The sequence below is a fragment of the Alosa sapidissima genome, chromosome 24, assembly GCF_018492685.1.
Source record: "Alosa sapidissima isolate fAloSap1 chromosome 24, fAloSap1.pri, whole genome shotgun sequence".
Classification (NCBI taxonomy): domain Eukaryota; kingdom Metazoa; phylum Chordata; class Actinopteri; order Clupeiformes; family Clupeidae; genus Alosa; species Alosa sapidissima.
The window spans coordinates 28,864,583-28,974,582 of NC_055980.1; the positions used below are offsets into that span (position 1 = coordinate 28,864,583).

General features: G+C 43.5%; 2 protein-coding genes and 2 long non-coding RNA genes across 4 annotated transcripts in view; 1 reads left to right on the forward strand and 3 right to left on the reverse strand.

Annotated features, from left to right (window-relative positions):
- Positions 1 to 6,434, reverse strand: part of LOC121700769 (keratin-associated protein 12-2-like) — a 13,658-nt gene extending 7,224 nt beyond the window's left edge. The window contains exon 1 of the mRNA XM_042083977.1: positions 6,260 to 6,434. Coding sequence (XP_041939911.1) covers positions 6,260 to 6,434 — 175 coding nt within the window. The remainder of the gene's footprint in view (positions 1 to 6,259) is intronic.
- Positions 6,435 to 24,905: 18,471 nt separating this feature from the next.
- Positions 24,906 to 102,670, forward strand: LOC121699546 (transmembrane protease serine 9-like). The gene is made up of 20 exons (XM_042081773.1): positions 24,906 to 24,991; positions 29,120 to 29,140; positions 29,652 to 29,823; positions 30,376 to 30,644; positions 35,156 to 35,307; positions 37,214 to 37,478; positions 38,175 to 38,349; positions 40,039 to 40,289; positions 40,821 to 40,921; positions 48,557 to 48,937; positions 66,875 to 66,914; positions 68,791 to 68,965; positions 70,752 to 71,002; positions 71,491 to 71,591; positions 79,219 to 79,599; positions 95,079 to 95,118; positions 97,122 to 97,296; positions 99,117 to 99,367; positions 99,802 to 99,902; positions 100,170 to 102,670. The coding sequence occupies exons 1-20, from the start codon at positions 24,934 to 24,936 to the stop codon at positions 100,491 to 100,493; spliced, it is 3,684 nt and encodes a 1,227-aa protein (XP_041937707.1). The 5' UTR covers positions 24,906 to 24,933; the 3' UTR covers positions 100,494 to 102,670.
- Positions 37,781 to 48,996, reverse strand: LOC121699572. Its single transcript, XR_006026984.1, has 3 exons — positions 48,913 to 48,996; positions 37,838 to 37,844; positions 37,781 to 37,806 (listed from the first exon to the last, which is right to left on the reverse strand). It is a non-coding gene; the product is annotated as an uncharacterized LOC121699572 (long non-coding RNA).
- On the reverse strand, positions 80,511 to 80,856 carry LOC121699570. Its single transcript, XR_006026982.1, has 2 exons — positions 80,754 to 80,856; positions 80,511 to 80,645 (listed from the first exon to the last, which is right to left on the reverse strand). It is a non-coding gene; the product is annotated as an uncharacterized LOC121699570 (long non-coding RNA).
- Positions 102,671 to 110,000: the final 7,330 nt, after the last annotated feature.

The window sequence follows — 110,000 nt, forward strand, 5'->3', positions numbered from 1 at the left end:
GAGCTAGTGAGCATACACACACACACACACACACACACACAGTGAATCAGAGCTAGTGAGCATACACACACACACACACACACACACACAGTGAATCAGAGCTAGTGAGCGGAGATGAGTGGTGTGAATATCCCGCTCCTCGGTCAGGTGGCTGTCCACTCGGCCGCTCCTCCGCTCAAATTCACGTCAGGCCGCTCCCCTCAATTTCGCTCCCCGCTCCACTTCAAAATCCTCCCACTCCAGTGAAATCGCTCCACGCTCACTCCAATTTAAAAGAGGGAGAAATAATCTACAAGCCGAATTGTCAGAATTCCTTAGAAAACCTAAATCCCAAAGAACTAAAAGCAACGGCAATGTCACTCATAGAACATGTAGCCTATTGTAAAAGATAGCCTAATGCAACACAGACAGTGCAACAACGAACAAGCTTGGCAACGTCAATACACATAAGCCTAAAACTAAAGGCATCAGTGGGATTAATTGCCTAAGTAATACAGGCTCAGCATCCAAGTTTTACTTCAGCCTTCTACTTGATATGAAGCAGATTCAAATTGCTCACGTTTTTCTTTGCCCTCCGTAGCACACCAGTGTTGTAGTACTCGAGTCCGAGTCATTAGCTAAATTTAGAGACTCGTGACTTGACTTGGACTTGAGCACTGAATGACTCGAACTTGGACTCGGACTCGTGCATTCGCACACCATGACTCGTCGAGGACTCGACTTTTTTTGTAATATATCATAAGGGTATAATCGTAGTGTCATTAGGCTATAATTTTCTATATGATTTTAATATCTAAATTATTCGTAATACTAATTTTAGTTCAAGGGAATGTTAGGCTACTGCTTCGTGTCATACATCGGAAGTCACATCATGTTCGCAAAGCAAACTAACGTTAACTTTAACACCAAAATGCCTGGAGACATGGCCGCCGCTATTTCAATGTAGTATTGGCAGGCAATATTAGCTCTCATACATGACATGATGACATTACCTAAGATTACACTCAGCCTAGGCTAAACATCACACACTGCTGTTGGATAGCTGATCATCGTGACTTCTAGTCATTCATTTTCATTTGGGGCGTGCCCTGCCGTGCTTCTGTCTATTCATTTGCAGCAGGCTATTATCGGATGAAAGAAAAATAAACTAAACGTTTTCCCGATCAAGATATAGCATACTTCTTAATTTTGGTGTCATAAAATATAGAAGCATAACATTAAATTGCCTAGTAGAGTGTCCATGTAGTGTCAATGTAGGCCTACGTGTCTTGCGCAAGTGAAACTGACAAACAGAACCTGTCGTGGATAGGCCAGAAACAACTATATTTAAAACCACGAATGAAGTGTATTACTGTTACTGTTCAAACGAGCGATTTGATAGCCTAATCCACTGTACGAAAAAAAAGGAAATACTGTAGCAACTTGTTCTATCTCTAACAGGTGAATATCGTAGCAAATAGTAGCCTATGGCGATGGCAGCTTAAAAAAAAAAAACATTTATTTCACTCATCTCGCTGAAATGAACGTAGAATGCGGCCTGTTGCGCAAAGAAATTAATTAGCATCTCCATTAACCGAAAGCTAGTTTTCATCTCTATTGTTGACGTGAAATATGTCTCCATAGTGTCAGTCAAGTGATAACATTATGCAGTTGCAGGTAGCCAGTGTTCACGTCACGGGAGTCAGAAAGAAGCTAACAAGACGGGCCCTGCTCTGTTTCTGTCCCTCCCAAACTGCGCTAAAATTGTGTAGGCTATTTAACAGCCAGAATTTTTTTTTAAAAATGCCCGGGGGAGGCCCTTTTATGATCCACACTACCTCTTACAAAATAGGCCTACTCCAACATCCATCTAGCTCTTGTGAAGTATGAACTTCTACAACACTGCCTATACAATTGTCAGCAGTCAGTAACAGCATAATGTGACTTAATGGCCTGTGTGATTGGGATGTGGATTGCTCATTTATTATGAGTAGGCCTATAGGCTATGGTATGGCTATGGTATGGTATTCTCTCCAATATAATAAATACAACCCATTGGGTTTGGCAAGAAATTTGGCAATACTACTTTCACACAAGTGATGGCACCCCTGCATGGAGACAGAAGATTGTCCGTTTTGCTTTTAAGGATTTCATCTGCAATGGGAAAAAATGGAACGACATGTAGGCTATGCTTACTTTAGTGCTGGACTTGGACTCGACTTGATCAATAGGGACTCGACTCGGACTCGACGTGGATCAATAGTGACTCGACTCGGACTTGACTCGGATGAGTAATGGACTCGACTCGGACTTGACTTGGATTTTTTTTTTTAATGACTTGGACTTGACTCGGACTTGAACACTGGGGACTCGAGGCATAGTGACTTGACTACAACACTGTAGCACACTCATGTTTCTGTGAAATGCGTCTTCTTAAATTCCAAAATGAATCTTTACTCACTGGAAGAGTGTCACCACATAGTTGTTCTTGCCCTACATTGTTAGTATCTAGTTGTTTTGTAGGAATAGTACACTTGTAGGCCCTATGACTTTCAGTTTCCTTTCTAAAATATTTAGCGATTTTATCCCCAACTTATCATGGCTGATATTTTTGATTTTTTTTTTTTTAAAGGGGATTTTTTGCCTTTATTTGGACAGGACGGTGGAGAGTGACAGGAAGCAAGTGGGAGAGAGAGATGGGGTGGGATTGGGAAATGACCACAGGTTGGATTCGAACCTGGGTCCCTGTGGGCACTCGGACCCGTATATGGTACAGACGCTTTAGCCTGCTGCGCCACAGCGCCCAATATTTTTTAAACTTAACGGTCTTGGTTTCATTATGAAGACATGAACTCTGGATGGATTTGGGCGTGCCTCAGACTCATGGTGTGAGTGCTATCGGAGCGAAATTGGAGCGAAATTGGAGCGGAACAGAGCGGTTGCTCCGACCTCTTAATTAATAATTAATTGAAAGGTGCTCCGCGCTCCAACACAATTCCATCCGCTCCGCTCCTGGCACTCGGCTCCTGGCGCTCGGCTCGGCTCAATAGCTCTGCTGTGCAGTCACGGCAGTGTGTGTGCGTATGCTAAACGCCTCTTTGTCTCGTTAAAAGGACAAGAACTACACACCTTTCTTTTTCAGCATGGATTATTTCCACGCATTCATAGTGTTGACATTCTTTTTCTAAGATGCAACAATTATGACATTTGGAAACAGCTCTGACAGACACATACCATGTTCCGAACCATTACCTCAACACTTAGGCATTTACAGAGTCACAATGGAGTGTGTGTGTCCACATGTGTGTGTTTGGCTCGTACGCCAGTGTATTAGAGAGAATCCTCACCGACATCCGACTGTCCACATTGATTCTGCTGTATGTGTCCTCTGTCCACATTGATTCTGTTATATTGATTCTGTTGTATGTGTCACATTTCTCATTCACAATGGCAGAGTAACACGAGTGACAGAAAGAAAACAGGTTCACTAGGCAAAATGATGATACACACACACACACAGACACACACACACTAACCCAAGAGCCAAATGATGTCCAGCATGCCAAACCAAACACACACACTAGGATTAAACATGCATACACCTGCAAAAAAAATACAAAATCATCTTTACAATCATGCACATTTCTATATCTCACTCTGACAAAAAACATTTTCATTTACTGCACAAATGGGCAGGTATCATATCATATTGTCACAATGTTGTTCATTTGCTTTCAGAGGTGCATGTTTAATCCTGGATGATTTCAGAGGTGCATGTTTAATCCTGGATGCTTTAGGCCTTGGTTTGGCCCTGCTGGACATCATTTTGCTCTTGGGTTAGTGTGTGTGTGCGTGTGCGTGTAGAGTATATGTGAGTTATCTTTGAGCACATTGTCCGTCACTGTATGACATCACTGGAAAGAAGTCATTTGTTTCGAAGGATAAATGCAGAAAAACCTGAAACCTCCAAAAGAGAGGAAGGATTTTGATCACCATGTTCAGCAGAGAGGAAGGATTTAGCAGAGAGGAAGGATTTTGATCACCATGTTTAGCAGAGAGGAAGGATTTAGCAGAGAGGAAGGATTTTGATCACCATGTTTAGCAGAGAGGAAGCCATGTTCAGAAGAGAGGAAGGATTTTGATCACCATGTTCAGCAGAGAGGAAGGATTTTGATCACCATGTTTAGCAGAGGAGGGATTGTGATGTTTATAGCTAATGAACGGCAGGCTCAGGCATGGGGCAAGCCAGACCATAAACGGCTCCTCATGACATCACGGCTCCTCTGCCTCATGACAGTTGCAAAAAGAGTGTTTCCAAAAGAGTGTGATTCCAAAAGAGTGTGCTTCCGGGTGTCTCGACAGCCAGACATAGTGGCATCACCTTCTGGCGTGGATCTGTCCGCTGTCCGTATAGAGGCCGCAAGCCTCTATAGCTGCACACAAGCCTCTATAGCTGCAGGCCTCACAGTTTATGGGCAGACAGACACTTCACAGACTCACTTCAAAAAATGACACAAGCCGATTACCAAAATAATGGGAAATTCATTTCATAGTCGTGTTGCAGCCCCACCTCTGGTTAGTGTGCTAGATACAGTAAGGAGCTGGGTTCACATGCAGCTGCCAGAGTTGTGTGCTCCATTAGTTGCTTTTGTTGTGATATTGACATATCTAAGTTGCTTTGTAACAATTGGCATATGTAAGTTGCATTGTAACAAATGACATATCTAAGTTGCTTTGTAACAATTTGCATATGTAAGTTGCATTGTAACAAATGACATATCTAAGTTGCTTTGTAACAATTTGCATATCTAAGTTGCTTTGTAACAATTGGCATATGTAAGTTGCTTTGGATGCAGGCGTCAGCTGAATGAGTGAGTGAGTGAGTGAGAAGAGGGGTTACTACAAGGATACAAGGAAGTTTAGTGGTCTGCGGATAGTGATGGGATAGTGTGCTGTGTATGTGGGGAGAGGGCAGTGTGCAATATGTGTGTTGGAGAAGCTTCCTCATGAGACAATGTGCTGTGTATGGGGGGGGGGGGGGGGGGGGGGGCAACAGTGTGCTGTAAGTATGTTGGGGATGTGTGTTGGAGAAGCTTCCTGATGAAATAATGTGCTGTGTATGTAGGGGAGAGGGGGGGGGCAGTGTACTGCAAGTATGGTGAAGGGACTTACTATTGCAAGCAGAGTACTGTATGTATGATGTATGTGAGTGATGAAGATGTGTGTGTGGGCGGGAGGGGAGTGGAGCAGTGACTGTGTGTGTGTGTGTAGTGTGTGTGTGTGGGTAGGTGGGGGCAGTGTGCTGTAAGTATGTAGAGGATGTGTGTTGGAGAAGATCCTGAAGACAATGTGCTGTGTATGTAGGGAGGGGGGGGGGGGGCAGTGTGCAGCAAGTATGTAGAGGAGGCTTACTGTAGCAAGCAGTGTGCTGTATGTATGTGAGGTGATGACAGTGATGATGTAAGTGTGTGTGTTTTGTGTGTGTGTGTTGGGGGTGGGGGTGGGGTGGGGTGGGGGTGGGGGTGGGGTGGGGGCTAGGCTCCGCTCGGACTTTCACACACGTCACCATATTTCCAGGCCTCAATGAGTAATGAGTATGTGAACTTTTCCCCTTACGTGAGGTGTGTCACTGTTTGCTACCTAGTATGACACACACAGACGCACACACGCACGCACACACACACACACATACACACACACACACACATACATGCACACATACATCATTTGTCTGTTTATGAATCCATTTGTTTAGCTGTTGGTGTGTGAGTTTGTCCATGTTGTCCAAATCTTAATGTAAACTTTCAGGACAGCATTTTGCAATAACTGATATTGTACATATCGCTACTCTAGCAACACGGTCCAGAACACGTAGGAGTGTTTCCAGTGTTCCATAGAGGCTACTTTTAACCTACTGAGGGTATATTGTTCTAGAATCGTCAGTGCCGGTTTCATAACCATGACACAGCAACTCCCCCACCAGAGCCATATAAAGGTACCTGTAGCCTATACGGCTCTGTCCCCCACCACTCCAATGCCCAGCATGTGTATCAGGAAGGAAATTGATTAATCCATGTCATGGTCAATGGAACCCAGCTATAGGTGATCAACTAAATGACATTAGACTAAACTAAACACATCTAAACTAAAATGCACTGAACTACACCAACACACATGTTTCCTACGGTTACTGATTGACATTCAGATGAGTTGACAGTCATATTCAAATTTGCAGTAATATTTTCCAAAAAAATTACATTTTTTCAAGGGGCTGGCGGACCACTGGGGGCATAGCTGGCGGGCCACTGTCGGCCCATAGGGGGCATAGCTGGCGGAGCACTGTCGGCCCATAGGGGGCATAGCTGGCGGAGCACTGTCGGTCCATTGGGGGCATAGTTGGCGGAGCACTGTCGGTCCATTGGGGGGGCATAGCTGGCGGAGCACTGTCGGCCCATTGGGGGCATAGCTGGCGGTCTGCTGGCATTTTGCTCATCGGTTCTTTGGCGGTCCGCTGGCGTGTTGCAGACAAATTGCCCAATATTTTGCCACTATTGGTCTAAAATCTTTTTCATTTGTTCAGTAATACTCCATATATCATTTTATTAACTTTTCTTAATATTCGTGACAAGTTAAATTTAAAGCATACCACCAGCAGTCCGCTATCTGACAATCTGATTTTACTATCTGGGATTGACCACTGAGCCTGCTTCCCTCAGGCCAACTAAACTACACCAGGGTTCACAAGTCTCACGCAATGGGCGTGAGACACACGCAATTCAACAAGTTCACACACTCACATGCCACACCTTGCATTTCTCACGCAGAAATATTACTAGGGATGTCAAGGTATTTACTAGAGAACGCGCAGGGATACGAGAGGATATCTTGCAGGGTTCAAAACTAGCGCACCACTCACCAGCAAAATCAAAAACATAAATAGCTCATCCAATCCAATCAAAAAATAGTGTTTGTTGTATCGGACATCCCCTCCCTGAAACCACGTTATGTTTGTGCGCTTATGTGGGGTTACACGTTTAAGATGTCAAAACTGCACCAAATTATTTTTATTCATACATTCAACTGTTTGTCATTTTGGTAAACCAGCCTACTTATGGCACTTTAACAGTGTGTGTAAATCAGGCCTTTTTACGAACACTTGTAACACTGTAGGCTTAGGCACATAGGCACTAGCTTAGGCTACTTTATGGCAAAATTATTTTCCTATTTATAAACTAAACTAAACTGTCGGACATTAAGAAAACATAATGAAGTGTCGTTGTAGCTTTGTGTAACCCAGACATCAGCAACGTTCATTTTATACGCCCTATCACTGTCGTGGAGCCTGCATTTTCCCTGTCGTCACGGCTGCAACTTTCGCACTTTTGAATTTCACATCTGTGCACATCAGATGCCCATTTCACATCTGATAATCCGCCCATGTGTGCACACCTTTTGCTACATAGTGTGCAAGTTTTATGCACTTATTTTAATAAATGGTGCACTCATCTTAGTAAATAATAAATTGAATAATTACTTTATTCAATTCTACACACAAGCGAAACATTTTAGTGAGTGAGTGCCGCCCCCCCCCCCCCCAAATCTCACTCCAAGCTGAGCTCAAAACTTGAGAACCCTGCTACACTAAGCTAAGCTATACCAACCTAGCTAAACTAAACTACTCTGAGCTAAGCTATACCAACCTAGCTAAACTACACTACACTAAGCTAAGCGATACTAACCTAGCTAAACTACACTACACTAAACCAAGCTATACTAACCTAGCTAAACTAAATTACTTTAAGCTAAACTATACCAACCTAGCTAAACTACACTAAGCTAAACTATACCAACCAAGCTAAACTAAACTAATTTAAGCTAATCTAAGCTTTACCAATCATAATGAAAGAGGTGGTGTATTCCGTTTTTATTCCGATCAAACATATGGCCAATCAGATTGAACAGCCATGTATACGGCCAATCAGATGGCCCACTGTATCTTCTCCAGCAAAAAACAAAGCAGCGACGGCTATTCCTATCAAATGTTCTAGAGCAGGGGTCCCCAACCTTTTATGTACCATGGACCGGTTTGATTCCTATTTTTTTTTCACGGACCGGCGGGGGGGGGGTCGGGGGTTCCATGTTCCATATGTGTTGTGCATGCATTACTTGAAAAGAACTAGCTCCAGTTATGTATGAACAGTGAAGGTAACGATCTCTTGTGAAAAACGTGAACTTGAAGAAGTGAAAATTGAACAATATGAACTATGAATATTGAACAACTTGAAGCTTAAGTGTGAACATGCTTAACAAAATATGGGAACAAAACATGGGAACTAAATGTGCATTACGAATATAATCAGTGTGAGCCCTGCTTGTTTCCCTGCAACAAGAAGCTTCCATCTGGGGGTGATGGAAGACAGTGACACCCTCAGTGTGTTTGAAATGTCCAGTCGATTGCGCAATTTGGTCTTAGTTGCAGTCATTGCCGAAAACCCGGCCTCGCATAGATACGTGGTGGGAAACGTTTTCAGCGCTTTTACGGCTATCTCGGGATATTCTGCTTTGGTTTTGATCCAAAAACCCGCCAGAGAAGTTTCCTTATACACACTCTTAAGACCACCGTCATTTGCAATTTCGATCAACTGCTCTTCCTCCTGCGCTGACAAGTTAGGACTATTCGGGATATTGACAAATGGGTTGCGGACCCACTCATTGGTTTGCCGTGGATCTTTGGAGGATGGGAAGTAACGCTCAAACTCATTTGAAAGCGCAACAAGGTGATCGCGCACCAGCTGCGAGAGAAAGGGCCCTGCCTCAGTCTCTCCCAAAACCCCCACTACTGTTTGGAACATGTCAAATACACCCCGATCCACTCGCCGTCCCCATAAATCAAGCTTGCTTTAAATGCAGCAACTTTATCTGCCAGTTTAAAGACAGTCGTCATTCTCCCCTGGAGTGACAGGTTGAGGTCATTAAGCAACCCGAATATGTCACACAGGTAAGCGAGTTTTGACACCCAGTCCTCATCACTAAAATGTGCAGCTAACGGTGACTTTTTTTCTGTAAGAAATCTCTGCAGCGGCTCTCGCAACTCAAACACTCTGGCCAGTGACCTGCTAAAGATGCTTGTTTTTTGTTGCTCATTCTAGCAGTTTAGCTAACTTCGTGTGACACTACTGTTCGCCAAGAACTGATCAAGTGAAGTGAGCTGACCTGAGGCTGCGCAGCGCTGAAGGCAATATGTAAAGTGTTGAAGGCGGGACAGACAGACGTAAGAAAATAGACCTTGCAAAATGCAAACATGCGTGCAATCAAACAACTGCTTATAGACCTATGCCATGTAAAAACGTGACATTATTGCGAATTAAATTTAGTTTAGTTCGCATGCATTTTTTTTTAACTCATGTCGTAGGCTACGGCCCGGTTAGGAATGTCCTGCGGCCCAGTGGTTGGGGGAAAAACTGTCCATGTAAACACACCACTGAGCCTGCCTCCCTCAGACCAGTTTTAACAGAGTCCATGAGCCACAGGCCCAAACAGGGGCGTGCCACTACTGAAAGCTACATATCTCTGGAGTATAAAATGGTATGATAGCAAGTTGGATTTTGTAGCTTTGTGGCTGTACAGGCCTTCAAAGTTGACCTCTGATTTGAAAAAAGGAAATTCCGCCTATTGGCTTTTTTTTGTTAAACCACTCATAAGAGCCCAGAAAATAATCCAAACCTCATTATTACTGATGCATATGTGGTGTTTGATGTTGGCATACATATTTTGAATCATTATGTGATTTTGCCCTTCATTTTGGTTGATAAAATTCAAGATTTATGTGTAATAATGAGCAAATCTACGTTTTCAGAGACACAACGTGTTGCAGCACTAATTGAAATGCCCACTACCTCATTAGGGCCCGAGCACCGAAGGGCGCAAGGCCCTATTGTTTTTGTAAGGATTATTATTATTATTATTATTATTATTCAGTATTATTGTTATTCTACTTTTTTGCTTTCCTGTTTTTGAGGTGGTTAACATGGTCGAAAACTCTTGAAATTTGGCACACACGTCAGGTGTCACGCATCGCAGTTAGGTACAAGAGCTTGACCCCGGGCGTGGCCCAGGGACTCGCTAGCGCCCCCTTTGGTGACTGATCCCGTGGTTGGCAAATATTTAGAGATGGTTAACATAATCGAAAAGTCTTGAAATTTGGCACACACATCAGGTGTCACACAAAGCAGCTAGGTAAAAAAGCTTGGCCCCGGGTATGGCCCATAGACTCGCTAGCGCCCCCTTACGCCCCCTTAGATGACTGATCCCGTGGTGGCCATATACTTTCAGCTACAAACACCAAATTTGGTAGGTGTGTGTATCTCCCCAAGATGAACAACTTTCGTATGTACAATGCATTAGCCACGCCCAACAGGAAGTGAGGTATTTGGGATTTTGTGCGGACTAAAATGTGATGAATTGTGATGCCAAAAGAGGTGTTTCCCATCGGTGAAAACGCATGAAATTTGGCACACACATCAAGTGATACAGTGAATAGACAGGGATAAAAGCTTGGCACCGGGCGTTGCCCAGGGACTCCATAGCGCCCCCTTATGTCACTGTGACTTGTGGTTGGCATATAGTTTTAGATACACACACCAAATTTGGTGGATGTATGTAACTCCCAAAAACAAACAACTTTTGTATTAACATGCCATTAGCCACGCCCACCGGAAGTGAGGTAATTGAGATTTTGTGCGTTGTGGACATGATCAATTTTAACGTACTCCTCCTAGACGGTTGATCCGATTCATGTCAAAGTTGGTATACATGACGCCGAGATGTTTCTGATTATAAATTGTGAAGCTTTTTTTTGATATGTTGTAATTTGACGAAATGGCAAAATTATTAATTTTAATACCCTTCCACATAAACAATAAATGTGTCATAATTCACCATGCATGGCTTGAAATGTTTTAAATTTCATAGGTCATTGAAGACCATGTCAATGATAATATTCACAGGCCCATAATGCATGTTTGGCATAGCGCCACCAACTGGCAACAGAAAGAATGACAATTATACTGATGTCATATGATCAATTTGAACATACTCCTCCTAGAGGGTTTGTCAGATTCATTTGAAATTTGGCAAATATTATGCCAAAATGTCGCTGATGTTAAATTGTGAAGGGATTTTTGATAAGTTATATATTTGATATGATTTTAATATCTCACCACAAAAACAGGAAATGTGTCATAAATCACAGTGCATTGAATGAATGGTCTGAAACTTCTCAGGTTAATAGATATTATGATTATGATGATATCCAGACACCCAATGAGCCTGCCTGGCATAGCGCCACCACCTGGCAAAGCAGGAACATGTGGCAGAAATTGGCAATGCCTTTATTGATTGATCTGAATCTTTACAAAATATTGGATATCATTATTGTGATGATATTCACATGTGTAATTCACATGCCTAGCATAGTGCCACCATCTGGCCAAGCAGGAAATGTGCCAAAAATGTTCAATGCTTTGACTGATTTATCTGAAATTTTACACAAAATTAGATATCATGATGATGAAATTCAAATGTCTTATTAACATGCCTTACATAGCGCCACCAATTGGCAAGATAAGGAATGTGTTTTTTCCACGTCTGTTGGATATCACCATCAGATGCATCAGATTAATCAGATTAGCACACACATCAAATATGTACATTTCAGAAGTGCACCACGTCGGTGCTTTGTTGGGTTCCGAAATGTCACGGGTTGCGGCCCGCAGGTGCTCTTGCGGCTATATTTAATCAATGTATTTATACCTTCCCAGCAGAGACTTGAAATACAAATGATTACATAGGTCTGCATTGCTATGCTATTTACTATTTGTAAATGTACTATTCGGAAACACCCCAAAATTCAGTGAATTAGTATTTTATTGAAACTACTGTGGTGATTTTATTAAGGCATCAGGCTTGTATGTATTGGTTTATCAGAAATGATTCCATTTATCATAAGAATGTTATTTGTGCAACTGTTATGCGACATTTACTGGAAGTCATGGGACTGGACTGTCAGAGACTAAGAGTGAAAGTAAACAAGACAGGGTCTGGGAGAGAAAGGGACTTACCAGAAGGGCATAAATAGAAGGAGCTAGCAGAAGAGGAGATGCAGGGACTTTCCAGAAAGAGGAAGCGAAACCAAAGTTGGAGTGACACATAGAACCAAACGAAACATACCCTGCCTGGCAACAGCTTACACATAGAATCTGGCTACATGTATTCTGCCTAGCAACACACATTTTTTAATGTTTAGATGAGAGGGGTTTTCCACCAATATCTCAAGTCCAAAAACGGTCTGATTGGCTAAAAGGGGCCTGGTGACGTTCCTGGTGATAGGAACGCCTCCCAGGCCCCTGAGAGCATAAAAGAAAGAGCTCAGGCACATTCAGATCAGATCTCATCGGGGTAGCAGTTGCAACTCATCACTCTATTCAGGGTTCTTGCAGGTTTCAATAAGTCAAATTTAAGACCTTTTTAAGACATTTTTAAGACCATAAAGATTGAAATTTAAGACCTACACGACACATTACCCAAAAACATTCAAATCAAAGAAATTCTGAAAAAATCATTGAAAAGTCGTTGAAAAAGCATTAATTTAATTTACAGATAAAGCAATCAAACTAGTAACCTTCCACACCCAACGTCTACAACCCAACTGATTTTTACATTACTCAAGGAAAAATATCTGTGTCACGTACCAAATGCCCTAAACCTTAAGCCCAAAATGAAAATAATCTAAAACAAACTAGCCCTCAAATAGAATAGATTTCAGCAAGGAAGTCAAAAATGAGACGAGTTGAAACTGGGTGTGAAAGTGTGTTTTGGGTGGACACTCTGCACTTGTGTACCACTTGTAACCAACAGCAGACATCGCTGTGATCTAGCCAGTGTTGCCACAATTACCTTGAAAAAGTAATCTGATTACTCCTTTAAAAAGTAACTTAGTTACTTTTAAAATCAAGTAATCAGTAATGTAACTGAGTTAGATTACAAGTTACTTTATTAGTTACTTTCAGCAGCTGCCAACAACACCCCCCGCCGCCTCAACATAAAAATGACAACCGGTTTTGCCAATACTCACTTTATTGGAAATGCATTTTAACAGTAATGTCAACAATGTATAGCAGACATCCCAACCTGAAAAAAAGTAATTTTAGGGAGGTAGCCTTTTAGCCTACTTAGATACTGAAATTCAGATGTTTGTTCAATAATGTCTAGTCAGTACACCAAATAAGGAAGGCCTATAGATATAAACTGTGATGATAGAATATGTAGATTTTGGTAGTTTGGGCTTTTCATTTTCAAAAAGAGAACAAACGGGAGAGCGCTGTGTTTGCAAAGAAAAGGCTTTTCATGTAGCCTTGGCAACTAGCCATCTAGTATAGGCCTGAATAATAGCAAATTAAATGACACTTGTTAAACTCACCTCAACAAGTCTTTTGCAGCCAATGCTACAAACAGTATAGTGTGCAAGACTATCATTATGTTTTACTCTTATGAGTCAAGGGTACACTTTTGTGTAGTCTGATGTGAAATGGGTCTTAAATGTTCCTTTTTGGGGGCCACTGACTCTGCCATGATGCTCCTGTTCCTTGATACACTGAACTGATTAATTTAGTTCGGGAGAAAAGGTGTTTAAGTCGTGATTCACTCGGATCTTTCACCCGTGTCTTTAAATTAACCCATGAGTCGCGAGTCTCTAGTATCATTAACTCGGATCAGTTGAGTCCTACTACAATTCAATCTAAAACGATAAACAGCGCCACACACAAACCTCTTGCAACATTAGCTAGCCTCCTAGCCCTAGCCATCGTAGCTGCCAAAAATGTAACAATTTCGTAGGCAACCACAACTCCACAAATCAACTCAAGCGACTGAGTGAGCAGGCAGTCCGAGATAACTGGTTAACTTACCGCAGAACCGGAAACATTGCAGACTCACAGACCACGTTGAGCTACGTTGAGTACGAGTCAGTCGAATCAGCCGGCTACGTTGTCATGAGTGGATGAGAGCGAGTAGCTCCTCCTCGAGGTGAAAAGCAATTCCACAACAAAAGCCATTTTTCCACTTCTGAAATAGCATTCAATGTTCTGCATGTAGCCTAGACATAATTAGATTTGGTGTATAGATGTAGCATATTAAAATGCAATTAGGTAGTGCAGACAGTCCGAACTGCACGCTCATGGTGCTGCTTGAGTATCTACCTGGGTCAGTCGAATCAGCCGGGCGGACCGGTTACATTGTTATGAGTGCGAGTCAGCCGAATCAGCCGGCTACGTTGTCATGAGTGGATCTTTAAAGCAGAGAGTAACTCCTCGTCAAGGTGAAAAACAAATCCACAACAAAAGCCATACTTTCACTTCTGAAATAACATATGTTCTGCACGCATAGCCTACTATAAAATGCAATTAGGTCGCAAAGACAGTCCGAAACATTGCAAGCTCTGTATGGAGTTGCTTGAGTAGGCTACCTGAGTCAGTCGGATCACCCGGGCGGGCCGGTTACGTCATCTTGTTATGAGTGCAAGTCAGCCGAATTAGCCGGCTACGTTGTCATGAGTGGATCTTTAGAGGAGCGAGTAACTCCTCGTCAAGGTGAAAAGCAAATCCACAACAAAAGCCATGCTTTCACTTCTGAAATAACATATGTTCTGCACGCATAGCCTACTTTAAAATGCAATTAGGTCGCGAAGACAGTCCGAAACATTGCAAGCTTTGTATGGAGAGTAGGCTAGCCTACCTGGGTCATTTGGATCAGCCGGGCGGACCGGTTACGTTATGTTGTTATGAGTGCGAGTCAGTCGAATCAGCCGGCTACATGAGTGGATCTGTAGACGAGCGAGTAGCCTAGTTTCTACTCGTGTCATAATAATAGGCCTAATGAGAGTAGTAGTAGTAGTAGTAATAATAATAATAATAACAATAATAATAATTTATTCACTGCAGGGCATTTCTACGTTCCTGTTTCTATGTCTACATTGAAAGTCAATTGCTTAGGCTAGGTTAAGACAATAAATAACAGTCTGGCTCAAACTGCTTTCTTTCCCGTGAGTGGATGGAGGGTTTGATGCTATTATATTAGGCTATTTTATATTATATTATATTATATTATATTATATTATATTATATTATATTAGGGTACCTAACAGTATAGCTATGATTAATAGTAATATTAGTTGCCTAGTATTAGCAGCCTATAATACTTATTAGAATAGATTCCTAGTAGCCTACTATTAGTAGTAGTGGTAATAAACATTGTAGCAGAGTAGCATTAGACCTAGGCAAACTTTTCTATTGTTAACAAAACAACAACAAATAATTAATTATTATAATATAGGCTACCCTCTCTGTCAATAAGATCAAAGTTTCTGAACATGAGCACCAAAAAGATGAACAATGTGTGGATGCACTTTGACCAGGAGAGCAAAACTCTAAAGGCTAAATGCAAGTGCTGCAAAAACCTGGTTTCAAATCATGGAGGATCCACATCCAACATGAGAAGGCACTTAACGAAATGAAGCACCCCACGGCACTGCTTGAACGTAGGACTGAATTTCTTTGCGATTTAGCAATACTGACTCAAGTGACTCGTTCAACCCAGATCAGTTTAGTGAGTGACTCAGAATAACCCGGATCCTTAAAAGGAATCGAGTTTGACAGGCCTATTTGGGAGAAAAAAGATAAAAGCCCACCTACACTGAAAATTGATTGGTTGATTTAGCCAAACAGGCCAGGATGCTCTGTCTTGGATGCGCTTCAGGCACACACGCACCACCCCTCTCTCTCTCCCTCTCCGTCGTGTGCGCGCTAAACTCAGATGCACAAGCGATTTGAATTCCCGGTCTGCCTTGCGCGCTCTTGTTCGTTCTAGATTCCGGGAGATTTTATCTAATTTGCGGGTGTCAGGGAGCCGCTATCAGGAGACTCCCAGAACTTCGGGAGACTTGGGATGTCTAGCTATACAGCACTTTGTCACCAGCACAGAGTGTACAACGTACCTTAATGTTATCATGTTTAGCGGACACAAACTCAAAATAATGATGACTGTATAGCTAAAATGCGCATCTCTCCTCCCTCCATTGTTGTTTATGTTTGTGTCTGACTAAATTAATTCTAAGACCTCAGAATGAAAATCTGTCCGTTTTTAAGACGTTTTAAGGCCTTATATTTTAAGTTCTGAGTTTTAGGCTTTTTAAGACCCCGCGGGAACCCTGTCTATTGCCTGACGGTCCAGTCCTGACGCTGTTTGGATTGTATTCTCACTGCAATACGGTGAATAAAGGATCAACATTCTTCAACATCTCTCGTCTTGGTGTTCTCCTGCGGGTCTTTGACATCAGAGTGCTAATTGGCTTGGAGGTTCAGGAAGTGGTCAATTTTCCACGACACTACCCATAAGAGATATTCCAAGAGATCAAAACATCATGATTACCAATCACATATTACCTTTACATTCAAGGAATACCATATGAAAATTTTTCACATCACCACATGTACCAAGCTTAACATAAATATTATAATTTTATAATGTCCAGGGCACATGAAATACAAGTCAAGTCAAGTCAAGTCAAGTCAAGTCGGCTTTTATTGTCAATTTCTTTACATGCACTGGTCATACAAAGAATTGAAATTTCGTTTCTTACTTTCCCATGCAGACATAGACATGCTTTAAATACAGACATAGACATACTATGGACATAGCCATAGACAATAAACATTAAATTAAAGTGCAAGACTGAAATATAGAACATGTATGTATCAAAATAGAAATATAGGACATATATATAAAAAAAAATAGAGGTAGTTGTGTTGTATATTTCTATAGTCTTAACAGTTACATGAAGTTTAAACTTGTGCTTGTGTGACCTGTATATTTACATTGATATGCAGTATGCAGTAATTCAAGTATATCAGGCTTGATGTGAAGCAGCAACACGTTTGGCTGCGCAGTCACAGTGCAGTTCCACATGGCGGTGTTGGGGGGGGGTTGGTAGACAGGATCCTAGTTTCCTAGGTTCCTGGTTGGCTGGTGGGTGGGGGGGGCTGTCAGTGATGGGAGAGTGGGTAGAGTGTTCAGCATCCTGATTGCTTGGTGGATGAAGCTACTTGCCAGTCTGGTGGTGCGGGAGCGGAGGCTCCTGTACCGCTTTCCAGAGGGCAGGAGGCTGAACAGTTCGTGTGCAGGGTGGGTTGTATCCTTGACAATCATTAGTGCTTTGCGGGTGAGGCGGGTGGTGTAAATGTCCTGCAGGGAGGGGAGTGGTGCTCCAATGATCCTCTTAGCTGTGTTAACAGTGCGCTGGAGGGTCTTCCTGTTCTGATCTGTGCAGCTTCCGCCCCACACTGTGATGCTGCTGGAGACGATGCTCTCGATGGTCCCTCTGTAGAATGTAGTCATGACAGGAGGCGTGGCACTTGCCTTCTTCAATTTGCGCAAGAAGTAGAGGCGCTGCTGGGCTTTCTTCGCCAGTGATGCTGTGTTGGTGGTCCAGGAGAGGTCGTCGCTGATGTGCACCCCCAGAAATTTTGTGCTGCTCACTCTCTCCACAGCATCTCCGTCGATGGACAGTGGTGGCAGTTGTTTGTGGCCTCTCTGAAAGTTGACAACAATCTCCTTGGTCTTGCTGACATTTAGCAGGAGGTTGTTGTCTTTGCACCATTTAGCCAGCAGGTCTACTTCTTCTCTGTAGTGAGCCTCATCGCCCTTAGTGATGAGGCCCACCAGTGTTGTGTCGTCCGCAAACTTCACCAGATGGTTGGAGCTGTGAGTGGTTGTACAGTCATGTGTTAGCAGTGTGAAGAGCAGGGGGCTGAGCACACACCCTTGAGGGGCCCCCGTGCTCAGGGTCAGAGTGCTTGAGGTGTTGTCCCCGACACGTACTGCTTGTGGTCTCTGCAACAGGAAATCCAGCAGCCAGTTGCAGAGGGAGGTACTGAATCCTAGCTTGTCCAGTTTGCTGATGAGTTGTTGTGGTATTATGGTATTGAATGCTGAACTGAAGTCTATGAACAGTTCAGCATTCAATACCATAATACCACAACAACTCATCAGCAAACTGGACAAGCTAGGATTCAGTACCTCCCTCTGCAACTGGCTTGAACTCCATTGAAAAGAAATACATACAGTAATTTCCTGTGTATTAGCCGTATTGTGTATAAGCCACAGGACAGTGTTTTATGCAAGTTAAGAGAAACAAAACCATATACCATATTAACTGCCCCCGTGTATTAACCTCATAGCTGAAGAAATTTTGCAAAATCAATGTATAAGCTGCAGCTAATAGTTGGGAAATTATGGTAATTGCATCACAGGTGCTAAAATTATCTACATTATACATTTCAGTTGTCCTTTTGACTAGTAAGAATGTGGGAATGAGATTTAGATGAACTGGTTGGTGAAAATATTCATACTTTACACATTGTTATCATTATGTACAATTATTATTATTATTATTATTATCATACTTAAAATTGTCTTTCATCTGATGTTAAAATCATTTCCATTGAAAAGAAATAATAACTATTTTCCCAGACTTGATCTACAAGTACATACAAGTACACATTTACAACAGTTTTAAAATTCTACACAGTCAGATCTGATGAGACAGAAACTGAAGGAACTGAGGAAAATGAGTTTGCATATTTTGCATATCTACAGCAGACAAAGCAACACAAGAGGTTAGGGATGATCTGATTCAGGCTTATACAGGCAAAGATCATGACATAGAGGCTGGAGTCAGATACACCTAAGCACAAATTCCATGATGCATTGACAAAGCAAAAATTAAAGACATTTACGAGCATGAGTCAAAAAAGAAAACACAGGCACATGGCAAGACCATCATGTTAAAGACTGGACATGAGAGAAGTCTTTTGTCACCCTCTTGGACTTTAACCATGGTCATTGGCGACACCTGAGGGGACCCCAAGGAAAACCGCTAAAGCAGCACTTGCAAAGCATTTGCAGAAACTTGCATCACTATCAGATAATCTTCCAGATGAATATAATACAGCAACAACCATTGATGGAATGTCTCTGGTCCAGAAGGTCAATAACAATGTCTCAACTTATGCAGACATTGCTGCTGCTATTCATACCATGATCCGTAAAGAGGCAAACCAGAATTCATTAACAGAATATATTACAGAAAAACTGTATAAATATGGATATTTAGTATGAACCATATAGACAGATATGTACAGTATGTACAACTATGTGCAGTGTGGTAACAGTACCATTGTAGTGCAGAAACAGTAACATTACAATAGTATTAATAATAAGTGTATGTGCAGGATGAAAAGCAGTAGAATATGGCTATGTACAGTATAAGTGTAATTACAGTATGTACATTTGTAAATAAATAGATGGATGGGATAGATGGGTGGGATAGGGTAGTGCAGTTGTGGGGGGGGGGGGGGGGGGCTAGGGGATGTCCGCCTCCTTGTTGCCCCTGTCAAGGTTGCCATGGTCGTGGACACCTCAACAGGCACAGGCAAGGAGGCATCAGGCGGGGGCGGGGCAGGGGGTGATGGGGGCTTAGTTTGTTGGATGTCACCGGGATGTAGAGCTAGAGTTCAGTAGGGTGCAGAGCTAGAGTTCAGTAGGGTGCAGAGCTAGAGTTCAGTAGGGGGCAGAGCAGAGCTAGAGTTCAGTAGGGTGCAGAGCTAGAGTTCAGTAGGGTGCAGAGCTAGAGTTCAGTAGGGTGCAGAGCTAGAGTTCAGTAGGGTGCAGAGCTAGAGTTCAGAGCTAGAGTTCAGTAGGGTGCAGAGCTAGAGTTCAGTAGGGTGCAGAGCTAGAGTTCAGTAGGGTGCAGAGCTAGAGTTCAGAGCTAGAGTTCAGTAGGATGCAGAGCTAGAGTTCAGTAGGATGCTAGAGTTCAGTAGGGTGCAGAGCTAGAGTTCAGTAGGATGCAGAGCTAGAGTTCAGTAGGGTGCAGAGTTCAGTAGGGTGCAGAGCTGGAGTTCAGTAGGATGCAGAGCTGGAGTTCAGTAGGCTGCAGAGCTAGAGTTCAGTAGGGTGCAGAGCTGGAGTTCAGTAGGGTGCAGAGCTAGAGTTCAGTAGGGTGCAGAGTTCAGTAGGGTGCAGAGCTAGAGTTCAGTAGGGTGCAGAGCTAGAGTTCAGTAGGGTGCAGAGCTAGAGCTAGAGTTCAGTAGGGTGCAGAGCTGGAGTTCAGTAGGGTGCAGAGCTAGAGTTCAGTAGGATGCAGAGCTAGAGTTCAGTAGGGTGCAGAGCTAGAGTTCAGTAGGGTGCAGAGCTAGAGCTAGAGTTCAGTAGGGTGCAGAGCTAGAGTTCAGTAGGGTGCAGAGCTAGAGCTAGAGTTCAGTAGGGTGCAGAGCTAGGGTTCAGTAGGGTGCAGAGCTAGAGTTCAGAGCTAGAGTTCAGTAGGATGCAGAGCTAGAGTTCAGTAGGGTGCAGAGCTAGAGTTCAGTAGGGTGCAGAGCTAGAGTTCAGTAGGGTGCAGAGCTAGAGTTCAGAGCTAGAGTTCAGTAGGATGCAGAGCTAGAGTTCAGTAGGATGCAGAGCTAGAGTTCAGTAGGATGCTAGAGTTCAGTAGGGTGCAGAGCTAGAGTTCAGTAGGATGCAGAGCTAGAGTTCAGTAGGGTGCAGAGCTAGAGTTCAGTAGGATGCAGAGCTAGAGTTCAGTAGGGTGCAGAGTTCAGTAGGGTGCAGAGCTGGAGTTCAGTAGGATGCAGAGCTGGAGTTCAGTAGGCTGCAGAGCTAGAGTTCAGTAGGGTGCAGAGCTGGAGTTCAGTAGGGTGCAGAGCTAGAGTTCAGTAGGGTGCAGAGCTAGAGTTCAGTAGGGTGCAGAGTTCAGTAGGGTGCAGAGCTAGAGTTCAGTAGGATGTAGAGCTAGAGTTCAGTAGGGGGCAGAGCAGAGCTAGAGTTCAGTAGGGTGCAGAGCTAGAGTTCAGTAGGGTGCAGAGCTAGAGTTCAGTAGGGGGCAGAGCAGAGCTAGAGTTCAGTAGGGTGCAGAGCTAGAGTTCAGTAGGGTGCAGAGCTAGAGTTCAGTAGGGTGCAGAGCTAGAGTTCAGAGCTAGAGTTCAGTAGGATGCAGAGCTAGAGTTCAGTAGGGTGCAGAGCTAGAGTTCAGTAGGATGCAGAGCTAGAGTTCAGTAGGATGCTAGAGTTCAGTAGGGTGCAGAGCTAGAGTTCAGTAGGGTGCAGAGCTAGAGTTCAGTAGGATGCAGAGCTAGAGTTCAGTAGGGTGCAGAGTTCAGTAGGGTGCAGAGCTGGAGTTCAGTAGGATGCAGAGCTGGAGTTCAGTAGGCTGCAGAGCTAGAGTTCAGTAGGGTGCAGAGCTAGAGTTCAGTAGGATGCAGAGCTAGAGTTCAGTAGGATGCTAGAGTTCAGTAGGGTGCAGAGCTAGAGTTCAGTAGGGTGCAGAGCTAGAGTTCAGTAGGATGCAGAGCTGGAGTTCAGTAGGCTGCAGAGCTAGAGTTCAGTAGGGTGCAGAGCTAGAGCTAGAGTTCAGTAGGGTGCAGAGCTAGAGTTCAGTAGGGTGCAGAGCTAGAGTTCAGTAGGGTGCAGAGCAGAGCTAGAGTTCAGTAGGGTGCAGAGCTAGAGTTCAGTAGGGTGCAGAGCTAGAGTTCAGTAGGGTGCAGAGCTAGAGTTCAGTAGGGTGCAGAGCTAGAGTTCAGTAGGGTGCAGAGCTCAGTAGGGTGCAGAGCTAGAGTTCAGTAGGGTGCAGAGCTAGAGTTCAGTAGGGTGCAGAGCTAGAGCTAGAGTTCAGTAGGGTGCAGAGCTAGAGTTCAGTAGGGTGCAGAGCTAGAGTTCAGAGCTAGAGTTCAGTAGGATGCAGAGCTAGAGTTCAGTAGGGTGCAGAGCTAGAGTTCAGTAGGATGCAGAGCTAGAGTTCAGTAGGATGCTAGAGTTCAGTAGGGTGCAGAGCTAGAGTTCAGTAGGGTGCAGAGTTCAGTAGGGTGCAGAGCTGGAGTTCAGTAGGATGCAGAGCTGGAGTTCAGTAGGGTGCAGAGCTAGAGTTCAGTAGGGTGCAGAGCTAGAGTTCAGTAGGGTGCAGAGTTCAGTAGGGTGCAGAGCTAGAGTTCAGTAGGATGTAGAGCTAGAGTTCAGTAGGGGGCAGAGCAGAGCTAGAGTTCAGTAGGGTGCAGAGCTAGAGTTCAGTAGGGTGCAGAGCTAGAGTTCAGTAGGGGGCAGAGCAGAGCTAGAGTTCAGTAGGGTGCAGAGCTGGAGTTCAGTAGGGTGCAGAGCTAGAGTTCAGTAGGGTGCAGAGCTAGAGTTCAGAGCTAGAGTTCAGTAGGATGCAGAGCTAGAGTTCAGTAGGGTGCAGAGCTAGAGTTCAGTAGGATGCAGAGCTAGAGTTCAGTAGGATGCTAGAGTTCAGTAGGATGCTAGAGTTCAGTAGGGTGCAGAGCTAGAGTTCAGTAGGGTGCAGAGCTAGAGTTCAGTAGGATGCAGAGCTAGAGTTCAGTAGGGTGCAGAGTTCAGTAGGGTGCAGAGCTGGAGTTCAGTAGGATGCAGAGCTGGAGTTCAGTAGGCTGCAGAGCTAGAGTTCAGTAGGGTGCAGAGCTGGAGTTCAGTAGGGTGCAGAGCTAGAGTTCAGTAGGGTGCAGAGCAGAGCTAGAGTTCAGTAGGGTGCAGAGCTAGAGTTCAGTAGGGTGACAGCTGCAGGAAAGAAGCTTCCTCTGAACCTGCTGGTTTGGGTGCAGAGAGACCTGTAGCGCCTCCCGGAGGGGAGTGGGGTGAACAGTCTGTGGTTGGGGTGAGAACAGTCTTTGATGATGCTGCACACCTTACGCAAGCATCGCTTGCCCTGGATGGCCTCGATGGAGGGGAGTGAGGAACCGGTGATGTGTTGGGCAGTTTTCACCACCTGCTGCAGTGCTTTCCGGTCGTGGGTAGAGCAGTTGCCATACCAAACTGTGACACAGTTGGTGAGGATGCTCTCGATGTTGCAGCGGTAGACATTCACCAGGATTTGAGGAGACAGATGGACCTCAGAAAGAAGAGACGCTGGTGAGCCTTTTTGATCAGGGTAGAGGTGTTGAGGGTCCAAGAGAGGTCCTCAGAGATGTGGACACCCAGAAACTTGAAGCTGGTGACACGCTCCACCTCAGTCCTGTTGATGAGAATGGGTTTGTGTGTGCTTGCTTTAGACTTCCTGAAGTCCACAATGAGATTTTTGGTCTTCTTGGTGTTGAGAGCCAGGATGTTGTCAGTGCACCACGATGTTAGGTGCTGGACCTCCTCCCTGTAGGCCGTCTCATCGTTATTGCTGATGAGCCCAATCACCGTAGTGTCATCAGCAAACTTGACAATGGTGTTAGAGCCATGTATAGGTGTGCAGTCGTAGGTGAAGAGGGAGTAGAGGAGAGGGCTCAGCACACATCCCTGTGGTACACTGGTGTGCGATGGCTGAGGAGGTGCGATTATCTAACCGAACAGACTGAGGTCTGTTGGTTAGGAAGTCCAGAATCCATAAGTTTGGTTTTTCTTTTATCACAAACACATATATTGGTAGATGTTTTTTTCTTTACCTTGATATGTTGACATATACTTCCATCTTCATCAGAAGGTCACACGGTGGAGTAGTGTGACACGTTTTTATCAGCTGATATTGTTACGGAGGTGTGATCCACTTGTCAGTTTTTTGACAGGTGGACCACACCTCCTGCATGCCAGAGTCATTAATAGTCCATAAGCAAGCCAGATGGTCACCACTGAGTCTGCCTTTGCCTGGCCTTTTTAACAAGCCAGATGGTCACTACTGAGCCAGATGGTCACCACTGAGCCAGATGGTCACTACTGAGCCTCCTGGTCACCACTGAACCAGATGGTCACCACTGAGCGCCAGATGGTCACCACTGAGCGCCAGATGGTCACCACTGAGCCAGATGGTCACCACTGAGCCAGATGGTCACTGAGCCAGATGGTCACTGAGCCAGATGGTCACCACTGAGCGCCAGATGGTCACCACTGAGCGCCAGATGGTCACTGAGCCAGATGGTCACCACTGAGCCAGATGGTCACTGAGCCTTTGTTTGGTCTTGTTACCGGAGCAACCTGAATTCTCTATAGCTCCTGGATTTTTGATTCGGCGTGACGAGTCTGCACTTCTAGCCACGCCTCCTGCTGACCTTTGACTTGACCCGTGTGTTGTCCCCTAATTGAGACTAATCACCATTCTGGTCTTGACCCTTGACCTGCCTGAGAGAGAGACATTCTGGTCTTGACCTGCCTGAGAGAGAGACATTCTGGTCTTGACCTGCCTGATTTGACCTGCCTGAGAGAGAGACATTCTGGTCTTGACCCTTGACCTGCCTGAGAGAGAGGAAGAAATTAATCAAATGTCAAAGTTAATGACTCTTAAAAGTAAGACACGTACAAGTGTGTGTGTGTGTGTGTGTGTGTGTGTGTATTGTCTCATGTGCATCATGTTGTTGTACTGACAACTTCTTATTTAACCGTGAAAGACAAAGACAGAAAACTCACCCAACCTGTTTGTTGTCTCATCAACTTCGAATTGTCAGAATCAGTCCATCGGTGGACCTAATGTGTGTGAGTGTGTGTGTGTGCTTGTGAGTGTGTGTGTGTATGTGGGTTTGTGTGTGTGTGTGTGTGTGTGAGGGTTTGTGTGTGTGTGTGTGTTTGTGTGTGTGTGTGTGTGTGTGTGTGGGTTTGTGTGTGTGTGTGTCTGTGTGTGTGTGTGTCTGTGTGTGTGTGTGTACATGTAATACATTGTACTTACTCTCTGCCTTACAGTTATACAATGGAAAGGATGGTGAGGTGTGTGTGTTACACAATGGAAAGGACAGCCTCCACGGATGGTGAGGTGTGTGCGTGCATGTATGTTATTGTGTTGTGTGCTCAGGTACAGGTGAAGTGGGTGTGTCAGCACAGGTGTATTAAAATGCTGGAGCAGCAGCTCTGTATAGTACACGCACCATGGCATCAACACGAGGAGCTATCAGAGTCCTTACAGCAGTCTTTCTACTGGCCAGAGGTAAGACACACACACACACACACACACACTGGCAAAGGTTTCCTGAGTCTTTAGTCTCTCTGTCTGGGCCCAGACATGTTAATATAATAATAATAATAATAATAATAATAATAATGTGTGTGTGTGTGTGTGTGTGTGTGTGTCTGGGCAGGGCAATGGACGATATTCTGACGTCTGCACTGTATTGACACTCCAAATGGATAAATGTAGATTACAGTTTTTCTCAGTCGCTTTGGTGCTTTTTTCAGATCAGAATGAAAATTCTCATAACTATTAGTTCAACTTCCACAACATTTAGTCATTTGTGCACATCATAGTAGCAATTTCTCCTTCCTCTGAACAAATTGCAAATACTTTTGGACATGTATCAGTTGCTTTCATACAATTCTCTGCTGTTTTTTAACATTATCATTTGCTTATGTCATGTCAGTCAAAATGAACTATACTTATGAATGCTGAATAGTCGTTCCCAATAAAACTAATAGTCTTCATTTCATTGCTTGAGTCATTACATACAAAATTGTTGAACTAGTTATCAAATTCTGTCACAGTGCTGTAGAATTGCAAAGAGCATACAGTAAAAATTTACGTATTCAGTGTCTTGTACTCACTTACTCACCTAACTACAGCAATGTGTAACTTTACTGTAGTTTTCAAATGGCTGTACAAGTAGTGTATAGTGCTGTCTTGAGCATGTTCAGGTAGTGTCACCGAGTTCTGACCTTTTTTTGCATTGGAAAACACTGAGAGAACTGTCATAATGAAAACATGACAAAGCCATTTGACTATCTTGTTCATAAACGATGGTGTCAAGACTTCTCATTTTGATGACACTGACAGTTTCATTGACATGAATACCTGCTTTTGAGGAATGGACTATCCATTTTGAGCAAGTGACGTGCTTTTGCAGGTCATCCACTAGGTTTTGCAGTTTGCACTAATTGTTTTGAGACTTGAAACTTCTGTGCAAATGTTAATAGTGATGTGAGAAAAGCACCAAAGCGACTGAGAAAAACTGTAACAGCCATCACCAAAACTTACACTGAGAGACTTGAATCTATATAATTATGTTTGTGTGTGTGTGTGTGTGTGTGTGTTTGTGTCTGTCTGTCTGTCTGTTTGTGTGTGTGTGTCTGTCTGTGTGTGTCTGTCTGTCTGTGTGTGTCTGTCTGTCTGTGTGTGTCTGTGTGTCTGTGTGTGTGTGTCTGTCTGTCTGTCTGTCTGCCTGTGTGTGTGTGTCTGTCTGTCTGTCTGTCTGCCTGCCTGCGTGTCTGCCTGTGTGTCTGTCTTTGTGTGTGTGTGTGTGTATTCTGATTTCTTGAGATGCAACTGTGGTGTGGCTGCCTCTGTGCCAACCAGGGCACATATGTGTGCATTGGCTGTGTGTGTGTGGCTGAGAGAGAGAGAGAGAGAGAGAGAGAGAGAGAGAGAGAGAGAGAGAGAGAGAGAGAGAGAGAGAGAGAGAGAGAGTATTTGTGTTTTGTGTAGCAGATTGAAAGAGATTGATAGATTTTATTCGACAGAAATCTATGTGTGTGTGTGTGTGTGTGTGTACATTGTCAACAGTCATATGGGCGGGTGCACAACGCACCATCCTTCTATCCTCCATGAACGCGCACCAGCGCACATCCATGCAAAACATTAAAAATTACATGATTAGGCTACAATGGGAAACATAATTAGAATAAAGATATTACGCAATATTTCTCACAATGCATTTGCAAATTGGTAATGACAGTTAAAAGTGATTAGGCGAGAGCACAGCTGAAGATAAGTATAAGTACATATACTCTTTTGATCCCGTGAGGGAAATTTGGTCTCTGCATTTATCCCAATCCGTCAATTAGTGAAACACACTCAGCACACAGTGAACACACAGTGAGGTGAAGCACACACTAATCCCGGCGCAGTGAGCTGCCTGCAACAACAGCGGCGCTCGGGGAACAGTGAGGGGTTAGGTGCCTTGCTCAAGGGCACTTCAGCCGTGCCTACTGATCAGGGTTCGAACCGGCAACCCTCCGGTTACAAGTCCGAAGCGCTAACCAGTAGGCCACGGCTGCCCCAATGCACTATCACGAGATATAAGCAACTCCTCTGCAGGATAAACATTGTTTTATTCAGTCATTCGAAAAGTAGGTGGTCAAACCAGTCAGTCAGTCAGTCAAACCAGCCAGTCAGTCAAACCAGTCGCCATGGCACCCCACAGCACACTGGCTAATCAGTGTTCAGGCCCAAGAGGGCAAAGGGCCCAGGGGCGTAACCAGCAGTGAAATTAAACTACGACTCCCAGGGGCGTAACCAGCAGTGAAACTAAACTACAACTCCCAGGGGCGTAACCAGCAGCGAAACTAAACTACAACTCCCATATGATGGGAGTGAATTTAAAAGATCATTTTTCACGTCAAGAAAGTACTGTTGTTCGATAGACTTAAAAAGTGATGTTGGTTTTGTGAGAATCCGCTCAGTGGACTATATCTCTCGTCTTGAACGATGTACGTCACCAACGTAATGAAACGATAAGATTAGCTGTTATGCTAGTTAATGGTTGCATCTTGCTGCCTGCTATGTCACATAACAGATCCAAGGGTGCTAACAAGAGTTGCAGAGAGAAGGATGGACGAATACAACTTACCTGATGTGTTTAATCCTCTGACTCATGGTATTTTCATCGGCAAGGAAAGCCCAATTAAGACCTGTTGCTGGTATGCTTGTACAATCCTGTGTGGCTGTGAATGAGCTAACGTCACTAGCGCGCAGGGGTGAAAGTAGTTTTTATTTCTTGGTGGTACTATGATATAGAGTTATAATGAGTGCGCGCCGAAAATTTCCCTTAGCCTAATTATTTATTATTTATTTACTGTATTATAGTCTACTTATCAAGCATTCACTAGGACTTCTTATCACTCTAGTATCACTCTTTAACCCACCTGCATCTGTTTTTGATTATGAATAAATTGCAAACACTTAATTTCAACATTTATTTATTTATTTATTTAACCTAGTTACTCTGCTCGCTCACACTTCCAATCAATTTTTTTTTTTTATATATGCTACTGTATATCATGAAACACGTTTCTTTGAGTCATGCCTTTTTATTTGGGAGACTGCAACATACTTCTGTCCGCTAAAACACTTTCATTATTGCTGCGCAAGATCTGGTTAAGCCGTACACGCACTGTCTGTCTCCTGTCTCTCCAGCGAAACACTGCAACCATAAAACCAGAATAGGCTATTGAAACATCAACATATTTTTCTTTAGCCTGTATGTTTTTTTTATTTGGGAGACTTTCCAAGAAACGTCCGTCTGCTAAAACACTTTGGATACCAGTGCACGTTGGCGCAATTACTGTAGGCTACTGTACGCGCGCTATAGCTTGCTCGTTGTCTGTCCAGCTGCACGGGAGGTTTAGACACAATTCAGATACAGTTCAGAACGATGTATATGAAATATATTTTGGGGGAAACGAGTTGCTTCTGGTAATTTGACGTTAGCAGTTGTGTTGTCATGCTGAAAGTGCTATATTTTTCAGAGACAGTATAGTTTTCTTTCCGGTACGGCCTACCCTCTCCAAATATTTTAGTGGTACTCCGTACCGGCCAGTACCGGCTTACTTTCACCCCTGCTAGCGCGACTGATGGGTTTGTAGTCGTTGGAATTACGATCTTTCACAATGTTGTAATTCAGTAGTTACGAAACAAACTGCAAATGTCTTTCCATGAAAAATTGTCTTTAAAATTGACAAACATCATATGGGTAATTCAAGGCACAAGTCAACCGGGACCAGAAAATAATGTCTTTTTCGGCATAGACTGCCGTTCAAAATGTTTTGAAAGATAGGTCCCATGGTGGATAACGGAAGGGGCGTGACTTCGGCTCTCTATATTGTCCCATTGGATGAATCTGAGTGTAGAATGAGCTGATTGGCTGGTTCTGAGTAGTATGAGCTGATTGGCTGGATCTGATGTAGTATGAGCTAATTGGCTGTTTCTGATGTAGTATGAGCTGATTGGCTGGTTCTGAGTGTAGTAGGAGCTGATTGGCTGGTTCTGATGTAGTATGAGCTGATTGGCTGTTTCTGATGTAGTATGAGGATGTTCATGACTGACTCTGATCTGTTTGTCTTTCAGGATGCTTCTCACAGCTGGATGGTGAGTTCCACACACACACACATATGCACATACACTCACTCACACACTCATATACACACCACAAACACACACCCCCACACACACTCCGCACACACAGACACACATACACACACTCATACACACACACACACACACACACACACACATTCCAACACACTCATACACACACACACACACACACACACACACATTCCAACACACTCATACACACACACACACACACACACATTCAATTTTTCAATTAAATTCAATTGATTGATATTTATAGCGTTTAACAATTTAAACAATTATAAATTATAAAAACAAAACAAACATACACACACACGCACACACACTCACTTACATGCACGCACGCACACACACACCACAGACACACTCTCACACACCCCACACACATACACACACCACAGACACACTCTCACACACCCCACACACATACACACTAATACACACACCACAGACACACCATAAACACACACACACTGTGTCTGATTGGTCTCCTTGTGTCCAGTGTGTGGCCAGGCCCCTCTCAACACACGCAACACGCGCATCGTGGGCGGACAGAACGCACCAGCGGGGGCGTGGCCATGGCAGGCCAGTCTGACACGTAATGGAAGGCACTTCTGCGGAGGGTCCCTCATCAACAATGACTGGGTTCTGACCGCCGCCCACTGCTTTTCCAGGTGAGAATGAATACAGAATGCAGCAACAGCATGTCACATGCAAGGAGGATATATTTGGGTCCTCTAGTGTCAGAATGCACCAACAGCATGTCACATGCAAGGATGATATATTTGGGTCCTCTCAATCTCCACTTTGCAGCAGTCTAATTTGAATGTTATGCTACTCCATTTAACTGAGAGAGAGTGCTTGTGTAAGTGCTTCTACACATACACACGCACACATACACACACACGGACACACACAGATGAATACATCAAAAGCTGTCGCCCCCTGACACCTGTTCATGTATTGTTTAGTGATGTCATTGGAAGTCGCTCTAAGTTTGGACTGAAGCGTCTGCTAAGAAGCGTAAACACAAACACAATATGGTCATATTTTAGATGTAGATGTTGGTCAAAACAGACACTTCAAAATGGCCATGCATTTTTGAGAAATGGTTAAAAATAGTGAATAGTGTTTATGTGTATGGCATGAGTTGTTTATGTTTATGATCAGAGTTGTTTATACTTATGATCCGAGTTGTTTACTGGTGGACGCCTATTCCTCTGCAGCACCAGCACCTCTGGCCTGGTCATCTTCCTCGGACGGCAGACTCAGGAGGGCAGCAACGCCAACGAGGTCTCCAGTACCGTCACTCAGGTCATCAATCATCCCAAATACAACGACTCAACCAGCGATAACGACATCGCCCTCCTCCAACTATCCTCCTCCGTCAGCTTCACCAACTACATCCGCCCCGTCTGCCTGGCAGCGGCCAGCAGCACTTTCAACAGGGGCACGGACAGCTGGGTAACCGGCTGGGGCACGATTGCATCAGGAGGTGAGCACGCACACACACACACACACACACACACACACACACACACACACACACACACACACACACACACACACACACACAACACAGACCAGAGGAGGCTCCTTCATTGAGGAAAGGGAGGAACACCCTCCCTAAAACTTTAGAGAAAAAATGGAAATTGAATGTTGAATGGAAAGCTTGTTTTATTGCTTGTGAAATAAAGAGTACAAGGGAATCATTGTCCATCATTGTTGTCAAGTTGTCTAGGTGTTGCAATCAGTACAGCTCTGCCCAAACTTGAAAATGGCTTGTTCAACACATGAAGGATGCAAAGGGATTCCTTTTTGGTGTTTTATTTTTCTTCCAGATGGTTCTGATGGCATTGGTAATATGTTGAAACAGTTGAATTGTTGTATGAATTGAATGTCATAGGATTAGGGACTATGGACTATGGAATAAGGAATAGGTTGATAACCTTAAAGATAAACAGAAAATAAACATGCATTACTTCACATAATAAACAATGCATGGTAAAGCAACAAAGCAATGAACAAAGCACAAAGCAGCCCAAACAAAGCAACTCCTTACACATCTCAATCTCAATGTAATCCACTATATCACTTCATGCAATTACCTCCACTACCACATTATCTGCACTAAAGAAATACATATATAATTAAACATATAATTTGTGTTAAGCACTAAATGCAACATACAGTTGTAAATCATTCCAAACATTACATACCAGGTTCAGGAATCCAAGCAAAGGGGTGACCAAACTAACTCCAAACATTTCATGCCCATGCTTATTTGGCAGGTGCGCAGGTAAAAGCAGTCCCTCCAGCAGTGCTGACTAAATCGTATGCATTTGGGTTCTCTGCCCTCTTCAGGCCTGGAGTTGGAAAAGCTGTGGTTGTGCTCAGTTGTGGCATGTGCTCATGTATTGTGATTAGGTCATTCTCTTCTTTGACGAAACACCTCCCACTTGACCTCCTGGTTTTTTGAACCCAAGGAGGTCACACAAACCTCTGTGTTAGGCAGATTCGACTTCAGTTTAGTTGAAAGGTTTTCTCCTTCTTCAACAGGAAGTAAAACAATAATGCGTCTGACATCCCTATGAAGAATTGTAGCAGGTATTTTGGTTGAGAGTTTCTTTGATTTCTCTTGAGCAGGCTTCACAGTTGGGACTGGGTAGCTGGGGAAAGATCTGACATGCACATCTCTGACGATGCCCTTCTTGTCAATGTTGACACTGATGACTCTGCCAAGTCTATACGGACCTCTCCAGGCATTTTGCTCTGCCAGCCAGACAACATCTCCAACAGCCACATTCCGATGCGTTGTGTGCCACTTACTCCTCACAAATAGATTGGGCCCAGCTAACTGACTCCACTTCCTCCAGAACCGGTCAACTTCTGTTTGGATAGCTCTCAATCTTTTGTACGGGTAACTTTCAAAATCAAAGCATCCAAGATCACCTCTGGGTCCGGTCCATCCAAGCAGAAGGGAATTTGGGCTGATGTATTCTACACAGTCTTCCCGGCTTTGAGTCCTGGCATCTATGGGCCTCTCATTGGCAAGGTTAGCAGCCATGTAGAGGAACGTTTGAAACTCATTCCATGTGAAGAGTCCTTCTCCTCCCAGGTTGTGCTTCACATCGCTTCACAGTGCGTCTGCTGGGTGGATTTTCCAGCCCCATTCTCCATCTTTTGTACATTCAACTACAGTGAGAATGTTGGGATGAAAGCAGCAGGAAGACCAGTTCCAAAAATTCATATCTTAAAAAAAGATGGTAAGGCTAGTGTAGGCTACTGAATGCTACATGGCTAACTGGTAGCACAGAAAATAATCGGCTATAGCCTAGGCCTAGTGCTGGCCTGTCACAAACGTGGACAGTTCAGGGATTTGCTGATACAAAAAAAATGGATAGTTATGGGTTACGGGATGGACCTGCTGCGTCTTCATCCATTGTTTCGTCCATGGTTTCGTCTCTTATCTAAATCTGACCATGGAGTTGACTTTTGGCGGAAAGCTGAAGGTGATTGCTGATAGGCTGTCCCAATCAGTGGCGCCTGCACAACCTCGCCAGACTATTTCAATTTTCTGAACAAGTTAATGATAGTTTTCGCTTCAAGTGTTTCAATTACAAAATAGTATTTTGTATTTGAAATACGTATTTTATATACATGTATTAGAAATACTGCCCATCCCTGGCAACATGGTAAAAAGATGAAAATGACTTGATTTCACTTTCAATTTCTTTTACATTCTCCAAGGTATTAACATTAACATTTTTCATAACTCCATGTAGGATGTTTCTGTACATAAATGTAAGCACTGTGGCAGTAGTAATACAATATTTAGAAAATGTAGGCTACTCTTGTACTCTTGATACTCAAGTACTTTTAAAAACATGTACTTCAGTACTTTTACTTAAGTAGACATCTGACTGTTGTACTTTTACTTATACTTGAGTAAAATTTAGCAAAGGGTATCTGTACTTTTACTCAAGTAATGAAGCTGTGTACTCTGTCCGCCTCTGGTTAATATGTTCTTGTTTTCACCGTTCTAACTGTATCTTTGGATGGTAACATTGTTAATGAATGTTTCAGACCACAATGCATTCCTTTAATGACTCACATCTCTATTGTAACAAGTCATCCATGATGCAGGTGGTAGATGCAGGTTTCTTTTATTTCTTTTGTTTCTTTTATTTTATCACACCAGTCAACCAGCCAACTTGCAGCAGTATTAAAGCCTAGGGTAACAAAAATGACAACAAAACTACAGTCCAATGACTACAACCAATATGGAGTCCCAGAGTTCAGATGCTGTTCATTAGGGTGACAAGGAAAAAAAACAAGGAAATCGTTCAATCAATAAGTGGGTGAGGAGGACCTAATTGGGACCTACAGCTGTTTGAGTAGGCCCAGGAGTCGTCATATCTATCAATTAGTTCAGTAGGTGAGCACACACACACACACATCTCTATCAATTAGTTCAGTAGGTGAGCACACACACACACTCACTTTCCTATACTTACAACCGGACCCGCGTCACACAGAGCAGGTTGTTTGCGCCATGCCCCTTTTGAGGGGAAAACATTCCCTCAGAACAAGCCAGAGTGAACCGGTAGACATGTACCAACCACACAGCTAAGAACCCCTCCCTGAGTTTCTTTTGCCTACCATGTCCTCAAAAAAAATCCTGACATAAGAAAATTATGGCTACAAGCCATAAGAAGAGAAGACCGTATGACACTTCTGGTCACTGAGTGGGGTTGTTGCACCACTTCGTAGGCTACTTGGGATACTGAAGAGACGTGTTTTTATATTAATTGAATTAAGCTTTTGTAGGTATCTTTCACGGTCAACGACCGGCAAAGTGGTTATGTATTGAGTGGTCATATTGATTTGTGGTATTTTTTGTTATTATTTACTCCTGCGATTTCTGTACGAATTACGTTTATTGACCCTAATTTGCGTTGGAGTTAATGAGAGGGGTTGTTTGTTTTCCCCCCGAAAGGGGCGGGAACGTTTGTCACGAGTCAAGTTCCCGGATGTGCCGGTCTAACGTATCCTGTGCAACCCTGTATGCTAATACTGGCCTTATGCTAGGCTCACAGCACATGTCCGATAGCTTGTCCAACACTAACAAGGGTGTACCGCGACTGACAGCAACAGCCATGGCATGCCACTATAATCGCTACCAACAAGCTGTGAGTAGCTAGCTTGCCAACATACGCTAGCAGGTATTCACATCATAAAACTCACTCCTAATGTTTGACAATGCATGACGTTAGCCCATTCAAAGTGAATAAGGTCTTCTGATGCAGAGTGTGGGATTTTCGAGCCGTTGGCGACTACATTTCCGAATGTCGAATGAAATCATGGGAGTTTTACTGCAGTTGTGGTGCACTCCACTCATCTCAATCGCTTAGTGTAAGTTGGTATTCCGATCTGTTTCAAGTCAGTCCGAGTCAGTCTTTTTCTAGTCTCGACGTAACAACAATATCAAACACTCAACCAGCTAACAGCCTAACCTGTAATGTATTTAGCTGTATCTGACATCTGCGTTGCTAATAGCCTTACCTGTAATGTATTTAGTTGTATCTGATGTCTGCGTTGCTGGGTTTTAAAAAATGTGCTTGTAGTCTTCCACACACACCTCGTTCATGCCTTGTTTAAGTTTTTCTGGGCCGCACTGAAGTATCTACCCCGAGGCAGCGACTTGATTCAGCCCCGTAGAAATTCCCAAAACGTTGTGTTATGTAGATAGATAGATAGATACTTTATTGATCCTCAAGGGGAAATTCAAGTTATGAATTGTGGCGGTTCATCTAATGGAAAAGTAAGTGGCCCAGGTCCCGAAAACTATCAGCTCCAGTTCCTGCATTAAAAACAGCCCTTGTGACACACTGTTCATTACCACAATGGACACTTGCTTTAGCATCTCTATTCTTGTCAAATGCAACATATTTATAGTGTCTCTTTGGTGTAAGACACACTTTGATTGGTCGCTGTCTCCCCTAGTGCCCCTCCCCTCACCCCAGACGCTACAGGAAGTGGAGGTGCCCATCGTGGGAAACAGGAAGTGCTTCTGCAAGTACAGCGTGCGGAACATGGGCATCACAGACAACATGATCTGTGCCGGGAGGGACGAGGGAGGCAAGGACTCCTGTCAGGTGATCATGTGACTATTTACCTGTGTCAGGTGATCATGTGACTGTTTACCTGTGTCAGGTGATCATATGACTGTTTACCTGTGTCAGGTGATCATGTGGCTGTTTACCTGTGTCAGGTGATCATGTGACTATTTACACTATTTACCTGTGTCAGGTGATCATGTGAGAGTTTACCTGTATTAGGTGATCATGATCATGTGACTATTTACCTGTATTAGGGGATCATGTGACTATTTACCTGTGTCAGGTGATCATATGACTGTTTACCTGTGTCAGGTGATCATGTAATTATTTACCTGTGTCAGGTGATCATGTGACTGTGTATCTGTATTAGGAGATGTGAGAGCTTAGGGGCCTTTCCAAAACCAGTCTCTACCAGTGTTGCGCGGGTTTGGTCACAAGTGGCCCGCGGTCGCCCGATATTTTAATCAACCCGACCGCAACTCGGACCGCGAATATTAATTAGGACAAAATTATACCCGACCCGCGATCCGACCCGCTTATTTACAAAATGTGTGCTTTTGGTTATAGTCTGCATGCAGTGTGACAGTAGGCCATTTCTTGTAAAACAAACTAATTTATTTAGGCATGCAGAACATAATGTTTGCGTATGGAGAGAGAATGAGAATAAGAGCGCAAGCACGCACGCAACCACCAAGGATTAGAACACTAGGATAAGATTTGAAGGCCATGGGCATACATCTTTCTTTCGAAAACAGAAATGGTGAGGCAAGGTAGGCTAGAGAGATACATTGCTGGTCAAAACGTTAGCGTAAGAACTGGTTTATAATGCTGAATGAAGCACAAAGCTTTACAAAAGCACATCCACTGTTTAAAGTCACAAACACAACGAACTGTAACTTTTATGCATGCGCGAACCTATACATAGGATGTGTAGTCTGTGCCATAACATTTATTCCTGCAGGCTGCCCGTTTTGGCTGTCATACTTTTAAATGGCTTCGCAAGAAGCAGGCCTACATAGACCATAACTTACTGTCATCTTCTTTAAGAACTTTTCCCAAAATTTCCCATAGCCTATATCGCTTTTCCTGAAGGGGTGTCTATTATTTTTAACTCGCGTCTTCAGCTTCTTTACTGTTGACTTTACTGTAGGCCTATTGATGCTTTACTGTATTGATGCCAGCCTTCTTGTGATATTTTAAGTAGGCCTAGGCCTATTTGTAGAAAATATATATTTAATTAATTTTAACTGACCCGCCCGCAAATGACCCGAATATCATTAAAATATTTTCTTTATGACTCATAACCGCGGGTGACCGTGGTCATCCGCGGGCAACCGCTTAATTTCGGGCAGACCGCGCAACACTGGTCTCTACCCACTCCTCCTCAGTTATGGAGTGCGCTGGGGCTAAATGGAGTTCCCTTGATTAGAACGTAGGGTATTAGAACGTAGGGTATAATACTGTACTTAGCTTTGGGACAAACTTCATTCTCCCTAGCAGAACAGGTTGTGACAGAACCATGGTTTGACATATTCATGTAGAACAGAACCATGGATTTGACATATTCATGTAGAACTAATATTTCTATGAAGCATTCTCCATGACGTGTCGCATTAAGGGCCCACCTGTGTCAGGTGATCATGTGAGAGTTTACTGTACCTGTGTCAGGTGATCATTAGTTTACCTGTGTCAGGTGAGCCCATAACTATTTAGCTGTGTCAGATGATACTGTGAGAGTCTGTCTGTGTCAAGTGAGCCCGTAACTACTACTGAATACTGAATTTACAAAACACTCCAAACATCTGCTTTTTTGTGTGTCAGTTGATGAGAAAAATCAATTTTCAGGTGAGCCTGTGAGAGTTTACCTGTGTCAGGTGAGCCTGTAACTGGGTTTTTGGCATTATGGGATGGTAACACTAGTCCGTTCTGACCCGTTTCCCAGGGAGACTCTGGTGGTCCGATGGTGAGTAAGCAGAATAACAGGTGGGTCCAGTCTGGCGTCGTGAGCTTCGGTATCGGCTGTGCTCTGGCAGAATTCCCAGGGGTGTACGCACGCGTCTCCCAGTACGAGAGCTGGATCAAGACTCAGATCACCAGTAACCAGCCGGGCTTCGTCACGTTCACCTCCAGTGGGACTGACTCGGACCTTACTACCACCTGTGCTGGTCTGCCTGCCATCACCACCATTGCACCCACCACAGTGGCACGTAAGTAACACCACCACCCCAACACACCATCACCCCAACACACCACCACCCCAACACACCACCACCGCCCCAACACACCACCACCGCCCCAACACACCACCGCCCCAACACACCACCGCCCCAACACACCACCACCCCAACACACCACCACCCCAACACACCACCACCCCAACACATAACAACCCCAACACACCACAACCCCAACACATAACAACCCCAACACACCATCACCCCAACACATAACAACTCCAACACATAACAACCCCAACACACCATCACCCAAACACATAACAACCCCAACACACCAACACACCAACACACCAACACCCTAACACATAACAACCCCATCACCCCAACACACCACCACTCCAACACATAACAACCCCAACACCCCATCACCCTGTACGTGGGGTCTGAGATATCTGGTCAGATATTGTAGTGGGAGGATGGTCTGCTGCCTCAGTATAACTAATGTTAATGATGCTTCTCCTTTCCTCCCTTCTCTCTCCCTTTCTCTTCGTCTCTTTCTCTCTATCTCCCTTTCCTTTTCTCTCTCTCATCCTCATCTTTCCTCTTTTCATTTTCTGTGTGTGTACGTGTGTGTGTGTGTGTGTGTTTCTGCTGTGTGTGTGTGTGTGTGTGTGTGTGTGTGTGTGTGTGTCCCATCTGTGTGTTTGATTATACCTGCCCCCCTAGCGGTGGTATGTGGACGGGCGGCTCTGAACTCGCGTCTGATTGGTGGATCGGACGTGGTGGCGGGGGTGTGGCCCTGGATGGCCAGTCTGCACAGTACGGAACGCGGTGCCCACGTGTGCGGAGGAACTCTGGTCAGTGAGGACCTTGTCCTCACATCAGCCAACTGCTTCTCTAGGTAGGAGTACACACCTTACACACACTCACACACACACACTATAGACATATACGCACACACACACATATACACACACACAAACAAACCCACAAACACACTTAGTCCCAAACACCCACATATTCTTGAGGAAAAATTGGAGTTACATGGAAGCCATTAGGGTCAGAACTCCCATAAACAGGAGTCTGAACTCCCTTAAAGGAGCGATTTGTAGGATTGTTACCGAACGTTCTGTAGGCCAAAATCAAAACACTGGTGAACGTTCTCAAGACTACCAGACGCAAGCCTCTTCTGGGTTGCCAGATGTAATGAAGACTTAGCTAATAACGTTAGTTGACCTGCAGCTGCTTTAACGTTTCTCCAACTATGACCCAGCTACACATTACGGAAACAGTGAAAACAAAAAATACCTCTCTAACCACCGTAACATATTTAGCTGAAGTTAGCGATGCAGATGAAGTTTAGCCTAGGCTACCTGTCGTGGAGAAATATGGCCAGCTCTGCGTCAGACTTGATATTCTTCATTTGACGAAGACGTCGCAATTTTGGAAATTTGGCTGGCTCTCGTAGGCTAGGCCTACTCGTTCATGACTACACCTGACAGCTGTTGACAGTTGGGTTTCGCTGGCAACCCAAATAGGAGAACACGCCAGCCCATTATTAATACGCTATTCTAGAATTAAATCGTTCAAAACATAAACAAAAATAACGAACATAAAAAGAGATTCCACCCTCACAGGTTTTACAGGGTTTTACGGGTTACAGTAATGTTGTCAAATAAGCCATTACTTCAATTCATCGTGTTTCTTTACTCTCTGACGACATATGGTGATAATTTTTGAAATGGTTGCAATTTATTTTCCATTATTTCCTACATACTGGTCCTTATAAGGAATCTGAACTCTTATAAGGAATCAGAACTCCCATAAACAGGGGTCTACACCATTGCTGCTTAAGTTACACGATAGTTAGTAGCTGCTAAATCAAAATATTGTTGCATAGACAATTTTACCCCTTTATGTCTGACACCGTTAGTGTTAATGTTAGAGTTGCTGAAACCCCTTTACTGTATGTCTGACACCGTTAGTGTTAGTGTTGCTGAAACCCCTTTACTGTATGTCTGACACCGTTAGTGTTAGTGTTGCTGAAACCTCTTTATGTCTTACCTCCTCTGTTTTTACTTTGCTGTATGGAATAAAATCACATTTTATTTTTATAACAGTATAATAATGGTCTTTGTGTTTTGGAAATATTTCAGCCACCGCTATAGGCCTACCGCAGTAGTAGATTGTTGTTAGATACTGTAACGGTAACATTAACTCTATATTGCTAATATGGCTAATGAAATATGTGAGAACAAATCAACAGTAATGACAGCTAAGCTTTGCACTCCATTGGGAGGTAGATGTTTGATATTTGAACTTACGAATATTTAAACTTACGAATATTTGAACTTACGAATATTTGAACTGGCTGCTGAACTCCCATAAAATCTGAACTGAATCTGAACTTCGCTAAGGAGGAATTTGAACTGATGAGTCAGAGTTAAAGTAATATTGATGAATCTAATCTAATCTGAAATAATATGTATGTGATTATGATTGAATCTAATCTAATCTCAAATAATATTTATGTGATTATGACTGTGACACAGTGTAGTATGATTAAGTTTGTCTTTAACTCCTCCCCCAGTTCTCCTTCAGCATCCAATTGGACGGTGTTTCTGGGCCGCCAGAGACAGAACGGCTCCAACCCCAATGAGGTGTCAGTGGGCGTGGCCAACATCACTCTGAGCACCCTATCAGGCGATAACGTAGCCATGCTGCAGTTAACCAGGAAGCCCACCCTCTCCAACTTCATCCAGCCAATCTGTGTGGAGCAGGACGGGGCCACTATCGCCACGGGAACCACCTGCTGGGTTGCAGGCTGGGGCAACACCACAGGTTAGTGTGTGTGTGTGTGTGTGTGTGTGTGTGTGTGTGTGTGTGTGTGTGTGTGAGAGAGAGAGAGAGAGAGAGAGAGAGAGTGTGTGTGTGTGTGAGAGAGAGAACAAGAGTATGTGTGTGAGTGTCTGTGTGTGAGAGAGAGTGTGTGTGGTGTGTGTGTGAGAGAGAACAAGAGTACGTGTGTGTGTGTGAGAGAGTGTGTGTGTGTGTGTGTGTGTGTGTGTGTGTGTGTCAGTGTGAGTGTGTGTGAGAGAACAAGAGTGTGTGTGTGTGTGTGACTGAATGTGTTGAGAAGTCAAAGTCGAGACAATTGGACAATGTATGCATTTATCTCTACCTCTCTTTGACTTTACCATATATCTCTCCCCTCTCTCTCTTCCTCATCCCTCTCTCTTTCTCTCCCTCTCTCTCTTCCTCATCCCTCTCTCTCTCTCCCTCCTCTCTCTCTCTTCCTCATCCCTCTCTTTCTCTCTCTCCCCCTCTCTCTTCCTCATCCCTCTTTCTTTCTCTCTCTCTCTCCCTTTGCAGGTGAGCAGCCTCTTAAGGAAGTGCAGACATCAGTGGTTGCCTGTGGCAACGCATCCTCCTCTGCTGATGACATCTGCACCAACACTGTTCAGATAGAACAGGTGAGGAAACAAATAGCTAACACCTCTCTTCCTCTCACTCTTTCTTTCTCTCACTCTCTCTCGCTCTATTTCTCTCTCTCCCTCTCAACAATCTTCAGATAGAACAGGTAAAGAGATGCTTCTCTTCCTTCCTCTCTGTCTATCTCTCTCTTCCACTCTGGACTCCATATCTCGTCCTCATCCCTGTGTGTGTGACTGGATTTAGTCTGGATCCTGGATTTAGTCTTTATTCGGTAACAATGCTAACCCTAACCCTTGACAGTATCGACATAAGAGTGACATGACACTGTAATGACACTGAGTGACATAACCCCTACAGTGGGCATCGCTTTCAAATGGCCACTTCAGTCGCGCATTACGCGGCGTGAAGCTGCATGAAGCTTTAGTACCACTTTCAGCCACTGTGCGTCGCTCTGCCACTGTACATCGCTCTGCCTGCCGCCCCTTCTGAAAAAGCTCGATTTACCTCGATTTAGGCTACTTGGGTATGGCTTAAGGCTTGACTACACGGTGGTAACGGAAATCGAAATTTGCTGTCTACATTATTGTCAGTGTTGGGTTAACGCAACTACGCAAATCAAAACAGTGCGTGATAATTGAGCCAGTAGAGAAATAACTGGCTTAATAATAGACTTCTGCGACGTTTTTAACAGGCTACGCTATAGAGGCTTAGACAACTATGACCCACGTTTTGGTTTCGTAAATTAATTTGCCCTACTTCTTGACTGCAATGTAGTCAATTGACTGCTTGACATGTCATTTTTTTTTTCTGTACAATAAACAAATACATCTGCTTTATGCCGCAGAATTACATATTTGGAACTTACATAGTCTAATGCATCGTTACACTACGTTAGTGTTTCCCAAAACCATAGTAGCAACGAACGTTCGCAACCACTATCGTAAAGTTGTGTAGTTACAACTACACCTCTCGACCTGTGGTAAAATGCTAGTAGAAACATAGTTCCAGGGATCTTCATGTCAAAGACATCACTGACGCCAGTTATTTGTTTGCAAATTAATCATTATAAATATATTTAGGTTTCTAATTGATATTTACACTTCTAACCACCATACATCCATATTTTAAATTGCCCAAGGCAGAAAATACATAAATTAAAAGTCAATTTGCAGCCATGTGCACGTAAGTAAAAGTCACACACCTGCAGATAATAATAAGGTGGTGCGCACTTTTTGACGAGTCAGCTGAGAATATGTAGCCTTTGATTTTCATGGGGGCAACGGCGGCTGTCATCTGCCGGCCTTAACGCAATGCGTCACAGAAGTATGTGCAGGTGCCCGTTCACGTGCTACTAAACGTCATTAACCACCTTAGTCCAGACTACTGAAGTTTGGAAACTATCATGGTCCAAACTTACAGTACTATGTAAGTACGACAGTTTTGGGAAACAGTCGTAACTTACATGTTAGTTAGTTGAACGATACATCCTGTTAGTAAAAAGCTAACCTCCGTAGTTGTACGGGAAACGCACCCCAGATCAGCTTGTAGGCCATTAGCAATCTGTTTATTTTATTTTATGAAGCCTACACAGTAAATCACATGCCACATTTTCACTTTCAATAGACAGATGCAATAGCCATTGGTCAAGTATTGAGTATAAAGCCATTAAGATAGTATGAAGTACTTTTTGTATAGGGTACTATCATAAAAATTCGTTAAAACGAATAGCATTTTGCAACTTGACAAAACACTGGATTAAATATCGTAGGCACAGGAGAAAACTTGTACAACCATTGGCCCGTGGGGAGATCACATGCCAGTTGCCTCTCCCTTCAATGCTATGACTCGTTCGGCTGTGAGCTTGTTTCGCCAAAAAAAAACTATTGCAGATATCAATGCGTCTTTGTTCATGGGTTTGGCCTCACAGCAGAGGCTTAGACAACTATGACCCATGTTTTGGTTTCGTAATTTGCCCTACAGGTTATGACAGGTTATTTTTATTTTTCTGTACAATAAACAAATACATCTGCTTTATGCCGCAGAATTACGCACTTGGCCAGCCTATAGAACGGGCACATTTTGGAGAGAATAGAGAATGTACGCACGCAAGAATCTGTAGGCTATTTGTGGTTGGTTACCAGCAAACAATGTTTAATGCATTAACTCAAGACGTCAAACATTTTCTAAACAATACAAACAGAAAGGATGCAGCAGGCAGCAAATGTAGAAGAGTCATTTCCAGTGGAAGAACAAAATGCTGAATGAAGCCCAAAGATATGAAGGCATACAGTATCTGGCAAGTTGTTATTTTTTGAAGACGTAAATGGTTGGGCTATAGGCCTAGTTTGCAAGAAGGAGACATAAAGCGTGAGCATGCCACACTATCCACAGCTGTGGTGGGGGAGGGGGTAGGAGGATTACTGTTAGCGCAGGATTTATATAAAATTCTTCAACAGAAGGCCTGCCGCGAATGCAGGCTTGCCCAAAAAAAGGCCTGTGGTTTGCGCAGCCTACAGTAAGTAGGTCTTAGTGAGTTAGGAGTCCTCTAGACTTCTTTTCAGCTGTCTCAGAGGTGGGAAGTTGCGTTCGTTGGGGGCAGGGCCGGATTAACAATTCATAGACCCTTGGGAACAAATGTCTGATGGCCCCCCCCTGCCCCCCAGCCAACGTGAATCGGGCGGTCAGTTAATAGGCCTATCGTGAAGATTTGTATTGCCATTTAAGGCACGAGCGCATCTGTGAGGCCAAGCCTCACCAAGTAGCCCGTTTGTTTACAGCTAACATTACATTTAATTAAACTGCTTATAGGCTATGCCGAAATAGTTTCAACATTTTGAATATCAGTGTCGGGTGAATTAGGAAATGCCTTATGGCTGAAAGCTGCTTGGGATCCCCCCTGTCAAGCAATAACCATACAAAAAGTTAAAAACAGATGACATGATGCACGTCACTGACATAATGCGCAAATAATATAGCCTAGATATTCCAATATATTCGAATACATGTGTTTATTTTAGAGGGGATATTTGAACGTCATTTTTGAGCAATTTTGACAGCCCTAGTCCACTGTAGGCTACGCCAATCGTCTATTAACACCTTCCACCTAACCCCGGTGAGTGGGGGTCACTATAATGCGTGTGAAATAGCACCATTGAGTAGCCTATGCGAAATAGCCTTAAAATCGTTCCGGTGTTGTGTGCCTTCTGGTTTCTCCACCTACTGGTTTCCTTGCGCGTGCATGTGCTGCAGCAGTTGTCAGACATTCACAAACAAGTTGTTTTAGGCGGTTTGAAGTCGCTTTTCATACGCCATGAGCGCTCGGCTACATTACAGCCACTCAGACAAAAGACATGTACAAAATATATGTTTTGAAAACTAGCATTAAACTGGATTCGATCCCGCAAAAGCAACACACGCGTGACTCTCTCCATCCTGATTCCCTACTCTTTGAGCCAACTAATATGTTACACGAATCAATTAATTATTGTAGGCTACCATTAATTAATAACGTAGGCAACACCCAGGTAACATGTTGTCCAGGCTATCTGAAACAAGAGGTTGCCTCTCATCTACAACAACTGGTTACCTTGGGCTGCTACAGTCGTCAGTGCACTGTGCACAGTAGGCCTATGCTACTCTTTGTGGTTGATCAACTAAAAATAAAAGATGTATTTGGTGATGACGTTATTGTAGGCAGGGTCGGACTGGGAACAAAATTCGGCCCTGGCAATTTTCTCCTGGACCGGCCCACCACTGGACCGACGACCCCCCCCCCCCTCCCTGATAAATAACAAACACACAGTATTATGCTGTAGCAACACTTCATAAACTGAACCCAAACATTTAGATTTGGACCTATAGCCTAATCACAATAACAGAGGTTTTTTTAAAGTTATTTGAAATGGAGAGGGACAGGATTCAGGGATAGGCTACTAAAGACAGGCTCATATTCTTTCTGTCTCTCACGTCATGTTACCCCATACATTAAACCACATGTCACTGCTTGACTAAATGAAAAATATAGGCTACTGAACATGGACATCGTCATAGTTGACAGAAATTACGTTTTGTGCCACATGTTGTAGAAACACAAACAGCCTTTATTTGGTGCAAATCTTCTCCTTTACTTTGGTTATAGTCCGCGATTCACAGTAACTGTAGGCTATCACCACAAGTGTAGGCTATACTAAGCATTTTTGACCTAGTTTGTGTGCCGTCATCACATTTTGCAAAATTAGGCTACCTTCGTTACTAACCTACCAGTTGATAGCCTAATTTTTACCTGCATCGACTCGCGATTGATTGTGCATCTAATGTAACACTCGGGGGAGAGACCACTTTCCAAGTTTCACTTTCACTGTCGTTGTGAGCTAAAAGGCTAGGCCTAATATGGGAAATACTTTGAAGTTCCTTTTGAGTAGGATCAGCTCCAAAAATGAATGGGTTTTCTTTAACCTGTGCTACACTTTTCCACCAAGTTGTGCGAAAATTGTAGGCTACCCGTAGTTTTTTTTTATGTTGACAGAACCGCACTACAGTAGCTTATGGTGCAGTAAATGGAAGCTCTTGGTAGCATGCGCAACTAACGTCTATAAAAACAATATATTTATGGAATAAAACTAGACCTCTGATTGCTGTTTACGGTTAAACTGCGATAATGTGAACACCAGCCAGCGGAGGGCACTTATACAGCCTAGGCTAACATGCACTCGAACTAGCGGCTGCTTGGACAAATCCACTTGAAGGGTGGGGCAGGGGGGTGCGATCGTAACACACACTGAACCTGTCATGAAGAGGCCAAAATGATTGACCTGTCACCCCCTGATCCAAATGGATGCAACTGCATTTATAGGCTAGGCCTAGGCCTACATGACGGGCCGCAAATAGGCTAAATAACTTTTTTTTTTAAATCCCGGAGCTCACCGGCCCACATGTGGACCGGCCCACCGGGCATTTGCCGGGTTGTACAGATTACCAGTCCGAGCCTGATTGTAGGCCTAGTCAGGGTGCGATTTGAATGGTGGACATGGAGGACAACTGCACGGAGAGTAGAACGTAGGCCTATTGTCCGAAGGAACTTACATTAAATGAGGAGATATTTGCTGAATGTCACAAAAAGTGTTACAGAAATTGCTTGGCATCGCTTATTCAATGGCTCTACCGAAACACCTGTAGTTTGCGGAGGACGAACGAGAAAGCACTCGTTTGATAAATCAGCCAGTAGGCTAGGCCTAGTAGACAAATAACTTTTAGAAATAATCTGTACTGCAAAAACGAATGTTGGTGGGTATTTAAACTATCTAGCGGGTGTTTTAACAGCTGCAAGAAATAGAAGCTTCATGGTCTTTATGTTCTGGTTCGTAAATTATTTTCATAAAACTTCAAATTGCCCTATAACTTTACTCTCCAAACTCTTCACTGCACTGTAGACAATTAACTGACAGTATGATAGGCTATTTATTTTCTGTAGGCTACAATAAACACATTTATTTTTTCAACTTTTGCAATATTACGCACTTGGCTACTGAACGCAAATCAGCAGGAGAGAGAATGCACGTAGCCTACGCAGCGTGTAGCGCAATGTGTAGGCTATTTGGTTACCAACTAACACTGTTAGCCAATTCACTAACTTAAGACTTCAGTGCCATCATATACAACGTTTTTTTACGCAACAAATACAGAAAGGATGGAGGCAGCAAAAGTAGAGAAGTCATTTCAGATGGGGCAAGAACAAGGTGAATTTGTATGCTTGTCAAAACGTAGTCCTACCCTGCATTAGAGGAGCTGATCATCATACCAAGCACACTCGCTGTTTAAAGTCATAGACCACGGTAAACTAAAACTAAAATGTTACAAAGGTGGCAAAAATAATATAGGGTATTATTAGCCATGACATTACTAGGCTATGAATCGTTCGTTCATTTTTTTTTTTTTTTTGGGGTGGTGGTGGGGGGGGGGGGTTACAAACTTATTCAAAATCATCCCCCCCTCTGGTTTTTACACAAATCGCACCCTGGGCCGAGTAGACCTAAATTCTGAGAAATTAAATGGTACGAGAAACGATCTACATAGCACACCAGACCGCAATGTCTTCAAGTGTTGAATGAAGGGAGTTTGCAAAAATTAGTGTATTTTTCAAGTCAATAAACATTCTTAATTTTCAAATGTCTTTGTCAGGGAACATTGCTTAGACAAGGAGTTATAAGATAAAGGCAATACCATTTGTGTCACCTAATGCAGTTCAGTGAATTAGCAAGATACCATCAGAAGGCAACAATCATAAAGCACAGTGCGCGCGCGCTCTCTCTCCCCTGCGCATGAAGCTGTCTGCGTGTTGTAGGCTAGATTTGCGTGAGTTCTTTCTATCTGCTTTACTTTTGTGAGTTGCGACCACCTAGGCTATGTTATAGACGTTCTATGAGGTACCAGTGTTTAGCTGTGTCACAAAACAATAAGCTTTGTCAGACTACTTTTAAAATGATATTCAGGGCTATATTTCAAACATTCGGGGCTGAAGACCCGACAAAGCCTTGCGTTAATTCTTCAGGTGGGAAGTGTCAGGAATTTTCATACGAGAGACGCTCTCATTGGTGGTTAGGATATGAAGTAGGGAATTGACAGCAACATATCCAATCACATTATGAGAGATGCTGAATTTAACATAAACTGCGATGTTTGATTTTAAATGAATGTAAATTTAGCCGGGACTGTAAGCTGTCACACGTGGGTGCTCGATGTTTTGTGGGTGCCCGAGAGACGGAGCATCCACGGTATCGGCGCCTATGACAAGCGTATCTCACGGTTGCATCCATTACAAACAAACATGCAATGTGATCGTCTGGGATTGGGGAGAGCACTAAATGCTCTACTGAATAAGCACGAAGACAAGCCTTTAAATGAAAAACACTCTTTAATAATTAAAGAAATAAACGCTAATGAAGTAAACTTGTGACCATCAAAAATCGTTTATCGCCTGTAACTCCGTGATAACAGGACGTAACAAGAAGGCATTTGGCTGAGCAACGGAGGTTAATATGCTCTATACTTTGTCCAAATGATGTCTGTCTATCATCGTTGCACTCGGAGAAAACCAGAATGTTTAATTTGTCCTGCGTTTCTTCTACGGCTGCAAACGGGATTCACTCGCCGTTAACCAAATATTTCTTTATTAGGGCAGGGCAGGCATATTTCTGGCTATTAAATTATTTCTAAACCAGTCTGCTAAAGTCTGTAGTGAAGTCTATGTAGGGTTTTCCAGCTCCATTTCTTTTTACGAGACACCCTGCTCACTTGAGACCTCTGCCGGTTGTTGCAGCGTCGTTGCAGCGTCACTGGAAAAATACAAATTAAAGTCGCGTGATGCCGCGTGATCCCGCGCGCGGACCGCGAGGGAAGCTGGCCAAGTCGAAGCACTGCCCACTGTATGTCAATCCTAATCCTAATCCTATAACCCCAACCCTAACCCTAACTCTAACCCTAAACCTAACCCTAACTTGTTATGACAAAAAACGAATGTCACTTAACATAACAGAAGCGTTATGTCATAAACGTTTATGACTTGTTTATGACACGTTCATGACAGTGTCATGTCACTCTTATGTCGACACTGTCAAATAAAGTGTAACCCTTTATTCTCTCATGTTATGTAACTCTGTTACTCTCTGTGTTGTCAGGGTGATATGGGAGGTCCTCTCATGTGTAAACAGGGGAGTTCATGGTTCCAGCTCTCAGTGTTCACCATCACCTCCTCTTCATCCAACTCCACCTCTTCATCCAACTCCACCTCTTCATCCAACTCCACCTCTTCATCCAACTCCACCTCATCCAACTCCACCTCATCCAACTCCACCTCTTCATCCAACTCCACCTCATCCAACTCCACCTCATCCAACTCCACCTCATCCAACTCCACCTCCAGAGACCTCGGCCAATCAGATCGCGCCTCAGCCTCAGCGCAGGTCTTTAGCCGGACATCTCGTTTCAGAAGCTTCCTGTCGAGTTTCTCTTTCCCCTCCGTCGCCACGAGCACCAACAGCACCACCACCACCACCACAGCGTCCAGTGGGGGGCGCCACTCCTGCATGGCCCTCTCCCTCCTCTCCCTCCTCCTCCTCGCACTCACCCCTCTGCTGGCCTCCCAGCGCTAGCCCTCAGGTCAAAGGTCACGACTACCCACAATCCACTGCTGCACCTAGCCCTACTACCCACAATCCACTGCTGCACCTAGCCCTACACACCACTTGGTTTAAAACAACAACAACAACAGCTGCAGCAGCAGCGGCAACAACAACACCAATAACAACAGCACCACCAACAACAACAACAACAGCAGCAGCACTGTGTCTTAGTTGTGAGTGTTTGTCTCGTCCCCATGTTGACTTCCCATCTTCGTGTTAGGACAGGTCGCTGGAGTCGATGATTGATTCCTGTATTTATGCCTTAAACTGCATACGTGTTCTACTTCTTCTTTCAAAGCTCTTTTTCCTCTGTCGTGGCTCAGCTGTTTGAAGTGTCATCCCACTGATGGGAGGTCAAAGGTCGTGCTCTAATGAAGGGGGGAGCTACTAGATGAGCCTAAATGAAGTGGGGGGGGGGGGGTCGGATGCTGTTACTTGCACTTGACTTGTCTGACCAGCAGGCCCAACTGCAGTCTGTAACCATCAACCTGACCAGCAGGCCCAACTGCAGTCTGTAACCATCAACCTGACCAGCAGGCCCAACTGCAGTCTGTGACCATCAACCATCCAAAGCACCAAAGAACCCAATCTGAACATTTACATGCAGCCATGCAGCTATCAGGGATCAGCGCTGTGAAGGAAGCACTGTCAGCTCATTAGGGATCAGCGTTGTGAAGGAAGCACTGTCAGCTCATTGAAGTAACTGGACATGAGTTCTGTACGTGACTGGCCATCTGCACTGCAAGTGACCACAGGTCCTCTGGTTTGATGTTAGCACTTTAAACCAATAGTTGTTATTTATTGCAATGAAAATGTTCAATTTTATGTACAGTTGCAGTTAGTTTTAGATAAAAAATGTCAATTTTTGTCTGTGACGTTGACTGTGCTGTTCTGCATGTAAGTGAGGCAGCCCTTTGAACATGTTAGAAAACACGACGAACACAACAATGTCTGTCTTACCTTTCTTCTTGAACATGTTAGAAAACATGACGAACACGACAATGTCTGTCTTACCTTTCTTCTTGAACATGTTAGAAAACACAACGAACACGACAATGTCTGTCTTACCTTTCTTCTTGTTTACGTAGGAAATTGCAATATTGTTGTTTTGTGTTTCTGTTGAACATATCCCATGATCTCTAATGGTAAGGTGTAATGGTTTTGTGTGTGTGTGTTTATTTTAAGCAATTAAAACATATTTTACTGCTCTCCGGTTGTTGTGGTTGTTATTAATAGTACACGGTATGAATGCATACATTAATTATTATGAATGAAATCAGGAATGATATTAGAATAGACCTTTTCTAAAGCAGCCATTTTTACATGAAATATTTGGGCAAGCACAGGTGTTACAAGATGTCTGTCGAATTTAAGTGTGACAGAATCAAAACTTTATTTAATGTCATAAGTAACACCTCGGCCTTGTCCAATATGTCCTGCTTTGTCAAAGTCATCAGCTTCATTCCCTGTACACACGTACCCGAATCATTTCAGATATATTTTTTGGTCCTCCCGTCCACACGACGTTATAGCGCACTCATATTTAACATGCTGTTATAACTCACTCATATTTAACATGATGTTTGTTTTAGCTCACTCATATTTAACACGCTGTTTTAGCTCACTCATATTAAACACGCTGTTTGTTTTAGCTCACTCATATTTAACACGCTGTTATAGCTCACTCATATTTAACACACTGTTATAGCTCACTCATATTTAACACGCTGTCTGTTTTAGCTCACTCATATTTAACACACTGTTTTAGCTCACTCATATTTAACACAATGTTTGTTTTAGCTCACTCATATTTAACACGCTGTTTTAGCTCACTCATATTAAACACGCTGTTTGTTTTAGCTCACTCATATTTAACACGCTGTTATAGCTCACTCATATTTAACACACTGTTATAGCTCACTCATATTTAACACGCTGTCTGTTTTAGCTCACTCATATTTAACACACTGTTTTAGCTCACTCATATTTAACACAATGTTTGTTTTAGCTCACTCATATTTAACATGCTGTTATAGCTCACTCATATTTAACACACTGTTTGTTTTAGCTCACTTATATTTAACACACTGTTTTAGCTTACACAGTTACACACAGTTATACATGGTAATATTGTTCATAGTAAATAAGCCTATATTAAAATATGTTTATAAATTGTTTTTAATAATACATTATGCAATAATAATTTGTTAATGAAATACTATTTCCATTATTTAACAGTTGTTAAGGAATTGTCTATGGTTTATAAGATCAGTTAGAATGGGTTTGTTAATGATTATTAAGAAATAAGAAATTATTCTCATCTACATGTATGCATGCCTGTAGGCAAAAAATAATGATTAAACACAAACACGTCTTATGTCTGAGGAAGGGCAGTGTGTATAAGTAGGGGCTGCTAGGTACCTGTCTTATGTCTGAGGAAGGGCAGTGTGTCCTGAAACGTCACATGTGGTGAATAAACTAGTACCTGAACATTCCTCACAGATGTCTGTGGGCGTGTGTGTGTGTGTGCTCAGGTACAGGTGAAGTGGGTGTGTCAGCACAGGTGTATTAAAATGCTGGAGCAGCAGCTCTGTAGCACACACACCATGGCATCAACACTAGGAGCTACCAGAGTCCTTACAGCAGTCATTCTACTGGCCAGAGGTAAGACACACACACACACACACACACACTATGGCATCGACACCAGGATCTATCAGAGTCATAATTTCTACTGGTCAGTACCATACTGTTGGTGATGGAGTAGTGTGAAGGCTGTTCTTCACAATGTTGCAAAACCAGGGTCAGCCTTATACGTTTCACCGGCAGGGCCAGCGGTCGACATTTTCCGCATTCATGTCTGTGTGCTTCAAAATATATGATTATGTTGGATAACTGTATGCTACTATTAATGACTTAGACTTAAGAGCACCTGGACAGCTTAGTCAATGGCTTAGTTAGTCTATGACCTCCTTCTGCAGAGTTAATCAATGACTTCCCTCTACAGAACCAAACAGACACTCACATTCTTATTCAATTGGTAACTTGTTTCCAGCAACTCAGCAAAGTCTCAGGCCCCCATATCAGATAAAGTATGTAGATAGATAGATAGATAGATAGATAGATAGATACTTTATTGATCCCCAAGGTTGTTGCTGAACCATCTTTTGTTCAATCCTGGTCTATATCAATAATGGGTCCCAAAACCAAGGCCTGTAAAATACTTCTGTTCCTATGGCTTCATATTATTTTCAGCCCTGAACATCACACTGTTTGGGCAATAATAATGAAAAGTATTATTCATAGGCAGCCCAAACTTTATAGGGTGGAAGAGAAACATGTTCTCTGTATGACTGAACCATTAAAAGTTTGTACGGCATTCTCATTGGTTTTCTACAAGGCCCTAGATTTGGAAACAAGTGCAAAAAGAGTGACATTAAGGTATAAACTTGTTTTGTACACATTTGGTATCGGTCATTATTTACATACTATATTTGATTAATGTTGTATCAATATATGAGCTCTCCTCGTACAATGGCCTCGAAGATTCATTTTCATAGGATTAAAACGGTATGTGTTGTAGCTAGTAGGCACTTGAAATCTATGTGAAAGTAGCTCAGTGTATGGGCAATTAGTGTACAATAAGCGCCAATGTTGTGCCATAGTTAAATAAATTGAGTCAAAATTATTGTTTTGCCTCAGGGCCAAGAATGAAAACCCACAGGTATACAATGTAACCAAGTAAGTGTATTTAAGTATGAATGAAACATGGTACATCATTGGCACTTTATACACAAAATGACCATAAACTGAACTATTCCCATGTTGATTTTCGTGTTCCTACTAGCTACCTCACATACCACTCCTGTGAAGATTATCAAAAAATGCAATCACACCTTGTTTTATCCTTAATTCCTCAAATATTGGCTCAACATTAATAAAGTACTGTATTTGCAGACAAAATAATGATTGTTGCCATATGGATACAAAACAATAGTTTACAAGACCCTCAATATGACCCGTTTTTGCACTTTTACTCAGGGCCTTATATAAAAGGCACGGTATGCAGTGCAAGCGTTTAATGGTCCAGTCTAACCGAGAACTTCCGGTTCTGTCTTCCACCCTACACAGATTGGGCAGGCGTGTGTGTGTGTGTGTGTGTCCCAGTATGTGACCTCCTCCATCAAGAAACCAAAGCCACTGTTCCTGCCACCTGTCAGCAGGGTTTCTCAGGGACAGGTTTCTGATATGGAAAGCAGCAAGACAAGTTTCAGGGAGGAGGCTGGTTCAGGCAAGTTTCTGTCAAGGCCTCAATGGAGTCACAACAAAGAGAAGGGGAAATGAGGTGTGGTAGCATACCAATACCACGATGGTTTATTTACTTAAATTCCAATGCAAAAGGGTCGGACAGTAGGGACAGTCGGGTCAGTAGTCAGTGGTGTTGGTGTGTTGAGGGAGGTGTGATGCGTGTGGTCAGTAGTCAGTGGTGTTGGTGTGTTGAGGGAGGTGTGTGTCAGTAGTCAGTGGTGTTGGTGTGTGCAGGAGCAGGTTGCATGTTCATGTGCGTGTGGACATGTGCAAATCCCAAACAAAGTATACACAGATTTTTTGTAATGAATTTCAACAGCAGTTTTTGCAGAACACCCATATGAACCTTAGTCAAATTTGGGATTTGCTGGCCAAGAGGCCATTGAAGCCCATTTCCAATGTCCAAAAAATAAGGCACGCAAACATAATTGCTAATCAGGCATGAACGTGTATTTCTCTCTCTGTCTCTCTCTCTCTCTCTCTCTCTCTCTCTCACACACACACACACACACACACACACACACAGGCATAATCAGGCATAAACGTGTATTTCTTTGGAACTGAGTAAACAACTAGGTAACACTTTATAAATAGCAAACTAGTCATTACCTATCCCTTTGGCACAAGTTAATAGTTACACCATAGTTACTGGTGTAAAAAATGCAATGAAGTTGTGTTTGTACAGATGTAAAGTGCATATTGGACATTTGGGAGAGATCATTGAGGGATTGGGGAGGTGGGTTGTGGTTTGGGCTGTGTAGAGATTGTGTGTGAGTGTTGGGGAGGTGGGTTGTGGTTTGGGCTGTGTAGAGATTGTGTGTGAGTGTTGGGGAGGTGGGTTGTGGTTTGGGCTATGTAGAGATTGTGTGTGAGTGTTGGGGAGGTGGGTTGTGGCTTGGACTGTGTAGAGATTGTGTGTGAGTGTTGGGGCTTGGGCTGTGTAGAGATTGTGTGTTAGTGTTGGGGAGGTGGGTTGTGGCTTGGGCTGTGTAGAGATTGTGTGTGAGTGTTGGGGCTTGGGCTGTGTAGAGATTGTGTGTTAGTGTTGGGGCTTGGGCTGTGTAGCGATTGTGTGTTAGTGTTGGGGAGGTGGGTTGTGGCTTGGGCTGTGTAGAGATTGTGTGTTAGTGTTGGGGAGGTGGGTTGTGGCTTGGGCTGTGTAGAGATTGTGTGTGAGTGTTGGGGCTTGGGCTGTGTAGAGATTGTGTGTGAGTGTTGGGGCTTGGGCTGTGTAGAGATTGTGTGTGAGTGTTGGGGAGGTGGGTTGTGGCTTGGGCTGTGTAGAGATTGTGTGTGAGTGTTGGGGCTTGGGCTGTGTAGAGATTGTGTGTTAGTGTTGTGGCTTGGGCTGTGTAGAGATTGTGTGTTAGTGTTGGGGTGGTGGGAGGTGGGTTGTGGCATAGGCTGTGTAGAGATTGTGTGTTAGTGTTGGGGAGGTGGGTGTTTGGATTGTGTGAGTGTTGGGGGAGGTGGGTGTTTGGATTGTGTGTGAGTGTTGGGGCTTGGGCTGTGTAGAGATTGTGTGTTAGTGTTGGGTTGGTGGGTTAGGCTGTGTAGAGATTGTGTGTGAGTGTTGGGGAGGTGGGTGTTTGGATTGTGTGAGTGTTGGGGGAGGTGGGTGTTTGGATTGTGTGTGAGTGTTGGGGCTTGGGCTGTGTAGAGATTGTGTGTGAGTGTTGGGGAGGTGGGTTGTGTAGAGATTGTGTGTTAGTGTTGGGGAGGTGGGTTGTGTAGAGATTGTGTGTGAGTGTTGGGGAGGTGGGTGTTTGGATTGTGTGTGAGTGTTGGGGAGGTGGGTGTTTGGATTGTGTGTGAGTGTTGGGGCTTGGGCTGTGTAGAGATTGTGTGTTAGTGTTGGGGAGGTGGGTTGTGTAGAGATTGTGTGTGAGTGTTGGGGAGGTGGGTGTTTGGATTGTGTGTGAGTGTTGGGGCTTGGGCTGTGTAGAGATTGTGTGTTAGTGTTGGGGAGGTGGGTTGTGTAGAGATTGTGTGTTAGTGTTGGGGCTTGGGCTGTGTAGAGATTGTGTGTGAGTGTTGGGGCTTGGGCTGTGTAGAGATTGTGTGTGAGTGTTGGGGCTTGGGCTGTGTAGAGATTGTGTGTTAGTGTTGGGGAGGTGGGTTGTGGCTTGGGCTGTGTAGAGATTGTGTGTTAGTGTTGGGGAGGTGGGTTGTGGCTTGGGCTGTGTAGAGATTGTGTGTGAGTGTTGGGGCTTGGGCTGTGTAGAGATTGTGTGTTAGTGTTGGGGAGGTGGGTTGTGGCTTGGGCTGTGTAGAGATTGTGTGTGAGTGTTGGGGCTTGGGCTGTGTAGAGATTGTGTGTTAGTGTTGGGGCTTGGGCTGTGTAGAGATTGTGTGTTAGTGTTGGGGAGGTGGGTTGTGGCTTGGGCTGTGTAGAGATTGTGTGTTAGTGTTGGGGAGGTGGGTTGTGGCTTGGGCTGTGTAGAGATTGTGTGTGAGTGTTGGGGCTTGGGCTGTGTAGAGATTGTGTGTGAGTGTTGGGGCTTGGGCTGTGTAGAGATTGTGTGTGAGTGTTGGGGAGGTGGGTTGTGGCTTGGGCTGTGTAGAGATTGTGTGTGAGTGTTGGGGCTTGGGCGGTGTAGAGATTGTGTGTTAGTGTTGTGGCTTGGGCTGTGTAGAGATTGTGTGTTAGTGTTGGGGTGGTGGGAGGTGGGTTGTGGCATAGGCTGTGTAGAGATTGTGTGTTAGTGTTGGGGAGGTGGGTGTTTGGATTGTGTGAGTGTTGGGGGAGGTGGGTGTTTGGATTGTGTGTGAGTGTTGGGGCTTGGGCTGTGTAGAGATTGTGTGTTAGTGTTGGGGTGGTGGGTTAGGCTGTGTAGAGATTGTGTGTGAGTGTTGGGGAGGTGGGTGTTTGGATTGTGTGAGTGTTGGGGGAGGTGGGTGTTTGGATTGTGTGTGAGTGTTGGGGCTTGGGCTGTGTAGAGATTGTGTGTGAGTGTTGGGGAGGTGGGTTGTGTAGAGATTGTGTGTTAGTGTTGGGGAGGTGGGTTGTGTAGAGATTGTGTGTGAGTGTTGGGGAGGTGGGTGTTTGGATTGTGTGTGAGTGTTGGGGAGGTGGGTGTTTGGATTGTGTGTGAGTGTTGGGGCTTGGGCTGTGTAGAGATTGTGTGTTAGTGTTGGGGAGGTGGGTTGTGTAGAGATTGTGTGTGAGTGTTGGGGAGGTGGGTGTTTGGATTGTGTGTGAGTGTTGGGGCTTGGGCTGTGTAGAGATTGTGTGTTAGTGTTGGGGAGGTGGGTTGTGTAGAGATTGTGTGTTAGTGTTGGGGCTTGGGCTGTGTAGAGATTGTGTGTGAGTGTTTGGGCTTGGGCTGTGTAGAGATTGTGTGTGAGTGTTGGGGCTTGGGCTGTGTAGAGATTGTGTGTTAGTGTTGGGGAGGTGGGTTGTGGCTTGGGCTGTGTAGAGATTGTGTGTTAGTGTTGGGGAGGTGGGTTGTGTAGAGATTGTGTGTGAGTGTTGGGGCTTGGGCTGTGTAGAGATTGTGTGTGAGTGTTGGGGGAGGTGGCTGTTTGGATTGTGTGTGAGTGTTGGGGAGGTGGCTGTTTGGATTGTGTGTGAGTGTTGGGGAGGTGGGCTGTGTAGAGATTGTGTGTTAGTGTTGGGGAGGTGGGTGTTTGGATTGTGTGTGAGTGTTGGGGAGGTGGGTGTTTGGATTGTGTGAGTGTTGGGGAGGTGGGTGTTTGGATTGTGTGTGAGTGTTGGGGAGGTGGGCTGTGTAGAGATTGTGTGTGAGTGTTGGGGAGGTGGGTGTTTGGATTGTGTGAGTATTGGGTTGGTGGGTGTTTGGATTGTGGGGGCAATAAAGACAGAAAACTATTCACTTGTGCCAAATAGATATTTCAGTAACAATTTACAAATATTAAGGGTTAGATAATGACTATAGTTTGCTATTTATTATGGCACCTTATTATAAAGTAATACCTTCTAATCACATTCTTCTTGCCTCAATATGCTCATTTCCAAAATTCAACTTAATGCACACAATGGTTTCGGAGTGCTATTACATTACATTAGAGTAACGGTCATTTCAAACAAAGGCGCAATTTCTTAGTTTTCCTCAGAGCGAGATTGGACATCTTCCGAGTGAGGTGTTGCATTAGCCCTAGCATTAGCCCCAGCTAACCTGTTTCCCAGAGTTACAGGGACTCACACCAAGCTTCTCCGCCGACCAATTCGGACGTTATGCGACACACCTGGCCACCACGCACTCTATGCAGAGGCACAGGCGAAACACTTGGCCTTTGGAATGATGCTCATTGAGCTCAATGCTAATCAAACCAGCTAATAGGCTAACTGAAATAAAACCATGCCAATCTCTAGGTATGGTGAAGGGTATGTGATGATGTGGGGCTATTTTAATTCCAAAGGCCAAGGGAACTTTATTAGGGTGCATAGTATCCTGGATCCATGAAATAACTGGCCTTTAAAAATAAAAATCTGCCTCTATGGCAATTTAACATAGGGGTGCCAATGACCCCTGTTTTTTTAAGGAAGAACATTTATTTATTTATTTATTTATTTATTTATTTTACAAAAAAAAAAAATTAAAAAAAAAATGGTGTCCTTAAAGGTTGGATATTGCTTCATTTTTTAAATTAAGGCATTAAGATCAATTTCCAAAAGATGATTTTATACTGTATTCCTCTTTTTAGTCAACTTTAGCATGGGTGCCAACACTTTTGACAATCACTGTAACTGATGACTGATAACATTAAAAGGAATCAAATGTTTAGCGATCATGAAATAATACAATACATAATATCAACAAGCAGGAAGATAATAAAGAGCAGTTCTACTCAAACTACTTGTGCACGTGGGCAGAGGATTGGTCAAATCTAGCAAGTAGGAAAGTCTAGTGGATGGCATGAAAGTGAAACATTCGAAAGGCCAACGGAAGTTAATGTTGCGTTTGGTAGCACAAAGACGCAAACCTGGTGCTCTAAATAGCCATTCTGTTGCCTTTGAAAGGTTCTCTTATTGACGCATTTAACCGCACACCTGCTTTTACAAGGCGGAAATATTTACAGAAACTGTTATATTGTCCAATTGCTAATTCTGAGTATAGAATGAGCTGATTGGCTGGTTCTGAGTGTAGTATGAGCTGATTGGCTGGTTCTGAGTGTAGTAGGAGCTGATTGGCTGGTTCTGATGTAGTATGAGGATGTTCATGACTGACTCTGATTACTTTGTCTTTCAGGATGCCTCTCACAGCTGGATGGTGAGTTCCACACACACACACACACACACACATATGCACATACACTCATACACACACCACACACACACACATTCAAACACACTCATACACACACACACACACACACACACACACACATTCACACACACACACACACACATTCCAACACACTCACACACACACACACATATGCACATACACACACTCACACACTCATACACACACCACACACACACACACACACACATTCCAACACACTCATACACACACACACACACACTCTCACACACCCCACACACACACACACACACTAATACACACACCACAGACACACCATACACACACACACACTGTGTCTGATTGGTCTCCTTGTGTCCAGTGTGTGGCCAGGCCCCTCTCAACACACGCAACACGCGCATCGTGGGCGGAGAGAACGCACCAGCGGGGGCGTGGCCATGGCAGGCCAGTCTGACAAGTAATGGAAGGCACTTCTGCGGAGGGTCCCTCATCAACAAGGACTGGGTTCTGACCGCCGCCCACTGCTTTTCCAGGTGAGAGTGTGAACGCACACACACACACACAAACACACACGCACACACACACACACACGCGCACATACACGCACACGCACGGGTACACACACGCACGCACACACACATACACACACACACACGCACGCACGCACAGACACACACACGGACACACACACACAAAGACACATACACACACACACACGCTCACACACAGACACACACACACACACACACACAGACACACACACACACACACAAACACACACACATGAATACATCAAAAGCTCTCGCACCCTGACACCTAGGGATGTAACGGTATGAAAATTTCATCTCACGGTTAGAGTGACCAAAATTATCACGGTTTTCGGTATTATCGCGGTATTTTTAAAAGTGTGTTCAATATGTTCAGAAAGCACTAATAGGCCTACATAAGCTGAAATAGTTTCAAAAAGTGTGACAGCATTTACTACATTACAAAATATAGGACTTGGAGTTTGCTATTTCTGTTATATGGATCCATTGAGTGAGACCAAAGTAAGTGTTCAAAATAAAACTTGACTAGGATACGGTATTCTCCTGATAACATGAGTGGAATGAATTTAATGTACACAAACATAAAAACACGCAGAGTGGCTACATGATACAGTGCATGTTTTGCGGTGAAGCCAAATCCGAATCACGGGCAAATCCATCAAGTAGATAACAGAATCAGTAGGATACCAGTTTTGTTTCATTGTACCAGGCCTACTGTATGTCAAAAGCAGGCTCGCATGAAGCTGGGAAGGATTAAACACAGGGTTTCCACACCGTGGTAATCAACCGTAATAATCATGATATTTGAAATGAAAACGGTAATTGTTATCGTCAACATTTTTATCACGGTTTACCATTATACCGGTAATCGTTATGTGGTGTCGAATTAAAATTAACTGATCCAAACTCAGAAGAATTGTGACAAAGCAACAGGATACTGCAGAAGGTGGAGCTTTAATCCAATACAGAGCATAGGTTCATGAAGCCAGCTACCAGCATTCTGTCTTTACACAGCTTATATACCCCTTTTTTAGTAGCATCACTTGTTTTTGTTAACTCAGACTAGAACAGAGCTTCAGTATTCATTACCTCATATGTGCTGAACAGATGCTAAGGCTGACCAGGCCTCTATGCCCTTATATGGGCATGCCTTTGGCTAAACTTCTCCCCTGCTGTTTTACCACATCACCCTCAGACCGTTTTCCCAATGTACAGAACATCTTTTAGTAAACTACAAAATATCCTATCATGAAACTTACATAAAATCCACAACAGTTACATCCCTACTGACACCTGTTCATGTATTGTTTAGTGATGACATTGGAAGTCGCTCTAAGTTTGGGCTGAAGCGTCATAAACGTAAACACAATATTTTAGATGTAGGTGTTTTACAGACACTTGAAAATGGCCATGCATTTTTGAGATGGTTAAAAATAGTGAATAGTGTTTATGTGTATGGTATGAGTTGTTTATGATCTGAGTTGTTTATGTTTATGATATGAGTTGTTTATGATCTGAGTTGTTTACTGGTGGACGCCTATTCCTCTGCAGCACCAGCACCTCTGGCCTGGTCATCTTCCTCGGACGGCAGACTCAGCAGGGCAGCAACGCCAACGAGGTCTCCAGTACCGTCACTCAGGTCATCAGACATCCCAAATACAACGAGTCAACCAGTGATAACGACATCGCCCTCCTCCAACTGTCCTCCTCCGTCAGCTTCACCAACTACATCCGCCCCGTCTGCCTGGCAGCGGCCAGCAGCACTTTCAACAGGGGCACGGACAGCTGGGTAACCGGCTGGGGCACGATTAGATCAGAAGGTGAGCACACACACACACACATACTCAACACACACACACACACACACACACACACACACACACACACACACACACTCAACACACACACACACTCAACACACACACAAACACACACACACACACACACACACACACACACACACACTCAACACACACACACTCAACACAGACCCACACACACACACACTTACACACACACACACACACACACACAACACCGACACACACTCACACACACACACTCAACACACACACAACACCGACACACACACACACACACACACACACACACACACACACACACACTCAACACAGACACTCATTTACACACACACACACACACACCCTCCACAGGGGCACTGACAGCTGGGTGACTGGCTGGGACACGATTGTATCAGGAGGTGAGCACACACACACACACACACACACACACACACACACACACACACACACACTCAACACACACACACACTCAACTGTGTTGAGTGTAGAAAAGCAAACAAGTGGCCCAGGTCCCGAAAACTATCAGCTCCAGTTCCTGCATTAAAAACAGCCCTTGTGACACACTGTTCATTACCACAATGGACACTTGCTTTAGCATCTCTATTCTTGTCAAATGCAACATATTTATAGTGTCTCTTTGGTGTAAGACACACTTTGATTGGTCGCTGTCTCCCCTAGTGCCCCTCCCCTCACCCCAGACGCTACAGGAAGTGGAGGTGCCCGTCGTGGGAAACAGGAAGTGCTTCTGCAAGTACAGCGTGCAGAACATCAGCATCACAGACAACATGATCTGTGCCGGGAGGGACGAGGGAGGCAAGGACTCCTGTCAGGTGATCATGTGACTATTTACCTGTGTCAGGTGATCATGTGACTGTTTACCTGTGTCAGGTGATCATATGACTGTTTACCTGTGTCAGGTGATCATGTGACTGTTTACCTGTGTCAGGTGATCATGTGACTATTTACACTATTTACCTGTGTCAGGTGATCATGTGAGAGTTTACCTGTATTAGGTGATCATGATCATGTGACTATTTACCTATATTAGGGGATCATGATCATGTGACTATGAGAGTTTACCTGTATCAGGAGAGCCTGTAACTATTTACCTGTGTCAGGTGATCATATGAGAGTTTACCTGTATTAGGTGATCATGATCATGTGACTATTTACCTGTATTAGGTGATCATATGAGAGTTTACCTGTATTAGGTGATCATGATCATGTGACTATTTACCTGTGCATAGGTGCCAACTCTCACGCATTGGCCGTGAGACACACGCATTTGATTAGTTTCACACACTCACACGCCACACCCCCGATTTCTCACGCTGAAGTGTCAACCCGGTCGGTCAGATGCCTGAAAAATGAGTTTAGCCTATCTATTAGGGGTTTGCACGGCGTGTCATCAGATCTGGACGTCGCCATATTGGAGATACTCGCTTCATTAGAAAGCATTAGGCACTGAAGTAAATCCCTAACATCGTCAAGGAAAATGGTTAATTTTTGCCATGTTTTAGGTTGTACCAATAGGTCAGACTGAGAAAAACATCTGGTGTAGGTATCGACTTCCAAAAGTTATTAAAAAACCAGGGTGAAAGGAGAATAATGCCAGAAGTTATCAGAGGAAGGGGGGCGCTTGTGGTTGAACTTGGTACTTCGTCTTCCTCACCCAACTCATATGGATCTGCGCTGCCAATAATCCGTCATTTCTCGAAATATCGCGCATTTTCTTGTGGTCCAAGTCCTGCCATATATGCCTTTGCATCTTACACGCATTTTGATGAGCTTTTCTGTTGTTTAGACACGGCTACAATCACGTAAGATATCCAAAGTGCATAATACTCCAATGTACTTCATTCACTGAGTATCGCCAATATGGCCGCGCGTGCTGGGTTGCCATGGTTACCGGCCAGAACGTGACGTCCGTGCAAACCCCTAATAGATCTACCTGCTGAGCCACGGTTATGCTTTCAGAGACGGTGAGAGGGTTCAAGAGCACCCCCTGTCTGTGGAATTTTATACATTTTCTCTCATTTGCGATGCTACTTCAGAAGCCGTCCCAGGCGCATTCCCCCCGCATTTCCCCGGCTTCAGGTATGCTGTGAGTATTTATTGAGTATTTTTCACGCTGAAGTGTCAACCTGGTAGGTCAAATACCTGGCAGATGAGGTTCAACTAAACTAAACCTATACATATGATATCACACATCAGGTGAACGTGCGGAATCTAAGCTATTATTAGCGCCAAGTTGCTGTGATATATGGTTCGCGAGAAAATTAACATTGAACCGGCGTGCAATTTAGGCTAATCATATTTGCATTTTGCACACAGTGCTCACCCATTACTCTCGGTTTAATATTTCACTAACCCTTCACACAACACGTGGCAAACTCAATATCACAATAAACAGCAAACCGTACCGAATACGAGAATATAAAACATGCCTTTGTGCAATTAGTGGTTCCTAAGTAATCCGGTTTTGAAATTGCAACACATTTCTACATAGCCTCATTGGGGCGAAATGTATTGTATGTATTGTATATGTATTCTAATGTAAACTATTTGTCAGTAGGCCTACATACATTTTTGTAAATTGCTCAGCCATAGATTATCCCACTATCATGGTTCTTATATTGTCAGGTTCCAGCCAATCCCATTACAGATAAATGAATATATTTATATTGGCATGCTTCCTAGTGACATTAATGCAAAAATATGAAGAAAATCAAATAACAAGACACAAATATTGATATAAAGCCTGACATAAGCCATATGCAAACATTCACATCATGCAGATATGGGTACATCCTGAAAAAGGAATAGCATGTAGGCTATAGGCTATGGCCATTACCATTACCATATGTTCGCATACAAGGCATTTCAGGCCACAGATATAACCTAGGGGACACAATGAAAATAAATTAAAACTCCCCTGTGTGTTAATGTCAACACTTATTTCTTTGCATTGATGTGCGACTATAGAGTTGATGAACTCCAGTGATATGCAAATTCCTTGCTGCAGACATTGCAGAGGACTTTATTTTCAACACTTTATTTTTTATCAACACCATCAGGCCGTTTTTTAAAAGTAAATGTTCCAATCAATGATCCAGGCAGCATGTTTTCTTCTCTCTCTTTCATTTTACAGTCTAATTTTTACTGACTTGAACGGCTCGGGGTCAAAGGTCATATGGAATCGATTAATCTGCACTAATTTTTTTAATCAGTTATTTTTTCTCAAATTAATGAATCGAAATGAATCAGTTATTTTGACAGCCCTACTTTATTTTGTTATATAAAAGTATCTAAATAACCTGTTAAAATGTACCAGAATTCAGGAATGTACCAGAATTCAGGAATTGCATCTAGTCCAAAAAAAATTTTCTGGAGGAGGACCCCCATACCCCCCCTCTGAACTGTCCCACCCACTTTCACAATGCCTCCGACGCCCATGGTCCTAGTAGTAGGCTAGATCCCTTTGATACCAATGTTCATTTAACTCTGGGACCCTGGTCCCAGGGATGGATTACTGCACAGGCCTTCCGGGCCCAGACCCAGGGGACCAAGGTGTCAGGGGGCCCTGCAGCCAAAGCCTTTGCATGGAATCATTGCCTCAATATCAACACATCAGGATGTAGGCTATGAATCTGATTGAATTTAGTATTGGCCATCCCCAAAATGCTAGCCTGACGAGCCAGACCCACATTAAAATGTAGGGTCTGGGCACTCACCGTTCGCAGTGCTCAGTCCGAGGGGTGGGATAATCGGTTGTCTTTCAAATTCCTTCTGCACGCAATAGGACAGCACTGAGTCCCATGCGTTTTCCCACCAGCGGAGCTAGTTGGCTAGTTCAAACTTTTGCCATCTCAAAACAAGCTTAACTCGTGTCACACTGTTGGCCAACAGCAATATCCATCTTCTTTGTTTTCAAGTAGCAGGGAATTCAAGCCAAACCGTTGCAACTCTGCCATCAATCATTATGTTAAGCCCGCCTAACGACTCTATAGACGATTTGATTGACCTGATAGAAGTTTAATTTTTCGAGCTCACAAGCCAACGGAGAGTTGCTAGACTAGCCCTGGAAGCAAATGTAATTTTCTGCCGCTAGGGTGTGTCTAGATTTCTAAGCTACCAAAATGCACCAGAATACAGGAAATCACATCAAACAAATGAAAAAAATTCTGGGGGAGGACCCCTAAACCACCCTTCCACATATGCGACAATTAGTGGAGAGCCCTTAATACATGTGGGCCCAGGGGCCCGAAAGTTCATAATCCATCCATGCCTGGTCCCTACACCTGAGAACCACTGATGTTTTTTTTACTGTACGGTATAATGCTGAATGAGCCAAACAAACATTTCCGCAGCAAAATTTTGGTTGGCCCCACCAAATCTCACTCCAAGGTTTTTTGAAAAGTTGGCAGCCCTGATCATGTGACTATTTACCTGTGTCAGGTGATCATGTGACTATTTACCTGTATTAGTTGATCATGTGACTGTTTATCTGTATTAGGAGATGTGAGAGTTTAAGGGCTTTCCAAAACCAGTCTCTACCCGCTCCTTATGGAGTGCGCTGGAGACTAAATGGAGTTCCCTTTATTAGAATGTAGGTAGGGTGTTAGAACATAGGGTGTTAGAACATAGGGTGTTAGAACATAGGGTATTAGAACGTAGGGTATTAGAACGTAGACGGCATGCACTCTCCCTAGCAGAACAGGTTGTGACAGAACCATGGATTTGACATATTCATGTAGAACTAATATTTCTATGAAGCATTCTCCATGACGTGTGGCATTAATTGACACACACCCTCAACAAGTCACCATCGGTGTTCACTTGGACTTGGAGGGTTTATGACACGCTACCACTTTACAGTAATTGCTTTCGGATGACCCTTACTATCTACACGTGCAAGCAGAGGGCAAGTGGGTAGGAAAGGGCTCACCTGTGTCAGGTGATCATGTGAGAGTTTACCTGTGTCAGGTGATCATGTGAGAGTTTACCTGTGTCAGGTGATCATGTGAGAGTTTACCTGTGTCAGGTGATCATGTGACTATTTACGTACCTGTATCAGGTTAGTTTACCTGTGTCAGGTGAGCCCGTAACTATTTAGCTGTGTCAGATGATCATGTGAGAGTTTGTCTGTGTCAGATGATCATGTGAGAGTTTACCTGTGTCAGGTGATCATGTGAGAGTTTGTCAGGTGATCATGTGAGAGTTTACCTGTGTCAAATGATCATGTGAGAGTTTACCTGTGTCAGAGGATCATGTGAGAGTTTACCTGTGTCAGGTGATCATGCGAGAGTTTACCTGTGTCAGAGGATCATGTGACTATTTACGTACTGTATCAGGTTAGTTGACCTGTGTCAGGTGAGCCAGTAACTATTTAGCTGTGTCAGATGATAATGTGAGAGTTTCTCTGTGTTAAGTGAGCCCTTAAATACTACTACTGAATACTGAATGTAAATGGGATAGTTCTTTTATTTTTTTAATGAATTTACACAACACTCTAAACATCTGCTTTTTTGTGGAGTGCTGTGTGTCGGTTGATGAGGAAAAATCCATTTTCAGATGATGATGTCTGTGAGTTTACCTGTGTCAGGTGAGCCTGTAACTGGGTTTTTGGCATTATGGGATGGTAACACTAGTCCGTTCTGACCCGTTTCCCAGGGAGACTCTGGTGGTCCGATGGTGAGTAAGCAGAATAACAGGTGGGTCCAGTCCGGCGTCGTGAGCTTCGGTATCGACTGTGCTCTGGCAGAATTCCCGGGGGTGTACGCACGCGTCTCCCAGTACGAGAGCTGGATCAAGACTCAGATCACCAGTAACCAGCCGGGCTTCGTCACGTTCACCTCCAGTGGGACTGACTCAGACCTTACTACCACCTGTGCTGGTCTGCCTGCCATCACCACCACCACCATTGCAACCACCACAGTGGCCCGTAAGTAACACCACCACCCCAACACACCACCACCCCAACACATAACAACCCCAACACACCAACACCCCAACACATAACAACCCCAACACACCACCACCCCAACACACCACCACACCATCACCCCATCACACCACCACCCTAACACATAAAAATCTACACACCATCACCCCAACACCCCACCACCCTAACACATAACAACCCCAACACACCAACACCCCAACCATACCTGTCAACATTTAGCTTTCCAAAAACGGGAGATTTTTTTTTTTTGGGGGGGGGTCAGTGTTTATACCGGATCTGTGTTTGCATATTTAATACGTTTCATACACGTGTTTTAACTTAATTTTAACTTAATTTCGGTCGTTGCTTTTACCTTACCATTACCTTACGCATGCCAGTATCCACCAGCTGCCTGCCTGCAGCCTACTTCCAAAACTCCAAAGCTGCTTGCTGTCAGATTTGGTTCCGAGGGAACAAGTTCAGTGTATCAACAACACTCAATAACAGTTTGTGTGATGTTTTAATCAATTAAATTCCCAACAATTTCACAACAGCTAGTTCTGGAGTAGGCCATTCATCTAACCCGCTTGCTTACGACGAGACTCAGGTTGCGCAGTTGGCACCCGCTTCCTTATTTGGGTTTTGGGTTGCCATATTTTAGCCTATGACAAAACGGTTGAAATTGAAACTAAGTGATCGTGTATGTGTAGGGTGTATTTCATACACAATCTGGCAACCTCAATGCATCAATGATTTTAAAATGAAGTTTGATGGCCATGCAAATTACGGGAGTTTTCCGGGAGAAATAACAAAACGGGAGGGTGCTGGGAGATGACCTTGAAATACGGGAGAAACCCGGGAAAAACAGGAGTGTTGACAGGTATGACCCCAACACACCAACACACCATCACCCCAACACATAACAACCCCAACACACCACCACCCCAACACACCATCATCCCAACACATAACAACCCCAACACACCATCACCCCAACACATAACAACCCCAACATATAACAACCCTAACACATAACAACCCCAACACACCATCACCCCAACACACCATCACCCCAACACACCAACACACCATCACCCCAACACACCACCACCCTTACACATAACAACCCCAACACACCACCACCCCAACACACCATCACCCCAACACATAACAACCCCAACACACCACCACCCCAACACACCATCACCCCAACACATAACAACCCCAACACACCATCACCCCAACACATAACAACCCCAACATATAACAACCCTAACACATAACAACCCCAACACACCATCACCCCAACACACCATCACACCAACACACCACCACCCTTACACATAACAACCCCAACACACCACCACCCCAACACACCATCACCCCAACACATAACAACCCCAACACACCATCACCCCAACACATAACAACCCCAACACACCACCACCCCAACACACCACCACCCTAACACATAACAACCCCAACACACTAACACATCACCACCCCAACACACCATCACCCCAACACACCACCACTCCAACACATAACAACCCCAACACCCCATCACCCTGTACGTGGGGTCTGAGATATCTGGTCAGATATTGTAGTGGGAGGATGGTCTGCTGCCTCAGTATAACTAATGTTAATGATGCTTCTCCTTTCCTCCCTTCTCTCTCCCTTTCTCTTCGTCTCTTTCTCTCTATCTCCCTTTCCTTTTCTCTCTCTCATCCTCATCTTTCCTCTTTTCATTTTCTGTGTGTGTATGTGTGTGTGTGTGTGTGTTTCTGCTGTGTGTGTGTGTGTGTGTGTGTGTGTGTGTGTGTGTGTGTGTGTGTGTGTGTCCCATCTGTGTGTTTGATTATACCTGCCCCCCTAGCGGTGGTATGTGGACGGGCGGCTCTGAACTCGCGTCTGATTGGTGGATCGGACGTGGTGGCGGGGGTGTGGCCCTGGATGGCCAGTCTGCACAGTAAGGAACGCGGTGCCCACGTGTGCGGAGGAACTCTGGTCAGTGAGGACCTCGTCCTCACATCAGCCAACTGCTTCTCTAGGTAGGAGTACACACACACACACTTACACTATAGACATATACGCACACACACACATATACACACACACAAACAAACCCACAAACACACTTAGTCCCAAACACCCACATATTCTTGAGGAAAAATTGGAGTTACGTGGAAGCCATTAGGGTCAGAACTCCCATAAACAGGGGTCTGAACTCCCTTAGGAATCAGAACTCTCATAAGGAATCAGAACTCCCATAAACAGGAGTCTGAACTCCCTTAAAGGAGCGATTTGTAGGATTGTTACCGAACGTTCTGTAGGCCAAAATCAAAACACTGGTGAACGTTCTCAAGACTACCAGACGCAAGCCTCTTCTGGGTTGCCAGATGTAATGAAGACTTAGCTAATAACGTTAGTTGACCTGCAGCTGCTTTAACGTTTCTCCAACTATGACCCAGCTACACATTACGGAAACAGTGAAAACAAAAAATACCTCTCTAACCAACGTAACATATTTAGCTGAAGTTAGCGATGCAGATGAAGTTTAGCCTAGGCTACCTGTCGTGGAGAAATATGGCCAGCTCTGCGTCAGACTTGATATTTTTCATTTGACGAAGACGTCGCAATTTTGGAAATTTGGCTGGCTCTCGTAGGCTAGGCCTACTCGTTCATGACTACAACTGACAGCTGTTGACAGTTGGGTTTCGCTGGCAACCCAAATAGGAGAACACGCCAGCCCATTATTAATACGCTATTCTAGAATTAAATCGTTCAAAACATAAACAAAAATAACGAACATAAAAAGAGATTCCACCCTGTAACTAATTTTTTCACAGATTTTACAGGGTTTTACGGGTTACAGTAATGTTGTCAAATAAGCCATTACTTCAATTCATCGTGTTTCTTTACTCTCTGACGACATATGGTGATAATTTTTGAAATGGTTACAATTTATTTTCCATTATTTCCTACATACTGGTCCTTATAAGGAATCTGAACTCTTATAAGGAATCAGAACTCCCATAAACAGGGGTCTACACCATTGCTGCTTAAGTTACACGATAGTTAGTAGCTACTAAATCAAAATATTGTTGCATAGACAATTTTACCCCTTTATGTCTGACACCGTTAGTGTTAATGTTGCTGAAACCCCTTTACTGTATGTCTGACACCGTTAGTGTTAGTGTTGCTGAAACCCCTTTACTGTATGTCTGACATCGTTAGTGTCAGTGTTGCTGAAACCCCTTTATCTCTGACACCGTTAGTGTTAGTGTTGCTGAAACCTCTTTATGTCTTACCTCCTCTGTTTTTACTTTGCTGTATGGAATAAAATCACATTTTATTTTTATAACAGTATAATAATGGTCTTTGTGTTTTGGAAATATTTCAGCCACCGCTATAGGCCTACCGCAGTAGTAGATTGTTGTTAGATACTGTAACGGTAACATTAACTCTATATTGCTAATATGGCTAAAGAAATATGTGAGAACAAATCAACAGTAATGACAGCTAAGCTTTGCACTCCATTGGGAGGTAGATGTTTGATATTTGAACTTACGAATATTTAAACTTACGAATATTTTAACTTACGAATATTTGAACTGGCTGCTGAACTCCCATAAAATCTGAACTGAATCTGAACTTCGCTAAGGAGGAATTTGAACTGATGAGTCAGAGTTAAAGTAATATTGATGAATCTAATCTAATCTGAAATAATATGTATGTGATTATGATTGAATCTAATCTAATCTCAAATAATATTTATGTGATTATGACTGTGACACAGTGTAGTATGATTAAATTTGTCTTTAACTCCTCCCCCAGTTCTCCTTCAGCATCCAATTGGACGGTGTTTCTGGGCCGCCAGAGACAGAACGGCTCCAACCCCAATGAGGTGTCAGTGGGCGTGGCCAACATCACTCTGAGCACCCTATCAGGCGATAACGTAGCCATGCTGCAGTTAACCAGGAAGCCCACCCTCTCCAACTTCATCCAGCCAATCTGTGTGGAGCAGGGCGGGGCCACTATCGCCACGGGAACCACCTGCTGGGTTGCAGGCTGGGGCAACACCACAGGTTAGTGTGTGTGTGTGTGTGTGTGTGTGTGTGTGTAAGAGAGAGAGAGAGAGAGAGTGTGTGTGTGTGTGTGTGTGTGTGTGAGAGAGAACAAGAGTATGTGTGTGAGTGTCTGTGTGTGAGAGAGAGTGTGTGTGGTGTGTGTGTGAGAGAGAACAAGAGTACGTGTGTGTGTGTGAGAGAGTGTGTGTGTGTGTCAGTGTGAGTGTGTGTGAGAGAACAAGAGTGTGTGTGTGTGTGTGACTGAATGTGTTGAGAAGTCAAAGTCGAGACAATTGGACAATGTATGCATTTATCTCTACCTCTCTTTGACTTTACCATATATCTCTCCATCCTCTCTCTCTTCCTCATCCCTCTCTCTCTCTCTCTCCCTCTCTCTCTTCCTCATCCCTCTCTCTTTCTCTCCCTCTCTCTCTTCCTCATCCCTCTTTCTTTCTCTCCCTCTCTCTCTTCCTCATCCCTCTCTCTCTCTCTCTCCCCCTTTGCAGGTGAGCAGCCTCTTAAGGAAGTGCAGACATCAGTGGTTGCCTGTGGCAACGCATCCTCCTCTGCTGATGACATCTGCACCAACACTGTTCAGATAGAACAGGTGAGGAAACAAATAGCTAACACCTCTCTTCCTCTCACTCTTTCTTTCTCTCACTCTCTCTCGCTCTATTTCTCTCTCTCCCTCTCAACAATCTTCAGATAGAACAGGTAAAGAGATGCTTCTCTTCCTTCCTCTCTTTCTCTCTGTCTATCTCTCTCTTCCACTCTAGACTCCATCTCTCGTCCTCATCCCTGTGTGTGTGAGTGCACTGGATTTAGTCTTTATTCGGTAACAATGCTAACCCTAACCCTTGACAGTATCGACATAAGAGTGACATGACACTGTAATGACACTGAGTGACATAACCCCTACAGTGGGCATCGCTTTCAAATGGCCACTTCAGTCGCGCATTACGCGGCGTGAAGCTGCATGAAGCTTTAGTACCACTTTCAGCCACTGTGCGTCGCTCTGCCACTGTACATCGCTCTGCCTGCCGCCCCTTCTGAAAAAGCTCGATTTACCTCGATTTAGGCTACTTGGGTATGGCTTAAGGCTTGACTACACGGTGGTAACGGAAAACGAAATTTGCTGTCTACATTATTGTCAGTGTTGGGTTAACGCAACTACGCAAATCAAAACAGTGCGTGATAATTGAGCCAGTAGAGAAATAACTGGCTTAATAATAGACTTCTGCGACGTTTTTAACAGGCTACGCTATAGAGGCTTAGACAACTATGACCCACGTTTTGGTTTCGTAAATTAATTTGCCCTACTTCTTGACTGCAATGTAGTCAATTGACTGCTTGACATGTCATTTTTTTTTCTGTACAATAAACAAATACATCTGCTTTATGCCGCAGAATTACATATTTGGAACTTACATAGTCTAATGCATCGTTACACTACGTTAGTGTTTCCCAAAACCATAGTAGCAACGAACGTTCGCAACCACTATCGTAAAGTTGTGTAGTTACAACTACACCTCTCGACCTGTGGTAAAATGCTAGTAGAAACATAGTTCCAGGGATCTTCATGTCAAAGACATCACTGACGCCAGTTATTTGTTTGCAAATTAATCATTATAAATATATTTAGGTTTCTAATTGATATTTACACTTCTAACCACCATACATCCATATTTTAAATTGCCCAAGGCAGAAAATACATAAATTAAAAGTCAATTTGCAGCCATGTGCACGTAAGTAAAAGTCACACACCTGCAGATAATAATAAGGTGGTGCGCACTTTTTGACGAGTCAGCTGAGAATATGTAGCCTTTGATTTTCATGGGGGCAACGGCGGCTGTCATCTGCCGGCCTGAACGCAATGCGCCACAGAAGTATGTGCAGGTGCCCGTTCACGTGCTACTAAACGTCATTAACCACCTTAGTCCAGACTACTGAAGTTTGGAAACTATCATGGTCCAAACTTACAGTACTATGTAAGTACGACAGTTTTGGGAAACAGTCGTAACTTACATGTTAGTTAGTTGAACGATACATCCTGTTAGTAAAAAGCTAACCTCCGTAGTTGTACGGGAAACGCACCCCAGATCAGCTTGTAGGCCATTAGCAATCTGTTTATTTTATTTTATGAAGCCTACACAGTAAATCACATGCCACATTTTCACTTTCAATAGACAGATGCAATAGCCATTGGTCAAGTATTGAGTATAAAGCCATTAAGATAGTATGAAGTACTTTTTGTATAGGGTACTATCATAAAAATTCGTTAAAACGAATAGCATTTTGCAACTTGACAAAACACTGGATTAAATATCGTAGGCACAGGAGAAAACTTGTACAACCATTGGCCCGTGGGGAGATCACATGCCAGTTGCCTCTCCCTTCAATGCTATGACTCGTTCGGCTGTGAGCTTGTTTCGCCAAAAAAAAACTATTGCAGATATCAATGCGTCTTTGTTCATGGGTTTGGCCTCACAGCAGAGGCTTAGACAACTATGACCCATGTTTTGGTTTCGTAATTTGCCCTACAGGTTATGACAGGTTATTTTTATTTTTCTGTACAATAAACAAATACATCTGCTTTATGCCGCAGAATTACGCACTTGGCCAGCCTATAGAACGGGCACATTTTGGAGAGAATAGAGAATGTACGCACGCAAGAATCTGTAGGCTATTTGTGGCTGGTTACCAGCAAACAATGTTTAATGCATTAACTCAAGACGTCAAACATTTTCTAAACAATACAAACAGAAAGGATGCAGCAGGCAGCAAATGTAGAAGAGTCATTTCCAGTGGAAGAACAAAATGCTGAATGAAGCCCAAAGATATGAAGGCATATCTGGCAAGTTGTTATTTTTTGAAGACGTAAATGGTTGGGCTATAGGCCTAGTTTGCAAGAAGGAGACATAAAGCGTGAGCATGCCACACTATCCACAGCTGTGGTGGGGGAGGGGGTAGGAGGATTACTGTTAGCGCAGGATTTATATAAAATTCTTCAACAGAAGGCCTGCCGCGAATGCAGGCTTGCCCAAAAAAAGGCCTGTGGTTTGCGCAGCCTACAGTAAGTAGGTCTTAGTGAGTTAGGAGTCCTCTAGACTTCTTTTCAGCTGTCTCAGAGGTGGGAAGTTGCGTTCGTTGGGGGCAGGGCCGGATTAACAATTCATAGACCCTTGGGAACAAATGTCTGATGGCCCCCCCCCTGCCCCCCAGCCAACGTGAATCGGGCGGTCAGTTAATAGGCCTATCGTGAAGATTTGTATTGCCATTTAAGGCACGAGCGCATCTGTGAGGCCAAGCCTCACCAAGTAGCCCGTTTGTTTACAGCTAACATTACATTTAATTAAACTGCTTATAGGCTATGCCGAAATAGTTTCAACATTTTGAATATCAGTGTCGGGTGAATTAGGAAATGCCTTATGGCTGAAAGCTGCTTGGGATCCCCCCTGTCAAGCAATAACCATACAAAAAGTTAAAAACAAATAATATAGCCTAGATATTCCAATATATTCGAATACATGTGTTTATTTTAGAGGGGATATTTGAACGTCATTTTTGAGCAATTTTGACAGCCCTAGTCCACTGTAGGCTACGCCAATCGTCTATTAACACCTTCCACCTAACCCCGGTGAGTGGGGGTCACTATAATGCGTGTGAAATAGCACCATTGAGTAGCCTATGCGAAATAGCCTTAAAATCGTTCCGGTGTTGTGTGCCTTCTGGTTTCTCCACCTACTGGTTTCCTTGCGCGTGCATGTGCTGCAGCAGTTGTCAGACATTCACAAACAAGTTGTTTTAGGCAGTTTGAAGTCGCTTTTCATACGCCATGAGCGCTCAGCTACATTACAGCCACTCAGACAAAAGACATGTACAAAATATATGTTTTGAAAACTAGCATTAAACTGGATTCGATCCCGCAAAAGCAACACACGCGTGACTCTCTCCATCCTGATTCCCTACTCTTTGAGCCAACTAATATGTTACACGAATCAATTAATTATTGTAGGCTACCATTAATTAATAACGTAGGCAACACCCAGGTAACATGTTGTCCAGGCTATCTGAAACAAGAGGTTGCCTCTCATCTACAACAACTGGTTACCTTGGGCTGCTACAGTCGTCAGTGCACTGTGCACAGTAGGCCTATGCTACTCTTTGTGGTTGATCAACTAAAAATAAAAGATGTATTTGGTGATGACGTTATTGTAGGCAGGGTCGGACTGGGAACAAAATTCGGCCCTGGCAATTTTCTCCTGGACCGGCCCACCACTGGACCGACGACCCCCCCCCCCTCCCTGATAAATAACAAACACACAGTATTATGCTGTAGCAACACTTCATAAACTGAACCCAAACATTTAGATTTGGACCTATAGCCTAATCACAATAACAGAGGTTTTTTAAAGTTATTTGAAATGGAGAGGGACAGGATTCAGGGATAGGCTACTAAAGACAGGCTCATATTCTTTCTGTCTCTCACGTCATGTTACCCCATGCATTAAACCACATGTCACTGCTTGACTAAATGAAAAATATAGGCTACTGAACATGGACATCGTCATAGTTGACAGAAATTACGTTTTGTGCCACATGTTGTAGAAACACAAACAGCCTTTATTTGGTGCAAATCTTCTCCTTTACTTTGGTTATAGTCCGCGATTCACAGTAACTGTAGGCTATCACCACAAGTGTAGGCTATACTAAGCATTTTTGACCTAGTTTGTGTGCCGTCATCACATTTTGCAAAATTAGGCTACCTTCGTTACTAACCTACCAGTTGATAGCCTAATTTTTACCTGCATCGACTCGCGATTGATTGTGCATCTAATGTAACACTCGGGGGAGAGACCACTTTCCAAGTTTCACTTTCACTGTCGTTGTGAGCTAAAAGGCTAGGCCTAATATGGGAAATACTTTGAAGTTCCTTTTGAGTAGGATCAGCTCCAAAAATGAATGGGTTTTCTTTAACCTGTGCTACACTTTTCCACCAAGTTGTGCGAAAATTGTTGGCTACCCGTAGTTTTTTTTTATGTTGACAGAACCGCACTACAGTAGCTTATGGTGCAGTAAATGGAAGCTCTTGGTAGCGTGCGCAACTAACGTCTATAAAAACAATATATTTATGGAATAAAACTAGACCTCTGATTGCTGTTTACGGTTAAACTGCGATAATGTGAACACCAGCCAGCGGAGGGCACTTATACAGCCTAGGCTAACATGCACTCGAACTAGCGGCTGCTTGGACAAATCCACTTGAAGGGTGGGGCAGGGGGGTGCGATCGTAACACACACTGAACCTGTCATGAAGAGGCCAAAATGATTGACCTGTCACCCCCCAAGCCAAATGGATGCAACTGCATTTATAGGCTAGGCCTAGGCCTACATGACGGGCCGCAAATAGGCTAAATAACTTTTTTTTTTAAATCCCGGAGCTCACCGGCCCACATGTGGACCGGCCCACCGGGCATTTGCCGGGTTGTACAGATTACCAGTCCGAGCCTGATTGTAGGCCTAGTCAGGGTGCGATTTGTAGGGGGGAATGGTGGACATGGAGGACAACTGCACGGAGAGTAGAACGTAGGCCTATTGTCCGAAGGAACTTACATTAAATGAGGAGATATTTGCTGAATGTCACAAAAAGTGTTACAGAAATTGCTTGGCATCGCTTATTCAATGGCTCTACCGAAACACCTGTAGTTTGCGGAGGACGAACGAGAAAGCACTCGTTTGATAAATCAGCCAGTAGGCTAGGCCTAGTAGACAAATAACTTTTAGAAATAATCTGTACTGCAAAAACGAATGTTGGTGGGTATTTAAACTATCTAGCGGGTGTTTTAACAGCTGCAAGAAATAGAAGCTTCATGGTCTTTATGTTCTGGTTCGTAAATTATTTTCATAAAACTTCAAATTGCCCTATAACTTTACTCTCCAAACTCTTCACTGCACTGTAGACAATTAACTGACAGTATGATAGGCTATTTATTTTCTGTAGGCTACAATAAACACATTTATTTTTTCAACTTTTGCAATATTACGCACTTGGCTACTGAACGCAAATCAGCAGGAGAGAGAATGCACGTAGCCTACGCAGCGTGTAGCGCAATGTGTAGGCTATTTGGTTACCAACTAACACTGTTAGCCAATTCACTAACTTAAGACTTCAGTGCCATCATATACAACATTTTTTTACGCAACAAATACAGAAAGGATGGAGGCAGCAAAAGTAGAGAAGTCATTTCAGATGGGGCAAGAACAAGGTGAATTTGTATGCTTGTCAAAACGTAGTCCTACCCTGCATTAGAGGAGCTGATCATCATACCAAGCACACTCGCTGTTTAAAGTCATAGACCACGGTAAACTAAAACTAAAATGTTACAAAGGTGGCAAAAATAATATAGGGTATTATTAGCCATGACATTACTAGGCTATGAATCGTTCGTTCATTTTTCTTTTTTTTTTTGGGGTGGTGGTGGGGGGGGGGGTTACAAACTTATTCAAAATCATCCCCCCCTCTGGTTTTTACACAAATCGCACCCTGGGCCGAGTAGACCTAAATTCTGAGAAATTAAATGGTACGAGAAACGATCTACATAGCACACCAGACCGCAATGTCTTCAAGTGTTGAATGAAGGGAGTTTGCAAAAATTAGTGTATTTTTCAAGTCAATAAACATTCTTAATTTTCAAATGTCTTTGTCAGGGAACATCTGACTTTTAAAAACCATAGGCCTGGTAGTCGCTCAGACAAGGAGTTATAAGATAAAGGCAATACCATTTGTGTCACCTAATGCAGTTCAGTGAATTAGCAAGATACCATCAGAAGGCAACAATCATAAAGCACAGTGCGCGCACGCTCTCTCCCCTGCGCATAAAGCTGTCTGCGTGTTGTAGGCTAGATTTGCGTGAGTTCTTTCTATCTGCTTTACTTTTGTGAGTTGCGACCACCTAGGCTATGTTATAGACGTTCTATGAGGTACCAGTGTTTAGCTGTGTCACAAAACAATAAGCTTTGTCAGACTACTTTTAAAATGATATTCAGGGCTATATTTCAAACATTCGGGGCTGAAGACCCGACAAAGCCTTGCGTTAATTCTTCAGGTGGGAAGTGTCAGGAATTTTCATACGAGAGACGCTCTCATTGGTGGTTAGGATATGAAGTAGGGAATTGACAGCAACATATCCAATCACATTATGAGAGATGCTGAATTTAACATAAACTGCGATGTTTGATTTTAAATTAATGTAAATTTAGCCGGGACTGTAAGCTGTCATACGTGGGTGCTCGATGTTTTCAGTGGGTGCCTGAGAGACGGAGCACCCACGGTATCGGCGCCTATGACAAGCGTATCTCGCGGTTGCATCCATTACAAACAAACATGCAATGTGATCGTCTGGGATTGGGGAGAGCACTAAATGCTCTACTGAATAAGCACGAAGTCAAGCCTTTAAATGAAAAACACTCTTTAATAATTAAAGAAATAAACGCTAATGAAGTAAACTTGTGACCATCAAAAATCGTTTATCGCCTGTAACTCCGTGATAACAGGACGTAACAAGAAGGCATTTGGCTGAGCAACGGAGGTTAATATGCTCTATACTTTGTCCAAATGATGTCTGTCTATCATCGTTGCACTCGGAGAAAACCAGAATGTTTAATTTGTCCTGCGTTTCTTCTACGGCTGCAAACGGGATTCACTCGCAGTTAACCAAATATTTCTTTATTAGGGCAGGGCAGGCATATTTCTGGCTATTAAATTATTTCTAAACCAGTCTGCTAAAGTCTGTAGTGAAGTCTATGTAGGGTTTTCCAGCTCCATTTCTTTTTACGAGACACCCTGCTCACTTGAGACCTCTGCCGGTTGTTGCAGCGTCGTTGCAGCGTCACTGGAAAAATACAAATTAAAGTCGCGTGATGCCACGTGATCCCGCGCGCGGACCGCGAGTGAAGCTGGCCAAGTCGAAGCACTGCCCACTGTATGTCAATCCTAATCCTAATCCTATAACCCCAACCCTAACCCTAACTCTAACCCTAAACCTAACCCTAACTTGTTATGACAAAAAACGAATGTCACTTAACATAACAGAAGCGTTATGTCATAAACGTTTATGACTTGTTTATGACACGTTCATGACAGTGTCATGTCACTCTTATGTCGACACTGTCAAATAAAGTGTAACCCTTTATTCTCTCATGTTATGTAACTCTGTTACTCTCTGTGTTGTCAGGGTGATATGGGAGGTCCTCTCATGTGTAAACAGGGGAGTTCATGGTTCCAGCTCTCAGTGTTCACCATCACCTCCTCTTCATCCAACTCCACCTCTTCATCCAACTCCACCTCTTCATCCAACTCCACCTCTTCATCCAACTCCACCTCATCCAACTCCACCTCATCCAACTCCACCTCTTCATCCAACTCCACCTCATCCAACTCCACCTCATCCAACTCCACCTCATCCAACTCCACCTCCAGAGACCTCGGCCAATCAGATCGCGCCTCAGCCTCAGCGCAGGTCTTTAGCCGGACATCTCGTTTCAGAAGCTTCCTGTCGAGTTTCTCTTTCCCCTCCGTCGCCACGAGCACCAACAGCACCACCACCACCACCACAGCGTCCAGTGGGGGGCGCCACTCCTGCATGGCCCTCTCCCTCCTCTCCCTCCTCCTCCTCGCACTCACCCCTCTGCTGGCCTCCCAGCGCTAGCCCTCAGGTCAAAGGTCACGACTACCCACAATCCACTGCTGCACCTAGCCCTACTACCCACAATCCACTGCTGCACCTAGCCCTACACACCACTTGGTTTAAAACAACAACAACAACAGCTGCAGCAGCAGCGGCAACAACAACACCAATAACAACAGCACCACCAACAACAACAACAACAGCAGCAGCACTGTGTCTTAGTTGTGAGTGTTTGTCTCGTCCCCATGTTGACTTCCCATCTTCGTGTTAGGACAGGTCGCTGGAGTCGATGATTGATTCCTGTATTTATGCCTTAAACTGCATACGTGTTCTACTTCTTCTTTCAAAGCTCTTTTTCCTCTGTCGTGGCTCAGCTGTTTGAAGTGTCATCCCACTGATGGGAGGTCAAAGGTCGTGCTCTAATGAAGGGGGGAGCTACTAGATGAGCCTAAATGAAGTGGGGGGGGGGGGGGTCGGACGCTGTTACTTGCACTTGACTTGTCTGACCAGCAGGCCCAACTGCAGTCTGTAACCATCAACCTGACCAGCAGGCCCAACTGCAGTCTGTGACCATCAACCATCCAAAGCACCAAAGAACCCAATCTGAACATTTACATGCAGCCATGCAGCTATCAGGGATCAGCGCTGTGAAGGAAGCACTGTCAGCTCATTAGGGATCAGCGTTGTGAAGGAAGCACTGTCAGCTCATTGAAGTAACTGGACATGAGTTCTGTACGTGACTGGCCATCTGCACTGCAAGTGACCACAGGTCCTCTGGTTTGATGTTAGCACTTTAAACCAATAGTTGTTATTTATTGCAATGAAAATGTTCAATTTTATGTACAGTTGCAGTTAGTTTTAGATAAAAAATGTCAATTTTTGTCTGTGACGTTGACTGTGCTGTTCTGCATGTAAGTGAGGCAGCCCTTTGAACATGTTAGAAAACACGACGAACACGACAATGTCTGTCTTACCTTTCTTCTTGAACATGTTAGAAAACATGACGAACACGACAATGTCTGTCTTACCTTTCTTCTTGAACATGTTAGAAAACACGACGAACACGACAATGTCTGTCTTACCTTTCTTCTTGTTTACGTAGGAAATTGCAATATTGTTGTTTTGTGTTTCTGTTGAACATATCCCATGATCTCTAATGGTAAGGTGTAATGGTTTTGTGTGTGTGTGTGTTTATTTTAAGCAATTAAAACATATTTTACTGCTCTCCGGTTGTTGTGGTTGTTATTAATAGTACACGGTATGAATGCATACATTAATTATTATGAATGAAATCAGGAATGATATTAGAATAGACCTTTTCTAAAGCAGCCATTTTTACATGAAATATTTGGGCAAGCACAGGTGTTACAAGATGTCTGTCGAATTTAAGTGTGACAGAATCAAAACTTTATTTAATGTCATAAGTAACACCTCGGCCTTGTCAAATATGTCCTGCTTTGTCAAAGTCATCAGCTTCATTCCCTGTACACACGTACCCAAATCATTTCAGATATATTTTTTGGTCCTTCCGTCCACACGACGTTATAGCGCACTCATATTTAACATGCTGTTATAACTCACTCATATTTAACATGATGTTTGTTTTAGCTCACTCATATTTAACACGCTGTTTTAGCTCACTCATATTAAACACACTGTTTGTTTTAGCTCACTCATATTTAACACGCTGTTATAGCTCACTCATATTTAACACACTGTTATAGCTCACTCATATTTAACACGCTGTCTGTTTTAGCTCACTCATATTTAACACACTGTTTTAGCTTACTCATATTTAACATGCTGTTTTAGCTCACTCATATTTAACATGCTGTTATAGCTCACTCATATTTAACACACTGTTTGTTTTAGCTCACTTATATTTAACACACTGTTTTAGCTTACACAGTTACACACAGTTATACATGGTAATATTGTTCATAGTAAATAAGCCTATATTAAAATATGTTTATAAATTGTTTTTAATAATACATTATGCAATAATAATTTGTTAATGAAATACTATTTCCATTATTTAACAGTTGTTAAGGAATTGTCTATGGTTTATAAGATCAGTTAGAATGGGTTTGTTAATGATTATTAAGAAATAAGAAATTATTCTCATCTACATGTATGCATGCCTGTAGGCAAAAAATAATGATTAAACACAAACACGTCTTATGTCTGAGGAAGGGCAGTGTGTATAAGTAGGGGCTGCTAGGTACCTGTCTTATGTCTGAGGAAGGGCAGTGTGTCCTGAAACGTCACATGTGGTGAATAAACTAGTACGGGAACATTCCTCACAGATGTGCTCAGGTACAGGTGAAGTGGGTGTGTCAGCACAGGTGTATTAAAATGCTGGAGCAGCAGCTCTGTAGCACACACACCATGGCATCAACACTAGGAGCTATCAGAGTCCTTACAGCAGTCATTCTACTGGCCAGAGGTAAGACACACACACACACACACACACACACACTATGGCATCGACACCAGGATCTATCAGAGTCATAATTTCTACTGGTCAGTACCATACTGTTGGCGATGGAGTAGTGTGAAGGCTGTTCTTCACAATGTTGCAAAACCAGGGTCAGCCTTATACGTTTCACCGGCAGGGCCAGCGGTCGACATTTTCCGCATTCATGTCTGTGTGCTTCAAAATATATGATTATGTTGGATAACTGTATGCTACTATTAATGACTTAGACTTAAGAGCACCTGGACAGCTTAGTCAATGGCTTAGTTAGTCTATGACCTCCTTCTACAGAGTTAATCAATGACTTCCCTCTACAGAACCAAACAGACACTCACATTCTTATTCAATTGGTAACTTGTTTCCAGCAACTCAGCAAAGTCTCAGGCCCCCATATCAGATAAAGTATGTAGATAGATAGATAGATAGATAGATAGATAGATACTTTATTGATCCCCAAGGTTGTTGCTGAACCATCTTTTGTTCAATCCTGGTCTATATCAATAATGGGTCCCAAAACCAAGGCCTGTAAAATACTTCTGTTCCTATGGCTTCATATTATTTTCAGCCCTGAACATTAACATCGAAGATTAATTTTCATAGGATTAAAACGGTATGTGTTGTAGCTAGTAGGCACTTGAAATCTATGTGAAAGTAGCTCAGTGTATGGGCAATTAGTGTACAATAAGCGTCAATGTTGTGCCATAGATAAATAAATTGAGTCAAAATTATTGTTTTGCCTCAGGGCCAAGAATGAAAACCCACAGGTATACAATGTAACCAAGTAAGTGTATTTAAGTATGAATGAAACATGGTACATCATTGCCACTTTATACACAAAATGACCATAAACTGAACTATTCCCATGTTGATTTTCGTGTTCCTACTAGCTACCTCACATACCACTCCTGTGAAGATTATCAAAAAATGCAATCACACCTTGTTTTATCCTTAATTCCTCAAATATTGGCTCAACATTAATAAAGTACTGTATTTGCAGACAAAATAATGATTGTTGCCATATGGATACAAAACAATAGTTTACAAGACCCTCAATATGACCCGTTTTTGCACTTTTACTCAGGGCCTTATATAAAAGGCACGGTATGCAGTGCAAGCGTTTAATGGTCCAGTCTAACCGAGAACTTCCGGTTCTGTCTTCCACCCTACACAGATTGGGCAGGCGTGTGTGTGTGTGTGTGTGTGTCCCAGTATGTGACCTCCTCCATCAAGAAACCAAAGCCACTGTTCCTGCCACCTGTCAGCAGGGTTTCTCAGGGACAGGTTTCTGATATGGAAAGCAGCAAGACAAGTTTCAGGGAGGAGGCTGGTTCAGGCAAGTTTCTGTCAAGGCCTCAATGGAGTCACAACAAAGAGAAGGGGAAACGAGGTGTGGTAGCATACCAATACCACGATGGTTTATTTACTTAAATTCCAATGCAAAAGGGTCGGACAGTAGGGACAGTCGGGTCAGTAGTCAGTGGTGTTGGTGTGTTGAGGGAGGTGTGATGCGTGTGGTCAGTAGTCAGTGGTGTTGGTGTGTTGAGGGAGGTGTGTGTCAGTAGTCAGTGGTGTTGGTGTGTGCAGGAGCAGGTTGCATGTTCATGTGCGTGTGGACATGTGCAAATCCCAAACAAAGTATACACAGATTTTTTGTAATGAATTTCAACAGCAGTTTTTGCAGAACACCCATATGAACCTTAGTCAAATTTGGGATTTGCTGGCCAAGAGGCCATTGAAGCCCATTTCCAATGTCCAAAAAATCAGGCACGCAAACATAATTGCTAATCAGGCATGAACGTGTATTTCTCTCTCTGTCTCTCTCTCTCTCTCTCTCTCTCTCTCTCACACACACACACACACACACACACACAGGCATAATCAGGCATAAACGTGTATTTCTTTGGAACTGAGTAAACAACTGGGTAACACTTTATAAATAGCAAACTAGTCATTACCTATCCCTTTGGCACAAGTTAATAGTTACACCATAGTTACTGGTGTAAAAAATGCAATGAAGTTGTGTTTGTACAGATGTAAAGTGCATATTGGACATTTGGGAGGGATCATTGAGGGATTGGGGAGGTGGGTTGTGGTTTGGGCTGTGTAGAGATTGTGTGTGAGTGTTGGGGAGGTGGGTTGTGGTTTGGGCTGTGTAGAGATTGTGTGTGAGTGTTGGGGAGGTGGGTTGTGGTTTGGGCTGTGTAGAGATTGTGTGTGAGTGTTGGGGAGGTGGGTTGTGGCTTGGGCTGTGTAGAGATTGTGTGTGAGTGTTGGGGCTTGGGCTGTGTAGAGATTGTGTGTTAGTGTTGGGGAGGTGGGTTGTGGCTTGGGCTGTGTAGAGATTGTGTGTGAGTGTTGGGGCTTGGGCTGTGTAGAGATTGTGTGTTAGTGTTGGGGCTTGGGCTGTGTAGCGATTGTGTGTTAGTGTTGGGGAGGTGGGTTGTGGCTTGGGCTGTGTAGAGATTGTGTGTTAGTGTTGGGGAGGTGGGTTGTGGCTTGGGCTGTGTAGAGATTGTGTGTGAGTGTTGGGGCTTGGGCTGTGTAGAGATTGTGTGTGAGTGTTGGGGCTTGGGCTGTGTAGAGATTGTGTGTGAGTGTTGGGGAGGTGGGTTGTGGCTTGGGCTGTGTAGAGATTGTGTGTGAGTGTTGGGGCTTGGGCTGTGTAGAGATTGTGTGTTAGTGTTGTGGCTTGGGCTGTGTAGAGATTGTGTGTTAGTGTTGGGGTGGTGGGAGGTGGGTTGTGGCATAGGCTGTGTAGAGATTGTGTGTTAGTGTTGGGGAGGTGGGTGTTTGGATTGTGTGAGTGTTGGGGGAGGTGGGTGTTTGGATTGTGTGTGAGTGTTGGGGCTTGGGCTGTGTAGAGATTGTGTGTTAGTGTTGGGGTGGTGGGTTAGGCTGTGTAGAGATTGTGTGTGAGTGTTGGGGAGGTGGGTGTTTGGATTGTGTGAGTGTTGGGGGAGGTGGGTGTTTGGATTGTGTGTGAGTGTTGGGGCTTGGGCTGTGTAGAGATTGTGTGTGAGTGTTGGGGAGGTGGGTTGTGTAGAGATTGTGTGTGAGTGTTGGGGCTTGGGCTGTGTAGAGATTGTGTGTGAGTGTTGGGGGAGGTGGCTGTTTGGATTGTGTGTGAGTGTTGGGGAGGTGGCTGTTTGGATTGTGTGTGAGTGTTGGGGAGGTGGGCTGTGTAGAGATTGTGTGTTAGTGTTGGGGAGGTGGGTGTTTGGATTGTGTGTGAGTGTTGGGGAGGTGGGTGTTTGGATTGTGTGAGTGTTGGGGAGGTGGGTGTTTGGATTGTGTTTGAGTGTTGGGGAGGTGGGCTGTGTAGAGATTGTGTGTGAGTGTTGGGGAGGTGGGTGTTTGGATTGTGTGAGTGTTGGGTTGGTGGGTGTTTGGATTGTGGGGGCAATAAAGACAGAAAACTATTCACTTGTGCCAAATAGATATTTCAGTAACAATTTACAAATATTAAGGGTTAGATAATGACTATAGTTTGCTATTTATTATGGCACCTTATTATAAAGTAATACCTTCTAATCACATTCTTCTTGCCTCAATATGCTCATTTCCAAAATTCAACTTAATGCACACAATGGTTTCGGAGTGCTATTACATTACATTAGAGTAACGGTCATTTCAAACAAAGGCGCAATTTCTTAGTTTCCTCAGAGCGAGATTGGACATCTTCCGAGTGAGGTGTTGCATTAGCCCTAGCATTAGCCCCAGCTAACCTGTTTCCCAGAGTTACAGGGACTCACACCAAGCTTCTCCGCCGACCAATTCGGACGTTATGCGACACACCTGGCCACCACGCACTCTATGCAGAGGCACAGGCGAAACACTTGGCCTTTGGAATGATGCTCATTGAGCTCAATGCTAATCAAACCAGCTAATAGGCTAACTGAAATAAAACCATGCCAATCTCTAGGTATGGTGAAGGGTATGTGATGATGTGGGGCTATTTTAATTCCAAAGGCCAAGGGAACTTTATTAGGGTGCATAGTATCCTGGATCCATGAAATAACTGGCCTTTAAAAATAAAAATCTGCCTCTATGGCAATTTAACATAGGGGTGCCAATGACCCCTGTTTTTTTAAGGAAGAACATTTATTTATTTATTTATTTATTTATTTTACAAAAAAAAAAAAAAAAAAAATGGTGTCCTTAAAGGTTGGATATTGCTTCATTTTTTAAATTAAGGCATTAAGATCAATTTCCAAAAGATGATTTTATACTTTATTCCTCTTTTTAGTCAACTTTAGCATGGGTGCCAACACTTTTGACAATCACTGTAACTGATGACTGATAACATTAAAAGGAATCAAATGTTTAGCGATAATGAAATAATACAATACATAATATCAACAAGCAGGAAGATAATAAAGAGCAGTTCTACTCAAACTACTTGTGCACGTGGGCAGAGGATTGGTCAAATCTAGCAAGTAGGAAAGTCTAGTGGATGGCATGAAAGTGAAACATTCGAAAGGCCAACGGAAGTTAATGTTGCGTTTGGTAGCACAAAGACGCAAACCTGGTGCTCTAAATAGCCATTCTGTTGCCTTTGAAAGGTTCTCTTATTGACGCATTTAACCGCACACCTGCTTTTGCAAGGCGGAAATATTTACAGAAACTGTTATATTGTCCAATTGCTAATTCTGAGTATAGAATGAGCTGATTGGCTGGTTCTGAGTGTAGTATGAGCTGATTGGCTGGTTCTGAGTGTAGTAGGAGCTGATTGGCTGGTTCTGATGTAGTATGAGGATGTTCATGACTGACTCTGATTACTTTGTCTTTCAGGATGCCTCTCACAGCTGGATGGTGAGTTCCACACACACACACACACACACACATATGCACATACACTCATACACACACCACACACACACACATTCCAACACACTCATACACACACACACACACACACACACATTCACACACACACACACACACACACACACATTCCAACACACTCACACACACACACACATATGCACATACACACACTCACACACTCATACACACACCACACACACACACACACACATTCCAACACACTCATACACACACACACACACACTCTCACACACCCCACACACACACACACACACTAATACACACACCACAGACACACCATACACACACACACACTGTGTCTGATTGGTCTCCTTGTGTCCAGTTTGTGGCCAGGCCCCTCTCAACACACGCAACACGCGCATCGTGGGCGGAGAGAACGCACCAGCGGGGGCGTGGCCATGGCAGGCCAGTCTGACAAGTAATGGAAGGCACTTCTGCGGAGGGTCCCTCATCAACAATGACTGGGTTCTGACCGCCGCCCACTGCTTTCCCAGGTGAGAGTGTGAACGCACACACACACACACAAACACACACGCACACACACACACGCACGCGCACATACACGCACACGCACGGGTACACACACGCACGCACACACACATACACACACACACACGCACGCACGCACAGACACACACACGGACACACACACACAAAGACACATACACACACACACACGCTCACACACACACGCACGCACACACACACACACACACACAGACACACACACACACACACACAGACACACACACACACACACACAAACACACACACATGAATACATCAAAAGCTCTCGCACCCTGACACCTAGGGATGTAACGGTATGAAAATTTCATCTCACGGTTAGAGTGACCAAAATTATCACGGTTTTCGGTATTATCGCGGTATTTTTAAAAGTGTGTTCAATATGTTCAGAAAGCACTAATAGGCCTACATAAGCTGAAATAGTTTCAAAAAGTGTGACAGCATTTACTACATTACAAAATATAGGACTTGGAGTTTGCTATTTCTGTTATATGGATCCATTGAGTGAGACCAAAGTAAGTGTTCAAAATAAAACTTGACTAGGATACGGTATTCTCCTGATAACATGAGTGGAATGAATTTAATGTACACAAACATAAAAACACGCAGAGTGGCTACATGATACAGTGCATGTTTTGCGGTGAAGCCAAATCCGAATCACGGGCAAATCCATCAAGTAGATAACAGAATCAGTAGGATACCAGTTTTGTTTCATTGTACCAGGCCTACTGTATGTCAAAAGCAGGCTCGCATGAAGCTGGGAAGGATTAAACACAGGGTTTCCACACCGTGGTAATCAACCGTAATAATCATGATATTTGAAATGAAAACGGTAATTGTTATCGTCAACATTTTTATCACGGTTTACCATTATACCGGTAATCGTTATGTGGTGTCGAATTAAAATTAACTGATCCAAACTCAGAAGAATTGTGACAGAGCAACAGGATACTGCAGAAGGTGGAGCTTTAATCCAATACAGAGCATAGGTTCATGAAGCCAGCTACCAGCATTCTGTCTTTACACAGCTTATATACTGTACCCCTTTTTTAGCAGCATCACTTGTTTTTGTTAACTCAGACTAGAACAGAGCTTCAGTATTCATTACCTCATATGTGCTGAACAGATGCTAAGGCTGACCAGGCCTCTATGCCCTTATATGGGCATGCCTTTGGCTAAACTTCTCCCCTGCTGTTTTACCACATCACCCTCAGACCGTTTTCCCAATGTACAGAACATCTTTTAGTAAACTACAAAATATCCTACCATGAAACTTACATAAAATCCACAACAGTTACATCCCTACTGACACCTGTTCATGTATTGTTTAGTGATGACATTGGAAGTCGCTCTAAGTTTGGGCTGAAGCGTCATAAACGTAAACACAATATTTTAGATGTAGGTGTTTTACAGACACTTGAAAATGGCCATGCATTTGTGAGATGGTTAAAAATAGTGAATAGTGTTTATGTGTATGGTATGAGTTGTTTATGATCTGAGTTGTTTATGTTTATGATATGAGTTGTTTATGATCTGAGTTGTTTACTGGTGGACGCCTATTCCTCTGCAGCACCAGCACCTCTGGCCTGGTCATCTTCCTCGGACGGCAGACTCAGCAGGGCAGCAACGCCAACGAGGTCTCCAGGACCGTCACTAGGGTCATCAGACATCCCAATTACGACGACTCAACCAACAATAACGACATCGCCCTTCTCAAACTGTCCTCCTCCGTCAGCTTCACCAACTACATCCGCCCCGTCTGCCTGGCAGCGGCCAGCAGCACTTTCAACAGGGGCACGGACAGCTGGGTAACCGGCTGGGGCACGATTAGATCAGAAGGTGAGCACACACACACACACATACTCAACACACACACACACTCAACACACACACAAACACACACACACACACACACACACACACTCAACACACACACACTCAACACAGACCCACACACACACACACTTACACACACACACACAACACCGACACACACTCACACACACACTCAACACACACACAACACCGACACACACACACACACACACACACACACACACACTCAACACAGACACTCATTTACACACACACACACACACACACCCTCCACAGGGGCACTGACAGCTGGGTGACTGGCTGGGACACGATTGTATCAGGAGGTGAGCACACACACACACACACACACACACACACACACACACACACACACACACTCAACACACACACACACTCAACTGTGTTGAGTGTAGAAAAGCAAACAAGTGGCCCAGGTCCCGAAAACTATCAGCTCCAGTTCCTGCATTAAAAACAGCCCTTGTGACACACTGTTCATTACCACAATGGACACTTGCTTTAGCATCTCTATTCTTGTCAAATGCAACATATTTATAGTGTCTCTTTGGTGTAAGACACACTTTGATTGGTCGCTGTCTCCCCTAGTGCCCCTCCCCTCACCCCAGACGCTACAGGAAGTGGAGGTGCCCGTCGTGGGAAACAGGAAGTGCTTCTGCAAGTACAGCGTGCAGAACATCGGCATCACAGACAACATGATCTGTGCCGGGAGGGACGAGGGAGGCAAGGACTCCTGTCAGGTGATCATGTGACTATTTACCTGTGTCAGGTGATCATGTGACTGTTTACCTGTGTCAGGTGATCATGTGACTGTTTACCTGTGTCAGGTGATCATGTGACTATTTACACTATTTACCTGTGTCAGGTGATCATGTGAGAGTTTACCTGTATTAGGTGATCATGATCATGTGACTATTTACCTGTATTAGGGGATCATGATCATGTGACTATGAGAGTTTACCTGTATCAGGAGAGCCTGTAACTATTTACCTGTGTCAGGTGATCATATGAGAGTTTACCTGTATTAGGTGATCATGATCATGTGACTATTTACCTGTATTAGGTGATCATATGAGAGTTTACCTGTATTAGGTGATCATGATCATGTGACTATTTACCCGTGCATAGGTGCCAACTCTCACGCATTGGCCGTGAGACACACGCATTTGATTAGTTTCACACACTCACACGCCACACCCCCGATTTCTCACGCTGAAGTGTCAACCCGGTCGGTCAGATGCCTGAAAAATGAGTTTAGCCTATCTATTAGGGGTTTGCACGGCGTGTCATCAGATCTGGACGTCGCCATATTGGAGATACTCGCTTCATTAGAAAGCATTAGGCACTGAAGTAAATCCCTAACATCGTCAAGGAAAATGGTTAATTTTTGCCATGTTTTAGGTTGTACCAATAGGTCAGACTGAGAAAAACATCTGGTGTAGGTATCGACTTCCAAAAGTTATTAAAAAACCAGGGTGAAAGGAGAATAATGCCAGAAGTTATCAGAGGAAGGGGGGCGCTTGTGGTTGAACTTGGTACTTCGTCTTCCTCACCCAACTCATATGGATCTGCGCTGCCAATAATCCGTCATTTCTCGAAATATCGCGCATTTTCTTGTGGTCCAAGTCCTGCCCTATATGCCTTTGCATCTTACACGCATTTTGATGAGCTTTTCTGTTGTTTAGACACGGCTACAATCACGTAAGATATCCAAAGTGCATAATACTCCAATGTACTTCATTCACTGAGTATCGCCAATATGGCCGCGCGTGCTGGGTTGCCATGGTTACCGGCCAGAACGTGACGTCCGTGCAAACCCCTGATAGATCTACCTGCTGAGCCACGGTTATGCTTTCAGAGACGGTGAGAGGGTTCAAGAGCACCCCCTGTCTGTGGAATTTTATACATTTTCTCTCATTTGCGATGCTACTTCAGAAGCCGTCCCAGGCGCATTCCCCCCACATTTCCCCGGCTTCAGGTATGCTTTGAGTGTTATTGAGTATTTTTCACGCTGAAGTGTCAACCTGGTAGGTCAAATACCTGGCAGATGAGGTTCAACTAAACTAAACCTATACATATGATATCACACATCAGGTGAACGTGCGGAATCTAAGCTATTATTAGCGCCAAGTTGCTGTGATATATGGTTCGCGAGAAAATTAACATTGAACCGGCGTGCAATTTAGGCTAATCATATTTGCATTTTGCACACAGTGCACACCCATTACTCTCGGTTTAATATTTCACTAACCCTTCACACAACACGTGGCAAACTCAATATCACAATAAACAGCAAACCGTACCGAATACGAGAATATAAAACATGCCTTTGTGCAATTAGTGGTTCCTAAGTAATCCGGTTTTGAAATTGCAACACATTTCTACATAGCCTCATTGGGGCGAAATGTATTGTATGTATTGTATATGTATTCTAATGTAAACTATTTGTCAGTAGGCCTACATACATTTTTGTAAATTGCTCAGCCATAGATTATCCCACTATCATGGTTCTTATATTGTCAGGTTCCAGCCAATCCCATTACAGATAAATGAATATATTTATATTGGCATGCTTCCTAGTGACATTAATGCAAAAATATGAAGAAAATCAAATAACGAGACACAAATATTGATATAAAGCCTGACATAAGCCATATGCAAACATTCACATCATGCAGATATGGGTACATCCTGAAAAAGGAATAGCATGTAGGCTATAGGCTATGGCCATTACCATTACCATATGTTCGCATACAAGGCATTTCAGGCCACAGATATAACCTAGGGGACACAATGAAAATAAATTAAAACTCCCCTGTGTGTTAATGTCAACACTTATTTCTTTGCATTGATGTGCGACTATAGAGTTGATGAACTCCAGTGACATGCAAATTCCTTGCTGCAGACATTGCAGAGGACTTTATTTTCAACACTTTATTTTTTATCAACACCATCAGGCCGTTTTTTAAAAGTAAATGTTCCAATCAATGATCCAGGCAGCACGTTTTCTTCTCTCTCTTTCATTTTACAGTCTAATTTTTACTGACTTGAACGGCTCGGGGTCAAAGGTCATATGGAATCGATTAATCTGCACTAATTTTTTTAATCAGTTATTTTTTCTCAAATTAATGAATCGAAATTAATCAGTTATTTTGACAGCCCTACTTTATTTTGTTATATAAAAGTATCTAAATAACCTGTTAAAATGTACCAGAATTCAGGAATGTACCAGAATTCAGGAATTGCATCTAGTCCAAAAAAATTTTTCTGGAGGAGGACCCCCATACCCCCCCTCTGAACTGTCCCACCCACTTTCACAATGCCTCCGACGCCCATGGTCCTAGTAGTAGGCTAGATCCCTTTGATACCAATGTTCATTTAACTCTGGGACCCTGGTCCCAGGGATGGATTACTGCACAGGCCTTCCGGGCCCAGACCCAGGGGACCAAGGTGTCAGGGGGCCCTGCAGCCCAAGCCTTTGCATGGAATCATTGCCTCAATATCAACACATCAGGATGTAGGCTATGAATCTGATTGAATTTAGTATTGGCCATCCCCAAAATGCTAGCCTGACGAGCCAGACCCACATTAAAACGTTCGCAGTGCTCAGTCCGAGGGGCGGGATAATCGGTTGTCTTTCAAATTCCTTCTGCACGCAATAGGACAGCACTGAGTCCCATGCGTTTTCCCACCAGCGGAGCTAGTTGGCTTGTTCAAACTTTTGCCATCTCAAAACAAGCATAACTCGTGTCACACTGTTGGCCAACAGCAATATCCATCTTCTTTGTTTTCAAGTAGCAGGGAATTCAAGCCAAACCGTTGCAACTCTGTCATCAATCATTATGTTAAGCCCGCCTAACGACTCTATAGACGATTTGATTGACCTGATAGAAGTTTAATTTTTTGAGCTCACAAGCCAACGGAGAGTTGCTAGACTAGCCCTGGAAGCAAATGTAATTTGCTGCCGCTAGGGTGTGTCTAGATTTCTAAGCTACCAAAATGCACCAGAATACAGGAAATCACATCAAACAAATGAAAAAAATTCTGGGGGAGGACCCCTAAACCACCCTTCCACATATGCGACAATTAGTGGAGAGCCCTTAATACATGTGGGCCCAGGGGCCCGAAAGTTCATAATCCATCCATGCCTGGTCCCTACACCTGAGAACCACTGATGTTTTTTTTACTGTACGGTATAATGCTGAATGAGCCAAACAAACATTTCCGCAGCAAAATTTTGGTTGGCCCCACCAAATCTCACTCCAAGGTTTTTTGAAAAGTTGGCAGCCCTGATCATGTGACTATTTACCTGTGTCAGGTGATCATGTGACTATTTACCTGTATTAGGTGATCATGTGACTGTTTATCTGTATTAGGAGATGTGAGAGTTTAAGGGCCTTTCCAAAACCAGTCTCTACCCGCTCCTTATGGAGTGCGCTGGAGACTAAATGGAGTTCCCTTTATTAGAATGTAGGTAGGGTGTTAGAACATAGGGTGTTAGAACATAGGGTGTTAGAACATAGGGTATTAGAACGTAGGGTATTAGAACGTAGACGGCATGCACTCTCTCTAGCAGAACAGGTTGTGACAGAACCATGGATTTGACATATTCATGTAGAACTAATATTTCTATGAAGCATTCTCCATGACGTGTGGCATTAATTGACACACACCCTCAACAAGTCATCATCGGTGTTCACTTGGACTTGGAGGGTTTATGACACGCTACCACTTTACAGTAATTGCTTTCGGATGACCCTTACTATCTACACGTGCAAGCAGAGGGCAAGTGGGTAGGAAAGGGCTCACCTGTGTCAGGTGATCATGTGAGAGTTTACCTGTGTCAGGTGATCATGTGAGAGTTTACCTGTGTCAGGTGATCATGTGACTATTTACGTACCTGTATCAGGTTAGTTTACCTGTGTCAGGTGAGCCCGTAACTATTTAGCTGTGTCAGATGATCATGTGAGAGTTTGTCTGTGTCAGGTGATCATGTGAGAGTTTGTCAGGTGATCATGTGAGAGTTTACCTGTGTCAAGTGATCATGTGAGAGTTTACCTGTGTCAGAGGATCATGTGAGAGTTTACCTGTGTCAGGTGATCATGCGAGAGTTTACCTGTGTCAGAGGATCATGTGACTATTTACGTACTGTATCAGGTTAGTTGACCTGTGTCAGGTGAGCCAGTAACTATTTAGCTGTGTCCGATGATAATGTGAGAGTTTCTCTGTGTTAAGTGAGCCCTTAAATACTACTACTGAATACTGAATGTAAATGGGATAGTTCTTTTATTTTTTTAATGAATTTACACAACACTCCAAACATCTGCTTTTTTGTGGAGTGCTGTGTGTCGGTTGATGAGGAAAAATCCATTTTCAGATGATGATGTCTGTGAGTTTACCTGTGTCAGGTGAGCCTGTAACTGGGTTTTTGGCATTATGGGATGGTAACACTAGTCCGTTCTGACCCGTTTCCCAGGGAGACTCTGGTGGTCCGATGGTGAGTAAGCAGAATAACAGGTGGGTCCAGTCCGGCGTCGTGAGCTTCGGTATCGGCTGTGCTCTGGCAGAATTCCCGGGGGTGTACGCACGCGTCTCCCAGTACGAGAGCTGGATCAAGACTCAGATCACCAGTAACCAGCCGGGCTTCGTCACGTTCACCTCCAGTGGGACTGACTCAGACCTTACTACCACCTGTGCTGGTCTGCCTGCCATCACCACCACCACCATTGCAACCACCACAGTGGCCCGTAAGTAACACCACCACCCCAACACACCATCACCCCAACACACCACCACCCCAACACATAACAACCCCAACACACCAACACCCCAACACATAACAACCCCAACACACCACCACACCATCACCCCATCACACCACCACCCTAACACATAAAAATCTACACACCATCACCCCAACACACCATCACCCCACCACACCATCACCCCAACACACCACCACCCCAACACATAACAACCCCAACACACCAACACCCCAACACATAACAACCCCAACACACCACCACCCCAACACACCACCACACCATCACCCCATCACACCACCACCCTAACACATAAAAATCTACACACCATCACCCCAACACACCATCACCCCAACACCCCACCACCCTAACACATAACAACCCCAACACACCAACACCCCAACCATACCTGTCAACATTTAGCTTTCCAAAAACGGGAGATTTTTTTTTTTGGGGGGGGGGTCAGTGTTTATACCGGATCTGTGTTTGCATATTTAATACGTTTCATACACGTGTTTTAACTTAATTTTAACTTAATTTCGGTCGTTGCTTTTACCTTACCATTACCTTACGCATGCCAGTATCCACCAGCTGCCTGCCTGCAGCCTACTTCCAAAACTCCAAAGCTGCTTGCTGTCAGATTTGGTTCCGAGGGAACAAGTTCAGTGTATCAACAACACTCAATAACAGTTTATGTGATGTGTTAATCAATTAAATTCCCAACAATTTCACAACAGCTAGTTCTGGAGTAGGCCATTCATCTAACCCGCTTGCTTACGACGAGACTCAGGCTGCGCAGTTGGCACCCGCTTCCTTATTTGGGTTTTGGGTTGCCATATTTTAGCCTATGACAAAACGGTTGAAATTTAAACTAAGTGATCGTGTATGTGTAGGGTGTATTTCATACACAATCTGGCAACCTCAATGCATCAATGATTTTAAAATGAAGTTTGATGGCCATGCAAATTACGGGAGTTTTCCGGGAGAAATAACAAAACGGGAGGGTGCTGGGAGATGACCTTGAAATACGGGAGAAACCCGGGAAAAACAGGAGTGTTGACAGGTATGACCCCAACACACCAACACACCATCACCCCAACACATAACAACCCCAACACACCACCACCCCAACACACCATCACCCCAACACAAACAACCCCAACACACCATCACCCCAACACATAACAACCCCAACATATAACAACCCTAACACATAACAACCCCAACACACCATCACCCCAACACACCATCACCCCAACACACCAACACACCATCACCCCAACACACCACCACCCTTACACATAACAACCCCAACACACCACCACCCCAACACACCATCACCCCAACACACCATCACCCCAACACATAACAACCCCAACACACCACCACCCCAACACACCATCACCCCAACACATAACAACCCCAACACACCATCACCCCAACACATAACAACCCCAACATATAACAACCCTAACACATAACAACCCCAACATATAACAACCCCAACACACCACCACCCTAACACATAACAACCCCAACACACCAACACACCACCACTCCATCACCCTAACACATAACAACCCCAACACACCAACACACCACCACTCCAACACACCATCACCCCAACACACCATCACACCAACACACCACCACTCCAACACATAACAACCCCAACACCCCATCACCCTGTACGTGGGGTCTGAGATATCTGGTCAGATATTGTAAAGTGGGAGGATGGTCTGCTGCCTCAGTATAACTAATGTTAATGATGCTTCTCCTTTCCTCCCTTCTCTCTCCCTTTCTCTTCGTCTCTTTCTCTCTATCTCCCTTTCCTTTTCTCTCTCTCATCCTCATCTTTCCTCTTTTCATTTTCTGTGTGTGTACGTGTGTGTGTGTGTGTGTGTTTCTGCTGTGTGTGTGTGTGTGTGTGTGTGTGTGTGTGTGTGTGTGTGTCCCATCTGTGTGTTTGATTATACCTGCCCCCCTAGCGGTGGTATGTGGACGGGCGGCTCTGAACTCGCGTCTGATTGGTGGATCGGACGTGGTGGCGGGGGTGTGGCCCTGGATGGCCAGTCTGCACAGTACGGAACGCGGTGCCCACGTGTGCGGAGGAACTCTGGTTGGTGAGGACCTCGTCCTCACATCAGCCAACTGCTTCTCTAGGTAGGAGTACACACACACACACTTACACTATAGACATATACGCACACACACACATATACACACACACAAACAAACCCACAAACACACTTAGTCCCAAACACCCACATATTCTTGAGGAAAAATTGGAGTTACATGGAAGCCATTAGGGTCAGAACTCCCATAAACAGGGGTCTGAACTCCCTTAGGAATCAGAACTCTCATAAGGAATCAGAACTCCCATAAGGAATCAGAACTCTCATAAGGAATAAGAACTCCCATAAACAGGAGTCTGAACTCCCTTAAAGGAGCGATTTGTAGGATCGTTACCGAACGTTCTGTAGGCCAAAATCAAAACACTGGTGAACGTTCTCAAGACTACCAGACGCAAGCCTCTTCTGGGTTGCCAGATGTAATGAAGACTTAGCTAATAACGTTAGTTGACCTGCAGCTGCTTTAACGTTTCTCCAACTATGACCCAGCTACACATTACGGAAACAGTGAAAACAAAAAATACCTCTCTAACCAACGTAACATATTTAGCTGAAGTTAGCGATGCAGATGAAGTTTAGCCTAGGCTACCTGTCGTGGAGAAATATGGCCAGCTCTGCGTCAGACTTGATATTCTTCATTTGACGAAGACGTCGCAATTTTGGAAATTTGGCTGGCTCTCGTAGGCTAGGCCTACTCGTTCATGACTACAACTGACAGCTGTTGACAGTTGGGTTTCGCTGGCAACCCAAATAGGAGAACACGCCAGCCCATTATTAATACGCTATTCTAGAATTAAATCATTCAAAACATAAACAAAAATAACGAACATAAAAAGAGATTCCACCCTGTAACTAATTTTTTCACAGATTTTACAGGGTTTTACGGGTTACAGTAATGTTGTCAAATAAGCCATTACTTCAATTCATCGTGTTTCTTTACTCTCTGACGACATATGGTGATAATTTTTGAAATGGTTGCAATTTATTTTCCATTATTTCCTACATACTGGTCCTTATAAGGAATCTGAACTCTTATAAGGAATCAGAACTCCCATAAACAGGGGTCTACACCATTGCTGCTTAAGTTACACGATAGTTAGTAGCTACTAAATCAAAATATTGTTGCATAGACAATTTTACCCCTTTATGTCTGACACCGTTAGTGTTAATGTTAGAGTTGCTGAAACCCCTTTACTGTATGTCTGACACCGTTAGTGTTAGTGTTAGTGTTGCTGAAACCCCTTTACTGTATGTCTGACATCGTTAGTGTCAGTGTTGCTGAAACCCCTTTATCTCTGACACCGTTAGTGTTAGTGTTGCTGAAACCTCTTTATGTCTTACCTCCTCTGTTTTTACTTTGCTGTATGGAATAAAATCACATTTTATTTTTATAACAGTATAATAATGGTCTTTGTGTTTTGGAAATATTTCAGCCACCGCTATAGGCCTACCGCAGTAGTAGATTGTTGTTAGATACTGTAACGGTAACATTAACTCTATATTGCTAATATGGCTAAAGAAATATGTGAGAACAAATCAACAGTAATGACAGCTAAGCTTTGCACTCCATTGGGAGGTAGATGTTTGATATTTGAACTTACGAATATTTGAACTTACGAATATTTGAACTGGCTGCTGAACTCCCATAAAATCTGAACTGAATCTGAACTTCGCTAAAGAGGAATTTGAACTGATGAGTCAGAGTTAAAGTAATATTGATGAATCTAATCTAATCTGAAATAATATGTATGTGATTATGATTGAATCTAATCTAATCTCAAATAATATTTATGTGATTATGACTGTGACACAGTGTAGTATGATTAAGTTTGTCTTTAACTCCTCCCCCAGTTCTCCTTCAGCATCCAATTGGACGGTGTTTCTGGGCCGCCAGAGACAGAACGGCTCCAACCCCAATGAGGTGTCAGTGGGCGTGGCCAACATCACTCTGAGCACCCTATCAGGCGATAACGTAGCCATGCTGCAGTTAACCAGGAAGCCCACCCTCTCCAACTTCATCCAGCCAATCTGTGTGGAGGAGGGCGGGGCCACTATCGCCACGGGAACCACCTGCTGGGTTGCAGGCTGGGGCAACACCACAGGTTAGTGTGTGTGTGTGTGTGTGTGTGTGTGAGAGAGAGAGTGTGTGTGTGTGTGTGTGAGAGAGAGAGAACAAGAGTATGTCTGTGAGTGTCTGTGTGTGAGAGAGAGTGTGTGTGTGTGTGAGAGAGAACAAGAGTATGTGTGTGTGTGTGAGAGAGAACAAGAGTATGTGTGTGTGTGTCAGTGTGAGTGTGTGTGAGAGAACAAGAGTGTGTGTGTGTGTGTGACTGAATGTGTTGAGAAGTCAAAGTCGAGACAATTGGACAATGTATGCATTTATCTCTACCTCTCTTTGACTTTACCATATATCTCTCCCCTCTCTCTCTTCCTCATCCCTCTCTCTTTCTCTCCCTCTCTCCCTTCCTCATCCCTCTCTTTCTTTCTCTCCCTCTCTCTTCCTCATCCCTCTCTCTCTCTCTCTCCCCCTTTCCAGGTGAGCAGCCTCTTAAGGAAGTGCAGACATCAGTGGTTGCCTGTGGCAACGCATCCTCCTCTGCTGATGACATCTGCACCAACACTGTTCAGATAGAACAGGTGAGGAAACAAATAGCTAACACCTCTCTTCCTCTCACTTTTTCTTTCTCTCACTCTCTCTATTTCTCTCTCTCCCTCTCAACAATCTTCAGATAGAACAGGTAAAGAGATGCTTCTCTTCCTTCCTCTCTTTCTCTCTGTCTATCTCTCTCTTCCTCTCTAGACTCCATCTCTCGTCCTCATCCCTGTGTGTGTGAGTGCACTGTGTGCTGGATTTAGTCTTTATTCTTTCATGTTGTGTCACTCTGTTACTCTCTCTGTTGTCAGGGTGATATGGGAGGTCCTCTCATGTGTAAACAGGGGAGTTCATGGTTCCAGCTTTCAGTGGTCACCATCACCTCCTCTTCATCCAACTCCACCTCATCCAACTCCACCTCCTCGTCCAACTCCACCTCCAGAGACCTCGGCCAATCAGATCGCGCCTCAGTGCAGGTGTTTAGCCGGACATCTCGTTTCAGAAGCTTCCTGTCGAGTTTCTCCTTCCCCTCGACCACCACAGCGTCCAGTGGGGGGCGCCACTCCTGCATGGCCCTCTCCCTCCTCTCCCTCCTCCTCCTCGCACTCACCCCTCTGCTGGCCTCCCAGCACTAGCCTTCAGGTCAAAGGTCAAGAATACCCACAACCCACTGCTGCACCTAGACCTACACACCACTTGGTTTAAAACAACAACAACATTTACATGCAGGCCATGCTGCTATCAGGGATCAACGTTGTGAAGGAAGCACTGTCAGCTCATTGAAGTAACTGGACATGAGCTTTGTACGTGACTGGCTATCTGCACTACAAGTGACCGCAGGTCCTCTGGTTTGATGTTAGCACTTTAAACCAATAGTTGTTATTTATTGCAATGAAAATGTTCAATTTTATGTGGCAGTTTTAGATGAAAAGTCCATTTTTGTCTGTGACGTTGACTGTGACTGTGATGTTTTGTATGTAAGCGAGGCAGCCCTTTAACTAGTTAGTTAGTTTATTAGTTAGTTAGTTAGTTTATTAGTTGCAGCCCTTTGCTATAGTTAGTTAGTTAGTTTATTGGATGCAGCCCTTTGCTATAGTTAGTTAGTTTATTAGTTAGTTTATTAGTTGCGGCCCTTTACTATAGTTAGTTAGCTCGTTTATTAGTTGTCCCCTTAGGGAAATTCTTTTCCACATTTTCCTATTTCAGACATATTTCAGACACCTCAGACATTTGACACAGACATGTTCATACATCATTGGGGTTCATGGGGAACATACAATATTGCACTGCACACATTATCTGTGGGGCTTTGTCTCGTTGAGTATTGGGATGGCTGAGGGGATTAGGCTTCTGCTGAAGTAGCCTTTATTGCATCTTACGCTTCTAAGTATATATACTCTTTTGATCCTGTGAGGGAAATTCCATACCTCCTGCCAGAGGGTAGGGGTGAGAAGTAACGGTTTAGTGGGTGAGTAATGTCCAGGGATATTACATGAGCGATACGTGTAATGGCCCTGGTGTTTAGTTCTTGTAAATTCGGGGTGTGGAGACCTATTGTTTTGGTGGCAGTATTGGTTATCTGGGTGAGTTTGTTATGCTTTTTTACAGTAAGCATGTTGAAGAAGCAGGTGGAACAGTATGACAGGATGGGTTGGACAATGCTGGTATACAATATAACAGGATGGGTTGGACAATGCTGTTATACAATATAACAGAATGGGTTGGACAATGCTGGTATACAGTAGTAGGAGTAGATGGGGGCAACATGAAGTCCTTTTAGTTTGCGCACTGCTGACAGTCTCTGGTTTCCTTTTTTTGGATGTTGTGTGATGTTCAAAGGTGAGGTTATTGTCAATTGTGAGTCCAAGGTATTTGAAATGGTCTACGATATCTACTGTTTCCTTGTTAATGATGATGGGGTGGTGGGATTGTGCATTTCCAAAAAACATTTCTTTTGTTTTTCTGATGTTGAGTTTGAGATAGTTATCTCCACACCATTGAGTATCTACACTTGCACGAGACTGCATGGTCAGGTTCCTTCCTTTCTTCTTGTTTACGTAGCAAATTATTGTTGTTTTGTGTTGCTGTTAAACATATCCCATGATGTATATACATCATACATATCTAATAGTAAGGGCTAATGGTTTATACTTGATAGAAAACACAACGATACATGGGTTTACATGGATACGTTTGGCTCAATCGGAATATAAATGACACATATTAACACCTCGATCAGAATATAAATGACATATTAACACCTTGATCGGAATATAAATGACACATATAAACACCTTGATCGGAATAAAACTGCTGATCCGATTAGAATTTTAATCAGAATGAAAGAGGTGGTGTACTCCGTTTTTATTCCGATTGAACAGCCGTGTATACGGCCAATCAGATTGAACAGCCATACGGCCAATCAGATGGCCCGCTGTATCTTCTCCAGCCAAAGCAAAGCAGCGACGGCTATTCCTATCAAACGTTCTAGAGCGCTTGAGAGCACCTGATCATAATCTAACGTACCCCATGTAAAAGGATGACACCAAATTTTATTTGGAAGAGTTTGGATCAGAATGACAAAAAAACTGATCGGAACAACAAAAAAAATGATCGTAACGACAAAAAACCCTATCGTCTCTCTTCTTAAGCCACAGCACAGGACTGCAGGGTCAGGTCCACCAGCAAAATAGTGTTGTTGTGTGTTTCTGTTGAACATATCCCATGATATCATAAACACTTACATCATACATATCTACTGGTAATGGTTTTGTGATTTTATTTAAAAAGCAATTAAACATATTTTACTGCTCTCTGGCTGTTGTGGTTATTATAATAGACAGGGCAAAACCTACTGATTAACGATCAGATTAAGGTCACTACCAAACTTTTCTCAGTTGATCCTATAGTACCTTTTCACATAGAATCTATTTTTACTAGGGACATTTTTGTTAATGAGATAATTTGCAAATTTGAATAAATGATCAGATATAAATATATCTCAGACATGTATTGATCATTTGACTCTAGACAGAGCCATGTCTTCTGGCCTCAACATATTCAAATGTTATCAAATAATTATGCAAATTTATGTTTTTTTTATGTAATATTGCAAATTGGAATAATCTAAATGTTTTTGTCTTGAATGAGTTTCTCTCTATAAGAACATCATATCAAGGAGAATATTGATATTCTTTCACCAGATTAATCTAGTAGTATTCGGTGCATTATTTTGTGAAAGTTGTGCATTATTTTGTGAAAATTGTATTTTCATGCAATTTCATGTAGTGTTGCACGGTGCACCGATACTACAAAAGTATTGCAATACCCTGAAATTAAAAATGTCACGATACCTAATTTTATTAGTATCAATACTTTTAATAATGACCGTGTTCTTTTGAAGTAACATGCTTGTGCATAAGGCAAGCTTCTTGCGCCTCCTCCCCTAGCATGTGGCTGTGCGTCTTTTCTCCTCACACACACATATGCACAGTTGTCGTGCCATGAACAGCGAGACATGGCTGCTAGTTCAAGTGATGCTATGGTTACACATAATAATAGGCTAATATCAATGCCATGCCATGCTGTTATGGAAGGAAAGATTGAACTAAGCTCATATCATAACATGCTTTACAGTGGGTACTATGAACGGCTGATCATTTTAGCAGCTGGTCAGAGATTCCTAACATTACTTTCTTCGCCTAAATTTTACAAACTGACGATAAACAGCATCAATAGTCAGGAAACAATGTCTGTGGGTCTACCTTTGCTGTAAATACATTTCTGCTAGCTTACGTAAGCTAATTTAGTTAGCTCTCTATGTAGGGAGGGAGGCAGTAGGCAGCTGTCTCCGGTTTGGAACACACCCAATGTCTGTGGGTCTGTGGGTCTACCGTTGCTGTAAATACATTTCTGCATTTTTTGACATTTGCAGGTGTTGCTACTACCACAGTGGAAAGTGTGGAAATCAATAAAGTATCTATCTGCTATAAAGTATCTATCTGCTATAAAGTATCTATCTGCTAGACCGGAGGGGATCAATAAAGTACCTATCTGCTAGGCCGGAGGGGATCAATAAAGTATCTATCTGCTAGGCCGGTGTTACGTGGCAACTGGCACCCATGTTAACTGGCTGCGTTGGTGACGTTTCTTCGACAGATTTGTCACTCCTAGCGTTCATGGGCTTCAGAAAAACCTTTTTCGAGTGAAAACATCATTCCGCATCATTCACGTCACGTAATGTGTGAGTCAGAGGTCAGAAACTGGGGCTAGATTTTGCTAACAGAGTTGCCCAGTTAGAGGCACGTTGTAGTTCGTTTGTAGTCCATGTGGCCTTTCATGTCCAACAGTTTTAATGTGAACTTGGGAATTTGCCGTTTTTGTCACTTGAAAGCTGCATATCTTTCTTTCACAAGCGTCTTACACTATATGTTAAGCAGTTGTTTATTTACAATAGTGCAGTAAGGTATTGCGTAGGAGGTCGCGCTAGTTTGTATAGATTTTAACCAAGGACCAAACAAAACACATCAGAGAGGTATCTCACCCTCCCTTCACCTTCACTATTCCCAGAGAAACTCCACGCTGCGTTTTGTATTAGTTTGCGGGACAGGCTGCTCACTTTGTGTCCCGTTTTCGGGGGTATTCCAAGTACGTGGTTTAGTGACTAAACTTGGGTAATTTAACTCAGAGTAAGTGGTAAATCTCCTACAACAAGAGCCCTATGACATTGTTTTGTTAGGATAATGAAGCCATACAGCTCTTCTACTAGGAGGTTTACCACCTACTACTGTATGAGCTAACTTACCCAGGTTTGTCACTAAACCACGTACTTGGAACAACCCCCTGGGCTGCCTACATAGACCTGTTTTTTTTTTAACAGTGTAATCACGGAATGGGCAGCTAGCAGTGGTGAGGAGCAGGGTTGTGCACAATTCGAATTGCAATTCTGCTTCCTGTTTGCTACCTCAATTGAAATGCAAGTGAAATTCAAGAATTGAATTGGAATTTAAGAGCCAGTTTCAATTCAATTCTGGAATTTTGCACAAGCCTGGTGAGGAGATGATTGCTGAATGTGACAAAAGATGTTAAGGGCTTGAAATCGCATAAAATTCCTTACTGTACCTTAAGGCATGAACCTCACTACAAACAAGAAAATCAAAAAAGAAGTGGATAACAAAGTCCATCAGTCCTTCCATAAGAGGACTTGAATCCTCTTGAATTCAAGGGTTTTGAGTGCATGTGTTTGAAGCAAAGCTAGATGGAATTCCAAAGAAATAGAATAGATAGAATTATGTGTTCAGTGACATGAAATAGTGTGTGTGCGTGTGCCCCGTTTTGGGTTGGTCCCGATGAAGCATCTACAAAAATACCAATACGAACCAATCAACAACCATATTCATTCACCTTTGAATAAACTCAAGGGTTGATGCAACTTCATCCTGGTATTCCAGGTTGAACACATAATTAGTTGCAAACAGAACAGCCAGCCCTGGGAAGAACGAGGACCCTTCACATAAGAAATGAGTAGAAATGTGAATATTTGGTTAGCATGTTGATTTACAGTATGCGCCCCTAAATGTTCCAGTTGCGTTGCGCCCCTAAATGTTCTGGTTGCGCCCCTAAATGTTCTGGTTGCGTTGCGCCCATAAATTTTCTAGTTGCGTTGCGCCCCTAAATGTTCTGTTTGCGCCCCTAAATGTTTTGGTCGCGCCCCCAAATGTTCAGTTGCATTGCGCCCCTAAATGTTCTGGTTGCGCCCCAACATGTTGTGGTTGCGCCCCTAAATGTTTTGGTTGCGCCCCCAAATGTTCAGTTGGGGGCCACAGTGCTCCTAGTGAGAAATGTTAGTATGGAGCCCTGGAACTGTATTTCATCTGTAGGCCTATTAGCTTCCTTGTATACGTCCATGATAATATTAGGCTATGCGTCAAAATACCGATTTTTTTGAAGGCAGAGTGCCAAAACTGCAACACAACTTTGAGGCTATTGTAGGCTATAAGCTATATCCCCGATATTTTCGGATAGTAATGTTAGACTATGTGCCTCCAGAGAGGCTATTGTAGGCTATAAGCTATAAACCCGATATTTTCGGATAGTAACGCTATGTGCCTCCAGAGAAACACGTTGTGGGAAACACTGAAATAGGCTATAAAAAATAAGGCTTTATATCCAGTTTGAACCATTGTACCATAGCAAAATGGCTAACGTTAACAGCTACATTAGCTTATAACAGTTTGAACTATTGTACCATAGCAAAATGGCTAACGCTAACAGCTACATTAGCCTATAACAGCTTGAACCATTGTACCATAGCAAAATGGCTAACGTTAACAGCTACATTAGCCTATAACTTAACATAAATCCCCTACATTAACAGCCTACATGTAGCCAAGAATGTAACAAAATAGAACATCAAGATGAAGCAACAACTTCGACTTTATTTTTCAAATAAAGTATAGCTAACTCAATTACAATCAATATTCCATTCATGAGATAAGGAAAATATGAGAATCAACTTACCATGCACTTCTCCGAAGAAATCCCAGTGTCTGAGTAACGGTATCCTAGCCTACTTTAAAATCAATAGCCCAACGGTCTTCTCAATTTACCAGACATTTTCCCCGTTCTTTTCCAATAATGCTTTGCATATTACAGTTCATGTACTGTATAATCAGACACATAGTTTGCATGTCCCAAAATGCACTTATTTTTACAGTCATCTGTTGTATTTTAGTAAATACAGATGGTTCCTGCAAAATATTGCTGTATATTTACATCAATTTTTAACAGTGTAAGATATATGCGGTCTGTTGTCAACAAGGTTCCCTTCATGAAAGCTTTTTCGAATGAATTTTAAAGTACCAATAACAGTTCTGGGTGATGTCACAGTCGTTGCCATGTGAACCAAACAACAACAGAACACCAGAGAGGGAACTCATCAATCCTCTCCCTACCCAGCCAGATGGATAGCGATGGACAAAGATTCTAGGAGCTCTGTTGTATAATCTTTGGTCATGGATAGTATAGAATGCCATGGATAACACTGGCCTCCTGGAATATTTTTCCCGATGTCTCAAAGTCCAGGATGGCAATGCCAGCCAGAGTCCTGCACGGGTCCATTTTTTTAGACCCGCCCCCGCCCGCACCCGAGAAGTTCAGCACCAGATCCGACCCGTCACCTGTGGTGATATTAAAATTAAATCCGCACCCGCCCGGACCCGTTAATATTTTGCCTGTTACCCGACCCGTGCCCGCGATAAATCACACACAAGCTAAAATCATTCAAATGAATGTGCTTTATTTTTTTTCTCGCACAATTGAAGCACGTAAAGGGCGACCTTTTTTTTTTTTACATTTTGCGTCAGGGATAAACCTTACAACAATGAAACATAGCCCAAACCTTGCTGCATCAGAACATTATTCTACATAAAATGGACCTGTTAATGAAACAAAGAGAACAAGAAAAAAACAACCTGAGCCTGCCACTAGCCAACTTTACCTTGACTTCATCCATTGTAGCCTACTCTCTTGCGCTCCAACTACGAGACGGTTATATTGTTTAATGTTTTCACACATAGATACATCAAACAAATAATTCAAAAGTCGCAGTAGCCGACTGATGTGATGGGTCAAGTGTCGTATCATTGACTAAAACACATATTTGCGATGTGGTAATGGTAATTTAGATATACAAATATTTCACATATTTTTCAATGATGTTTTATTTCTATAGTTTTGGTTCTCGTCGTATCCACCCGCAAGGAGTTATTTTCCTGCCCGCATACCCGCCCGTACATTTTAGGGACGTCATAATTTACCAGTTTTAGCAACTTTTCTGCGGGTAACCGTCGGGTACCCGCAGATACCCGACCCGTTGCAGGACTCTGATGCCAGCCAGGGATGGATTACTGCACAGGTCTACCGGGCCCAGGCCCAAGCCTTTGCATGGAATCATTGCCTCAATATCAAGAAATCAGGATGTAGGCTATGAATCTGAGTGAATTAACATATTGGCCATCCCCAAAAGGCACCAGAATACAGAAAATCACATCATACAAATTAAAAATGTTCTGGGGGAGGACCCCCAAACCTCCCCCTCCCACAAATGTGACAATGAGTGGGGGGCCCTTAATACAACTGGGCCCAGGGGCCCGAAAGTTCATAATCCGTCCATGATGCCAGCAATCATCTGCCTCAACCTATGAAAGACATGCAAAACAGGGGGGCGGTGGTAGTGTAGTGGGTAAGGAGCTGGGCTAGCGTGCAGTAGCCTGTAGGGTGGTGGTAGTGTAGTGGTTAAGGAGCTGGGCTAGCATGCAGTAGTCTGAAAGTTGTCGGTTCAATTCCCGGTTTCCATCGTTGTGCCCTTGAGCAAGGCACTTAACCCCAAGTTGCTCCGGGGACAATGTGATCCCTTGTAATATAGCTGACATATGTAAGTCACTTTGGTTAATAAGTGTCTGCTTAATGTAATGTAATGTAAAAACTGATTTTTACACAGAACTGTATGTAGAGGGTATTTGGCTACACACACACACATGAACACACTTGCACACACTAGGGAATCGATTGGTCTGAGCTATTCTGTTATGCGGTTGGTTTCGAGTGGGTCACCTGGTTCGTGGACGCCATGTTATTTATTTACAAATTATTTATTCCCTGGGACCATTTTACATGCCCACTTAAGATATTGAAGGTAAATATACACTTGAATACTTCTGTAAGGACCTTTTACATATTGACAAACATAGAAAATAACATTTATATGCCTGTTATAATGGTGAAAATAAGTGATTTATTTCAACATAGCCCATTCGCCCCATAGGGTTCCGCTGTAGAAGCATCTCAAACATGGCGCCCATGGTCTGAGTTGTGCAACTCTCTCAATAGACGGCTCTGTTGTTACGTAGACATTACCGCCACCTACTGGCCTTCCACGATAGTGTGAGCACATAGACGGACAGTAACTTGCATCGCCACCTACTGGTCTTCCACGATAGTGTGAGCACATAGCCGCTGTGTTCTAGTGTGGACTCAGTTTTGTGTTCTAGTGTGTACTCAGTTTTGTGTTCTAGTGTGTTCTAGTGTGTACTCAGACATTGACTCAAACACTCACACACCCCACAAGCTCTCCGTCAAGTCTGGAGACAGGCTGAATATGAGTGGAAAAAAAAAATATTTTAGAGGGCTTATTAACTCACAGGGCTAATAGACCCAACATTCTTTTTAAAACTACTGATTCATTTTTAAATCCTGCATACACACTTGATACCTCCTTAACTTGAGAGAAGTTTTCTGATTATTTATCAGATCTAATATCACATCCCAGGGTTGCGTTTCTGCTACAACTCACAGTCCTACCAGCATCGTCCAGCATTTCATACCTCTGTTCTCCTCTGTGTTTCTCTCACCTTAAGCCTTCATGCATGATGTCATCCCCTCTCCACTCTTTAAAGAGCTCTTTGATGTCCTGTCCAATTGTGTTATAGTGCACTGCTCCTTATACAGGGGTGTTGAGTTAGCTATAGTGCACTGCTCCTTATACAGGGGTGATGTGTTAGCTATAGTGCACTGCTCCTTATACAGGGGTGATGTCCCCTTTGGTTTCAAGCATGCAGTGGTGCAACCACTGTTGAAAAAATCCAATCTTGACCCCAACGACCCTAGTCATTTTAGACCCATCTCTAAATTATCTTTTATTTGTAAAATCCTGGAAAAAGTAGTTTTCCAGCAGATTTCCTCTTTCCTCACTAGCTTTGATATATTGGATAAATTCCAATCTGGTTTCAATCTGGTTGACATCCTACTTACCACTGACTCTGGATCATTACTCATCCTACTTACCACTGACTCTGGATCATTACTCATCCTACTCACCACTGACTCTGGATCATTACTCATCCTACTTACCACTGACTCTGGATCATGTGCATTACTCATCCTACTTACCACTGACTCTGGATCATGTGCATTACTCATCCTACTTACCACTGACTCTGGATCATGTGCATTACTCATCCTACTTACCACTGACTCTGGATCATTACTCATCCTACTTACCACTGACTCTGGATCATGTGCATTACTCATCCTACTTACCACTGACTCTGGATCATGTGCATTACTCATCCTACTTACCACTG

Bases quoted from the DNA above. Each gene is read 5' to 3' on its own strand.
- LOC121699546 (XM_042081773.1), top strand. From the start codon at position 24,934: ATGGCATCAACACGAGGAGCTATCAGAGTCCTTACAGCAGTCTTTCTA. The intron at 40,290-40,820 runs GTTAGTGTGTGT...CTCCCTTTGCAG, and splicing joins AGGCTGGGGCAACACCACAG to GTGAGCAGCCTCTTAAGGAA. The intron at 99,368-99,801 runs GTTAGTGTGTGT...CCCCCTTTCCAG, and splicing joins AGGCTGGGGCAACACCACAG to GTGAGCAGCCTCTTAAGGAA.